At 38.5% G+C, this 144,179-nt stretch overlaps 4 protein-coding genes and 1 long non-coding RNA gene across 8 annotated transcripts; 1 reads left to right on the top strand and 4 right to left on the bottom strand.

Annotated features, from left to right (window-relative positions):
* Positions 1–6,917: 6,917 nt before the first annotated feature.
* On the bottom strand, positions 6,918–27,036 carry LOC108963447 (uncharacterized). The gene is made up of 7 exons (XM_018924091.3): positions 26,778–27,036; positions 23,589–23,759; positions 21,610–21,732; positions 19,556–19,609; positions 17,078–17,166; positions 15,052–15,144; positions 6,918–9,548 (listed from the first exon to the last, which is right to left on the bottom strand). Exons 2-7 carry the CDS (start codon positions 23,698–23,700, stop codon positions 9,360–9,362), a joined length of 660 nt encoding a protein of 219 aa, XP_018779636.1. The 5' UTR covers positions 23,701–23,759; positions 26,778–27,036; the 3' UTR covers positions 6,918–9,359.
* A 14,688-nt stretch (positions 27,037–41,724) lies between these two features.
* Positions 41,725–48,156, bottom strand: LOC127061013 (uncharacterized). Its single transcript, XR_007780388.1, has 3 exons — positions 47,423–48,156; positions 43,671–43,753; positions 41,725–43,529 (listed from the first exon to the last, which is right to left on the bottom strand). It is a non-coding gene; the product is annotated as an uncharacterized LOC127061013 (long non-coding RNA).
* A 9-nt stretch (positions 48,157–48,165) lies between these two features.
* Positions 48,166–98,479, top strand: KIAA2026 (KIAA2026 ortholog). 4 transcript variants are annotated; one of them, XM_050986559.1, is made up of 8 exons: positions 48,423–49,203; positions 51,495–51,695; positions 58,335–59,765; positions 66,777–66,852; positions 72,157–72,246; positions 84,179–84,294; positions 90,965–91,152; positions 93,286–98,479. In XM_050986559.1, exons 1-8 carry the CDS (start codon positions 48,467–48,469, stop codon positions 96,885–96,887), a joined length of 6,441 nt encoding a protein of 2,146 aa, XP_050842516.1. In that variant the 5' UTR covers positions 48,423–48,466; the 3' UTR covers positions 96,888–98,479. The 4 variants fall into 4 exon arrangements, with proteins under 4 accessions (XP_050842513.1, XP_050842516.1, XP_050842512.1 ...); XM_050986556.1 differs by lacking the exons at positions 66,777–66,852; positions 72,157–72,246 and adding an exon at positions 48,166–48,282 and having other exon boundaries at positions 48,638–49,203; positions 58,335–59,761; positions 84,179–84,221; XM_050986555.1 differs by lacking the exons at positions 66,777–66,852; positions 72,157–72,246 and having other exon boundaries at positions 58,335–59,761; positions 84,179–84,221.
* A 7,542-nt stretch (positions 98,480–106,021) lies between these two features.
* On the bottom strand, positions 106,022–115,212 carry MLANA (melan-A). The gene is made up of 5 exons (XM_030236873.2): positions 115,074–115,212; positions 114,110–114,208; positions 111,503–111,599; positions 109,969–110,067; positions 106,022–109,128 (listed from the first exon to the last, which is right to left on the bottom strand). The coding sequence occupies exons 2-5, from the start codon at positions 114,181–114,183 to the stop codon at positions 109,060–109,062; spliced, it is 339 nt and encodes a 112-aa protein (XP_030092733.2). The 5' UTR covers positions 114,184–114,208; positions 115,074–115,212; the 3' UTR covers positions 106,022–109,059.
* Positions 115,213–126,829: 11,617 nt separating this feature from the next.
* LOC103823827 (monocarboxylate transporter 13-like) lies at positions 126,830–139,274 on the bottom strand. Its single transcript, XM_018924055.3, has 5 exons — positions 139,101–139,274; positions 135,409–135,717; positions 131,689–131,832; positions 129,756–130,562; positions 126,830–127,903 (listed from the first exon to the last, which is right to left on the bottom strand). Exons 2-5 carry the CDS (start codon positions 135,608–135,610, stop codon positions 127,677–127,679), a joined length of 1,380 nt encoding a protein of 459 aa, XP_018779600.3. The 5' UTR covers positions 135,611–135,717; positions 139,101–139,274; the 3' UTR covers positions 126,830–127,676.
* Between the last annotated feature and the right edge of the window lie 4,905 nt (positions 139,275–144,179).

The following is a 144,179-nucleotide window of genomic DNA, read 5'->3' on the forward strand; positions in this document are numbered from 1 at the left end:
TATATAAATAAATTGAGTTATTCTGTAAATGGGTAATATGAGTCCTTCAAGGGACCTGGCAGTCACTTTTAGTGGGTAAAGGTAAGAAGACCCAGGATGGGGTGTCTTTGTTTGGCGTGTGACCCTAAACAAGTCAGTGGAACTGCCCTCCAATCTGGTGAATGGCTCAGTGAAGGGTCCCCGTAACAAGACACTGACAGACTGCTCAAGCACAAAGGTCTTGGCTTTCCTGGAACATGGACAGACTACTCAAACATGAAGGGTTTGAGAAAATCTCCCTTTTCTTGTGACAAGTGCCAGTACTGGAACTTGGTGGGACAAATCCTATGTCTGCAGTGTGACTGCTGATGGCTACAGGCTCTCCAGAAGAGACAGGTGAGGAAAGAGAGAGGCAGAGGGGTCGCCCTCTACATCAGGAGGCAGACTGAGTGTGAAGAGCTGTCTCTGAAGAGCAGCCACCAGCAGGTCAAAAGCCTGTGGGTAAGGATCAGGGACTGAAGCAACAAAGGGAACCTTGTGGATGGTTTTAAGTACAGACTCCTGATCAAAGGGACCCTATTGATGAAGCCTTCTTGCTCCAGCTACAGGAGGCATCATGCTCACAGGCTCTTGTCCTTCAACCATGCCAAAATCTGCTGGGAAAGCAGCATAGCAAGCTGCAGGCAGGCCAGGAGACTCTTGAAAAGCATGAGGGATACCTTCTGGAACAAAGGAACAGACAGCAGCCCTACCAGAGGGGATATGGTCCTGCTTCTGATGGGCACCAGTGGAAGCGAGCTGATCCTGAACATCGGGGTTGGAGGGAGTCTGGGCTGCAGTGATCACACACTGCTGGAGTTTGCAGTCCTGAGGGGTGTGGGCCACGTGAGGAACAAAGTTAGGCCCCTGAACTTTAGGAAAGCAGACTTCCAGCTCTTCAAGGAGACAGCCAGTGAGATCCACTGGGAGACTTCTCCCAGGGATAAGGGAGTGGACCAGAGGTGGCAGATCTTTAAGGAAGTTTTCCAAGCAAGCACAAGAGCTGGCAATCTCCAGGAGCAAGAAACTGAGCAAGGAAGGCAAGGGAACAGCAGGGCTGAGTAGGGAACTGCTGGTCAGACTGGAGGGAAAGAAGCAAAGGGACAAAAGAAGCAGTTGAAGCTAGAATGGGTGGCCCAGGAAGAGCTTGCAGAGACCTTGAAGAGATGAAGTTTCGTTGTGCAGGTTCAGGATAAGGAAGTCCAAAGTAAAACTGGAATTGATCTTGGCAAAGGACACAAAAAATAACAGGAAGGGCTTCTACAGGCACGTTACCCACAAAAGGAAGGCCAAAGAAGGTAAGCCCCTCTGATGAGTAAGGGTGGAAACTGGTAACAATGAATAAGGAGAAGGCTGAGGTACTCAACATCGTTTTGCCTCAGTCTCCAAGGGCAACATTTCTTCTCCCATCTCCTGAGAGGATGGACAGCAGGACCCGGACTGAGGGAACAAAGTCCTTCCCACTGTAAGTAAAGACTAGATTCATGTCCACTTAAGGAACATGAGTGTACAGTGGTTTGTGGGGCCCAATGAAAAGCAAACCAGAGTCCTGAGGGAATGGCTGATGTATTTACCAAGCTGTTCTCCATGATATTTGCAAATGTCTTGGCAGTCAGGTGAAATCCTGGATAACAGAGAAGAAAGAGGAAAACATTGTACCCATCTTAAAACAAGGTAGAAAGGAGGACTCTGGGAAGTACCAGCCTGTCAGCCTCACAGTTGTGTTTGGGATGATCATGGAATAGACCCTCCCAGAAGCTATGTTAAGGGACAGATAGGACAGGGAGGTGATTTGAGACAGCCAACACAGCTGCACCAAGGACAGGTCCTGCCAGACCAAGCCAGTGACCTTCTCTGGTGGGGTGACTGCATGAGTGGGCAAGGGAAGGGCAAAAGATGTCACATATCTGGACTTCTGTAAATCCTTTGACACATTCCCCCACAATATCCTCTTTCTAGAATGGAAGGAGATGGATTTGCTGAGTGGTTTGTTAGGTGGATGAGAAATTGGTTGGATGGTGGTATCCAGAGGGTTGTGGTCAATGGACATCTGTGACAAGTAGTGTGACTCAGAGGTCCATATGGGGACCACTGTTATTTAATATTTTCATTATGACCTAGACAAACAGATTGAATGCACCCTCAGCAAATTTGCAGATTACACCAAGCTGAGTGATACAGTTGGCACACCTGAAACATGGGATGTCATTTGGAAGGCTCTGGAAAAGCTTGAGAAGTGGACCCTTAGGAATCTCACAAGGTTTAACAAAGACTACTGGTTTTGGCTGGTGCAGAGTAAACCTCCACAGTGGCTGGTATGAAGCTGTGGTTTGGTTTTGTGCTGAACACAGAGCTGATAACACAGAGATGTTTTTGGTATTGCTGAGCAGAGCTTGCACAGAGCCAAGGCCTTTTCTGCTTTTGATACAGCCACACTGGGGAGGGGACTGGTGGTGCTCAGGAGGTCAGGAGGAGATGCAGCCAGGACAGGTGACTCAAACTGACCAAAGGGATAATCCAGATCATGTGACATCATGCTCAGTGTATAAAGCGAGAGGAAGAAGGAGAAGGGGGGGAGGGGATGTGTGTGTGTGTGTGTGTGCATTTGGAACAATAGTGGTTTTCTTCCCAAGTCACTGTTATGTGTGATGGGGCCCTGCTCTCCTGGAGCCTGCCTGCCCATGGGAAGTACTGAATTAATCCCATGTTTTACTTTCCTTGTGTGTGTGGTTCTGCTCTCCCTTTAAACTGTTTTTATCTCAACCCCTGAGCTCTTCAGCTTTTACCCTTCTGATTCTCTCCCCAGTCCTGCTGATGAGAGAGTGAGTGAGAGGCTGTCAGGGTTTGGCTTCTGGCTGGGATCAAACTATGACACAAAACCAAGTGCAAGGTGCTGCACCTGGATTGGGGCAACCCCTGATCCGAACACAGGCTGGGGATGAACAGACCAGAACAGCCCTGCTGAGAAGGGCTTGGGGGTGCTGGTGGGTGAGAGGCTGGACCTGACCCAGCCATGGGCACTCACAGCCCAGAAAGCCAAATGTGTCCTGGGATGCATCCAAAACAGTGTGGGCAGCAGGGCAGGGAGGGGATTCTGCCCCTCTGCTCTGCTCTGCTGAGACCCCACCTGCAGTGCTGCATCAGCTCTGGGGTGACAGCACAGGAAGGACATGAAACTGTTGGAGTGAGTGCAGAGGAGGCCACCAAGATGATGAAGGGGTGGAGCACCTCTCCTGTGAGGAAGCTGAGAGAATTGAGTTGTTCAGCCTGGAAAAGATGCACCTTCAGGCAGACCTAATTGCAACCTTCTAGTACCTGAAGGGAGCCTACAAGTAACCTGGAGATATTTTTTTTTTTATTGGTAAGAACATGTAGTGACAGGAGTAGTGGCAATATCTTCAAATTGAAAACCAGTAGGTTTCGATTGGATATCAGGAAAAAATTATTTAGTGTTTTTTTCTCTCAAATTTCAATCACTTTTCCAGACTTTCTTGCCCCATTATTTGCGTACCGTTTTATTTAGTATCTGTAAAACACGTGAGAATCCCTTTGTCAATATACAGGCAGGAAAGCTGTATTAACCAACAATTTTGTTTCTTCTATCAGTGTCTGTTAATTGCTTCTGTTACCTGCTTTGACACCATACTTGACATAAACAACTTCACCAGAACACTGAAAATCTTGTGACTTTCTATTTGTAAATATTTTTATGAGAAAGTAGTGAAAATATCAGGTTTGCTGTTACAGTGTCCAGAAAGGTAATCTAAATGTTTAGGAAAAGACCATGCCTATATTTGGACCCAACTTCAATATATATATATTAAAAATACATTAATTGCAGGAAATTAATTTTTCTAATAGTAATTTTTGCAGTTTGTGAAACTTAAGCAACACTTGCAGCGAGGTCTATCTGATCTCCATGTTACAATGTATATTCTGATTTCTTTAATAAAATCATAGTTTATTCATTATTTTCACTGTTGTGGTGGAGAATGAAGTAGATCCTTACACAGCAGCCTTGAGCTCACTCTAGTGAAATACTCTTACTGAGACCATTCAAATACTGGGAAGATAATTACTGCAAGAGCTACATCAGAAAAATCAGGTAAAATGACACTAACTTTTAAATATTTCTGGTAATCATATTGTAATTACTTTTTATCTTCCAAATGACCTCTTGTTCTCATTATACAATTTTCTGCTTTGAAATAACCTGTGTGTTTTGATTTGACTTTTCTGGAGATCAGAAGGCAATCTTTCACTTGTGATGACATTTCTTCTGACTTTGAATGTGTTTTCTCTTGGCCTCAAGCCTGTATGTAATCCTAAAAACTTCTGCCTTGAGATGAAATCAACAGGATTTTTCATTATTTTTTTTATGTTGTTCATCTGTGTGTTTGTGTTGATTCTATTGAATTCTTTCACTCTTTGGATTAAATGTTCTGTGAGTTCCAAGACACAGAAGCTTCCTTTGAATCACAAAGGATCACAAGATACTTTATGCTGGAAAGAGCTGCTTGGGGTCATTTTGTCAAACCACCTGTTCAAAGAGGCTTACCTTCAGGTAAGGCAGGTGAGGTTGCACAGAGCCCTGTTCTACTGAATCCAGAAAAATTTAGAAGATGAATACTTGGTAATCACAAAACCTCCTCCAATTCCTATATCATCTATGTTTTTCTTTTTCTTTACAGGCAGTGAAAATTCATAACGTGTTACTTCTGCCTATTGTTCTTCTGATGTGCACCTCTAAGGAAAGTTTGGTTCCATCGTCTCTGCAATGCCCCTCCAGGTAGGTGAAGAATTTCCTTCTAATCTCCAGTGTAAACAAAAACTGCTGTCCTAGCTCTTCCTCCTCATGTGCTCCATCCTCCTTACTTTCTCTTGCCTCTGCTCAGCCTTGCTCCAGTATACGTTAGAAAGCCTAAAACTGAACACAGTACCTCTGTGTCATGGATAGATTGATGCGCTGCACTTGTAACAGAGAATGGACCAAAGTGTTTTTTGGTCTAAACCAGTGATTTACCAAAGTTTCATAGCAAATGTGAGAGTTGTTAAATCAGAAGTGATGGCAAGGAGCTCTTAAGTGTTTTCTGCATAAAGGACAGAGTCAGAGACCCTGCTGTTGATTCAGAGGTTCAGAAAGGACCCTTTTGCTTTCTAAACTTCTTTCAGGAGGGGAGCTCACAGGCAGCTGCATCCAGACTTAGTCGCAGACTTGGTCCATGTCTGAATGATGACAAGGGCACAATCAATCCTTTAGGTGGGATTTCAAAGTATAAGATCCTATTGATGACTTACTAAGGATCTGTTACAAGGAATCTCTCAGCCTTGAGGAGTAACCTTGAGAGGTGTCCCTGCTCAAGGGGAGGTCCTGCCTGCAGCCTGGATCTGTCCAATAGGAGAGATTAATGGGCCCTGGGCTGTCCTTTGTTTGTGGAGGAGGATGGTAGACTTGGACCAGCTGTACTTGGGGTTGGCATGTGCTCAGCTAGCCCTTGCCTTGTTGAACAAGAGTTATGGATCTCGGCTGCTGAGCAAGAGTTATGGCCCTGAACTGTAACTCAGATACTCTGTATCTGTCAGTCAGACGTACCACAAACATCACCAGTGGCCATTGCTTGAGCAGAAATGGTGGAAGTGGGGACATGCCATCACATACAGACATAGCCTTGAAAATGCCGAATAGAGAGGGAAAGCTTTTTCCTTGATCTGCTAGTCTGCACCCTTTAGTCATTCCAGACTAGACTAGATCCAGGAGATCAAGGCTCTATGTGATCTAGAAATTTTTATCAAGATTTGGAAAAAGAAATATATTTTTTGTTTTCAGCTAAATGAGAACTTTTTATAGCTTGATGGTGTAATGAAATGTGGATAGCAGTTTACAAGAGACCACAAGATGGTGCTAGAGATAGACGACTTCAAGGAGCTGTACATACAATAGCAGCGACCCTGCCTTGTTTTCTGGGCACCATTTAGCCCATGTAATTGGCCAGAGGAAATGAAGGGAGGGGCTGGTAGGGAATCTTCTCTTCTGCAGTCTGTTTATATAAACAGGGAATATGGGGAGTCACACTTAAAGCATACAAACTATGATTTCTTTGGTTAGACAAATTATGGACAAGCAGAATCAAAACCAAAATGACGCTAACATAATGTCTGTTTATATGCATCTTCAAAATACATACAATGTATATGTAAAAGTAGCAACACTCAAGGGAGAGTATTCTTCTGTTTGAATCAGCTGGGAATTACAAGATACACATGTATTGTATTTGCTGGGATGGCAGCCTGACCACATCATCCTATCTAAGAAAGAAGAACCCTTGAAATCAGATTGTGAGTGCAAGGTGAGATTTTAACACCAGGGAAGAGGCATAAATGAGTCCTTCTGCTGAGATGTTATGTTACTGAGGATCCTTAACTGAAACTGCATAATTTGGATTGCTTACAAGTTTTAGCAGTATTGCAATTGCAACTATGTGAGATTGTAATGGTTTGTTCAGACTGTAGAGACACTCAGTGTCTACTGGATGTTGAACAGGAATTATGGCCCTTGGCTGCTGAGCAAGAGTTATGGCCCTGAACTGTTGTATCTGTCAGTCAGATGCACCACAAACACACTGGTGGCCATTGCTTGAGCAGAAGTGGGGGAAGTGTGGGGGCACAATTATATGCAGACATAACCTTGAAAAAATGCCAAATAGAGGCAGGAAAAATGACAATTTCTAATTCCAATTTCTAGCTCTCTTGCCTCCCTATAATGAAGGAAGTGCATGTAACAGAGAAAGATCACTTGCTTTACAGTTATTGTCATTCTTCTCACAGGTTTTATTGTAGGAAGTCACAAGTATGGTCAAAATACTACAAGTAATACATGAAGAATACTTACATTACATTGGTCTAAGCAAACAAAATGCAGTATTTTATTTAAGGCACAGCTTTAGAAGGGCAGAAATACAAGAGTGACATATATATATTATTATTTTAATAATTATCACACCTGTTAAATGAAAGTTAAAGAATATAATAGTTGTTTTAAACAGCAAAATACTAATTATATTTCATATTTGAACATTAGACACATTGGATTTTATTGTAAAGTGTTTGAAACTATATTTTTCTGAAAGGCTAAAAATGAAAGCCATTCTGAAATGGCTTTCATTTTCTGTTTTAAAATAAAATTTCTATATGATTTCCACCTCACATACTAAAAACTTTTCTGCCACTCACAAGACACTTAGATTAGTGGGAACTGGAAAATGTCAGTTTGAAGGGATTTTATGATCAAAATAAGACTCCAGCAAAGATTAGGATAGAGAATTTTTTATCTTGCCTTATTATGTACATTAAGAGTTATGAATTTGTCTGATTTTACTGTGTTTTATGAGAAAGAAGTTAAATGATATTACTATCTTAGATATCAAACCCAAAATTTTACAAAATTACCACTGCTGTATTCCATAAGGACTTATTTTCCCTTGAATTGTTAAAAAGATGGCACATGGTAAAAGTACAAAATTCTGCATATAACCATAATTTAAATTTTAACTATAAAACAGATTTAAATTTAGCTGAGGTAAATGTTACTTTTGTGGTGATATCAGCAATGCTGATTTCATTATTATGCTTTTTACAAGCTTTATGGTGACTTGTCCTCTTTTCATCAATTTGCCATCAAGCACATTCTGTAATTTAGTGAGGTGACTACACTACCAATAATAAATGTATGACTATGAAGTGTTAGTGTATCAGATAGTGAAATTAATGTCCTTGCTATGACTGAATCTATTTCTTGTGCAACATTTTAAGTAGTTTAAGTTAACTTGATTCTAGTGTAATAAATGCTGAAATGAATATCTAGAGTTTTGGGGATTTTTTTCTTCACATTAACTCTTGGCAGTTTATTAAACTCCTGGTAAGTCCAGAGGTTGTAAATATTATTTAGAAAATACTTAAAAGCTCTTTTCAATGAGCATTATAACCAACAAAAAGATTTTCACTATTTGAAGATTACAACAGGCAACCTAATCTTTTAAGGTCTCACACACCTTTGCAGTTTAGTTTCCGACAGAAAATTGCATTATTGCAATGTGCATTGACTGACTGACTGATCTTAGGATTCTTATTTAAGGTAATTGTTCATTCTACTTGCTCAGGGCTATTCCTGCAAGTGTGTTGTATTGTAGGCTGTTTTGTTGCAACTAAGCAGCAGTCTTTTGGCGTAGGTGCATCATGTCTATCATTTATACACAGTCTCAAATTACTTGCATCACAGAAAATTGCCACTAAATCAGAGTGGAAGTCCATGTATAGAAATGAAGAACCAGATCTTTAACCCTTAGCGATCCTTGATAACTTTCAGGTTGTTTCTCATGTATTTCTAATAGGTTATGGTTTGCAGGGCATGGTCTATGGACATTTAAGTGACAACATCTTCCACTTGACACTGACACACCCTGTTCCTCAAAGGTAAGTTGCTCAAAGGAGACTCTTATGTCTCCTCCAGTGTACCCCACATAAACACTTAGTGTTTCTTTTATTCAGTAATTTTGAACATTATTGTTTTTTCTGATGTTGTTCTGCACTCTGCTTTGCAATTGAACATGTGATTGTATTTCCCTCTATGATTCAGAAGTGGAAGCCAATATGTCAGAGCAATTTTCTGATGTGTTTGCAGGCATCTGTCGTGGCCCATCAGTTCAATCTGCCTCCCTCCCTCTGCCTGCACTTTGTATATCTGACGCTCTGTGTACATTTTCTTAGAGACCTGCCACGCTGGACAGATGCTGGAATTGCATAATGGACTACATGGATTGGCTTGGAACTACAGGTGCAGAGACATCTTCTAGCTTCCAGAATTTTCCCTTATTCCCAGATAGAGTCTGACTCTTTCTCCAAGTCAGTCAGTCAGTCAGGATTTGCACACATGCATTTAACAACTTCTGAAAGTTTTCTAGTCACATTCAGGTGAGTTTACAAGAGACAGTTTTTAAAACAAAAAATATTTATCACATGCAGAACTTATGGCATATTTTATGATCATGTTCAGATATATTCCTTACTGTTTCCATCTTTGAAATATCCCCTGTATATTTTCCCACACCAGAATATTTTGTTTTCTTAAAAACATAACTGGTAGGTAGGACGCAAAGACTGATCAGTTAGTATGTTTTTCATACTTGGCCTTCCTCTTTTGCTATTGATGTGTAGAAATAAAGACGTTGGTGACTTAGAAATTGTGAAAATGTAAAAATTTAGCCCAAACAGAAATCAGTTGATCTCAAACTTCGTCATCTTCTTAGGAGCTGTATGGGCACTTAGGCCACTGAAAGGTAGACAAATTACTTTTCCTCTAAATATGACACCCTGAAGTAAAAATTTTTCTCCTCATTGGGCTTCTTGTTTTTCAGCTTGCGAATATCAAGTGAGTCATCATGCACACACAGATAGTAACTTCTGTCTTCATAGCACTGGAACTGCACCGATTCTCCTTGGTAATGCATGATGAAAAAGTTATTATCTTCTCTCAGCTATGAAAATACACAAAGTAAAAAAAACATTGTATTTCTAAAGCCATTCTATAATGTCAAATGTGAAAAAAATTCACCTATGCTGTTGGTTTGTAATATTTTATGCTTGTTATACTTTTCTCCAGTGACTCATATTTACCAATATTTAAATAAACCTTGGCAACAACTAATCATTTTGGGATAGATTCTGTGATAACTATGAATAAAAATAATACCCATGTCCCTCAAAGGACCAATTAATACCAGACTAATAGATACATTCCTTTGCTTCACAAAAACAGCAACACAGTTTCCTCTGTGTGTTTATGATAACTTAGGTTTTTCATCTGGTTATTTTCTCACCTTTGGCCCACCCTGCCAATTGCCACTAACAATAAAATGTTAATCCACAGTTTTTCTTGCCTCTTTTGAAGTAAAATTAGAATGTTACAGCAGAAACTACTCTTAAACAACTTAATCTCTATTACCTGTTGCTTTTCTGTATATCTCTAGTTTCCAATGCACTTTTTTAAAAGATCCATCTTTGGACCAATAGCTATTGTCTAAAGAGCTATTCTGTGTGTGTGTGTGGGTGCATGTGCTTGGGCTGACTGGGCACCTTAGGGTGGGGATGGAGAAATAGTTACAAAATAACATCACACCAGAGAGAGGAAAGTATGTGATGAAATCTGCAGGAACTGTTAAGCGTGGGGCACCAAAAGGCTGCTGAACCTGCCCAAGGTCTCCAGCACTCCTCCAATGCCTACCACATCACATCCAAGAGGCTGCTGTAGCTGGACAGAGATTACAGGGCAGTGTGTGTGAAGACAGCTGCTGTAACCAACACTCCTGGGTGTGACTGTGCACAGCTGCCTGGAACCTGCTGGGCTGGGGGGTATGATCTCCTGCTCCTGCCTGTGCACTGAGCGAAGGAGTAACTGTGAATACTGTGTGAACTGTTACCTGATGCTAACAGTGGGACATTAATTAATAGAAGGTTGAGATTTGTGTTTCCCCCAACTAAGCTTCCTGCCAGAGAGCAGGGAATTTAGAGTATCTTTTGGGAAAGACTGAAGTTATCACAATCAAATTATTTTAACTTTCCTTTTGAGTGACCTCATTGAGCACTCTTGTTCTGCCCATGTTCTATAAGTCTGCCTATGTTCTGCCCAGTTCTATAACTCTGACTAGTCTGGCGTGCTATCATTGCTTAAGGGGACCTCTAAAAGGAAATGGAATCCTTGAGGAAAAGCAGGAGCCCATTCAAGGGTACCAGCTTGCTGGAGATTGCAGCATTGGCAATAACCACCTTTTATCAGAAGGAGCAACATGTCCTTTTAGCCCGTATGACAATGGGGGATAGAAAGAAAATGTCCTGCAGTTGTTGCAGAGTCCTCAAGGAAACTTGGGGAATACACTTTCTCTTATCAGCAAAGTGATAATGGGAAGCAGCTAGGACATTCTGTCTGGATCAATTCAACGTAACAACAGTGTCTGCAGCTTCAATCAAAAAAATTAAAGATTTAAAAAATCCTATTAAGAAAGTTGAAGAAAATTTGTCTTTGGGAAACAAATGCCTTCTAGGGACTCAGAATGGTAAAAAGTAAACATAAAAGGAATAAGAATGTTTGGTGAAAGAAAACCAGCAGAAGCAAGGAGAGAGAAATTCAGAAATGCAGAAATTCACACTAGAGCAAGGGGGATTCCCAAGGGGTTTTGTAAAGCAAAATTTACATGCTTGCAAAGGCAGATTGAGATCCAGAAATTTAAAAATACCTACTGTACCTGCATGAAATGATGGAAAATTTGATGGAAAACTATAAGAGGAAAATGATTTGGAGAATGACACTATTTGGCTGGGGGAAGGAAGAAGAACTCAGAAGTATAATGAAACACCATTAGGGCTGAGGTGTGCAGCAGATCACTGGAAAGAGCAAAATGTTTTGCAAGAAATCATGGCAGAGGTGATCTTCTATTATGACCTGTAAAGAAGGATGATGAGAAAACCTGGAGAATGTGGTGAACTACTGCCAGATAACATTCCTCCTGAGGACAGCTTATACAGTAGGACTCAAGACAATTTGCAAGTTTCAAGAAAAAAGCTACTGGTTTTTAGTTACAATCTGATATTTTGCTTTCCATTGCATTAAATGAAGAACCAATTTACAGCTTAGGTTTCACATTTAATGACAAAAAATTCACCTTTATTCGTGTCCCACAGGTGATTCACAATTCACTTAAAATAGAACATATGTTCTCATGTTAGAAAGATGCACAAATATTGTCTTCACAGGCTAATGAAAAACATGTCAGTGCTAAGAAGCACAGAAAAAGATGTGAGAGAGTATACAAGTATATAGTATACAAGTTTTAAAATAAATAGTCTCAAAATTATATAAGTCAGATCAAATATGGTGCAATGAGCATTACTCCAAGCTAGGTTCAAATCTTGCACTGTAACCTAGGAAGAAACTAGAAGATAAAAAGGAATGGATTTGAAGGCCAGCTGAAACACAACATCTTGTGGTGTTCTGATGCAGTACACAAAGGAGTGTAGTGCACTCTGCAACCTGCCTTTTGCCTCTGATCAAAGAGAATCTAAGGAATCAAAGAAAATGTGATCAAAGAGACATGAGTCATGCAATGATGATAAACAAACTAGTAAAACTGAGCTGCCACCTCAGTTGCATCACAAAAGTTATGGACATTGGAAGGCATTACAAATTATCATATTTGCGGCTGAAAGAGGATTGATAACATACCAGTGAAAATTTTGGCTGTTGTGCAGTGCAGGCACAACATCATGAGTCTCTCTTTCTTCCCACCCAGTCTCAGTGCGTAAGCTGGGATGGGCAAGAGGCTGAGATGGAACTCAGCTGGGAGGACAGCTGTGTCAGAGTGGCCAGAGGGATACTTTATGTCATGGGATGTCATGGTCAATCATAAAGCCTGGTGTAGAGGATGAAAAATGTGGGGTTGAGGGGATGGGTGTTTGCTTCTGAGAAGACTACTGCTCAGAGACTGGCTGAGCATTGATCAGGGGAGGAGATGAGTAAATGCTTTTGCATCACTTATGGCTTTTTCTGACCTACATATGTTTTACTTCTGAGTTTTTTTCTTATCTCAAAAATTTCCTTACTTTTGCTCTTGCTATTCTGTAATAAATGGATAGCATGGTGTTGGCTCTCGTGAATGTTAAATGTATGTTGTAAAAGAAGTTCTGGTGTCTTTTCATATAAGTTTTATAATATTGAAAGTTGATCTCCAACCATTGGGAAAGTTGAAGCAAAAAGGACTGCACAGGCTCCAAAAGGCATCTGTGCCTGCAAGAAGGACTGCACAGACTCCATAGTTGTGCCTTTAGTGTAGTTTTCCACTCCTGCCACAACAGCATTGCAATAAATATTGGCTGTCACCTGTGTTGTCTTTCTGACTTAATCCCCAGTCAGAATCAGACGTTATTGGAAGCTATTACTTGTTGTAATTTTGAATAATTATTTTATTGTTATTACAACCTAATTAATATATTAAAATTTAATTTAATAAAAGATTTTTCAAATAATATTGATTGTGAACCATGTTCCAAAGTTTCAATAGCCTTGGCTACAGAAATGAATGTTTACAACACTATATACAACTTTTCCTGGTATAACGATAGGGTCCACAGATTCTCACCTTTCTGCTAATTGTACTGGCAGTCTTCAAATAGAAAAATAGAAAATGCCTGCATTTAGGATTAGCTATTCAAAGATGGCAGATTAAATATCACATTGCAGCCTTGAATAGCTTTTTTTTTATCCATGAGAAGTATTTCTCCGTCTCAGGGAACTACTCCTGTGCTTTCTCCTCCTAAGGACAATGCAGGCATTATTCATCACACCAGGAATTATTTACTGATCAGTACACTCATTTTAGAAGGTTTATGAATAATATCATGATTCAGAGTTGCCTATGAGTTTGCCTCTTTACCCAGCTGTGTGTGGTTCGAGTGCAGGCTTCTGATTTTTCCTCATACAAATGAGTGACCACTTTTTCTTCTATTTTGGGGTATCAGCAAGAAACCATGATAAGCAGATCACTATTTGTCTTACTATGTAATGAATGAGTTTCCAGAAAGAATTTTTCATTTTAACTATATTTAAAACCCCAAAGTGATATAAAAGTCTCTACAGGCAATTGTTATAGCTCTTTCCAGATGTCTCCCAAAACTTGCTGGCCTAAAGACACTAAGCCTCTGTGAACAGCGCCATAGAAAAGGAATGCATTTTTATGTTTTAAAAGTGTATGAAATAAAAAAGTGTATTAAATATAATTTGCAAAAGTCAATATGACTGTGATCCTTTACAGCGTACAAGGGGGGGGACTAAAAGTTGCCTTAAAAATTTCCTAAGCTTTGCTGCTTTCTCCTTCTGTGGGGAGCCAAAGAATGTTAGTGGCAGATGAGTAAGTCAGCAGAACTTAAACTGAAGGACCCACTTAGATTTTCCAGGCCCAGAATGCAGCAGATTTCTCCATTATTAGTAGTGTAGCTCATACCTTTTGAAAACCATTTCGGATAGATGTCGATTTACCAGAACTGGTAATTCAATGCTTTCTGATTTAGGAGGAAGGTCAGCATTTTAGAAATTTTAGACTAGGAATTTCAGGTTTCCAGGGTTTCACAGTCCCTTTTACAAAGTTCTGAAACTACCTGGGTCCAGATAGCTCTAATTTTGCCTATTGAAATTGGAAAGATTGGCTTTTCAGTTGGGTGATAAAGCTACAGGGCTACAATCCTAATAAAAAATATTATTAGATACATTTCCTTAGTTTTGCATTTTTTCTAGGCTATAATGTACTATTAGCCTAAAGTTTAGGTATCCCAAAGAGCAACTAATTTCCTTCATGTGCCTACTATGTTTTCTATATAGAGAAGAGTCAACAAAAACAAGATTTTGTCACAAAAACATGTGAAGAAATCACCAAGTTGTCTGTATTTCTGTCCACAAGGCATTACTCCCGATTTATAATCATCTGATGATATGAAATTCATCAGATGAATTTCTGATTCATCTGAAAAAACCCTGAAAATGACAGGGTTTTATTACTTCCCAGAAGTTTATGACTGATGGATTCATTAGTTCTTAAAACATCCTAACTTTTAATCTGATCCTTCTAGATCTCATCTGCTAATATACTCACTCAGATTTTCTGCATCTTGCTGAAGAATTTGCACCAGATAAAACCTACTTTGTGTCTCCCTTCCTTTTGTATAAGCATAATAATACAGGAAACATATCCACCTTTCATGTTTTAATTGAAAGTCAGATATTTTGCCTGGAGATTGAAGGATGTAGTCATAAATACAAGTCAAGGGAAAATTTTGTATTTTCCCTTTTCTTAGGAAAAAAATCAGCTGAAAGAAAAGTAAGCAATTTGTCACTTAATGGGTAACAGGATGAGTTTTGCTGCTCTTTTTACGCACCTGTATTTGCATACACTGTCTCACACACAGGTTTTTATTTGTTTGATCATGATTGTATACCTGTTTAAAGTCAGGATCTTCATGGCCGCAAGTTTTCATATCACTCCTCTCCACTGAAGGACAATCTGGCTCTGAACAGGATGCTTTTAAGACCTGTGTTTACCACACAGAGATTTGTTAATTTTGTAATTTAATTTGGTAATTTTTTTCGTCATATTTTTCTTTTCAAACCCATCAAATGTGGCATTAATTCTAAAGAAAACTGTCTTTTTAAAAAAGTTCATTAATTATTACATTTAAATAATTCCAGATTAATAAATGGATAAATTATTGAAAAAATTCCACTAATATATTCCTCTTTCACCATTTGCAATGCAAAATGAATTGGGTTGAAAGCAAATACTCAAGACAGTCCTTCAAACTGTGTAATGCCTAGGTCCTATTTAGAAATGCAGCCCTGATTGAACCATATTGTACCAGGATACTGAAACTTCTTCCAGAGAAGAAGCCTTGTCCTGTTCCATACCAGATTTCCTGTTGAGACTAAGGAAATAATTTGTATGGTGCTGGAAAAAGAAATGTTTGTGATCTTTCTTTTTTACACATTTGGTAGATGCCAAGTATGTCTTAGTTCATCTTCAGATAAGAACTGCTTTCAATTATGTCAAGAAACATAATCTGTTATGACCAGAAATTATAAATTAGTTAACTGGAAAGTAAATTATTGTGGCCACAGCTTTCTCCAAAGAAAGCAGCAGGCACAACTTTCCCAGACATTGTCCTGGGGAGGGCTGTGAGAAGATCAGAGAAAAGATTGCTAAACAATTCTTATGTCACTTGCTGCAGTTGTTGTTGTGCACATGTGGAATGTGTTAAGGAAATTTTTTTACCAAAGGGTGGTTTCTTAATTGGCCACTGGTGATGATGTTTGGATTCAATTGACCAACCTGGTCAAAGCTGTATCGGGCTGTCTGCAAAGGTGATGAGTTTCTTAGAAGTAAATTGTAGTACAGTACAGTACAGTATAGTATAATACAGTATAATAAAAGGAAATAAAGCAATTGATCAGCCTTCTGGAATCATGGAGTCAATGCCAATTATCACCCTGTCAGGGACCCATGCAACGATAAAATCCATTAAGGCTCAACACTCAGTTCTTCTCTTGATTTGGTGGAACACCCTTCTAAAAATTGATTTATACAGAGGCAAACTCTGCACCAGAAAAATCCTTTAAAAAGAGTTGTGGTTTCAGGGACAGAAAGGAAAATCCCTTTCTGTGAGTAATAGGGTCAAATACGATTTATGTGTCTCACAATATACATTTCCCTGGAAAATTTCGGAAATTGATTTTATGGAGAGTCATTTGCGCGTTAAAAACAAAGAGAAACATCCAAGACTTTTCGAGAATGCATCTGGTGATTTACACCGTCGTGCATGGCTGACATTAGACAAAGGGTTATTCTTAATCTCAACATCCCTGTGTAAACAGAACTTGGACCTTTGCTTGGCTTTAGACGGTAAATTGCAACATAGCATTCTTGCTCAGACAGATTTTATCAATGGTTATAATTCCTCTCTGGGGAACACTAGCCTTGCCTTCCCTTCCTATCAGAAACAAACCTGCACAAGACTGGAGAAAATGGGAATGCTTAGATACCAGATGGCAAATGTTTGAAACTGGATGTTCAGATGTGTTTTCCCTTCATCACATTCCTTGTTCTGTGATGTGCATTCATCGGAAGAAAATAATTTCCATCTTTTTCATCTCTTTCCAAGGCAAGATTCCTGCTTTTTACTCCCCTCTTATTTTCCTGTATGTTTTCTGGCAAAGAAGCTCCCTCTTCCTCCACAGAGACTGGACCCCAACATTCCTGACTATCTTCTGGTGGCAGTAGTCAACTACTCAACCCACAGATTTTTGCAATCTTCTCTGAGGATTTCACAAAAAAGAATAAGGAGACATACTCAGTAGTTATGAAATGTGGAAGGTGGTAAGAAAAATGAATTTGAAAAGTTCTGTGGGGAAAATTGTCTTACAGTAAGAGAGAGCACCCATGCATTATAAAGAAAATAAACAACTTCTTACCTTCAGAGAGAGATGCTTCTTACCCTTGCACAACAAGACAAATTCATTAAGTTTTGATCTCTGTGTGAGGCTCACCAAATTTTTAGAATCTGTTTTACACAGAAGAGAATATTGTAAGAATATGAGTATCACTTTATAAATTAAAGAAGAGCTGAATATGGTCTACAAAGACAAATCATAGTTTATAGGCATGGGAATAGAAATAAATACAATCACTCTTGATACCATTCTCTTATCTAAAGTATTTAAAGTCTGTGACTTTGTGAGACTTAAAATTTGCCATATATATAGTTCATTTCTCTGCCTTTATGGTCAATGTATGAAATGTCAGTTATTCATTACTACATGTCATATGAACTACAAAGGCATATGTAGTGGTAGATAACTCATATGTGTAATAAACATGTTTATGGTATACACCTGGCTATGTATACATCAATATGGAAAATGTAGCATTTTTCCCCTTCTACTTTCTCCATGTTTCTAGATAAAAATCCTTCTACTATTGTAATTGTGTATACATTGGATTAATTCCATTTTTTGAGCTAATATTGTTTTTTCAGCTGCAGGAAGTAAGACAATATCAATAACATGGGACATTCCTCAGCCTGCTAAACTGACAAATATTCATTGTTACATTCTGGTACTTCGACGTCAGCAAAAAAGTAGATAAATTAGGGTACCCTTTGCCAACTCCTACAAAACCCTAGCAAAACCCTTTACATTAATGACTTTTCAGTGGTGCTGTATTTATCTGACTGACTTGCAAACTTACTTCAAAACACATCACTTATACTTTTAGAAGTATGACAAATGTTCCATTTAAGGCAAAAAATATAAAAGAAAGTGGCAGCTGATCTATATATTTAACTGCAGCAGCTGATTACAAATTTAAAAGACCTTGGATTATTAAGCATTATCACTTAGAGTTAAGGAGTTTGGAGTTATTTTACGTATTACCAAAGGCATTTTTTAGCTTTTGGAGAATATTCAGATTTAGCAGAATGTATTTATCTCACTTGACTAATTTTAGCTGCCTTGGCCCTGATTTTAGTCGCCTTAACTTTCCTTAACCATAATGCTTTTGTATTACTCTTCTGAGACAGCTATAGCACAAAAATAGCATAAAAGTTCTTGTTAAATATTGAGAAAAGCTCAAACTGACTAAGCTTTATTCAGTTGAAATGAGTACTTAGATAAATATAGTAGGCTACTATAGCAGTTCAACAATTCTGTAATTTTTATTACTTTTTGTGATGTCACCTTAAATTGCCTCAGCTGCAATTGTCCAATTTCAGTTGTAGCATTTAAGAGACACATCAACAGGCAAGAGAGGTTTCTTATCCAGGTCAAGAGTGTTCTCTCTTGAAGGTAAGAGTTACAACAAAAGAGGTATGCAGGAGCCCATCCAGTTGACCAGGGACATCCATCAACATGGCTTATATCCTAACTATCCTTGTCTTTCTCCATCTAGAGTTTATTGTGACTTGCTTATACATTGTTTAGTCTGAGTAAGTATAAGGAAGCTCAACTTTCTCTGTCACCTTTAAAAGATGTGACAGAGAAAGTTGGGCTTCCTTATACTTACTCAGTGGTCTATCAAGCAGCCAGAGAATGGATGTGGTCTATCAAGCAGCCAGAGAATGGCAAGGAAAGTAAGGAACCTTTCTGTGATTGTATATCAATGATACTTCCACTTCCACTGATGAATTTTTAATTAATTACCTTGTCTCTCTGGTCGCTAAAACCTTACCAGAGTCTAAGGAGCAATTTTAAAATCCGTGCAAAGAAAACGCCTTGAAATTAAATAAATAAAAAAACTTCTTGCTTAGGGATATTCTGAAAATGTAAAGATTTGGGATCTGGGAGGATATCAGTATTTTTATACTGTTCCCTAGAAATCTCCATTTGTCTCTTCTTCAAGGCGCAGTACTGGACCAGATTTGTTCTTATTGGTTACAGGAGCCCTTGGTGACTGGAACTGGAGTGCATTTTTCTTCCACTGTAATACCTGAACTAATATATCTTTGATTTTCTCAATAATTTTGTAAGTACAATATGAAAGTTCCCAAAGCATGCCTGCTTTTTCTTCATAGTAATTTCTCTTTGGTTTTCTTCTCCTGCTAAAACAAGTCTCCACTTTAAGACTCATACGTGGGTGTTCCAGTAATGGAACACCCACACTTTTCTAAAAAAGTTGTATGTTCCAGTTCGTACACAATATATTCCCTTACATACATTTGTTTTCAGTCCAACCTACTATTCGTAGTTTACAAATTTTGTAACTTTGAAGTTTTCTTCTTACACAACACAGAAAGGCTCTTTTATTTTTAGACCTGTCTAGTAACCTGAGCTAAGTGAAAAATCGGATACAATATGTTACTTTTAATGGCAAATCTATGTGTAAAACACTACCACCTTCTTTTCCTACACTCTAATGTATCTTCAAAACCAGATCCTAACAAAGATCTGTTTTACCTAGAAGAGGATTATGCTCTTCATTCCTTGTGAACATGCTCAACCACGCAATATCTAAAATAGAAGATATTTAACAAATATGTTAGAGAGCTACATTCCTCAGATTTAAAAATAATACAAACAGTTTCAAGAATTGTTTTGAAACATAATCTGAGAAGAAGTGTGTAATTGCAACAGATATCAGATTTCTTTTCTTGAGGGTCTCTGAATTCATTTAACCCCGTAAGGCTGTACAGTTAGACTTGTGAACAGGTACACTGAAGTCTGAACACTGAGCTTAAAAAGTGTATTGATTGCTTAGTTATATTTTGCAACCAAGAATGCACCTAAGAAGCAAGAGGTTGGTGACCACCTGTAAAGCTTAGTGTACTCTTAAAGAGGAGCCTGAAGTGCTTTGGCAGTGAAAGTGAGTACCTTAATTTTAAATGTTTGGGATTAGAAGACAACATGTAACAATAGCAGGTTGTTTCTGGCTTTTCTAACATCAGCCTGAATCACACAGCTAGTCAGCTGTGTTTATACCCATTTCTGGTATAAAATGTCACAAACATCCTTGTTACAACTTGTTCCTGATGTTATGCTGTCTTAACTGCATCATGAATATATGTCTTTGGTGCTTATGTGCACAATAATATTACACAGCATTTCCTTTTCTTGTTGTTGTTGGGTTTTTTTGGCGTCTTGTTTTGTTTTGTTTTGGTTTTGGTTTTGTGTTCCAGGAACATCAGTATCTTCTACAACAGGCTTGTCAGACTATGTATCTGTTCACAAACAGTTTCCATCGTATACCTGTACAGGTTTTGGTTCTGTTCATAAATTAACAATAATAATTGTCTGACTCCAAAATTTGATGGAATTCTCAAGGAAAAGATACTGAAAAACATATAAAACACACTTAAATACCCAATCAGTGTAGCTGTTGTTATTATAAATTTAATATCATGAAAGTTATATTAATTCAATTAAAGATTAATGAACTAAATAATCTAACTAAAAGATTTCAACTTTTTCCTCTAATTTGGTTTAAAATGTGTTTTAATGAGTTTTTTTTCCTACTTTCGCATCTCTGGAAATGGTACCATTCTAGAATAATTGCATCATTCTAGAATAATTGCATTTTATATTATTTAACTATTCTCTACCAAAATCGTATCCTCTAACAAGTCTTTGCATGATGATAGTTATGATAACATCTTTGGTGACAAATACTGAAGCCCCATTTAAGACAGAAGAGTCCAATATAAAACAAAATAACCCCACAAATTCCAAAATATTCCCTATTCTCCATTTTGCATTTGCTCTTGAGAATTACCTTTCCTTTGTCTCTCTTTTGAGCTAAATGTCTAGACTTCCCACTTACTCAAATGAGCATGAACAATATAAGCTTATAATTTAAATATATAACATACCTATTGTAAATAAGGGTAAAAGTTTCTTATATCATTATCAATATTCATACAGATCCAATATATTGTTATGTCTACAGAGAACAGGATCACAGAATCATTTAGGTTGGAAAAGACCCATACGATCATTGAATACAATCATAATCTGACACTGCCAAGCACACCATGTTCCTAATCACCCCATCCAAACTTCTAAATCCCTATGGGGTGGAGACAAAAACACTTCCCTGGGCAGCCTGTTCCAAAGCTTGGCAGCACTTGCAATAGAGACATTTTTCCTAATAATTAATCTAAATTTCCCCTGGCACAACTTGAGGCCATTTCCCCTCATTCAGCCTCTTGTTACCTGGGAGAAGGGCCCAACCCCCACTTGGATACACCCTCCTGTTTGGCAGTTGTAGACATAAGGTCCCTCCTGAGCTTCTTTTCCTCCAGGCTGAACACCCCCAGCTCCCTCCACCGCTCCTCACAGGACTTGTGCTCCAGACCCTTCCCCAGCTCCACTGCCCTTCCCTGGACCTGCTTCAGAACCTCAATGTCTTTCTTGGAGAGAGGCACCCAGGGACACATGACACATAATAGAACATTTGCAAATTTCCTGAGTGCTATACATGCAATTGGGGAGTTTTGGTACGTAAGGAACGTTACCTTCATGGGATTGCGAATCCTTGGTAGATATTTCATGATGACCATCTTCATCTATATCAAAATGCACTGTTTTTGAATCTTCAGTTAGTATATAACATTTCAATGTTTTTCGCAGGTTAAACTCTAAGAAAAAATGAATTATAATTATTTTTTGTATCAACAGAGAAATTACAACCTTCCATCAGGAAAGAGCAAGTACATTTTTTAGCAATCTCTACTTGATATTCTATGTATATTTGAACTATGAGCAGTATAGCCAACATATGCTGGAAATTATCCAGCAGGCTTAAGCACCTGGTTTGAGGGCTTGGTATTGGTGTGAAGTAGGAAAATAAATATTTCTTTGCTTAGAAGGTTATGTCAGTGACCAGAAAATATATATCTCAACCTTTTAGAGAAATAACATATGAAAACTTCAGCTTGACAAAATAGCTTTCAAGTCAAGAGCCTGAGGAACAATATAAGAAAAAGGGATGGTGGACAGCATGCAGATAGCTGCGTTGAAAAAGACTAAAGATTAATGGGGACAGGATTAATTTGAATGTAGGAGAGTGGGTCCACATTTGCAGTTGGCTGGTGAATGACTTGAAGTACCTGATGGAGCTCTGCAGGAAGCCTGAGCCAAAGCAAGGTTGTTCACAGAAGTCTTTGAGTGGAGAGATGTGAAAAATAAAGTTGTACGTTTCTTTATGAAGAAAAGAAGAGATAAAGTAGGGAATATTTCTCTGCAGCATACTGTTTATAGACTAGTTTCCTCTATTTCATAAGTACTTGTTTCTTTCCCAACTTTGCATTTTGAATATTGGATCTTTTAGGTTAAAGTGCTAGCTAAAATAGCAGCATTTAGTTTGGGGATCAGACATCTGAAAAAAAAAACCCCAGAAAACAAACCAACAAACCCAAGTCTTTTTAACTAAAAGCTTCCAAGAGGGAAATTGTTCTCTTTCATTCCTAAACACAACTGTGTTTTTCTGGATGTCAGAAGGATGTATGTCCGGACACTTGGATAGCAGACACCTCCAGAATAACATTATAAGTGGCAATTTTGATTATGTTCAGCTGAACATTGTTTTACTGGAAGAGATTTGATACTTTCAAGTGCAGTTAAGAGGTTTCTGAGATGATGAAGACCTCCAGGGCATGCTGCAAGATAAAAAATGCTGTATTTGCCAGAATAATTACACAAACAAAACCACAGGATACACAGAATGCATCAGCAGTAGCATAATGTTTTAGGAATCCTTGACTTCACCAAAAACTTTTAAACTTATTTTATAATAAGATACCTCCTCTGAAACATCTGCATTTAGGCAAATATTTTGAAAAAACTGCTTTGCTTCCAAGAAGTTTTCTTTCCACCCTGTTTAGGCTGAGCAGAAACTTTGCAGAAAGAGTAGGATAATGCACATCCTGACAGCTTGAATCACACACTCCAGAAGTGGCAGGTTCTGTGTTGGACCTTTGATTATATGCATAGTTGATTTTTGGTTGGATAAAGATTTTTCTCTTCAAAGGCAGCTGGCAAGCAGGCTTCCAGAAAAAAGGATGGGTTGCTCTAAAAAGCAACAGAACAACTACAATAATCAATACAGCAAACCTTTTAAAAATTTTATATTGAGGTAGCTATATTGTAAGAATTCTACTTATAACTAGAATTACAAGAACTAGTACAGTGCTCAAACTAGAATGGTTGGCAGGTCTGCTTATCATTCACCCTTTTCCAGGGAAGTACATTTGTACACTAGGAATTACTGGTCTGAACATGGTGGGGTGAAAAATGTAACATCAGTATTTCAAGGACTATTTCTGTTCTAGTTGTTTTAAAGGTAGCTTTTGGGGTCTATTTTTCACCAAATATTTTTATTTTTGACAGCATTATAGAAAAGTTGTTCCACATGCTTAACTTTGTTGGATTTTGCCTTGGATTGGAATATTCTTTTCAAGATTACAAACATATTTGTCACTCAGGTAAGAGTTACCTGACTTTCCAAGAGCTGTTTTCTTATTTTTAGGCAGAAATTTCTTCTTCACAGACTGCCTTCTATGGGGAGGCATTTCATACGGCTTTCTACGGCCCGAGCGGAGCAGCATTGCAGAGGTGTTGAAGAAATACTGAGGACGATGATCTCACTTGTCTTCCTTTTTGAGTCCTAAAGCAGGAGTTAGAATTTGTCACAAGGCTTTGTGTTTCCTTTGAGAAGCAAGTTTTCAAATATAATTTTGATAAATGACAATTAATAGAAGTAGATAGACTCAAAAAATGTTTGACTGCTTGCATGATCCAAGCCTTTGTCTTGCAAAGCAAAAAACCTGCATTTCCAGTGATGGTAAATCAGTTAACTACCTAAACTTTCACTAAGATGCACACCTACATGGATAACACTGTTGTGTTGAACAAATATTGAAAGACTTCCCCTTGGATAACATATAAGCAGCGGCTTCTATATCAGTTTGTGTCTTCAGTTTTTGTTTGTCAGCCATAGGAAACTAGCTACATTTTCCTAACTGAATTGGAAAATCACATTCATTTTGTGGATACAGTGTAAAATAATTGTCAAAGTATTCATAAGTGATTGGAAATGATGCTAACTTCAAAACAACATAATCTGACTCTCAGAAGTATTTTGCAATCTTAAAGCAAGGTTCCAGAAATCTTGCCTTAGAAATGAGGACTTGAATTTGGAAACTTGAGGAATATGTTGTAATTATTAAGGAATATCAGATTAGATACCTGAAGGAGAGGCTGATATCTAAGAACTTCTTTGATGGTGAAACCACCCAGGCAGCTACTAAGGTATCCCAAAATTAGAAGTTAAATCACTGCATTGCAGAAAAGCTAAAGGACATTACTTTGATTTAAAGGAAAGACAGCTGAAATTCTGAAGTCTACATGCTCACCTGTTTATAACAAGTGTTTATAGCAAGTGCAGACCAAAGAAAACAAAGAGCTTCAATTCTGTCTAGTATCCTGGTGAATGAAACACCATGTGTACCCACTTCACCAAGTGAAGATGGATACAATTTTAGCCCCATAAAGCTTTGCACAGAAAAATTAAATATCTCTCAGACCATAAACATTCTGGCTCTGACACAAGTGTAATGGTTTGTAAATTCACCCAAGGAAGAGTAGGGCAGTTGTGTTTTCTGGTTTGGCTCGCTTCCCTGATGCAAAGCTTCATATATTAAATTTTTTACATGAAAAGAAAAACATCTGTCCCTGGCAGTTCTCTTGTTACCAGACTAAAAGGGATAACTAAGGCTCTTATTCACTCTCTTTAACTCTAGTTATAACAACATTCGGTTAGATCACTGAAAAGTTTAATATTTGTTATTTGGTATTGCTCTTCCTTGTGAATAGGGCTCATATAAATGAGTGATAACTTGCAGATAGAAGTAGAACGAAAAGTCTGGGTCCTCCTCATCTTGCTGAAACTGCTTTATCACTGAGCATTCTTTAAAAAAGAAAACATGCTTTGTATTTTCTCACAAGGAAACTGGTCTCTGGAAACTTCCACGCGAATCGGGCTCTATGGTGTCTGTGGACAGGAATGCCACCTTGTGGATCTTGAGAGACGTTAAGTCTCTAGGCGTTCACTAACAAAGCCTTAAGACTTTGCTGGGTATGTGAGGCTCAAAAGCACACGTCACTTGCTCAAGTTTCCTACTAAAAACAAGTGCAATTCTAGTTTGGCTGCTCTTGATCAGGAGTTCTGAAGATCCCAGTTCCTGATTTTGATCTATGTGCTTGCACCTGCTTTACTTACACTCACAACAGTAAGAAAAAAAGAAGGATGCTCTCAAGTCAGGACTGAAGAATTCCTGAAGAGGGCAGGCCAGTTCAAAGACATTCTCAGAAACATGTTTAGGAAGTGGATAAATTTTGAAGAAACTTTCTATGATGAATTATGGACAGGTAACCTTGATGTTATGAAGGACTGTACTAAGTTTTAATTACTTTGTCTTGTTTAAACAAGTACAAAATAGAAAAGTCTGTGGAATGACCTTCACCTCTGTTGGCTCTCCAGAAGCCAATTAATTGATTTCCAGAACAATTAAAACTCCCTAAAATAAAGAAAACAAGCTTTCACACTTTGAATTGCCATATATCCCTTAAGACTGAGTGACATATAAATACTCCCATTTCAAGAAACCTTTCCTGTCATTACATCTTCTTATACACACATCACCTATGCCCACATTTTTCATCTTTGCCAAAGCCTTTTATGCCGTGTATATCTTCCTATGTTGATTTCTTTATCCTAATGTCTTTCCTACCTATATCTTCAGTTCTTTTCTCTTTTCTGTGAGGTATACCTTGAAGTGGACTAAGAAGATTTGGATATTGTTCTTGGCTGCAGATGTGTCAACCACTGTTTTCCTAACTTGGATCTGATTAGTTCCATTTTGCATCCAAACAAAGTATAAGGGAATTAAAGTCTTTAAAATGCTGAAACTAGCAGCAGTTTAACTACTCTTAATAAACTAATGAGTCTGTTTGTGCCAATGACAACAAGATCACACTAAAAGCAGAAGAAATTTGCTTTTTACCAGTACATGGATTCTATCAATTCACTGATATGAAGATAGCAAAGAAAACCTGTTACATAACCTCTCTTGCTTCTGTTGTGATCTTGTTTGCTCTCTCTTTCATTTAACCCCAAGATACATGTGATCATAACATTAAATTAAATCAAATTCAGTACATGAAAACAACAATTAGAATTTTGGAGTTCACCCATATGGTGGATATATGTTCCAAATATTATCTCATACTGTGTTGACAAATTCCTAACATGATACGTCTAAGGTCCTTACAGGGTTAGAACTGTTTCAGTTGAGTGTATTTGGTCTCAGCTGTGAGGACTGCTAGCAGAGATAGCAATTCCTCCAGGTTTATTCTAATTCAAAAATGGATTTAAAAGAATTTCTGGCATCCTATAGCTAATAAAAAATGAGGTTATAGTCTCTTTCAAATCAGACTTTACAAAATCTGTCATTTAAACTAGACACAGGAATACACAAAAATAAACATAAAGTAGATGAAGAAAGAGATTTCTAAAGAAAACTTTAAGGTCAACTGAAAAAAACACTCTTTCATAAAATGTCAACAGTCTGATAACATAATTTTAAATTATTTAATCCTGCCATCATCTGCCATTCTTGCTTACCTTATTTTGTCTCTGCTGGGATACTTCAACTGAACAGAATGCTAGAAGCAGCTCTGTTGCAGCCAATTTATTGCCTGAACAGAGGGCAGGAAGCCAAACCTCTGAATAAAACAAAAGTCTGACGTGGATCTAATCTTCTAGATCTCTACACACTCTCATTTATATCAACATTCCAATGGTTCTTACTATTCCTGGAATTACAAGAGGGTTGGAAACTGTAGGAGCAAACTTTTAAATGCCTGTTTCTGTATGATGACACAGAAGCTTTTCTGCCCAGAACTGCATGCAAATTTTTAGCCACTAGCTTTGTGTATTCTACTCCTATATTTTATGTCACTAATATTGTTCTTGTTATCTGTCATTCTTCCAGGGCTGAGTCACACATATATAGTGTTACTATAAATCACGTGGATTTATAGTAATACAGACATATTAAAAGTAGGAGTGTAGCCTCTGTTTCAGGGTGCTCAAAACAAACTTACTGCTTAAACATTTACCCAGCTATCAAATGGGCTTTGCCTGCACTGCATCAATGAGAATACTTGGACTGCTTGTGACATGAGTGAACTGCTAAAAGTGGATGTGACACATGTCTTTGCTCATGAAGCCCTGGTAATATGTAGGTTTTCATTATCAAATTTAGCATGTTCAGTTGGCCTTATCTACCTATTTGCATTTCTAACCCTTCACTCCTATTGGTGAGTCCTTCCTATTGATAATATCTAACATTTTTTTAATTAGTGAGCCTTGCATTTTTACAGGAGTGAGTAACATTTTTATTTAATGAAATAATAAATTAATAATAAATAATAATTCATAATAAATTCATTTATTTAATGAAATGATAAAAAATCTCCTATAAACAATTACATTTACTTTTCTTTTTTGGCCAAAGTTTTCTTAAAATCAAGAAGCTACTGCTTTTATCTAGAGTTTGTTGACTATACGAAGAAGGTTACATAATTTATCAGTGTTTGGTTTAGGAGAAGTCTTTTTCATTTTCTAACCCCTCACCAGACACTAGTAATATATTGGTCGACAGAAAGACTTTATTGAAACACGTCCTTAGTGACAAAGCAATGTGATACTTTGAAATCTCAAGTCTTTGTCTAATACCCAAACAGTCTGTAAAATGTGGGGAAGTTTCTAAATGGCATGGTGTAAGATTGTTCTTTCAGTACACAATCGTCCTAATTTTGTGTGGGATAGATTTAATTTTCATGCTGGTATAGGGCATGATGTTGTGATTTAGATTTAAGATGAGAATAATGTTGATAACAGACTGATGGGTGAAGTGTTAAGCATTAGGACAAGGACTTTTTCTGTTTCTCACATCACACCACCAGTGAGGAGGCTGCAAGACACGATTAGCTGGGAGGAGACACAGGTGATATAGCTGACCATGACTGACTGGATGGATATTCCATACTATATGGTGTAAAGCTCAGTAATATCAGCTGCAGATAGAGCTGGCTGGGGCCTTGGGAAATGGCTGTGTATCTGCTAGCAAGGGGCTAGCAGCTACATTGTGCATGACTTGTTTTGTATACTCTAATTTTAATGATAGATATTTTTGTTTCCCCTCCTGTTTCTGGCCTATTAAGCTGTCTTTATCTCAATGAGTGAATTTAATGTTTATTTCCCCCCAATTCTCTTACTTATCCTGGGGTGGTGACAGGGAAGTGAGTAAGTGGTTTGTATGGTGTCAGCTGCCTGCTGGGTTAAACCACAAGTGTCCATTTTGGCACCCAACCCATGGGTGTGAAGGGTTAAGATAACCACTGTTCTGACATGTTAAAACAAATTTGTTATAAGCAATTAGTTGCATTGGTTTAATAGTTGCTGGCCACAATGTTGATCATTTGATCTCAACGCTGTTGTGTGCTCTCAGTAAGGTGTCACCCAGTGCCAGAGTTGCACTGGGTAACACTTACTTGCTGTGTGGGTTCCCTGCGGTGTAATTTCTCAGGTCTGGGTTAAGGTTATGATGCTGTTGTGCTTTGTAACATGGGTTTTTGATATGATGAGGTGCCTGTAGGCAGGACTGAGGCAGTGTGTGCACCGAGCACCACTGCTGCGCCTGCACAGCAGGAGCTACTTGTTGGGAATGACACCTAACTACACCTCCAAAGGCCCATCTGCGGGAATGACACTCTGCCATCCTTCCCTTCTCCTCCAGGTGAGTTACAACACCTCTTGGAAAGTATCCCCAGGGTGTCCAAACCAGCACCTTTGCACTGCTGTGATGCATGAACATGTCTCAGGTCTTGCATAAGGTTACACAACTAGGTAAGAACCTCACCCAGGGATCTGCCCTAAGGCTGGATAGTTATGAGTGGCAAGGAGTGTGGGGTAGGATGGGCACGTGCCTAGGACAGTGAGAATCTCCCAGTGTTTTGGAACTTCACCTCTGAAAAAGTGAGAAATCCAGAAAAATTTATCAAAATATTTGGGTAAGATAAGCTGTCACCAAATAATTCCGGGAGGCACAAATCACTGCAATGTGCTGGGGCCTGGTCCAGGCTGACGGAGCTCAGTGCTTGCTGCAAGAGGAAAGGCCTCTGGAACTAAGAGCAAAGTGACAGAGTCCATGTCTGAACCAGAGAACCAACCTGTGCCAGTATTATCTGAGCTTGCATGCAAGGAGAAATACTAGAAACAGAAGTGTGTGGAAGGGACTAACGGCTGGTCTGTGAGCTAGGAAGAGTTAGTTGGAAGAAGCTGATAAGAGTTGTGTTTACCCCTGAAAGGAATTCTGCCAACGTTTTTGACATGGAAACGAAGAAGAAAAAGATGAACAGAAGAAACCTGCAGTTGGATGTTAGTTGAAAACAGTGGTGGAGGCTGCTCTGTACCAACAAGCACTGTGTTAATTTATTGTAACCAATGAATAAGTACAAACTTTCTTGGGAATTTATAAAAGACAGCATGTTGTTATAATAAAGAGAGAAGCCTTCTGAAATTGTATAGTGCTCTTCTCTGGGTCATGACTGTCTCAACAGCAACAGAAGTGGACAAATTTAATAAGGGATAAAGCAGCTGCCTCTAAGGGGGATCAGAAAGTGGACTACTCCAAGCAGGGCTATCACAAGGTAGCTGGGAAGATAGGCAGAGGAAGATAGGTAGATCAATGACACATTGGGCCATCGAACAACAGATGCAAGGTACAAATGGGTTTTTGAACGAGGGTTGGACTTATCAAGGACATTATCCAATACCATGCACCATCTCTCCAGTTCTGAAAGTCTACTACGACAGAAGAAGCCCAAAGCTATGGACTAATTTTACTCCGTTTTAGAGAGATTATCACCGGCTGGGGGCTATGTACAAATGACAAACAGGACGGGACTGCTGTGGAACGTACCTTGAGCTGTTTTATTTTTTCAGCATCAGTCTCATTACAGGGTTATGACAGTGGGAAGATGCCAGCAGCTCACATCCCAGGCAGCAGACAAAGAACTTAATGTTACAACTTACTTTATAACTTTTTTGAGCAATCACACAAAGCAGAAGCACATTGACAGTGGTTCTATCCAATTGCTATAAGCACACATACCTTTGGTTAAAACAATGCTTGCTTATTTTGAATACAATGCCTGCTTGTAAGCCTTAAAACACAATGCACAGAGCTCCATTATTAAGCTTCAAACTTCCTAATATCTTGCTAGATAAACTTTTCTGCAGCTTAGGAAGTTGTCCTAGACAAGCGTTAATACACAGACCATGGTTCTATTTGTCCTTGCTTTTCTATTTTTTAAATAATTTTTCTGCTGACTTATCTCATGGCTACTGCTTAGCTCTAATCTCAGTTCTGTTGTCTCTGAGGCCTGCCTTTTGCTGCTTTCCCAAAACCCTCTGATTTTATGGATTCCCACAATTCCCCGTCTCGGTTCACCAAAAAAGGAACCCTTGTAACCGTGTCATTTTTTACTACCTTGCATTTCGTAGCCTTGCTCTAATAATTCTGCTTATTAACTACTTAAAGCACCTTCAGCTTGCCCTAAGCATTGCTATATTACAACACAGCAGTTTAATGTTTTGAAAGTCCAGTCAGTTCAAAGGGCATAAATCATGCCTGACAATAATTACGAGTCATTGTTCGAAAAAGTCTTGTCGGTTCCAAGGTCTTAATTTGAAACCTTCTTCTAAACCTTCTTCTATACCTTCATCTACCATCTTGGTAAGATTCCAAGAACTCTCTGTGAATCCATTTCCTACCTCTCTCTCTGGTATGATAAAAAATTCTTTGATAGTTTTGTCCATCATTTGTCGCACACACCGGAGTATGCAAGGTACTACTACTAATATAACTACCAGAACACCCAATACATAGAGACCTATCTTACAAAGTTCCCTTAGCCAAGGTGCAAAGCTCTATTCTTGAAACAAATCATCTAACCAGGACCCACCATCTTCTTTAATTTGAGCTGCCAAATCTTTCAGCTTTGTATGCTTTTGTGGATGGATTCAGAATGATCAGACAGATTCATACAACACAATCCTTCAAATTCCTCACAACCATGTCCTTGTGCCAGTAAAAGAAAATCAATTGCTGCTCTATTTTGAAGGGTAGCTTGTCTAACACTATTAGCATCGGTCAACAATCACTGATTGCAATAGACGTGACATTAGTTTGTTTACTCAGCCAACATCCAACCTGTTCTAATTGTTTCAATGCCACTGCTGAAGCCAGTTGGGGTAAAAACAAACCTGCTGAAACCCTTTTCGCAGCTTTCCAAGGCATGAAATCACTCCAACAGTTTTCATCATAATGATGAGCAGGTCTTGTTTCCCTGTGTTTCTTCGTCATGACTGCTTTAGCAGTAGGTGCTATCACAGTGAGCATCGCAGTACTACATGGGCCACCTTCAAGGTGTGATGGAATGCCCTGCCAAGCCCTATCTCCACAGATGAACCAATATACTTTTGGCAATTTTCTTGGATGTTGGTCAGCCTCAGAAAGCACATCCCAACTGTTTGAATAATTACACCAAAAACTTAAATTTCTGTATGCAAAATAATAGGGAATAACATTGTACTTTGGAGGATCACCTTCTTGCTGATCATTAGCTATAAATGTAAAGCTAAAATGTAAAAATAAAATGTAAAAATCCATTGTTATAGAACCAAGGATTTCTAATTCTTGGGGTTCAGATACTGCTTTGGGAAGTTCTTTGGCCCAGATGTTCCAATTCAATATAAGATTGCTCCCATTGTCAATTTCACCAGGCTCATCATTAGATTGCTTTTTGATCAAAGGCAAATCCTTTACTGGCACACTGACCACACAGATTGAGAAAGGCTTTTCTGGTTCTGAATTAGACAAACATATGGTATATGAGCCTGATGCCTCGGCTAAGGTCACCCAAACATTTGTTTTTAGTTGTTCCACAGGCAAATCTGCACTACAAGAAGCAATTAAAACCCACCAACACAAGCATAAAATTTGATTTCACTCCATCCTTTTCATGAGCTAATTTTTGGAAAAAATCCTCCCATCAATCTAAAAATTTTGCTTTTTGACCTTAAATTAAGATTTCACCTTTGAAAATCCAATAGAGGGGATCTGTAACAAAACAAAACAAAAACTGCGCCTTTGCCAAAAATCAGCTCTACAAAACCAACAATTGACACACAGGATAAATAACAGAAAATCAGAGTTTGCAGGTCCCACCGATGAACAAGGAGCGTCAGGCGTGACCCAGGATCCCTTCGTTTGGCTCACGTCTGCGTACTCGCTTCTTCAGTTTTGGACTCGTCAACACATTCTGGGGTGTGATATAGTTTGACATTTTTGGCTGGGACCCACTTAATTCCTGCACCTGTGGAGACAGAAGCATACCCTTTGCCCCAGGTGATTAATCGGAAAGGACCTTCAATTTCTCCTGTCTCAGGGTTTCTGACTAAAACAGGGGAATTTGCTTTCAGCTTCACCTGTGTGTTATTTGAAAAATGCCTAAAAATTGGTGGATCGGGTTCTGCAGCTGAGCTGTTTAAAAAATTAAAAACATACAAAGCTCTGTTCAACCTCATCTGTGGTGTGACCTCTACTCCCCCCCTCTGTTGATCTAGAATGCATTTTAATGTCTGATGTGTCCTCTCAATAATTGCTTGGCTTGTGGGAGAATGAGGAATATCGAGGATGTGACGAACACCCCATTCTTTTAAAAATGTGACCAATTTTTGAGATATATATGCGGGACCATTATCAGTTTTTAGTTCTTGGGGCACACCCAATGAAGCAAAAGCTTGCAAAAAATTATGACAGGCATGATTACCTGTTTCACCTGTGTAAAGAGAAGCAAAAACTCCACCAGAGAACATGCCCACTGAAACATGAATATTTTTAAATTTACCGGAGGAAGGGTATTTAGTGATATCCATTTGCCATAACTGCAGGCTTTGCAAACCTCGTGGGTTGACTGCTCCTGTAGAAACAGGAGGCTGCACAAGCTGACAGTCAGGGCAAGTTCTGATGACAGCCTTGGCTTGGCTTTTGGAAATTTGAAACATTTGCACAAGTGCTTGCGCGTTTTGATGAAAAAAGGCATGACTCAATTTTGCCTGTTCAAAAATGTTTGGCAAAGCGTTTGAAATAACCATTGTCAGTTTGTCTGCCCTCGCGTTTGTCTGCCCCTTCCACTAAAAATCCAGGAAGTGAAGAATGAGCCCTAATGTGAGAAACAAAATATGGATTAGTTCTATATTGCAAACTTGTATAAAGACATGAAAGCCAATGAAATAAAGTGTCATTACTAACATACTTTAAAACTGATCCTTCCAATCTTTTAACTACATTAGCAACATAAGCAGAATCTGTGATTAAATTAAGAGGTTGTGGAAAGAGCTGAAAAGCCCGAACCACAGCAGCAAGCTCAACAATCTGAGGAGATCCTTTTACTATTTGAATGTCTGACTCCCAAGCATTCGTTTTTTGGTTCAACCAAGTTATGACTGATTTGTGACTCTTGCCAGAGCCATCAGTGAAGAGAATTACTGCATTTAAAGGTTCTTCACTTAACTTAGATTTCTCTCTAAAACTCAATTTTGCTTGCCATAATTTGTGAGCTGGGTAATGAACAGAACAAACACCTGGGAAGTTCAACAATACAAATTGTAAATCATCAGAATTTTGAATTGCCCAATTAAGATAATCTTTTTTCAATGGTAAATAGATAGCTGCGAATTCTTGACCTGCTAAACCTAACAATCTTGTTCTTTCCTTAATTACAATTTGTGCTATCATCTCTAAAACTGTGAAGATAGTCTTTGGAAACATGTAGGGAAGAAAAATCCATTCTATTATCAACAAAGGATCTATCTCAGAAGGGTCCCACTGAAAAATGAGACCACAAAATCACATTTTTTCTCCTAAAATTGCAAAAAAGAAAGGCTTCTCTGGAATACAGAAATGAACTTGTCATCTTTTGAGAGCTTCCATGACCTTATCAAGGGCTGCATGAGCTTCAGGTGTCAGAGTTCTAGGAGAGTTGATGTCACAACTTCTTCTCAGCAAATCGAAAGGTGGACCCAGTTCATTGCTGGTAATTCCCAAAACAGGTCTGACCCAATTGATTTCTCCTAGAAGCTGTTGTAAGTCTTGCAGATTGTTGACACTGGTCCGGAGCTGTATCTTCTGCGGTGTTATTGTTTTTTTCAGTCATCTTCCATCCCAGATACTTCCAGTGTGGAACTTCCTGGATTTTTGTTGTAGAAATTTCAAGTTCAGCATTTTGGACTTCAGCAACAACACTAGCATGTGTTTGCTCCATCTCTGTCTGCGTTGGAGCTGCAATGAGCAAATCATCCATGTAGTGTAAAATCATGGATCTTGGATACTTCTGTCAAACTAGAGACAAAGTTTGTGCAACAAGAGTCCAACTGTACAGTACCAACAGACTTTTCCCAAATTTTTGCTTGTTTTTCTAGGGCCTTTTCAAATTTTTCCACTTGTTGTGCCAAATTATCTCCTAATGTTTTTCCTAACTTTTCTTGAGATTCTGCAATCTGCTTCCCAAAAGCATTGACTTGCACGTTAGCAAGATGTTGTGATGAGGTGAGCCTACTGCAAGCTGTTAGCATCTGTATAACAGTGGGAGGCTGATCAGGTAGAGTTAAAATAATTTTTCTACGTTTGTCATTAGCATTTACAGAAGCAAGGTTTTGTACTATATAGGAGTGTGCTTGTTCATCTGGACATTGTTTTTCAACTGCTTGGGTTAATCTGTCTAGGAGAGAACCATAGGATTCCGTTTCAACTTGTCTGATAGTAGTATAAGCATTTACATGGGTACCAGCTGGCTCAACTGAAAATAAAGCTTTTCTGGCAGCATTTCTAATATCTGTTAGTACAGGCTGAGGCAATTCCACCGCTTGATTTTCTGGCCTATGGAAAGGTGGATCACCTGCTAATTGGGTAATATATAAATTCTCATAAGGAGTATTTTCATATCTTTCAACCAATTTCTTAAGAAGTTTTTTCCATTGTAATTCCCATAAAAGATGTTGTGAATTGGTTAAAATCAGAGATGCCACATTTCGACAATCAGCAGGGACTAAGTCATAAGAATTAAATAGATTTTTCAACACACTATCAAAATAAGGAGAAGAGAACCCACTCTCTTTCAAAGCTTGGCAGAGTTCTTTTATATCATGGTGAGAAAGAGTTTCAAATAGTGGATTTACATCATTACAACCATATCTTACAGGTAAGGCAAGGAGCTGTTTCTTTGAATCCAAATCCCTTTCAAAATTTTGGTTAATATTAGACCAATTAGGTAATTGTAATGGAGGGTTTACCTCTGACTCAGATTGTTTTTTGTTTTTCCCTCTCACCACTCCTGTATCTGATATAGGAGAACAGGTAGTTTGACACTGTCATCAGCTGTCTCAGGAACTCTGCCAAGATCCAAGTTCTTATTGGCAGAGGTGTTGCTGTAGCAACAAACTTTCCCGGGAGCCCTGCCCGGAAGGACCAGGGAGGAGACCTCCAAGTTCTTGGCAGCAGTGCCGCTGGAGCGACACGCCTCCCCGGGAGCCCTGCCAGGAAGGGCAGAGGAGGAGAGCTCCACATTCCCAACAATCCCCGCCCACCACACCAATGGAAGTAGCGGCCGAGGAGTGTGTTGTATTGCTTACAGGAAGAGAGCCAGAGCCTGGTAAATCACGTCTCAATTTACTAAATCGGATTTCATTGGAATCAAACGAATCGGGCTGCTCTCAAGATGCAGACCCAGAATTTGTATTTGTGACGCCTTCCAATGAGCTGTTACAAGTTCCGCACCGTATCCCCTCCCGTGGGGATACAGCTGGAAAATACTCAGCTCCAAGCTGTGATCCCGACATGCTGTTTCCCCCTCCAGCAGCAAATGAGACAGACTTCAAGGAGTCTGAGCGATCTGTGCTTCCAAAGAAATTTTTCTGAGCTCTCCTGCCTCCACTCCATGCATCTCTCTGGGCAGAGCCATCCTGGCCCCGCTCGGCTCCTGGCTGCTGCCTGCCGTCTCCATCCGTCCCCCTGCTCGCTCCTCTGCAGACAGAGACAAATCCAAAGCCCCCCCAACCGCCTGTATCCAGAGGCTGGGGAACAACAAACGGCGAAAACCCTGGGAGAGGTTTGCGGGAGGAATTTATACGAAAAGAATTCTCAGGTCTGCAAAGCAATCTGCCTGCCTGAGCCTCATCTGAGGGGGTGTCTTCCAGGGAAGGGGAAGCAGTGGCAGGAGTGCCCCCCTCGGCCAGGCAGAGCTGATCCGGATCCCGCCTCGGCAGACCCTGCCGACACAACTTCAGCACAAGATCCAGCCACAACTTGTCTGGGAGAGGAACAGGGCACAGAAACAGCAGCCCCTGATTTGAAAAGCCTCCCCCGACCCTCATTTCCCGGACCTGCGTGACTCCCATCCTTCCCAGAACACGACCCCCGACCCCCCACAGTTTCCGAACACAACGGAAATCCCAAACACTTTCCCGGGCATTCCAGGGGTGGAGGATTCCGCAGAGGAATGGGAGGACGGCCTGTCGCAGCATCAGTGATGCAGGGAATCCCGGAAAAGACAGAGGACACAACCAAAGTTGGAAGCTGATCTGATTCCCCTTTTCCGGGGATCGGGGTGCTGTCCACAGTGCCTGGAGAAACCCCGGATGCACCAGAAGGGAACCCCGAACAAAACCCGAGATCCCCCCAGAAGAGGTCGATGGCCCAGCACCACTCAGAATTAAACTCTCAGAACCAGGTGTTCTGTTTTGGTGTTCGAGAAAGTCTCTATTACAATCAATTTGTTTAAAACTCTCCATTAAAGCTCTAGAGACAGGTATTAGTATGACCACAGTCTCTTCCTTTTTGAGAGTGCATAGATTATAAATTTTCCAGTTTATATGGTCCCAAAAATCAATGGTAAAAGCAGACTGCAAGTCCATATTTTGAGTATTCGCTTTTATCCAGATTAATAAGTCTTTCAGTTCATGTTTTGAGATGTCTGAATGTCATTTATCCGGTAAAATTTTCTCAAGTTGGTAAAAAACATCCCATTCTGTTTTATATAAATGATTTCCCATCTCGTTGCCCAGGAGCCCTGCAAGCTTATTACTTACTTATTACTTAAAAGATATCAGGCCTGGGCCTCCGGTGACCGAGTTGTCCACAATTTTCTGTTTTAATCCTCTAGTCCAACAAAGTTCCTCACAGAAGAGCACCATTTATCGCCGGCCGGGGGCTATGTACAAATCACAAACAGGACGGGACTGCTGTGGAACGTACCTTGAGCTGTTTTATTTTTTCAGCATCAGTCTCATTACAGGGTTATGACAGTGGGAAGATGCCAGCAGCTCACCTCCCAGGCAGCAGACAAAGAACTTAATGTTACAACTTACTTTGTAACTTTTTTGACCAATCACACAAAGCAGATGCACATTGACAGTGGTTCTATCCAATTGCTATAAGCACACATACCTTTGGTTAAAACAATGCTTGCTTATTTTGAATACAATGCCTGCTTGTAAGCCTTAAAACACAATGCACAGAGCTCCATTATTAAGCTTCAAACTTCCTAATATCTTGCTAGATAAACTTTTCTGCAGCTTAGGAAGTTGTCCTAGACAAGCGTTAATACACAGACTATGGTTCTATTTGTCCTTGCTTTTCTATTTTTTAAATAATTTTTCTGCTGACCTATCTCATGGCTACTGCTTAGCTCTAATCTCAGTTCTGCTGTCTCTGAGGCTTGCCTTTTGCAGCTTTCCCAAAACCCTCTGATTTTATGGATTCCCACAGGGATGACCCATAGACTAAGGGAAAGATATCTCTGTGTATGTATCAAAAGACAGGGAAAGATGCATTGGGAAGAGTGGAACTGGGGCATGACATAAATTATATAGAATAAAGGGCAGATATTGCTCTGGTTTTATTGGGGACAGAGTTTAATTTTTGCCCTAGTTGGTATAGTGCTAAATGACAGATTGAGGAAAAGACTAGTGTTGATGGCACACCGATGTTTTAGATTTTACTAAGCAGTGTTGACACTAACTGAAAAAATTTGCAGGTCTTCCCACTGCCACACCAGTGAAGAATTGGGCACAAGAAGCTGGAGGGGAAACGGGAAGGGTGGTGGCGGAAAGTGGGTCCACAGCTGTTTAGTTGCCTTCCGGATTAAACTACAACAAGGAGAAATGCAATGAAAAATGTATTATGTGGCAAAAGTATTTTAATTTGTTTTAATACAATTGTTCAGATGCTATACTGAGTCAAGATTTGATCCTGCTGCTGCAGCTTCATTTTTTAGTAAGGAGCAGGCTGTAAAACATAGACTGCATTTCACATGAAACATGCTTACAGGCTGCACATGTACTTGGGCCAGGATGTAAAATTCTAGGTTTAAGTATGCCATCTGTATAGCCGTAACACAGAACAATATCGTACATTAAAGGAGCAACTGTAGGAACATCATAATGCGCTACATCAACACTATTCTTTAGGAGCTAAGTAACATACACTATCAGCATCCACAAACACACACACAAAAGCTAATTGTAATTTATACAATCTGGGTGCCATAGAAATACTGAGGATGCAACTACATGGCAGCTGACCTTCCATCTTAACCTTTACAGTTTCTTTTAAACCTTATTGTTTTATTGGTTCCATCACTAATAACAGCACCAATAGCAGAAAAACCCAAAGATAATTTTGTGCAGACCCTGATGAAAACCATCCAGTTACCATGTTAGAAGTGAAACAGAAGAGGACCCTCATCTGGGCAACTCTGCACACTTCTCTTCTAGGCTGGCCACTGGGAAGCATTTTCCATTTTCTGTTTCCAACATTGCCTGTCCCACCCCTACTTCCTGGCACCTATGTCTCCCTTTCCCTTGCTCAATCTCAAACTTTCTTTCTCTCTTTCTTTCTTTACTTGCTTGCTTGCTTTTATTCTCCAAGCTCCACCATCAGAGTTAATGATTTTCATCAATCATGGACCCCTCTTAATAGCTCTATGCCTACAGTTGCAACATTAAGTTCAGTCTATTAAGGACAGGCTTTCATAATTCTCTTCAAATTCAAATTAATATGTCATATTAAATTATCTTGAAAGGCAACAACCTCTAGAAAAAAGTGATAGAGAGAAAAACATCAATGAAGTTACTAAAAAAAATATTTTACATATAACTATTAGCATGTGAGTAGAAAGAAAAACAGCTGCCTACAACTGATTTGTGTTTTTTAGCTTTAGAAATTCATCTGCAAAAAGTAAATATTTGCAGAAAAGAGAAGAAGGAAAAGTTTCCTGGTACCACATGCCACTGCATGAATAATTTTGAGCATACAGTAAATACTAGCTATTTTATCAGCCATTTAATTTGCCAACAATTTACAGGAGATCTAATTCAAAACCTCTCAAGCTGGAAAAAACCTGGAACATAGCCAATAGACTGTACTACACAAAAAGATCAGATATGTATAATTTGGACTCCAGGGTATAGACAGATTTACACTGCGGAAAAGATCAATTGCAAGTAGTAATAGTGCAAAGAAAGCATTTTCTAAACATTTTCAGTGAAAGCAACTGAAAATATTAAAATAGATTGTGTGAGGTAGGATGGAGATGTCAGGTCAAAAAAACTTGTTCTAGTTCAGAGTACAAGTTTCTATTCTAAAATCCAGAATATATATTAACATTTGTATGAGAAGTTCTTGTTTTTCTTCATACTGAGGTCTTTCTCCCCTAAAGGTATAAAAAAACCAACCCAAATATAGTAGCAGTAACATATTTTCTAACCGACCAAACTGACATGGTAATCTATCAATGCTTTTTCTTGGAAACTGTTGGGTTTTTAAAATATTCTAAGAACATTGTAGAATGAACATTTGACTTCTGACTTAATCTTGTTTCACATCCTGTTAACATGGAAAGACATATATAGGACTAGACAGAGCCTACTTAGCCTATCTATTGCCCCCAGTACTTCCAAACTGTCATTAAATAATTCTGTTTTATGTGCAGTGAAGACCTCTACTACTGAAAAGAGTGGGGACTTATTTAAACCTTCATGTGTTTCTGCTTACAACAGAAGACATGACATAGTAAGGTCTATGCTGACCACTGTTGAAAAATCTATATTTTTAAAAAATTTGTTCTTAAAAAGATGTTCTTTTCACACAAAAGTGAAAAGTGTCATGTATAAATTAAAACTATTTCTGCTTCAGTGCTAAATTACTATTTTTTAACATTTCTCTAAGTCTAGAGTTCTTATACCAAATGTTACTGAAAATGTTTTTTACTCATTAAGGGTTACACTTTTTTTTTTTTTTTTTTTTTTTTTTGTGTTTTTCTTGGAATAAGAGAAGCCTGAAGCCTGATACCTCTTGAACTTGAGATGGCAAAAGATGTCCTTCCATCACTTGCTAGGGGACACACAGGACCACAAAAGGCTTTCAGCAAAAGGGGTCCACTAGACTGTAATATATTGAAGCCATACAAGGAGTGGCTGTGGTCACTTGTTCTTTCCAGTTTGAAGGAGACTGAGGAGACACCTCTAGCAGTTACGACTTCCTCACAAGGGGAAGATGAGGGAGAGGCATTGATTTCCTCACTGTGACAGGACCAGTGACAAGACCCAAGGGAATGGCCTGAAGTGGTGTCAGGGGAGGTTTAGGTTGGATGTCAGGAAAAGGTTCTTCACAGAGGGTGGTTGGGCATTGGACAAGGCTCCTCAGGGAAGTGGTCACAGAACCAGCCTGACAGAGCTCATGAAGCATTTGGACAATACTCTCAGGCACATGGTGTGACTCGGTATGACCAGAGCCAGGAGTTGGACTGAATGATGCTTATGGGTCCTTTCCAACTCAGGATGGTCTATAATTCCAACACCCTGAGGTGCTGTAAACCATGCACATTAACTGCAAATAGAGGAAAATATAGAGGCTGTCAGGATACCTTCTTGAACTACAGTGGTGTGTCGTTATTGCATGCAAATGTTTTGTGGAGCCTCTATCCTTGAAGGTACTGAAAACCCAACTGAATGAGACCCTGAGAAAGCTGTTCTGTTTGCCCCCACTTTGAGCATGGAGGCATGGAGGCAACAGACACACAGAGATCTGTTTCAACCTCAGCTCTACTGTGATTTTGTGAAATAAAAATTAAGAAAATATTATGGGTTTTATATTGATTAATTAATTACTCTGACTTTTCTAAATCTCCTATTTTGAAACAACTGTATTTTCTCTTTGAATGTAGAATAAAACCAGATGTATAGAAGAGATGTGGCTGAATGAGACAAAAGACTGTTATTTTTAAATCAAATTTTGCTGATAGATTCCTGTAACTTTTGTGACAACACTTCAGAACAAGAGTCGGTGTTTATAAAGACAATCCTTTTAATTTATACTTTTCAAATATTGCCCAGTCTTTACAATATTCCTCATTGATGGACAGTAGCATGTAAGAGTTGTGTTGAGGTGTGCTGTATGTGCAAGGTGTGTCTACATGTAAGCTGACTATGCATTGCCGCAGATTCTTTCACACCATCTACCAGGAACAGTGACATACACACATACTGTAGAATTGATGGTGTCACAAACATATTTGGAGGAGTTTTCTTTTCCCCTATCAGAAGCAGACATTCATATCTCTGTGGTTACAATTGTAGCTCTTGCCCTGACTTATCTTCTCTGATACTGTATAAGACAGTCTTTACAGTTAATGATTATAAAGGAACTGAATGGGCAGTGAATGGAACAAACGTTTAAGTCATCCAAACACTGGCTCTCTGTGCATTTTAATGTCTGCACCTAAACATTCTCAAAACCTCCCTTAGATACGAGAACTATATCCTTGTATTTTATCTCCACTCTCCAGCATTGGGAAGAGGAAATAATTGACATTCTTATAATACCACAAAAATTTTAAAAGAGCCTCAGGTCTGCAATTAGACACAATAAAGTATAATTGCAAAACCTTTCACATAAATAAATGTTAGGTCTGTATGAAGCAACTTTTTTGCCTTTCCTGTGTTGCACAATTACAGAGAGCAGAGTGAAAATCAACAGTGTTTGAGATTACTAAGTTCCTGCTAATAGTTTTCTAAGGGATTGAGGCATGTGTAATCGTGTTGTCTGTTTGTCCCCTCGAGCCACTTTTTAATCTGCTGGATAATTTTGACTAAGTTTGGCAAGAGTGTGGAAGGAGGAAGCCTAGTTGAAAAAAATACACATTTTTTTTAAATTCTGTGAACATCAGCAGCTGAGCAGCAGACAGACTGACAAACATTGCTAAATGAAATACTGCAGCCTGATCACATCAGTTATTCTTCCAGCTTGGCTAAGGACCTAGTTATCCACCTGTATGTACTGGATGTCCAGATGTTAGGTGTAAATGGCAACCAACACAGGATCTGAACTCTGGAGTTTATTACTGAACCAAGAGATTAGATGTTTTACCCTACTTGATTATCTGGCACAATCATTCCCTCATGTCACATTTCCAGCTCTCAACCTGTGTCCTCTGAAGGAAAGGCTATGCTGGTGGTCTGGCATGCTTGGGCAGGAAATCATGTTGATTCCTGCGGTATCACTTCCTGCAGCAGCCAGCTGTGTTAGGCATTAGTGATCAAAGTCCCTGGGCATCCTACAGCATTCATCTCCATACAGTTCTCATGCAGTGGACTCCAGAGGCCATCTAGAATCAAGAAAAAAACATTTGAATGTGCTCAATTGCATTATTCTTTCTCTAATTCTAAAAAGACATCATGACAGAAATTTGGATCATACAATTTTATGTTAATTTTAAAAATACTTATTCATGGTCTTTATTGGAGAATGGATTTTTGATGCATTGTAACACATCATAAAATTTTGATTCTGCTTGAAGTTGCTAAGAATTACTTATTTTAAGGAGAATTTTACTTTTTCAGTACTACATGCTGCAGAAGCTTGAATGCAAAACAGCTTACAGCTTTGAGGACTCAAAAAAGGAGGAACGTCTCTAAAGTGTAGAATTCAAAGACAGTTTCATTGTTTTCTGTCTGTTTGTATTCTAATTGGCAATGAGGATATCACTGGTGCTACAAGGCAGCACTGTATCCCTAAAAAGGAGAAAGATGCAATTAAAGGTGGTGGAACATGAGAGAGGATGAAAAAGAACAGCAGAATAACTCCGCTGAAATATTTCAGAGACTCATTATTTTCTTCACACTCCAGAGCCCCTGTTTCTTTCCCAAGAATTTTGTGCATCCCATAAAAGGAAACTTCAGGTGGCAGACCTGCAAATGGAAAGCACATTGTTAGTGTTTTCTAGAGTTTGGTGTTCATTTTATTTACCATTACTATATGTAAGCAGAAGGAACATGTAACTACTTAGCATGCAGTTTGAAAGGCTCTGGTGGCAAAGTTAATTCACTCACCTCACAGAAGAGTTCAAGGACCCTTAATGTGGGCTATATTCTATGTCCCCATAGAGGTCAACATCAGCACTTCGGAGCCCTGGCTTTAACATATGAAATAGAAGAAGCAGAATGAAGGAAAATGGGAGCCACTCAGTAACTATTTATGACACTGCTAGGAGAAGAGGTAAATTATACACTGAGTGAATGTGTATTATAATTTTTTTTTCTGACTTGTGAAGTGTAACCTAAAGTTGAAGGTGGAATGTACTTTTTAATCCCCCTTTACTACTCCTGAAGCAGAGAATGTGATTTCAAGGTACAGAAATTTGGGCCTTCACAGAAAAAACAGTCAGTTTTACTTATCTCCCTAACATTCTGTCCTGCTGATACTGAAACCATCCTTCTTTTTTCATTCTACATCCTGTAACAGGCAGCTCTGATCTGTTAGAAAACAACCCTTAGCGCCCTAACATGAATACTATAATTCTGCCAGTCTAAACAGTTCTTTGAGGGTGGTAATATCTTTTACAAAAATGCTATATTTCTCTTGTCTATAAGATAGGAAACTACTAGAGGGCCTTTGGATTAAAGAACTTTATACTAAAATATTCTTTTTGTATATATTTTACACATTTTTTGTGAGTCATACATAAATATCTAAAAATGCACATATAAAATCTTGGTAAGTGTCAAAAATGGCCACAGATAACTCAGGGATTTAAAACAGCTGAAGTTTGCTTAGCTATCCATCATCTTAGTCTATACGGTATTTGTAACTTCTTTGTCATTTAATAACACTGATTTCAGATTGAAAGCAAATGTAAAGACAAAGTATCTGGTTAGGGCATATGATAAAAACTTATACCCAAATCAAAGTTTAGGAAGAGACTAATTATTTACATCATCATTGGGTGTCTGTAGAAGTTATGGGTGCTTTCATGGTCAGGCTGAAGTACTCTCTTTTACATCCCTGAATGTGACCTCCATGACATGCTGATGCTCTGTCACTCAAAATTCACATCAAACATGAAGGATACTGGTCACATCTGACAGTTGTCTCTTTTCCTTTGCTAGATCATCCTATCCTATGAGAATTGTATATGGAAGATTACTCTTTCCCAAGCATATCTTACGTTTCTTTCTCATGGTGTATGTTTATCCACTTGACATTTGCACTGTTCTGTATACACCTAAGGCACTGTGGGTAATATTAAATGACAAAATTTCCTGCTGTCTTTGTGATAACATCAAGGCAGAGGGGCTCACTTGGTGTAATATTCTTTGAAACAATCATGCATATCCAAATTTGCATTATTAAAATGTATGCAAATCTCTATCATGCCATTTTGCAAAATTGTATATCCAATTCAGATGTATGGAGAGAAATTGTAAGAATAGTTATCAGGTCTATTTATTCTGAAAATTTTAGGGTTTTTTTTTTGAGGGGGGAGAGGGTTGGGTTTTTTGGGTAGGCTTTTTTGGTTGCTGCTTGATTTTGGTGGGGTTTTTTGTGTTTTGTTTTTTTTTTTTTAATGATATGTGAGTCATAGCTCCCATAACACTGAGTATGTAAAACGAAACCCCGTTTTTACAGGATTTCCAAAATGTTTGCTTCTGCTTCAGCAGTTCTACTCTGATTACATTGAGATGGGAGTGTTACCTCTGATTTAAGGCAGGAATCATGCATGGCATTTATTCAACAGTGCACTCGTGTGGCAAGGCTCAGGAAGTACATAGATAATGTATCACAGAACTCCTTGGATACAATGTATTTCTCTTATTACATAAGAAAATACAAAGAGCTCTTATAGATTAATACAATGATGCTTTCCAGTACAATCTGCTGCGCTGCTGCGTGGAGTGCACTTCACTCCCCTGAGAGCGGGGGGGGGAGGCAGCCGCAGCTAGCTTGGAGCACAGCAGCAGCTAGCAGCTAGCAGCTAGGGGCACTACCCGGATCCGTCAGGGACGTCTGGGCAGTGCCTTCGGCAGAGGCAGCAGTATTGAGAGGAGCGGCAAAAGCGGAGAAGCCAGAGAGAAAAGAGAGTCTTAACTCGCCTGGTGCAATCCAGAGCTTTAATGTCTCATTGTCACCAGGGGATTCAGGCGGGAAAAGGCGGGGAACAAAGGGCAACAGCGGTATATGAAGGGGGTGTAACATAGGTACAAGAACCAATGGGGGAAACTGAGGAGGGGAATTGAATATAACTGACATGGACAAGAACTAATGATATAAAAGCTAGGGAGAGGCTCGAGGCACCTGCCAAATCACTTTCTGAGCAAGGGAGAAGTTTCTGGAGAAATGGGCAGGGCCCTGGGAGATGGTCAGGGCTCTGGAGGAGGGGAAAATGTAACAAGTGGGGTGGTTGCTAAGGGAACGGGGGTGGAGACAAGGGCTTGGCAGCTTTCTCAGAACAGGGGGGAACCAACTCAGGGAAAGGGGGAAACCAGGGCTGAACCATCAACATAGGCTTAGGGATGCAAAATGGGGAGAACATTATAAGATGGGGAGAACAACACCAACAGGGAAAACAATACAAATGGAAACTGAACCCACACCACAACAACAATCTTTTTCTTAATTTTTTTTAGCCCACTTTGATTGCATACATAGAAAAAATATCCACTTTTAAATACTTTGCTGATACAAGTCAGAGCTCCCAATAAAGGATATTATCTTGTTTTGTCATAAGTGGGCTGTTCTTCACTGAAACTTAATTTCAGAGTGTTGACTTAATATCTTAATTTCTTTCATCACCATAAATTTCAATTTTTGACAGGAGATCTGAATATAGCTGAGATGTTATCATACCAAAATCTCTGAACATATTTTGCGGCTAGTCAGCCTATGAATTTTATGCAGAATTATGGCTACAAGATCTCCTATTCTCAAAGCAAGGCCACATATATAGCAAGAAGCAAAAACTTCTATTGAGCTACTGGGTATTGTTGCAGAGAGTATAAATAAGACAGGAAGTGAGTGTTGCAGGCCAGGCATTCAACAAGCACAAAACTTCTAAAAGAGCTGCCAGCCTCATCTAGTTTTATTTAATTTACACTAGAAATTCCAATTGTTGCTTGAATGGTTTCTTTCCTCAGTTATGTTTTTCCTACAGTTTATCTAACCTCCATTCATGCTGCTGGAATCCCTCCACCACTCCTGTCCCCCGATGACAACTCTCCACCTTCAGCATGGAGTGGGACTTAGACAAGATGAACACTATTCCTGAGGTCAGTTATTAAAGAAAACACAGCACAGCATTCCCTCTGTTTTGCAATAGGACATACTGGTGCTTATGGTCCCAGTACAAGAAAGGCATTCAGACTCTGCAAAGAATCATTTCAGATGCAATTTCTTAGAGCTAACATTATAATGAAAGAGAGAACGTTCATCCTACAGCATTTCAAATCCCACCAACCATAAGCAATGCAGAATCAAATGGATCTGTAATGAGGGTGCACCATGAAGACTCTGTCTGTAGAAGGGCTATCCCATGGTGGTTATTCATCTATAAGGGGATTTCCTTTAAAAATCCCAACTTTATTAATAATTTCTATTTGCCAGAGAATGTTTGCATAAGGACTTCTGGCTGCAATTTTAGATAGAGGCAAGGTCATAAAGATGCCAGTACAGTGTGGGAGTTGCCCACAGAGTGCTGCTTGAATTTATCCTGTGGCCGTGGGTTACACACGGCAGAACACAGACCTGAAGGCTATCCTGTATGTGGCTACACTTGGGTTAACTATTGTACAGATCACTACAGTCTTACCTTCCAAGCAGATCCACCTTCCTGCAGTGTGGAGGCATTTAGTCCCTTTAAGGGAACTCCATTAAGAGCAAGGTCTCTGGAGTGATCTCTGAAGAACAAGAATGCCCTTACAGAAGTACAGGGTTTTTTTCCTGCTCCCTTAGATTCATTCTCTTCCCCTCTCTCCCCCTCAGCAGGGCGCCCTCAGCTTTTCGTATAGTTAGGAACATGAAGAGGATAAAACCAAAGCCACACACAGAAGTGTGTCTCCAAGTGCTCTGCAGTGCTGCGGAGACCTAATGGTCTCCGGAGTTCCCTGGCGTCCCTTAGGATCTCTTACAGGGGTGAGCAGGACTAGAGGAAACGTGAGGACAAACGTGAGAGGACCACAAGTGCACTCCAGGCCAGGACAGCGTCGTTAGCATCAGCCTCCCCTCACAACGCACCAACTCCTAAAGCAAATCGAGAAGAACCTAGTGTAGAACTGAGTGCTTTTCTGAGCTGCTGTCTCGCTTCGGCGGCTGAACACCTATGGTGGCACACCTCGGACGTGAGACGACAGACCCGTTATGTGACACTTTCCTCTCAGCCGCAGCAGCACGGCAGCAGAGCCCGACGGCACCACCGGGCGCTACCGCCACGGCCCGCAGCGCGAGAAGACGGGCGGAGCAACCCCGTCCCACCCCTGAGGGCTCCGTTGCCCCGCCCCGCCTCCGCCGCGAGGCCCCGCCCTGCTCCGCGAGCACCAGCGGCCACCCCTGCGTCGCACCCGCCGGCTCCAAACTGGGCGCGCTATGATGACGTCCTATTTCCCCCCCTCCGGGCGCCCGGCACCACCGCGGGGGCACCGCCGTTGGCCGGGTGCGCGCATGCGCGTTGGGGTGAGAGGCTCCGCGTCCTTTGCCGGGCCGCGGGGGGGGGACCCGCGCCCCCTCTCTCCCCTTTGCTCGCGTTGCCGCGCGCTCCGCCCGTTACCCGACGGACGCCGCGCGGGGCCGGCACGCGCAGCCTGCCTGTCGGGAGCGCGCTCGGGGCGCGGAGGGAACGGCGCAGGCGGGGGGCGGGATGCAACGGTGCAGCCGGCGGCGGCAGGGGGAGAAGGGGGCGGGCCCTGAGGGCGAGGGCGCTGTCCCCGGGCGGGCGGGGCCGCGCGCCAGCCCAGTCGGTGCCTCCCCCCCGGCGGCCGCGTCCCGCCCCCCGGGCCGGCGGGGCACTGAGCGGTGTCGTTGTGCGCAGGTGAGCGCGGTGAGGATGCGGCGGCCGGGCGAAGCGCAGCGCCGCGGTCCCCGGCAGGTGCCGGAGAACGAGCCTGGGGCTGGAGACATGGAATCCGACGGCGACCTCCCGGCGGATCGGCCCTCGGCCCTTCGGAGTGGGATGGAGGAGCCTGAGAAGGAGGCAGATGATGAGGGAGGGGAGACTGCCTGGCAGCAGAGCCTCAATCCCGAGCTGCAGCAGGGGTACCGCATCCTGCGCGAGTTCCTGCTGGAGAAGTACCGGCCTCTGACGGCGCCGTTCCTGAAGCCCCTCGCGGATCAGGCATTTTTCGGGGAAGAAGGCTCTGGCCCCCTCTTGGGCCGTAAGAGCAGCCAGTCCTTGCAGCAGTTGCCCGCTGGAATATGGCTATTGAAAATGGAAGAGAAATTTTCCAGTGGGCAGTACACAGGGATAGCAGATTTCGTGTGTGACTTCCGGCTCATGCTGGAGACTTGCTATCGGCTGCACGGTGTGGATCACTGGCTCTCCAAACAGGCCCAGAAGCTGGAGATGATGCTGGAGCAGAAGCTGGCGCTGCTGTCCCGGTAGGTGTAGAAAACTATAGGGGCCGTGCCGCGTGTTCCTTGCATAGAGTAGAACAGGAGGGTGTGTTTCTTTAAATTCCGTTAAAAGAAAACAAGCGTCGAACAAAACCGCACAACATGAGGAACCCTGGAACTTTGAGTAGTTAAGTGAAGATTAACGTTTCCTACTGGGAACTATTCAAATCTTAATTCAAAATGCTTTGGAATTCCAAACCTCAAAATGCTTAATAGAGCACAGCATTTCCTGACTAAGATTTTCCTTCTCAAAGAAGCCTTTTGTGAACATGGAGGGACACTTGTTTACACAATACGTCAAATGCTTCTTTCTTTATTTTATTCTGTCGCGAAACTGCCTAAACTCTGTATGAATATTTGGCTATTTGAAATTGTTATTTTTACAATCTGTGAAATTTTTACTGCCCTTAAAATACATAGGAATAAAATACTAAGCCAAAGTTACCTGCTTTGAAGTGGTAATCATAATCATAAAATGAGAGAAAATGCTTGCCATAGTATATTCTTAAATGGCAAAATGGAAATTGTGGTAAGTTGAAATGTAAGTCCCGGGCAGGGACTGCTTTCTTATCAGCCAAAGTAGCTGAAACATAGAAAGCTCTCGAGCTATGTAGTAGAAAGCCCAATTTAAATCACAACTGAAGTACTTGCTTTCTCATGAACTGGTCATAGTTTTGTCATTATCAGAAGACCATGGTGGCTTCTTACAGTGAAAAGCCCACCGGTCTTTTGATTGACATAATATTCTCCATGTAAAAACCAAGAGGTGTGTTTGGTGAAGGATGAAGGTAAAGAAGGAACAGTGTTGGGAAATATGTAAATCTGTGTGTGTCCATCAGCGTTATGTTTGCTACTGATGTACATCATGAACTGTCAGCTGGTAAGAACGTTGTTCCTATAAGAAGGACACTTCAGGAAAGTGGTGCAGAAGTCGCCTGAAAGCAGAGTGAATGTATTCCGTGTTGCTGTAGCAACAGTATTTTTGAAACTGTTTCTGTGTAACGGCAGTTTTGGGACAATCTGGTAAGTAGAAAGGGAGGAGCTGAACGTGGTGGGCCATGAATGTTCCTAGTCTGTTGAAGTAAAACCTGATTTAAAAGAAAAAAAATAATTTCTAGCTTAATAGAGCTACTGCTGGCAGATAAATAACTAAATACAACTTGGAAGATTTTTTGTTCTCAAATAGCAATCTAGGTATTTACAAAAAAAAAAAAATTCAATTGCTTTTGTCATTCTTTCATTTAATGAACATTTTTTTTCAGATAAGTATTAGGAAATACTGAACTGTCTAAAGATAATCCTGTCTCAGTATATAGTGAGATTGTCTTGAATTAACGCTTCAGAGATTTGTGAAGATTTTTTCATTATATCTGTGTGCACTAGCTTAATAAAAGTTTCTAGGACCTGTAAATACAAAGGATTATGGAACATAGAAGCCTCAAAGTTCTTTTACAGTTTTTAATTAGACAAAGTTGTTTGAAGTGTTTAGCGTAATTTATTTGTAAAATGAAATTGAAGAACTACTTATTGGAATAGTTTTTGTATTATTACAGAGTAGTGTTTAGGTCAGTGATACCCTTCAAGTGATTCCAGGGGATCAGTCTAAATTGGCTGTATAATTCCTGAATACTACAAGACACAGAAAATTACCTTAGAATGGAGGTTCCTTTTGAATGGAGGCTGGATTTTTCTCCTCTGTCACTCAAATGTTTTCACAGGTTGTGAAAAACTCATACAAGTTTTAATGGAGTATTTTGAAACAATGTAAGAAGAAAGGTAATTTTGCAGACAAATTTGTAGTGTTTTGTCTTTCAGTTTTTGTAGTTTAAAATAGGATGAAACCAATGCTTAACATATGCTTCCCCAGCCTAAACCAGCTAATAGATCCCCAGGCCCTCCCACTAATAGACCCCACCACCCAGCCCCCTATTTTTAGGTATCTGATAAAAAGGATACTTTCTTATCTTAGGTCTTGTGGAAGTTTTTTCTTTCCAAATACTTAGGGACTAAGATAGAGAATTCCATCTCCAAATAATATTTGGCAACTTGTGGTAAATATACACTTTTTAACTGGTGTGAAAACATAGGTCATATTATCATGTTGGCTTTAAGTTTAAAATTTTATAAAGGAATTTTCAAATGGAAAAAAAGGCAGGTGAAAAGATAGCTGCCTTTTTCCGAGTAATCATGCTTGATCCATGGTTGGTAGCCTAGGCATTCAGGTGCCACTGGTTCAGAAGTTCGTAGTTGTGAATTGGCTTGCTTTTTTCTTCTAGGCATTTAAGAGAGAAAACATCATTAGCTGTAACATCTAGAGGATGCTGTGGGCAGGAGGATGAAAAAACAACAGCATGCATTTCTACAAGACGTCGTTCCACACCTCGCAATTTAGTAGGTTTGTCAACAGGCATGTTTGAGTCTGTGATGGTTCAGGTTCTAAGACAAGAGGAGCAACTAAGAGCAAAAGAGGAAAAGAGGTAATAAGAAAAATTATTTAGTTTTAGTTTTAAATAGTTGTCTTCCTACTTTTCTAAAGAGGCTGGTTCCTTATGGCTTTTTTAGGTAAATAAATATGGCACTGTTGTGGTCTCAAGTTCATGGCTTCAATACAGTGCATCCACAAAGCAAAAAATTAGTACCACTTCCTTTAAAAATTGCTGAGGTCATTTAAGTTTTGAATTAAATTACAGCTGCTCTTATTTTAGTGTAGCAAAATGTCTAATATTACCTAAAAGCATCCGCGGTAATCTCCTGCTAATGCGGTATGGTTTATGATATATATCCTTGGACAGTTTTTCTTGCAATAATTAGATAAAAACCTACCAGAATGCTTAACTACATTCTAATTCCATGATCTTGTCACTACTTCTCTCACTGATATCCAGAAGCAAATCATCTCAGCCAGTGCCTCTGCTGTTACCTCAGTGATGCGGCATTTCATCTTGTCAGTTAGGTAATAACTTTAGATTGTTAATGTAAATAACTCTGAGCTTTTGTGGTCTTCTTAAATTTAAGAGCTACGTAAATCCAGGCAGTGTTTAATGTTAATATGTTTTACTTTGAGAAAAATGAAGCTATGAAGGCTGTTTACTTTAACAGTAATTTGAGTGACTGTGTCTAAACATGGCTCACAATGGTAAGACAGTATTTGCTTCAGGAAGCAAAATGTTTCTAGCTTTTTTCAAAGTTTACAGCTTTGTAGACTTTTTCCCATATGTGACTAGCTCACTTTTAATTCTGAGGTCGTCTTCATTTTCAGCAGATTTGAAGCTATATGGCTGACTTAACTGATAGACAATGTTTTTCTCTGTAGAACTCTCTTCTTTCTTCTAATCTACTAATCTTCCAATCACACTTTGCTAAAAAAAATCAAAGATAACTAGGGTTATTGTTTCTTTTGTAAAATTCTCTTGATTTTAGCTCAACTCTGTGTTCTAGAACTTGGTAACAGTGTTTTGAAAAAGGATGTTTTGACTGGATTTTAATTCATTGCTAGAGTCTGTAGAACAGTTTACCAAACAAAATAAAAATTACGCTTTCATACACCTGTTATAAGTGAATTGCTGTAAAACTGTAGTAATTAAGTGTTAAGTCCATGTATCTGGATATACTCAAAAGTCCCAGATGCTGGACAAAAGATGGTTGACTCTACAGAATGTTCCACAATAACAGAAAAAGACCCCAACTGGCTTGCCTCTTTACACCCTAAAATTTTGAACTGTACCACTTATTAAACAAAAAAATCTGTCAGTAAATAGCTGGTTTAATATTTCTTTGACTCTGTTGACCTCTCCAAGTAATTTTCTTCAGATTTCTTCTCTCAGTTTTATTTCTTAATCGCACCATGTTTTTAAAATAATTTGGACCTCTCTGTACCAATTATTTCTCTGCTCACCAAAAATGTTCTGGAAGTACCATTTCTGAGCACTTTCATGAAAAAGGCTTGGCAATTGGAAGGCCTATAGAGTCAGTTGCACCTTTCCAGTGAAGATCACATTTTATAGTATATACGTAGTTTCACAGTGGTGCACATATAAATGTACGTACTTTCAACCCTATATTTATTTGAAAATGTATTGCAAGTTTCTAAACTTTTGGCTTATTGCTAAAGTATATATTATGTTATTAAGAAGAGAAAATGGTTATTCTGCTACTTCTTTTGTTTTCTTTAGAAGTCTAATACACTGAGGTTGGCATAGAAGAGGTACTTTCTAAACAGGATGGAAGACTGCAGCCTTGATTGTTTTAGTTGGAGAGCACAGTGCTGGTGAATGAGTTGTATTTGGATAGGTAGCATCTGCTCTTCACCCAACTTTAAAATGAGTTATCACGAACATAAAAAAAGGGCTCAGTTTCTGGCCACCTGTTGGGTGACTCAAAGTGCTTGTAGCTGTGATCTATGCTTGTAGCCATAATTAATCCTAGTTTAGAATGTCCAAGAGTTGCATACTTTCAGTCCCAGAAAAGTAAGACTGAAAATGCAAGGGCCTTTCTATAACACTTGGCCTCGTATCTAAAGAAATTGCCTGTTGAAGTCCAAGTTTATATATAATTCTTTGCTTTAGATATGTAGATACTTTCATAAGACACAGGCATTTTATGATGAGAATTAAATAAACTGAAATTAAATTTTAAGTACTCAAACATATAAATAAATATCTTCATGTATATTGTATAGAAATAAAAATAAAATACAAATTAAATGTGTAGATTAAATCCTTAAAATACTTTTTGATTATTTCTTTCCCACAAAATCCTTGAAATGGATTTTGTAAGCATTTTTTCAACTGCATATTTTGGAAGAATATTCTGAAGTGGGATTTTTATCTTCTCTTCTGTAGTTAACTTCAAGGAAATCCTAGTCCAGATCTTTTAGTTACTTTTGTTATATGGGTATCCTTTGTTGAGAGTTCTCTTTCTCTTGTAATTTATCCCTTTCTTGCACTATCAGAATAACTTTTCTTTATGTAATGTTTTATGACTTTCCCCAAGTGACACATTCATAATGGTAGACTCAACATGTAAAAACTGACAAGATATCGTTGCAAAGCTGATTTCACTATTTTCCAGCTAAGTTTTTGTACAGCAGCAAAAGCACTTTCCCCCACCAAAGTACATATATGACGAGATCTAATTTACTTTTATTGTCATTCTTGTATGTAAGCATTCCTTTTGTTCAAACATTGTAATTATCAGAATATTGACTATCTTCTTCAAATTATGAGTTACACTTCTATGAGTTTCTACTCAGCTGCTTGGTTGTATGCTAGGTAAGTAACCAATCAACTAATTTACACATTAGTTTACAATAAATAGTTCTGGAATTATTTTATTACTGGAAATTGTGGCTAATTAATTAGATACTGAAATATAAAGGTAGATTCCTACTGAAATTTTTAAAACCGCCAGTGAATGGCAGATAAATTAACTGGTTGATTTCACCCGGAATTAAGGGTCTGTATGGGTTTGTTTGGTGAAAATTATGTATGCAATTCTGTGTCTTTCATCTCTGAAAACATAATCCTGGGATTGGTTTCAGACATCTTCATTAAAACATTTAAATAATTGAATTCTGGTTGCAAGTTAGTAATGTAATTAAGGAAATTGTGGAATAAAGTGTGCTTGTATAGTCAGTTTTGCTTTTTGTGAGGGTGTTAGCATGGAATTAACTGGATCCAATGGAAAAATACGGAGTATGTAATAATATGATTTAAAATATTTGAGGTACAGAAATAAGCTTATATGGACATCTCCTAGTACAAAATCTTGGCTTATTTTAGAATAATGTATAATATTGTTAATCTGTATGTAACTTTCTATTTTATTTTTTAAAGTTTGTACAAACAAGTTATTGTTAATTAAAACAGTTCTCTGTGTCTTGTCATTGAGAGTTCCAGTGTCTGACCTTTTACCTGTGAATAAACACCTAAGTAGGTCAGACGTGGTAATTGGGAAAACAAAATCTAGTCTTTGTCTCCTCTCCCCACCAAGAAATCTCCTGTTGCAAGCAAGAAGGAATTTGCTGGTGATATGTGTCGGCTGCCTTAAATAAGGGAGGAAATTATAAGAAGAGTAGGGAGTTATGTTGGGACTTTGTTTTAGGTGTTATCTCTACTTGGGAATCATGTTTACTGAATTTTAAGGTCAGATGCCACTCAAGAGCTGCAAAACAACTGCAGATATGTTCTAGAAATATGCCATTCTTAGTCTAGAAAAATCAGCTTCATCTTAGAATAGTTCTGTAACTATTGTCAAGTCCAGTACATGTATGCAAACATATTTCTGGAAAATGTAAATAAAAGTATGAAACAACAGGGTTTTTTACAGCTGCTATCAGCTTGAAAGCTGAATATGTATGTCCAGAGAATTTCTCAATATAAAGATATCTATACTACTAAAGTATCAGATGTCTCTCTCTTGCCTCCTTCTCTCCAGTTTCTCTCTTCCTTCACCCCTGCTCCCTTGCCCTGTGTCCTATACCCTCTTTACTTCCCTTTATCTTCTTAAAACCACCCCAGGAAAAAGCTGTGCCCTCCAAAAGCAGGAAGATCTCAATAATGAAGGTGTGAAAGTGTGCTATTATTTACTTTTTTTCTTGGATGTCCACTGAGAACAGAATGACAACAGATTTTGTGATAAAACAACAGCTTAAAAACAAGGCAAACTTTTTACAAGTGAAACAACTTACAAGTTTTCTTTTTAAGCAACCTTTTAAAGCATTTTTAAAAATTATATAATAATTGTAATTTTATCGAGGCAGAGGTATCTATTTATGTATGAATCTAGGGTAATGTATTTATTTTGATAATTCTACCATGATTTAACTTATTACGTGGTAAAAAGATGAAACTGCTTGTGAAGACGATATTTTTGGATTAGCTACAACTTTTTTTTATTAAACGATACTGAAATGTTGTTGTTTCTACATGTGTTCCATCTCACTATGTACTCACTATTTAGTCTTGTTGTCATACTATGTTAATAGAGTTCACACCTTTTGGAGGCAAGAGGTTATTAAGAAGCATGTTTTACATTTAGAAGGAATGAGGGAGTAGGATCCAAGAGTGCTATGAAATTTATATTTGAGACCACTTTTGCATAATATAATTTCTTCCTCTCTGTCACTGGGACATTAGTTATTTTTATTTATTTATTTTTATTTATTATATCAATGCATTATTAGCCCATTTAACTAGAACATAAATCAGAATAAAAGTAATGCCCACTTTACATGTGCAAGTAGTATTGTTTAATTTAGTGGTTTATTCTCCAAGAATGGCTAACAGAAGTTTGTGCTAAAAAGTGGGATTTGTCTTTATATTCCATCCTTTTTATTCTCCAGTTAATGCTGCACTGGGAGACTGAATTTAAGTATTTACTGACCTGTTTGCTTTTACCTTTTGTGTTTTACATGAGTCTGTACTTTTTCACTTACTAGATATATAAGATATCTAAGATAACAAGAATGCATGTATGTGGTATTAAACATTTATGTTCAAATTATAGTAACAAGTCACTGAATATTTGTATTTTATTATAGAATATAAAGTATTCAGTCAAGTCCTACTGTATTTTATGTTACTTTTCATACACATGCATGTTTCTCCTGTGCTGATACTAAAATATGAACAAAACTACATTTGTTGCCTTTTTTACATTGTTAAGATAGCTAGTCAATAGTTAATGGTTGAAATATATGTCCTTCAAGCTAGAAGCCACTATCAGCTTCATGTTGTCAAAAGAAACATTTTCATTTATCATTACTCTTTTGCTGAGTTTGGAAGGCATTGATGCTTTGAATAGATACATGGCATTTACTTGCTGCCTGTTCATGAAAAATAAAATTGGAAGTTTGCAATTTGGAAATAAGAATTTATAAATTCCAGTAGCAGGTCACATTTGTGTTAGAGGCAAGTGATAGTTTTCACCAGGGATAGAAGCTTCAGAGAAAAATATAAAAGAATCTTAGGATGAGCTCTAAAAACATTTTCTGCAAGTACATCTGTATCCTAATCCTGTCTTTTAGAATCTGATTGTGCCTTCAGGCAAAAATGTTAGTTTACTAGTGCAGCAGCATTAAAGAAAATTTACTTCTGTTGGTAACTTTTGGTATTTGTATGATTCATGCAGATGTCCAGTTTTCTGCTTTGGAAATATATTGAAATATCTTGTATCTTAGATGGTAAGCTACATGTCGTTGATTATCTGAAATAGAAGCATTTCTTTTTCCAGCACTTGTTGCCCTTAAATTTCATTATGAATTTACAAATAAAATCAAAAAGAAGTTTTATCATATGAGGTTTACATACTGCTGTCATGTTTCCTCTTGCCAGTGTTTTGTGTGGACTTTTAGGTTACTCAGAAGTTTTTACAGGCTTCTGGTTACTGATAACCTCTTTCTCTGAATGCATATTATTTCTGCTCTATCCTGTTTTTTAAATATGGGGACCAGAACTGAATAAATTTTTTCAGATGAGGAAAAACCAATTAATATAATAATATTTTATTTTTGGTATTATTTCCCATCACATTCTTTGTGTGTCCTGATACTTGGTTTTTGGGTTTTTTTTGACTACCATTGCAAACTAACTGATAACACAACTTTGGATGGGAAGAAAAATGGTTCTTGTGCCTGTAAATGAAGCATTTAGCAATTAGGCATGTATACTTGTGTGCTAAGGAAGGGAGGTAAAAGAGAGGTGACATGAGCCACAGGGCAACCATTTCAAAAAAATATTTACCTGGAGTTTGTTTCAGAGATTTTTATTTGGATAGTTTGTTGGAAATGCTTAATTCTGATTAAAAGGGATTGAGGAAGGAAATATATATTTTTTTTTAATGCCTGAAAGTCTAAACAACTCAAACTATTGATATATGCCAGGCTTTTTTCTTATCTTTTTCCCTTGTTAAAACTAGTAGTGATAGAAAAAAATGACAGTAATTTCCCATTTTGGTTGATGCATTCTGCACTGCAGAATAAGACAAACTGAAATAAAACTGTGCTCTTTTTTCTTTTGAGATAAGTATGTTTGACATACTGTAGTGCTGGGTTTTTTTCTATCTCATTTCTTTTTGTTCACCTACTATCTGAATTTTCATGTAATTTCTTTTAATAGGCAGAGAGATCAAGAAAGAAAAGAAGCAGAAGAAGCTAGTCAGAAAGAAATAGAAGAATGGGAAAAATCACTTTTAGCTCAAGCAGCACCTACAAGGATGGAGACAATGTGGGAGATTCCAGCTATTGGTCATTTTCTGTGCTTGGCCCAACAGATTTTAAATTTACCTGAAATAGTATTCTATGAATTGGAACGTTGTCTTCTGATGCCTCAGTGTAATGTTTTTTTATCTAAAATAATGACTTCTTTGTTAAGTCCTCCTCATCGCAGACCTACATTACATCGCAGGCCTACGTTTTCCTACAGGACTTGGGAAGCAGCACTCCGAAAGAAAGTACAACACTGGTATACTGTTGTGGGGCAGACTGACAATCCTAATGGTGCTGCAGAAAAACTTGGCTTGTGTCCCCAGTTTTTCAAAGTTCTGGGAGAAGTTAATCCCTTGGAGGAAAAACCATTTCATGAGCTACCATTCTATCAAAAAGTATGGCTGCTAAAAGGTCTCTGTGACTTCGTATATGAAACTCAAAAGGATGTTCAGGATGCGGTGCTAGGTCAGCCTATCCATGAATGCAGAGAAGTAATTCTTGGTTATGACTGCTTGGAAAATGCGTATGTTCACTTTCCACAGTTCTGTGGTGCAGATGTTCGAATTTACAAACAAAAACCTTTTCAGGCTCCTGAATTCCCACCTCTTCCCATCAAAGTTAAAAAAGTGCCACGTATTAAATTGGAAAGAGTAAAACATGAATATGTAAACAAAAGCAATGGGGAGGTCAGTTCTGCTGGGAGAGAGCTGTGGTGTCATTCCAAGACAGAAGGAGAGAAAGGTATGGACATTGTTATCTGTCCAGAAAAAAGAACACATTTAGGTAGTTTTAGAGTCACTACAGAGGAAATGAAGGTTGACTGTGAAATAAAAGCCTCAAGAGTTTGTGACATCAAAAAACCTGGTTGTTATAAAGAGAACTTCAGGAATTTGATTACTTCTGGAGAGATTGTGGATATGGGTGGTCACCCTAGCTCAGAAGAAATAACAGATGTGGAGAATGGACAAGGTTGCACTGAAATGGCCGGAGTAGGACCTGAGCTGAGTCCATTCAAGGGGAGCACACAGAAAGCTTGCCAAATGCATGTCAACGGCACTTATAATGAAAACCAAAGCAGAAATTACCATGAATCTGCTGAAGAAACAGCGCTAGAGACCTTTCTGCAAAATAAGAAATTAAATAAGATGCTAGCAAAAAAGAAGAAAAAGAAAAAAAAGAAGTTGAAGGATATTCTAAATGAAAATCTACAGAGAAAACTTGATGACTTGCAAAGAAAGCGTGAGATTCATCTTCATCCATTCAAATCTTTTAAATCTGAGATCCAGAGCAAGTTGTTTTTAATTAAAAAGAAAGCAAAACATAAGAAGCACAAGTCTGGTAAGTTGGCATTTTTACTTATAATGAAAATTAGGAGGATACAGATGTTTTTTTAAAATTGTTTTCTTGGTTTGTAAGTCTTCATTTTATTTTGTGAAAAAGGAGATTCTTATTGCATTAGACGATTCAGATTTTAACTTTAGAGTCAAAGTTACCTACCCAATAACACAAGCATATAAAATATATTTTGATCAAACTGTGATTCATTTGCAGAATTTATCTTTAGAGAACAAAATTAATTGCAAGAGTTAATTTGTTGCAAAAAATATTCAGGACAATAAATGTAACTGACTGTTTAGCATCACAGTGTCATTTGAAGGCATTTTGTGGTACCTTATATTATAGCAATTGTGGAAATGTTTCTCCATTTTCTGGCTTATATTACCTTACCCAAATTATGAAGAATCACAGAGTAATTACATGAGATGATGAATCTAAGGTCATTCATAGGGAAACTGCGCAGTCTTAGGTCACCAAACAGTACTGCTTTGACTGTGGGCCTGGGTCCCACAATCAGGATGCATCAGCATCAGAATTTATGCTGATGACATTTTTATTACAGAATTGGGCAGCATCTGGTTAAGTGTTTCAGGTAAGTGATATACAACCCAGATTTTGGTTAACTCACTGGAAAATTTCAAAGGTATTTGCAAACTGTAAAGGTACAAAAACCTTAAGTTCAAATTATTATACAGGTAGCTGTAGTATTTTTGATATCATGTGAAGCAATGTAAAGGCTTAATCCTTTTGAGTCCTGAGCTAAGCCATCTGTGCTAGATTTTAGCAGATTCTTTCCAACATTATATTGTTTGTAGTGACAAGGTGCTTTTCAGAACAGTGTAGACTGACAGATAAATACGGTATTTCATCTGAAATGCAGAAAGCCAAACCCAAGAATATGAATGACAAAAAAATGTCTTCCAAAGATGAAGAAACTAGCTGAGGTCTGATGACAGTGCATGTAGCTAGGAATCAAAATTCAAATCTAAGAAATTTAAAACTTTAGTAATGTTTAGATCCTAAATATTTGAACATAACAGCCAAAGAACTGTCTAACTATTTAAATCACAAATTCCTCCTTCCAAAATATTTCACTGCCCACATCTAAACAGTAGTTTCAAGAGTTGTAGTTGAATTTCATACATGTAGTATTCAGGTAAACTAATGTATTTACATTTGCCTTTGTGACTTAGCACTCCAATTGTGTCACTATTTTCAGTATTCTTAAAACCAGGCAAACTGAATAGCAACCCAAATGGCAAACAAGGACTCTAGTTTGGAGAAGTGTTGTCCTTTGTCTCCTGATATGTTGATGCATTTCCCGCCTTATTCTGACTACTTCTTCATTTGACATTGCTGGAGAAAATTTTGCAATAACTTTACAGCATTGCAAGAAAGCGCTTTTCTTCCTATGGTTGTTAAATCTCCATTGGCCCTATAGCTGCTAGGCTGAAATGGGTAGGATTGGATTCAATTCATGACAATAACTTGTTGTTTTGTAATGTTTCCTAATGTTTAATACTAATTAGTATTTCTTAAAGACTGTCTGAAATTAAATCTTTTGTTTAAAGATTCCCTTACAATGTAGAACAGAAAAAGTGATTTAGTAAAGCTTGTTCTAAGTCCCCAAAGATGCCTGATTTAAATCTGATCCTAGTCATAATAACTCTTTGCAACGTTCTTTAAAAGTAGTTAGGAAGAGAATATCAGGAATGTAAAAGTGAGTACTTCTCATTACTTTTCAACAATTTTTTTCCTGCTATTGGTTCTCTTAGGCAGCTAATGCAACTGAGTCACAGTTTGTGTTTCTGTTGTGATAATTTGCATATTCCTGGCTTGCTGTAGTGGTACCCATAGTACCACAGTGAATAAGGACTGGTCATGCAGTTTTTCCATCTGAAAACTTCACAGAAATATTGTGAGCAGAACTGACTGGAGAATACAGCTATGTTATGACCTTTACCATAGTTTTCTTACAATTTATGAAAAGATGTGACCACTTTACTGAATCTATGTTTTTGAAACAAGGTGATGGTTATTATTATTGTGGCAGTGTTCTGTGTCAGAAGTATTGACAGAAAGGTACTGAATGTAATGGAAAGACAGAGCAGTTCTGTAAACGAGTACATGCTATGCTATAATTTTTAAATGTTATTTTCTTACTGGACTTAGATTAGTTTTGGTTGCAAGGCACAGTGCAAGAGCATGAGAATCCTACAATTGCATGTTTGAAACAGGGATTGGATGAAATTCAGAACAACTGTAGGGCTGAGAAAATAGAAGGGACCAGAGGCTGCTTGGAATAACTGTCATGTGCCTGATGTAGAAGTTGTAGTAAATGTAAATTGAATCTCTTTTTATTCCTGTTCATATAGAAAACCAATACAGCATACAATTTTAGAAGAACCTTGGATGTAAATTCTGTACCATATACTCATGCTCTGCAAAATTCATGGCTGTCAAACTGCTTGAAGTCCATTTTACTATATCTTTTATTTTTTTAGAGTACCATTACGTTTTGTGTATGAAGTCAAGCATTGCTTGAATGTGAGAAAATGAATTCAACAGCCTGGCTGCAATGCTGTAGTTTACTGTTGTAGCCTGTAATACAGGGAGTTTAATATTCAGAAATCTTCTGGAGACTTTTCAGTTTTTACAGTGTTGTTGTGTTTTCTAACCTGTAGATAAAGGAACAGCCTGTTGATCATGTTGAAACATTAAGTGAGGTATTCCAGCAAGTAACAATGTACACTATGCATTAAGCTTCAGTGCCATCTCTTCAGAAACATGGTACCACTCAGGTTTTATAGGGTTTTGAACATTGTTCTGTAAATCAGCAATATTAATGCATTTGTTCAGACTGACTTAGCTCATTTGACTATATTAAAGTATATGCTGTGTCAATATGGAAGCTTCAAAACTCTATAATAATGCTTAATTTTCCAGATTGTATCCTGTTATATTTTGTAAAAGAGCTGTTGGGAGCAAGATAGAAGAGTAGAAGATGAAAAGGAAAAGGATACAAACAGTAGTTGCCAAATCTTTAAAAGACATAGAGCGCGCCTTACAAATTTGTTAATGGAAAGATAACAGGGCCTGTTGTTAATTTGAGAACACTGCAGTTACTGCTAGAATTTAGTGAAAAACCAGAAATTCTTGCAGTTGGACAGGGCTAACTTAACTGTATTCTACCATGACAAATAGTGTTTGATATTAAAAACATCTGTTCCCTCATCTGGGATAAAAAGAGTCTGCTCTGTATCCAAGAAAAGAGTTGCAGTCTAAATAAAAAAAATATTAAAATAAGTTTTTATTCAAAATTCCACTGTGTTGTCACGTTATAATTTGAAGCATGGATTGACATTGCTTTGTTTCTTCAAGGAGAATCCACAAGAACTCATATACCAGAATTCATAATAAAAAATTTTACTAGATCTGTAAAAATGTTTCTGTTTTCAAATTACATTGATCCCAATGTAGAAGAAGTTATAAATAGATTATATTGTTCTTGCTGAAGTAATTTACAAGTGTCAAGAACATTTGTGGGGTTTTATGTTTTATTAGTCTCATTTTTATGCCAAAAATAGTGCTAGACGAGATCTGAATTATCTCTTTGTTTCCCCTTCTTCACCCTTAATGGCAAGACCAACTTGAGGTGGCTTATGTTTTAGTTGCATCTAATCTCCCTGGTGTGGTTTTTGGATGCTCCTATTTAGTGTTCAGGTCCTAGTTATGTTACTTTGTTAATTGTTATTCACTGACTGTCTGTAGAATTTGTTTCGGCCTGAAAGGAAAACCTGTGGCAGTCAGATTTCTCCTGGACCTACTTAAGTTTAATGTCTAAGAATTTTTACTGAGCTGGCTAAGGGGTTCTTGGTTAGTAAAATGTTGACTTCCTATGAACTCCTCTTGGGGGTGAGATGCCTCATGGTCTCTTCCACTCTAAACTGAAATCAAACTGAGATATGGAGCCTTTTGGAAAAGGCTGTGCAGAGACATAATTACTGATTATGGCACAGTAAATTGTTAGTGAATGTAGAGTTACAATGGAATATCTTCAAATGTGGACAGGAAGTAGGCTGTGTTGAGTTGAGTAGGTGAACTAAGCAGATTATGTATATGAGATTCTTAATTTATAACTATTAAACTAAGGTTTAGTAAGGTTATGCTAAGGTTCTAAGGTTTTTCTTATTGATTGCTTTTAGTCAGTAATTAGGTTTATTTGTATGTTGAGTATGGTCTGAAAGATGCAGTGCACCATGTTTCAAATGTGATCTAACTACTCTCAGAAACATTACTTCATCTGCTCAGGAATTAATATAAGCCTTTGAGATAATTTCTTCATCCAGTATTATGGACAAAAGATCTCTAGCAGACCTCAGTGGAGTGATTTGAGAAGTTGCCTCTCACCAGTGATTTTGTTATCCCAAGCTGGCATTGGTAGCTTGGTGTTTATTAACAATTACATAGAAAAGATACTTAAGTTTATTACACAGTTGCAAATCTGGGTGCTGGGGGGGATATCCACAGAACCATCACACCTCTGGGTTACAAAACTTGATTTTTATGTATTGACTAAAAATGTATTTTACCTATGTAACACATATGAATTACAGATAACTGCCAATTGAGAAGGATTTGGTTTCTGTTACCATTGTTTAAAGCTGAGAAATGATTTTTGGAAAACCAGATGCAAGCTTTTCTCAAAGGGAGAAATTATCAGTACTACCACTACAACTTCTTTCTAATATCAATTTTGTATTTTAAAAGGGTGTTATTGAGGTAGAAGATTAATTTGCCATAAGTAGTTTGCTGTATATATTAATTCCCTCCCATAGTATAAGTATCTGTAGGGTTTTGGTTTTTTTTAGTTTTTAATACATGATATCAAAAAAATACCTACACCATAGGACATCTGGTGTCAAAAAAATGGAAAAAAGACTGTGATATTGCTCTATACAGATAAGTGCTTAGCTCACAGCAGTTACCAGCAATTCTGTAGGTCTTTTGGTACATATATTCCTACAGCTATGCTTTATGATATGTCTGATTCTATTTATAATTTAACGAGTAAGGCTCATTTTCTTGTGCTTCTAGATGGTTTCTTTTAATTCTTGGTCTGTCTGTAACTCCATATCTTTCCTACTTTATGCTTTTCAGATGCTGATGTGGAAAAAGAAATGTTTCTTTTATTTGGGTTTCTGATTATTTATAACTCTTTCTAAAAATTTTCCTCCTCCTTTTCATAAAGATATATTAAGGAAAAGAGAATATTTCTGTTTAACTGTTACTTCTTGAATTACACTGCATATAACATCATATAACACTGGATGCTGAAAATAGTCAAGTAAATACTTGTTGAAAAATATGTTGAAAGTATTCAAGTTAAATGAAAATTCTATTTTAAACATATTCAAATTTTCCTTTTTGTAAAGAAGCAAAATCTAGCTGCCTTTTTTTTGTGTGTTTTCAGTTTCTTTCCAGATAACATTTTTTAAAATGCCTATAGCAAGGAGCCACCATATGACAAGACTTCTTTTTGAGTCATTTTGTCAAGAAAGCTTCTAAGCGTCTTCTATAGTTCTTTCAATGAACAGCATTGTTTTCAGTAGTAGCATGCAGCTGTATTCATAAAGCATATAACAAAAATGTGGACATTTTTGCCCATTGTCAGAATGTTTAGGTTATTTTTCTAGTAAATAAGCTTATCTGTTTTATCACTTGTTCTCTAATGTGAAATATGTAAGTATTTATTTTTGGTAGTTGAGGGCTCTTTAAATATGTTTGGTACGGGTAGTTTCTAGGTTGCTTTATTGATTTTAATATAGTTTGATTTTATATGGAGTTTCAGATCTAGATTCTTCAAGCCCTGTGCCTTGTCCTGTAAGTGTGTTTATTTCAGAGTCAGGTAAGGTGTTCAGGAAACTTACAGTGTAATAAACTGGAAAAATAGATGCATTGGCATCTATGAATATTTGTATGTATGTGTACATACACATTTGCACACACTTAAAGCATCTGTTAGGAAGAAGGTTAAGTGCAATATTTTCATTAATTTACTTATTGAATCTGCCTGTGCTTGTATTGTTGCCAGGTGCCTGCAGTTATGCTACTTGACAACAAATTCTACATTAAATTATTATTTTCTTCAAGCTCTCTTTTTTTTAAGCTTTTAAATTATTGCTTGGGACTCCTGAATGTGAACAAGTGATAAAGGTAGAATGATGCTTTTGGCCTGAGTGAGCAAGTTAAAGGTGATCTTGTTTGAATTTACCATATGAATGTAGAAATAACCATATAAGAATCTTCACTGTCTTGCTTGGTGACATAACTACTTGATTTGAGAAATGTATATGATTTGTGAACTCTTATACTATAGGTAGTAAAGCACTTCCATACCTTCACAGAGATTTTTTGCTACCTCCATTTGTATATAGCATAGCTGTATGTGAAGTGCATTATAGGAAGTTGTTTGCCTTCTAAAAATGTTAGGTATTGCCACAAGCAGAAAAAACAAATCAAACTAATTTCCTTGGTAAATTCAATATGATCAATCAGGGATTTCTAGATACTACTTGTGTTTTCTGGGTATCTTTTTACTATTAGATACAGATATCCCACATCCTAATGTGTGATAGTTTAGAGTGTTAGAGAAACAAATCTTGCAGGTGAGATGCTATATTTCTTATGTTTGTGTCTTAAGTTCTAGATTTCACTTCTTTCAGAAGAGTGGTGTCAATGTTACTTTTATGGCTTAGATTTTTAGGTGCTGTATTATTGAAACTATAGTAGGCTTTTTCTTCTTTTTTTTCCTTCCACTCCAGACAAAAGATTGCAGTACACAGATACTTGTTCAGTGCTTGTTTCTGCTGAGTCTAGTTCTGATTCATCAAGTTGACATGACTAAAAACCATCTGTTAGTTGTAGTTTAACTTAAAAGTCTGTATGTAATTTAGTTGTATTAATAGAGTACAATGAACAGCATTATGAAGCTTTTCTCTTTTAATCTTACAAGGAAAAAATCGTTATCTAAAAAAGCAATCACAAAGAAGAGGAAAGGTGTCAGAAAGTCTACCATACCAGAATTTCAGGTAAATTATTTTAATTTTTGTTTCAAGCACTTAAAATCTTTATATCTGTGAAATAAGTCCTTTAGTTTCTGATACAGACCTTGGAAATACTCACTGAAGCTTCTTCTAGTTTTTAAGGCTTAAACTGATATTTTGGGAAGTACATTTCACCTTCTCGTGGTAGAAAATATTTTACCATTTTTGTGAAGTACAGCTGAAACACTTTTTTTAGTATTGTTTATAATCCCAGATATATCTGTTATAGTATAAAGCCTGTAAAAACTAAAAAAAAGATGGTTTTTTGGGTAGATATACCTGTTTGGGTTAAATTTGTTTTTGTATGAAGTGTAACAATGTGGTTCTTGAACTGAAATCTGGCTTGGTTAAGTGAAGGACTTGAAAAAACTTCATAGGCAACTGTGCTTACCCTGTTGCAACTGTTATTCATTATCAGCATGTGATTTCTAGGACTCTAGGACCTCTTAGGCTATAGAGAGTAACAAGAGTATTAATTATGCTATTATCATTTTATGGTACTGTAGTCGAAGTGTTACAGTACTTCAGTTCTAAGTTGCTCTCTATGTATGCAAGGCTGCTTGGATTGAAGTTCTCCTTTGGATATCTTTTTTTCTTTTTTTTTTTTTTTTCCTTCAGAAAGCACTCTCTGCAAGTCTGGCCAGTAGGCTCGCATTGATTCATGGCTCTTTTGTAATACCCTCACCCTGAATCAGTTGGTTCCATCATGATCATGTGCTTCAGATGGAGCTAGTAGAATTTCTTGTGTTAAAATTGGGTAGTAACAGTCAATGTTGAGAGATGACTGATATTTAAGGGCACAATGACTTTATCTATATTGTAATGGTGGTGACTAAAATGTTTTCTAGTAGCTCCAGAAAACAGGTACGTGTCTAATTTTTTTTTTCCAAGCACTTTGTCTGCATGCCATATATGTACACAGTTAGTTTAGAAATAATTTCTTGCATGATTAAACAACAGCATTTAAGTAGTCTATCTAAAACTTAACCCAACTTTTTAGCTTTAGTAGATAAAACGTATGTATATCTATCTAAATGTATACTTATCTTCTGTAAAACCTTATATTAAAATGTGGCAAAATACTTGTGACTCTTTTGATCAAAGCTAGGACTCTTATCTTTTAGGTGAGGCTCAAACTGATCAGCACTGAGCAGTTTCATCTTATTAGGGAGCTTTTTAACAACTTAACCTGACTCATTCAAGAAGTATAACTGTTAGAAGAATTTGCAAATATTAAACCTTTTATATTTGGAATAATACTAAGACTTTTGGGAGTCTAGTAATTTATGCTTCAATAAACTCTTTCCCACATATGGAAATTGCCAAACTTTATGAAATTATATAAAGGAGTTGAAGGTACAAGTACATTTTTAAAATACTTGGTTAAACAGTTTAGAGCTTGTAGGACCTGTGATAGATGATGGGAGGGCATAACCACAAAAATATTGCTATTCATGTATATATATCAGTTCTTTTGGTGTGAAAGTTAATAAATTAAGAAGTATAATATGTTTCATGTGCCTGCAGCCTACAAATGTAAAAAACCCCCAAACCCAACCAAAAGGCACTTCAGTTTATAAGATTAGGTTCTGTACTTAAGTATAGGTCTTCTGAAAATCATGACTTGATAAAGGTGAGTAAATGAGTACTAATAAGTCTTTTAATATGTGCAGTGACACAAATCAAAATCAATTACTAGTGAAAATTCAGATAGTAATAGTGCTACTTAATGTAACATTTAAAATACTATTTTTATAATATATAGCTCAAGACTGCTTTGAAAAATATCCCCAAAGCCCTGCATACAACAAAGCAAACTCAAATCAAAGCAGATGCAAATTAAATTCTTTTTATCAAATAAAAATGCACAAAAACCAAGTCCTGGTTTAAGTATTTTGAGATTCATTGGAGAAGTGGGTTTACAGCTTCATAGATCATTATTTGTCTCTTGCTTATTATTCTGAGCTTCTTATTACTATTGCTCATTAACAATTTAAAGAAATTAATGGTAGTTAAAGTGCTGTACAGAAGAAGCACTAATGTGTTTTGGGTTTTTTCCCAGTTACATTTAGGTTTGGTAACCTATGTTTCACTTAGTCTTTTCTCCTTTCACCTCATGTGCATTCACTCATAGCTGTATAGACCTACATGTATGATAATTAAGGAGAAAAGAAATATGCATGCTCTGTTTCAGTGTGTCTAACAATTTCACTTTTATCATCTATGGTCTATATTAAATGCAGATCTCAAGAGGGGGCTATCTGGACATTTTCCACATGTAGATGTCAGTGATAAAAGGGCAGCTTCATAGGAAATACAATTATAATTAACAGTCATTACACAAATAACTTGAAATAAAGCGTGACACCCTGTTGAAGTGAGTTAAAATTCTGCAAAACGTTTGTCTGAAGTTCAGGGGGCAAGGAAAGAGCATCAATGATCTGGGGAATACACTAGGTTCTATGATACTAAAGGGCCCCTTGTCTTCCCTTATAAAGTTCAGGGCAGATTTTTTTTGTCTTCCTTGAAGTCCTCAGAGTCAAAGAGGGTCTTTGAGAGATTACTGAGATCTGATGTTGCAGCATAACATGAAAGTTGAACACTGAATTTGAAATTTTACAGAACATCTGAAACTTCCACTTCAATTGGAATATAATTGGTATACAATTGAAAAACAGGATGCTTATTGCCTACGAAAAATAAGTGCCTATGTAGTAAGTACTGTGCCGGATGTGATGGGGTTTTCTGTTGCAGTTAAGTTGTACACAACTAATGAGATTACATTAATGTAAACATTTAGAGGCTGAATCTTAAAGGCACCATGTAATGTTCTAGAGAATAGGAACTAATCTTTCATTCTCTCTGATAATACAAAAGGGAAACATTTTTTTCACTTCAGATTATTTTCTTCATGATAGGTGATTAGAAGGCATGTTCTTCAAGAGCCATATATGAAACTACCAGTGAGCTATCAAAATGTGACAAAATTATTAGATTGTAACATTAATATCTTTTTTTTCCCTTCATGTTGACTTATCCATTAAAACATTCAAAACATGTTAGAAGGCAATATTGTTTGCAGAAAATTTAATCACTAAGTTCCACCAATTACCAGCCATAAGCAAAGAACACTGAAATATAAATAAGAATCTCATTGGGAGAAATAGCATCTAGAGTCCATATCAAAATGTATAAAGTACACTACACTTTGTTATTTTCATCACTGTCCTTTTCATCCTTCCTTCAAAACACAAGCTTCATTCTCTAAGATAGGAAATGCTAACCATATGAGAGCAGTTTCAGAATCAGCTTTTTCCCAGTCACTGTCCATCTTTATTTCCTCATCTCAAATCACACTGTGAATGAAAAAAATCGAGGTTCTTTCTTGAACCCTTTTTATAGTGTTTTTCAGTTCAGTATTGGAGTATTTAAAACACAAAGCTACTTTTGACCGTAAATCCTCCAAGCTCAGCTGCTGTTACCTTCTTTATTTTATCAGGAGGTAATTGACACAAAGTTATGACCCTCAAATGTACTTCTTTTCTGATGAAAATTATCACTTAGAGATTTGATTACTCTTGCCTGTCACCCCAAGCCCCAAGGCAATTAAACTTTATTTATTTGCATTGTTTTTCTCATTGAGGTAGTTTGGATTGGTCTCGTAGGAGAAAATAAAAAGCAACAATAGACTTTAGTAACTGAATTGTCAGGTGTATAGTCAAGAAATGGATTATAGTTGTGTAGGGAAAACCTTAATCCATGCCTTCATTGACTTTTGTCAAGGACTTTGTGATGTACTTTTTTGCTTAATAATTTAGCGTCATGGATTTCTTCACAGGCCAGACACAGCCAGTATTTGGCTTCAGTTTATATTTTAGGTATTTGAGACTCATTTAAGTGCAGGACATGCATTTTGAATCTAATTACCCATAGAATTACCCATAGTCATTCTGTTTTCTGGGTTAAGAGAGATACCTTTTACAAGAAAATTTTGCATACACAGTTTGTGGCAAGACACTGTCAATTTCCTTATTAATTTGTTATTCCAAACTTGATAAATGTGAGAATGGTAAACTTTGATTTGAGTCACTCAGTTTCCTCAATGCTTCAAATGTACCCAATGTTATGAAAATAATGGCACATGTGCACTTGAGGTTTCTGAAATTTACTTTGCTAAAAGTAATAATTTAGTGTTTTAGCACTTTAGCAAAAGTGCTTCTTCTAACATGAATTTGCTGAAAATCTAAAACTGCACCTGAATTTGAAGTAAAAATATGTTGTTATAAACTGCCGATTTGGGAAAAATATTTAGAAGTTGTTTGTTAAAAACATTTTCGTGAAGGTGTGTTTTGTATGGGGTTTTTTATTTCATTTTCTTAAATTATTGGTACATGTTTTCAGTAGAAAGGAAAACATGTCCGCCTAAGGGTGTTCAGAAGAAGCAAGTCTTATCATAACATAATCCAAAACAACCTAACATCTTAATAATTTCCAGTTTTTTTAAGTCTTAACTTGCCCTAGATGATGGTAAGACAAAATACACAGATCACCTTTGTTTGACAATTTTTTCAAGAAAATAACATCCATTTTCTGAAAGGAAAAAATATAAAAAGCTGAGTTCTAAAGACAAGAATTAGAAGAATATAATACCTTTTTCAAAACATACATTAAGTAGATAGATTTGGTAGATGACTAGGTTGCCTTAGAATCATCAAGGTTGGAAGAGACCTTCAAGATCATCCAGTCTGATCACCCACTCAGCACTACCCCTGTCACCCCAAAACCACTAAACTACATCACCAGATCCAGGTGTCTCTTGAACATATCCAGGGATGGAATACTCTGTGTAAGCACATAAGGATATGGTCAGGAAAGGTTGTACCAAGTGTAATATGATATAAACACAGATAGTATAAACTACAAGCTTGTATATTATTTTGCCAGGGCATATTGTTTGGTACTCAAAGCTGTTCTAAGTCATCACTGTACATGAGAGAAATTTGATAGTTGTCATTCACAGAAGTTTTTAGAAAATACCTACACTTTGAAATGGAAGCTTACAGGTAGAGATATAGTTTATGTCAGAAGAATAACAGTATTTTCTACTTAGATTTTCCTTTTCTCAATAAGTCCTGATTTTTGTTTGGGTTTTTTTTGTTTAAAAATACTATAAGAAAATACAAATCAAATGGTGGCACTAAGTAATAATGTGCTTTTAAATTTTATTAATTTCACTGTACTTTTTCTAAGTCCCACATCACCAAGTGTTTGTGTTCATTTGTTTTTTAGCTTATTTGCACTAATCTCGATGAACTCAGGGAATTAATCACAAAGATTGAGAATGAACTCAAAGATCTGGAGGACATTAAAAAGAAATCGGTATGTGACATTAAAAGCTTTCTCTGGTATTGATATGAAACAGTGTCAGTTACTTGCTGAGGCCTGTCAACTGAATTTTTTATGCTCTTCAGTAACTGCATGAAATGTCCGAAGGTTGATACCTGGAGACTGTAATCTTAATCTTTTCTGTCTGTAATGCTCTGTTATCAATGTTTTTATGATAAGGGAATTCAGTACCTGTGTTAGTACTTGTCCATGCCAAAACAAAATACAGATAGTGGTAATATCTTGAAATAAGTAGTTCATCTCCATCAAACATGTGACTGTTTTGCCCTGAGGATAAGTTCTTACCAACAAATAATTACAGGATAGCATTCTCATATCTGCCTATGCAGTGTTGATCAGAATTTCTAGTAAGCTAGAATTCTCAATTCCTCTTTTTTGCATGTGTTATTAAAATTTGCTTTGTTTTATATTTTTGAAGGAATTTGTACCAGAAGGCATGTTATCTGGCTTTTGATATCAGATTGAGATATAAATTTTACCAATATAATCTGGATAACTGAGTCTGTGCAACTGAAAACCTCAAAGGAATAACAGATAAGAGAATCCAGCATGCCTTTTGTAGAAGGCAGTGATTCTTATTAAAATGGTAGATGGGTTTAAATACATGAATAGTACTCATTGAAACAGCCCTCTACAGAACACTTACTACTTTTTTCATTGTAGTTCTGTTTACTGAACCTTTGGTAGGCACTTCTATTGGTGGCATTCTATGAAAAAATGGTAGTTAGAAGTGTTGATTTTTCTATGTTAGAAATCAGGCTGCTTTTAATTCAAGTGAAAGTTTATAGTCTCATGAAGAATCAATATATTCTGAAGTTATTTCAGTAGGGGAGAGAGCTGTGGTAGAAGAGACAAATAAGTTAGGATTCTAAAAGACAAGTATCAGTGCAATTAGCATACTTGTTAATGTAGACCCAGGAATAATACCAGCCTAATCTTGAAATTATTTTGTAGTTGCTAAATTTTAAACTGGTTTTATCATAAGAATGCCAAGAGGTTATCAGAAGGGCTATGTCAGCAATAGGATAAAAAGCCCAAAAGTAGAGCATATATATGCTAAAATAGCATATAGAGTTTATTGATATGCTACAGCATATCAATAATCTTAGTGTAGGTGAGATTTTCAGTCTGCTAGTAAAACTGTAGGAACATGACTTCTTCAAGGGTAGACAAATGCTAAATATGTCATAATTGCACTTTAAACTGAAATCTGATAATGTCATTATCTAAGTAAGTTGCATGACTTCAGCAGGAATACTATGTTTAGTTCTAATTGCACCATCTTAAAAAACCCAAACAGTTAAATACAGGGGAATTAAGATACAATTCATTCAGCATTCAGTAGTTGTGAGGTAAGGACAATCTTTTGTTTTGTCTTTATAGACCTATCAAATAATGGCTCTGTGTCTCTAAACACTTGTGTTGTTAGAAATTTTACGTAGAGAAAAAGGGTTAGGATTAATTGCTGGAGAAGAGGTTATGAGGAAACAGTAAAGTGAGATACTGGTTTTGAAAAAAATACTTGTCAGGGAAATATATTTACCTCTTAATCATTCAAATAGAAAAGTTTTAAATTAGGTAAATAGTCATAACTTTGAATTTATTAGAATGAAGTTTTACTTTGTAAGGAAAGTCTTTAGGATTTCATTTTTGAAAGTCTTAACACCGTGTGTCATTATGTTTGATGTCTGAAAAAGTGGAGAAAATGCAGACTTTCATTCTTCAACTCTAACAAAATGACAATGGCAATATCAGAAGCATCCAGAATTGAGTTTGTCCTGTTTTTTTTTGAAGTGCATATTCTGTTTAGTAAAACAATTTTCTAATTTGATAGTGGAAATCTGACCTAATGTGAAAATCTATGTAATGATGGCACTTTCATGCTGTTTGTTGACTTATTTCTTGTTTGAAGTGAAAGATGGTGATGTTCTTACTACTTCATGGTAATTTAATGTTGATTTTTGTTTGCAATAATGACCTGGGTGAAGCCATAGGAATCTTTCTTCTTCACAACTAACCTCCTTGGTAATTTCAGTTGTAGAAGTTGCTAGCACATGCTGCTGAGAAAAACCTTCAAGACAAGCTTTATTGTTATGTTAAATACTAACATGTTTTAGAAGTACAGCTTATTTAACTTTAAATAAGACTTTCAAGGATAACCTTTTCTTAGTTGTAACCTCCCTTTTGTTACCTTGAAAACCATTCTAGAGTACATGAGAGGAATTCCTTCTTCAGAACTTGGAAGTAATGGAGACTATAATGAAAGAGCTGAGCTACAGGGCCTTTTTAGTATGAATAAACTTACACTGTTTTCCTCATTTTTTGTAGGTAGTTGGACTGGTTGTATCTGATACTTTTCACAACATCAACTTGAGACAACAAATGACATGACAGATTTTGTTTGGCAAGTTAAAATAAAATTAGAATAGGGTTATGTAATAGAAAGTAATGGATAATTTTAAGTTTGGGCATTTCTACAAGTTTCTTTTACAACAATGAAATAATAAACCTGTTGGAAAGTATTTTCACTGTTTAGTTGATTAAAACAGTTTTGTTCTCTACTTTTGTACAACTGTATTGTCTTTTGAATTAGCTGTGAGGAGTATTTTTCCTTTCAAAAAGCCTTGCGCTTTTTCTTAATTCCTGGTGAGTTTGTTATACCCATGAGATTTGCTTTGTGCTAGTTTGCTGTGTCTGTTTAGAGTGGAAAATTAATTTTTACGTAAGTTCTCTAATTTTGAAGAGTTCACCTCTGTACTTGAGCTCTAGAAACAGTTCTGAAGCGATGCTGCGATTTCACATATGCTTTCAACTGACATAAGCCAAAACTGCTGCCAAATAAATAGTTCCTACTCCCTGTGTCTCTGGAAGCTTCTGTTTTCTGTGCCATCCCATGTGAGAGGCTAGCAAAATTTTTTGTTCTGTTGCATGGTGAGAGTTAGTTTATGATCAACCTACTTCTTTGTGCCAGTGAATTGTTTGTAAGCCAGACCAGTTTTCTAATGCAATTTATCATGGATTTGCACAAATACCTGTGCTTGTATTCTGCTACAGGTTAAGTGGTCATTGTCGGAACAGAAATGTCCATCTGCGGGCAATAAAAATGGGACTGATTTTGAAGTTGTATGTGATATTATCAGGCTGCTCTAAAAAGTCTATTCCTTCAGCTACTGAAGGAGGAAGATATTCAGAGGAAGAGGAGAAATCAGTCAGATTTGCTATTGCACCTGACATTAGGAAACATTAGGAAAGAAGTCAAGAAAATATACATATAAGGAAATTAGAATGTGAAAAGTGCACAAAGGGGACTTAAAGGACTTTAAGTTTAATGATATGTGCCCAGTGAAAGGCTGATACCCTAAGGAATCTCTAAGCTAGAATGTCTTCTATCTCTTGTATATTGCTTAGGAGATGTGAAACTGCATCCTTTAATTTTAAAACCTGGAGTAAAGGTTGAATCGATAGAAAAAGCCCAGAATTTACAGCAATGAAAATTAAGTCTCTTTTGTTGCTAATACTTGCATAGATAAGGTGGGTAAAATTACAAGCAGTCAGTAAAGTAGGAGTAGAAGAACATACTGGCTAAAAATTCTATTGATATTTTATTGAATTTTTTGCTCTTGTTTGTTTTTTGAAAATTTAGTCTGTATTATATATCATATAATGTATCATATTCATGTATCATATAATATTCATGGTCATTTGTTGAATGTGAGCTCCTAGAAATTTTCTGTAACTAGCAAATTGACCAAGATATGCAAAGGAGCTCAATTCCACACTTGAAGTGGTATTGCTGAAAAAATAATTTTGACAAACACACATGATAGGGAAGCATTTTGCTAGAATATTTAGGATCACATAAGGGCTTCGATCTAATATAGAAAATTTCTTTTAAGAGAAGAGGCAGTAAAGTAATGCATTCTGTTGGATCACTACAGAGGATAACAACTATCAGTCTCTGGAATTTTGGATCCCACTTCTCCCTAGGTCTTCTCTGTCTGGTCAAATCAGTGGGACTTGCAGTGTGAATGCTAATCTTCTTACTGCCTTTCAAAAATAATCTGCCTCTCATGTGATATGAAGGGGTTTTTTTGTGTATGTGAAACTGTTAATTAAGCTGCTTGGTTGATCAGTTTTATGTACTTAACTATTGAATATCATAGCAGCATTTTTTTAATTATTGTTTTTTCAAACTCTACTTGACATTGTGTAGTATGAAGGTGACTGGACTGCAAGTGCTTGCATGTAATAGTGAACTTAAGGCTTTTTAGCAAATGCTAGCTGTATTTGTAGTAAAATGAATGGACTTATTGGAATGAATGTGGAAAGATTTCTTGTTTACTGAAGTGCAAGACTTTATTTTGGTAGCACTATTGGATTTGATTCATGCCCTTTAAGTCTGATGGATAAATGCATAGCTGTGTACGGGGCAAGAAGGGAGGCTGGAGCCCAGGATTCCCACAGTTAAGATGAGAAGGTTACAAAGAATAAAGGGCAGTACCTTCCTGAAAAGGAGACTGCATCATCCCTAGAGAGGGAGAAAAGTTAACAAAAGTTAAGGGAAGGCAAATTACTTAGCCAAAGGACACCAGCCAAGGTAACAACTAATTGTGGTTTGGAGAAAAGGCTTTATTGTTTGCAGAGGTCTGTAACACCCTGATGTTCTTGACTTAATAGCAAAATAAGTTAAATCCTCCCTTTTAAAGGTTTTGTGTTCTGCTGTTGTTCCTGGAGCTTATAATGAGATTGTCCCAGGGGGTTGAATGCCTTTGTCTGTCTTTGGAAATTGATATTTGTTTTACCAGGTGAGTCAAAAGGCCTGAAAAGAAACTGTGGTTTTCTGCAGCATTAAGTTACCTGCAAAAATATATATTTCAGAGTACACCTGAAAATTTAAAGTGAACAACCTACTGGTTTAGGTCAGAAATAGTTAAAACTTCAGACTAATTAGTTTGTGGGGCTATTAAAAGGAATATATTGATCCAGGGTGGAACATACTTCCCGTATCTGTTTTTTATGAGATTCCAAATAAGCCACTGTTAAATTTGTTCATGAGGTGTAAGTATCTAAACTCAGAGACTGCTTTCTGAGGTTTTTCATTGATTTGCTACATTTTACTTTTGAAAATATGTTCATACATGGAAAAAAATAATGCAAAAGTTCATTTTAAAAGTTTATAAAATATTCTCTCTCTGTTCAGTGAAGAAATAGGAAATATTGTTATGTGTTTGAAAATGTTTGGCAGGGAAACTGTGTTTAGACAAGATTCTAAAGGGACTTCGGAAGAACTTCCATTCATCAGAAACTCATGTAACCATCAAAAATAATTTAGAGATCTTACCTCTGATATTTTAGTCATTCAGACCTCAACTTTGCAATCAATGAAGTGGAAAAACCTACTGTGTCTTCTCATTTGCAGCCTAGGGAAACATTTTTAATATTGAGTTAATCTTATTCAGTTTTTATTCAGAGGTTGACTTCCTCTCCCCATTCCTGCCTCCTCTTGTCCTGACCGATTCCTCCCTCCTCAGTGAAATATCTGCCATGCTTGGGACTTTTAGCATGTAAAGGGTTTTCAGTTATACTTGTTTTCATCAGCATTACTGTGTTTACGTAGATGTACACACAGGCAGTAAATACTATAATCGGAGAAATCTGTGTATGCACACCCATTTGCAGGTTTAAACTGCAGGTAAAGTGAGCTACAATAAAAGAGAAACCAATAAATACTTGGATTCGAGAGTATTAATAGATCTACTTTAAGTTATGCAGCTGAAACATTTTCTTTTAATATAAGCTTAGTTTCTCTGTTAATTATATATATTCATTTGTTGCATATCTTACATGTTCTCTTTTTACATCCTTATCCTGAACACTTGACTTGTACTCTAATCACTTCCAAATACTGTTATTGCTTCTCTATGTCTTGCCTGCATCTCTTGAAAACACTAATATGAGCCCAAAATAATGAATTTTGAGACAGATTTACACATTTACATCCATGCAGTTTCTTGTACTTCTGAGGACAGATTGAAGATGTGGAGCATTTGTAATATTTAGTTGTAAAATATAAATAAATAAGGCAAATTTTAGGCTTCAGTTTTTGAAATCTTCTCCACAATACTTGATTGTCTTCTCTGATATTTTTAACTTGGGTTTATCTCACTAGCATTGTATATTTTTTTCACAGTCTTCAATTTTTCTTAGCTTCTCCAGTTTTCTCTCCTTATTGTCTACTTTTTTCACAACTATTTTTTCTTGATTGTTCATTCCTTTCAATGTGTGACTGACTAAACCTAAATAAATGTATTTTATTGGAGAAGCTTTCTTTAAACCACTTTTGCCACATACCTTTCTACAGTTCCAAATGTGAAAGTGTGCGTTCTGCATCAGAGATGAATGTGTACTCATGCATTTCTGTCACAGAAATACTACTGTGTATTCAGAACATTTCAGAATGCTTTGGATATTGGTCGGTCAGTATATTGTTTTGAAGAAATAATTCAATACATTCCTGTCAGCACACAGTACTTGCAAAACAGCTGCTTTTAAGACACTCATCTGAAGAATACAGAAACACTTGTATATCCAGAGTTAAGAAGTGAAAAATACTCGGATATATGAGAGGGAGTTAAGTACAACTTAAAAAAACATAGATGTTTTGTAAACAGTCTAAGATATTACATACAGAGGTGTAATTTAGTTGATAACTTTGAAGTTCTAATGGAGGAGTAAAACATGACAATCAGTGCTGGATAATTTCACTGTTCTGGGTTCAACAGTAAGCTCATGCTGATAATAAACTTTCTCTTGTGTATTTGTGGTTTATGTATTATTTTTTTTTCCTTAAAAAAGTGGTATATTGATCAACACTGTGAGGATTGTGTTGTAATTGTGCCTAAAGAAAATTAGAACATGGCTAAACATCTGAATGAAAACCATTTCATAGTAATGAACTAAATCAGAAGACAAAGACAGTATTGATAGCAAGAAATGTATTGTACTTTGTTTTGGTGTTGTTGTTTTTTGTTTGTTTTACTTTATTTGCCTATGGTAGAAAGAAGAGAGTATGAGATCATTTTAGGATATAACTTGCTGTGATCAGAAATATAGGTCATGGAAGTGCATGCTGGAGTCAGGACTTCTCACTGGTTGCTCAAAGATAAAACTGATTAAAAGAAGTCATAAGTGAATTTGTTTTATAATTTACTACAAGTCATTCTTCCTGACTCTGCTTAATCCCAGTGTTCAGAGAATGTCTGAGGTTTGTTAGCTGTTAATATATATATAATGTTCAGAATGAAGTTGGTGAAAGTAAAATGCAAGATACTGACTCTCAGGAACTTCTACTGTAGAAGATAACTCTAAGCATTTTCAAAATTAGAACACTTTCAATAATAGATGAGTTTGCATGGTATGAATACATGATCTTGTAATGCATTCTTATTCAGTCAAAATTAGAAGTGTCTGAAATTGTAGTATTTGGCCCATAAGTTAGTTATCAAGAACATTCAGCATTAATCCACACATGATTTGAAAAAGTTACTGATCTCTTTTCTTTAGGTATCTGTTGTCCAAAGCAGCTGGAGATTGCCAACTCCCTCTCTGTGTGACATCACTAGAAAACAGTAGACTGGTGATGTCACACATACCTCAGAACCCCGCAGCAGAATGGAGCAGGCCTTTTAAGGGTAAGTTTTCTCCCTCCACCACCACCCCTTTTCAACAATATTGCATGGTTTTATAAGATTACTAATTTTCTTTACTTTATGTCCCTGGGATATAACGTAAAGATTACAGAGAATCTTATAAAACTGCTTAATATTGTGGTGTTGTGTGTGTGTGTTTATTTAAAAGCAAAACAAAAACTCATATAAAAAGTTCAGTCCTTACCCCATGTTATCAATATCCTGGCTCCAGTCTGCTTTGGGGTTCCATGATAAGTATACCAGAATAGTATATGTTGGTGCATTGATCACAGAGAGTGGAGTCAGCATTTCCTGGCTGCTCTGGATGTCAGAAACCTTATTTTAAAAGGTAAGTTTTCAGTTGAATGTGTTGAATGTCTCTCTGCATTTAAATGGAAACATTTAGCCCATTTGTAAAATGCATTTTTATTGTGTTTGCGTTTTTGAAATTTTCTTGTAACTTGACATAGCCTTAAGTCACATTTTTTACGTCTCTGTCTAGTCCTATTTTTCCTCTGTTATTTTCCTGTGTTAATACCTTTTATTGTGTTTCCACAAAAAAATAGTGTCTTGTTTTTCACTAATTGGAACAAGATGGTAACTAAATTTGGTTTAATATTATTCTCAGTGATCTGGATAAGGGGATCAAGGGCACCCTAAGTCAGCTCGCAGACAATACAAAGCTGTGTGGGAGTGTTGATCTTCTGGAGAGCAGGAAAGTTCTGCAGAAGGATCTGCACAGGCTGGATCATGGGCCAAGGCCAGTGGTGTGAGGTTCAACAAGTGCTGGGTCCTGCCCTTGTGTCACAGCAGCCCCAGGCAGTGCCACAGGCTGGGGCAGAGTGGCTGCAAAGCTGCCCACAGGAAAAGGAGCTGGGGGTGCTGGTGACAGCAGCTGAACATGAGCCAGCAGTGCCCAGGTGGCCGAGATGGCCAATGGCCCACATCAAATCCTGTGTTCAGTTCTGGGCCCCTCACTACAAGAAGGACATTTTGGTGCTGAAGTGAGACCAGAGAAGGGCAATGGAGCTGGTGAAGTGCCTGAAACATAAATCTTGTAAGAAGCAGCTGAGGGGGCTGGGGGTGTTGAGCCTGAAGAAAAGGAGGCTCAGAAGAGACCTCAGCTGCCTGAAAGGAGTGTGTAGCGAGGTGGGGATTGGCATCTTTCCCAGGGAACAAGTGCTGTATGTTTCTGAAGAACATACCTTTGGAGGTCCAGCCTGAACCTCCTAAGCCTCAGTTTGTAGCTGATCTCTTAAAATGTATCATTTGGTGTTTCTGAGAATTTACAACACAGATATTTGTGAAAACAGGTGCATTATCTATAGAGATTAGTGGGCAGCTGTGTAATAGGGATTTAAGTAATAGCTTTATCAATGATTGATTTGCCTTTCCCCTGAATAAAAGACAAATACAGGAATAAAAGACAAATACAGGACTGTGTTAGAGAATCAAATTGCATAGGAAAAGAAATGCTGAATTTTTTGTGATGGATTTTAAGATTATGTAAATGTTTTTCATGTCTCTTTTTACTGTTTAATATTTAAGGAATAATAACATCTAGCATTTATGTGTTTGCACAGAAAATCAACTAAACCATAATAATTTAAAAGAGAAGAATTTTTTTTTTTTATTCCAGCCTTTTTTGGCCTATACTACTCAGTCCTGACTACTACTGAGGAAAAAAGATTCTTGTCATGGCTAAAATTTGTTCATTCTTCCATTTACAGGTTTATTGTCAATTCTAAAACCTCACTAATAAAAATAAGTAATTGAAAGAAAGGGAAATAATTAATCTATGTTTTTAAAAATTATGTTGCTATAAAATTTTCGCTGAAATTACTTGGAAGTAATTTCAGCGAAAACTTGGCTCCTCTTTGCCTGTTTCTCCACCCTGTTGAGGTCATTCTGAAGGGTTGCACAACTCTCTGGGGTATCAGCCACTGCTATCGGCTTTGTGTCACTGGTGAACTCACTGAGGAGGCATCTGCCCCTTCATCCAAGTCACTGATGAACAAGTTAAACAATACTGGACCAGTACAGAACCCTTGGGGACACCACTAAAGACAGGCCTCCAAGCAGAGCTGCTAATCCTGTAGAATTAGGGACCAGAATTGGCTAGCTTTTATGTTTGTTTTTGTAATCAGAGAGAAAAGTAATATTTTTTTTCCTGTGAAGTATGAATGAAGTCAGTAAAGTTTTGAAGTCTGTTCTTGACTAAACATTGTTCATGTGCTGGCTGCCTAGCAGTTGCTGCTTCAAAATTATTCAGTGGTCAGCTAATACTTATCTTTCTCATAAATACTCTTTTTTTCCTACTTAAGCCAAGATGTAAGCCTTATTTAAAGACAAATTAGGCTCAGAAATTAATAATTTCTTGGGGTTTTTACTTTGCAGTAATTTTTCATATCTTTTTAATATTACATTTTCACACATTTTCTTTGCTATATCAACTGCATGTACAGCATTTCTATTTCACAATAGTAGTAGCATTGTTTATTTTTGCTATTTGATTTTTGTTTTGAGACAATGCACTAATGCTCTGCAGTATATAAATACATTATTTAAAAACAATCTGCAAAATGTTTTTTTTACCTTACAAGAAAAAGAAATCTGTGCATATTCTTTTGTATGTTAACAATTAATTCTGTTGATTGCTGACTTTAAGAGATGATACCTAATGCCCTGGTAGACTACAGTACACACAAGTTCTGTTTTTTTGTTACAGTGATTAGTGACAGGTTTTATGCCTGAGACTGGCCGTAAGTGAAGGAAATTATAATACTGCTTACTGGCTTGTCCGTGTGTTGAACACTGGTCATTATGTGGTAATGTGGCATAATGATCCTACTTAAAATCTTTGCTTTTGTAATTTTAATTGAAGAATGAAGGTAACTGTTTGTTTTGTTATGTAACATGTAAATGATTGTCCATAAAAAGATAGATTCCTGGTCTTCAAAAAGCATTCAACATGAGTGGTCTTGTACATTGGAGAGATCTGATGAAATGTGTAGAGAGAAATTGTCCAAACTCCTCAGGAAGATCATTCTTGTAGACTGCTGAAAGGCAGCTGTGACAAGCTTGATCCAGATTTTCCTGTCTCACCTTTCTTGGTGTGCTAGACCACAGGAAGCTGTGAAGAATATGTGCACTATCAAAAGCTAAATATGTATATGAAATAAGTAAGTTCTCAAGTCTTGCTTCCTTTTCTTGCAGAACCATAATCTCTTGAGTGTTTTACATCTTTAAAAAGTCAAGAGCTAAAATCTTCATTTACATAAAATGCACAGAGTTGGTAGAGTTGCAGAAGTATTATACCACATCTCTTTTATAGCAGTTACATATATATGCTTTGTTCAGTCTTTTATGCAATGAACTGCAGAATAAAGCTTTGGGAAGAAATGTGTACAAGGGGTATGTGTGAGTGTTAAGGGCTGTGTTCTGCAGCACTGTGGCCAGCATGGTTGTAATTTCCTAATGTCTTCTCTCCTTATTCAGACTTTCTAGATTTATGAAAACATGAATATATGATTACATATATCAGTTTTGAAAATAAAACTTTTAATTATATGTTTGAATTAAAAGCTTAAATGATATATGTTGAAAAATCGGACTTTGCTGTATAGTCTGTTGCTTCGTAACAGATGAATTTGCTAAACTTCTCTTTCAAAAAAGCTTTTTTCTAGAACTTTAAATAAATTGTAACAGAAAAACATTGGGATTCTTATCCTTGAAAATTGTAATAAGGTTTCTTTTGCAAATAATAATGCTATAATTTATACCACTTCTCTTAAATGAGATTATGGTGCGATTTTCTGTAAAAATTTTAACTTGGAAAAGTGTACATACTTGGTTGATTTCCCTGAACGGAATGGATTACTACCCATGTTAGTTACTCATTTAAGTAATTTTAAGCCTATGGTGTATTTGTAGAATCATATTTAAATTTTAATTTTGACCTGTAAAAAGTTAACATCCTTGCAGTATTACTTTTCCAACTGGGACATTATCCCTTTGTAGTATTAAAATAAAAGTAATAGTGTCCTAGATAGATGTAGCTCTGGAAGGGTAGATCTAACTCTGGAAGTTTCTAATCTTTTCTTCCAGTTGTTTTCCTCATATGCCATATCCATGTACCAGGATTATTGTAGTACTAGTACAATCTAACAAGATTTAGGTCTAATGCAATGATAAATAAATGGAATTTATGTTTTCAGGGAAGATGGTTCCACCGGAAGCAAGCAGTAAAGGAATTGCATGGTACGTTGTTACGGCTGCTTAATGAACTGTTACCATGGGAACCAAAGCTAATTAAAGCATTTCAAAGAAACAGGTAATTACCTGCTCTTTTTTTTTTCAACAGCGGTGCATGGGATGAAAAACAAAACCAAATTCACCTTTTAAATACTGATCAATAAGTTGGCTTCTTAAATAAATAAAATTAAGATAGTTTGAGGAGAGGAGTGAGGCACTGGCAATACTTTAGTAGGAAGAAGTATCTTATATTCCAGAGTTACTGTCTCCAAAAAAATTTGAGCTTAACCCAGTAGTGGTTTTTTCCTTTAAAACACTCTAGAATCCTTAAGCATGCTGATCAATAGTATATTGCAAGACAGCTAGGATTTGTATTTCTGCTTGTTTGTTTAAGAAATAATGGAAACCTTTCTCTAGAAAACTATATCAGGGCTTCTTAGAATACTCTGACTACTTACTATGTAAAGCTACCTATATTAACTATTAATGAATTCTCCAGAGAGCAATTATTGAAGCATTGTTTGGAGGTCTTTGTAGTGCAGTAAATTAGAAATACATCTGGAAGGAAGTATGTCAGAGGAATATGAGTGAAGTAGTGACAGGTTTAAATCTAGTAAAGTGCAAGTATCAGTAACAGTGAAGGTACTACTCTGATTATAAATCATGGAGAGATTAGATACTGTCTTGAAGCTCAGTGCCATTCTTGCCTGTTAACTGTACAGCTGTTACTATAATTGTACCTTAGTTTTGCCATGTAGACAATTAAAAAGCAAGGAATGATTAAATGCTTGAACTCTGTGACAAAGGACAGGAAAAGAGGCTTCTTAAATGTTGGGTCTAAAGGAAGCAAGTTACACTGTTTTGTGGTGCAGAGCTAATGCTGGAAAGTGTAAAAGGTGTTATGTTTAAAAAAACAAAAACATAACACCAAAGATATTACATTGGTTCCTCAGTAGCTCATTTTGTGAATATCATCCATGAGTTAATTTGGAATATTGTTGAATATTTTGCTTTCAATAATGGACCCAAATACAAGTTTTGGGTTTTTCCTATTTCTTTCTCTTCTCATTCCTGTTCATTTTCCTCTGCTGTTAATTTCTTCCTGCCTTTTGCAATTTAGAATCCTTCTGGACACCTGGCAGATAGTATTACTGTCAGGAAGAATTTAGTTTTCCAGTATGTGAAATTTACAATTATACCCTTTTAGTAAATTCTGTTGTGCTCAGAATTCTTGTCTGTCAAATCACAGAATGGTTTGGATTAGAAAGGACCTTAAAGATTATCCCATTCTAATCCCCCTGGGTGGGGCACCTTTTGTAAATGAGGTTCCACAAAACCCCAACTAATCTGGCCTTCCAGGAATGGGGCTTCAACAACTTTTCTGGACAGCCTGTTCCAGTGCCTCACCATGATTGCACTTCAGAATTTCTTCCTAATTTCTAATCCAAACCTACTCTCTTTCAATTTGAAGCCATTGCCCCTTTTCTACTCACTACAAGTTCTTGAACAAGTCTCTCTCCCTTCGTTTTTTGAAGGCTCCCTTCAGGTACTAGAAGGTTGCAATTAGGTCTCCCTGAAGCTGCCTCTTTTCCAGGCTGACGAATCTCTCTGTCTTTCTGCACAGGAGAGGTGCTCCATGCCTCTGATTATCTTGGTGGCCTCCTCTGGAGTCCCTCCAACAGGTCCATGTCCTTCCTGTGCTGTGATCCCAGAGCTGATGCAGCACTGCAGGTGGGGTCTCAGCAGAGCAGAGGGGCAGAATCCCCTCCCTGGCCCTGCTGCCCACACTGCTCTGGATGCAGCCCAGGACACGTTTGGCTTTCTGAGCTGCGAGTGCCCATGGCTGGGTCAGGCCCAGCTTCTCACCCACCAGTGCCCCAAGCCCTTCTCAGCAGGGCTGCTCTGGTCTGTTCATCCCTGGCCTGTGCTGAGACTGGGAGTTTCCCCAACCTAGGTGCAGCACCTTGCACTTTGCACTTGTTAAAACACATAAGTTTTTCCCATGGACCCATTTTTCAAGCTTACCCAGGTCCCTCTCAATAGTATCCCATCCTCTAGGTGTGTCAGCTACACTGCTCAGCTTGGTGGAAACTACAAACTTGCTGAGAGGGCCCTCAATCCCTCTGTCTGTGTCACTAGTGATGATATTAAATAACTTTGGGCTGAGTATGGACCCCTGAGGGACACCACTTGTCACTGATGTCCATCACTGTGCCATTGACCACTACCCTCTGGATGCCACCATCCAACCAATTTCTTATCCAGCTAACAGTCTGCTTATCAAATCCCAGTCTCTCCAATTTAAGATACAAGGATCTTGGGGGAGGACCATGTCAAAGGCTGTACAGAAATCCAGATAAATGACAACCGTAGCCATTCCCTTGTCCACTGATGTAGTCAGTCCACCCTAGATGAGCACTGAATTTGTCACACAGGACTTGCCCTTGGTACATCTCTTCTGACTGTCTCAAATCACCTCCCTGTGCCTTAGCATAGGTTCTAGGAGGGTCTGTTCTGTGATCTTCCTCACCAGAGGTAGGAAGATCACACGTGGGACCTGGGTCCCAGAGGTCCTTCTTTCAACCTTTTTTTAAGATGTGTACAATGTTTTTCTTGCTACCTGGGACTTCACCTGACTGCCAAGATTTTTTCAAATATCATGGAGAGTGGCTTGGAGAATACATCAGCCAATTCCCTCTCTTTGGTACATTCACATTCTTCAGGTGATCATGAACCTGATCTTTACTTAGAATGAGGGGGACTTTATTGTCCCAACCCCCATCCTGCTGTCCATCCTCTCAGGAGATGGGGGAAGAAATGTTGCCCTTGGAGACTGAGGCAAAACTATGTTGAGTACCTCAGCCTTCTCCTTATTCACTGTTACCAGTTTCCACCCTTACTTATCAGAGGGGCTTACCTTCTTTGGCCTACCTTTTGTGGTTAACGTGCCTGTAGAAGCCCTTCCTGTTATTCTTTGTGTCCTTTGCCAAGATCAATTCCAGTTTTACTTTGGACTTCCTTATCCTGAACCTGCACAACGAAACTTGATCTGTTCAAGTCTCTGCAGGCTCTTCCTGGGCCACTCATTCTAGCTTCAACTGCTTCTTTTGTCCCTTTGCTTCTTTCCCTTCAGTCTGACCAGCAGTTCCCTACTCAGCCCTGCTGTTCCCTTGCCTTCCTTGCTCAGTTTCTTGCTCCTGGAGATTGCCAGCTCTTGTGCTTGCTTGGAAAACTTCCTTAAAGATCTGCCACCTCTGGTCCACTCCCTTATCCCTGGGAGAAGTCTCCCAGTGGATCTCACTGGCTGTCTCCTTGAAGAGCTGGAATTCTGCTTTCCTAAAGTTCAGGGGCCTAACTTTGTTCCTCACGTGGCCCACACCCCTCAGGACTGCAAACTCCAGCAGTGTGTGATCACTGCAGCCCAGACTCCCTCCAACCCCGATGTTCAGGATCAGCTCGCTTCCACTGGTGCCCATCAGAAGCAGGACTGTATCCCCTCTGGTAGGGCTGCTGTCTGTTCCTTTGTTCCAGAAGGTATCCCTCATGCTTTCCAAGAGTCTCCTGGCCTGCCTGCAGCTTGCTATGCTGCTTTCCCAGCAGATTTTGGGATGGTTGAAGTGCCCCAGGAGGACAAGAGCCTGTGAGCATGATGCCTCCTGTAGCTGGAGCAAGAAGGCTTCATCAATAGGGTCCCTTTGATCAGGAGTCTGTACTTAAAACCATCCACAAGGTTCCCTTTGTTGCTTCAGTCCCTGATCCTTACCCACAGGCTTTTGACCTGCTGGTGGCTGCTCTTCAGAGACAGCTCTTCACACTCAGTCTGCCTCCTGATGTAGAGGGCGACCCCTCTGCCTCTCTCTTTCCTCACCTGTCTCTTCTGGAGAGCCTGTAGCCATCAGCAGTCACACTCCAGTCACATCCCGGCAGGTTTCAGTAATGGCAAGAAGATCATAACTTTCTCAGAGTTTCTAGCTTCTGTTTGTTGTCAGTGTTGCATCAATATGGTTATAGAACATGGAACTGCCATGCAAAGTGTGTTAAATGGTAGCTGTGATTGATAGGAGTACATTTTAGTCTGGAACAGTGTAGTTGAGATCTTATGTGTGTGCTGGTAGCTAGAGAAGTGTGCACTTGGAGTGCAAAATAACTTCTGAAATTACCTGAATTTAACTCCTGGTTTTAGTGTGTATGTTTTATGCTGTAATGCTAGTTTATTCAACGAGGAAAGCCTGAGTATTTCCATGGTAAAACTGTTTGGACATACACATAGCATACCAGGGACCAGGTCCATCTGAAGAGTGATGTTTATGAACCATGGGGAGAAAAGAAAGAGGTAGGGGGGATTCTAGGTCACTGTCTTGGTCTGATTCATTATGCAGCTGCTAAGCAGTTGTGTAGCACCAACTGCTAGTGGTGAAGAAGAGTGTGATGTAAAAGGGAAAAAGCAATTGAGCGAAATTTGCTATAATGATGTAAACATCAGTTCCCCCATAAATCTCACTGCAGCTGCTCTGTCTACAGGGTGTCTCAGCGAGGTACTAACATCTACTAGTTGAATAACAGTGTTTAGCTTCCAAGCTGGGAAGGGCTGGGCAACACTTCTTCCTCCAGACGCCACAGCATGTCATAAGAGCCTATACTTTTCCTTCTGCCACTTCCGCCACCCTTCCTTCCTTCCTTCCTCCCTTCCTTCCTCCCTTCCTTCCTCCCTTCCTTCCTCCCTTCCTTCCTCCCTTCCTTCCTCCCTTCCTTCTCCCTCTCCTTCCTCCCTTCTCCTCCCTCCTTCCGTTCCTCCCTTCCTTCCTCCCTTCCTTCCTCCCTTCCTTCCTCCCTTCCTTCCTCCCTTCCTTCCTCCCTTCCTTCTTTCCTCCCTCCGTCCCTCCCCCTCCCTCCCTCCATCCCTCCCCTCCTCCCTCCCTCCCTCCCTCCCCCCTTCCTTCTGTCTTTAACTTGTATGAGCAGACGTTATGATCAAAATCCTTTTCTTTCCCTTCTGAAAGGTCCTCTGGTCTTTGGTCTTTTTAAGTTTATGACAGACTATAATGTTGAATTGTATTTGAATAGAGCAAGGTTTAAATGGGAAAGTTACTTGTGCCCACTGATTACAAGTGTTCACTGGTCTCACAGCAGAAGTTCCTCAAAAGAGAAAAGGAAATTACATCCACAAACTTTAGTACGATATTAGTTCCCAGTGTGCTCCTATATTTGTTCCTCACCTAGACTTCAAGCTCAAAATCCTGACAACAGAGTTGAAGTATTGTCCACACTACATCTTTATACAGGCTTCAATGTCTGCTCTCAGTGAGTGTCAAAGCTTGGAGTAAATGACTAGATCTCACTGACCCTGAAAAGCCCCGCCAGGCTTTCCATATGCCATCTGTCCATGGGTCCAGGATCCCATTTCAGGTCATTCTGCAGTCTTCAGTCTCTGCTGGGGGTGTGCCTATTTCCAGCTCAAGTACAGCAGTTACTGTGCCTGGCCATGGATCCTGCACATCCGGACTGACCCACAGACTGACCTTCTACCTGCATCATCACTGTGGAGCTGCGCAGAAATCACTCAGCTGGGTCCTGACCCTGGCAGCTATTGCTGCAGGATCGTGGTCCTGATCTTAAACTTCGAATTGACTTCCCAGTTTGATCTCAGACCTGCCTCAGCACCAGGAATTTGCCTGTTTATCTGGGCTCTTGGTTGAAGCCAGTTACCATCCCTAGGCCTGCCCTGCGGCCACATTCGGGGGAGTGGAATAGCTTGGTGACTGGTGAGGCTGATGCCCTACCAGCTGTGAATCATTCATGGCTCCTCCCTCTACATCTCATAGAGAGCAGCTGGCCCTTACTGCATTGAATGCAAACAACTGTTATACTAATGCAGAACAATGAATAAATTTAAAATCTTACTGTTACTGTCATAAGGTTTAGGTCCAGAATAGTCTAGATTCTATTCCACACAAGGTGTTAATTGCTATAATCTACTTATTCATTTCCTAAATAATCCTTCTGGGCATTGTGTTCCTTAGCACCAGCTGAATCCTGAAATTCAATTGAAATTCAATGTATTGGTATACTAAAATAGCCACTACATCCCATGTAAAAAATAGTTTAGAAAAAGGGACAATGAAAACATGTACAGGTTAGCAGTATCAAGGTAAGTGGGTGTGTTTATGAATTGTGTTCAAATGAGTCAAGTACCTATGTATGTCTGTCATATGCACATTCTTTAGTGGAGAATGAACCTATGGAAATGATAGCAGCTGTTCTAATGGGCCAGAGATAAGAAAGTGTTCTTAAGGAGAAAGTTATGATACAGTCTCATAGCTGAGCCAGAGGCCTAATGTGTTTAAGAAAAACAATATTTACTGAATTCTTTTCTTGGGGTTGCCTTCAAAGTAAGAAGTAGACTTTTTACAGTTAATACTCAAATCTGTATAGGTATATTTGTCACACGAAAGATGAAGGAGGGAAAGGAATATGGATACAGTAAACCGTGATGGTCATTTGACTCAGTCTTTATGCTATTGTTAGAGGGCTTAATGAAATTCAGTTTTGGTAAAGTAAGGGACATTGCTCTCATTTCACATATTCTGGTTTTAGAGACTTGCAGACAGGGCTACACTGTAATTATTTGAAGGGCACAGGCAATTAAAACTACACCAGCTTTTTATTTCTTTTTGTTTGGCAGCAAATATAAATAAAATTAATGTTTAAAAGTGTGTTTTTTTAGTAAAGTTAGTTTTGTTATTTTTAAGGTCTAGATTGAAGAAGGACTATGATGACTTTAAAAGACATCCAGACCATGATAAATTTACCAGAGAATTGTGGAGTAATGATGAAAGTGAAGTTGATTCTGGCAAAGAATCTTTTGCAGTAGTATGCGGTAAATCATCAGAGTCTGCAGAACATATAGAAGTTCCCAAAAAATATCACTCAGACAATGGTAAGCATTTATTGGAATTCAGTAGCTTGAACTTGGTTCAGGAGCTGAATTGAGTTCATTTGGGAACCTAATTTTTCCATGTGAGTTTGAGTCCTACTTTTTACCTTAACTCTACCACTGATAATATGAAAATGGCTTGTGGTGCATAGCTGTCAGATGTAGACTTGAAGGGGGCAAACATGACCAAGATGAAAATTCTGCTTTATTGAAGTGTTTGCTATTTTTTGTTCTTAACTATCTTTGTGACAACATAGATCTGTGTGGAATTTACTTTTATGGTGGGTTGACCGTGGCCAGCTACCAGATGCCTGCCCTACCACTTTTACCCCTTAAGAAACTAGGGAGAGGAAACAATATGGAAAAGCTTAACGGTCAAGATACAGACAAGGGAGATCATTCACCAGTTACTGTCACATTCAAAACAGACTCATTTCAGGAGAATTAATTTAATTTTTTGTCAATAAGGAATAGAGTAGCATGGTGAGAAACAAATACAAAACCTAAACCTCTCCCTTTCACATATCCACTTTCTTCCAAGGCTTTTCTTCCTTCCCAGTTCTTCCACCTCCTCCCTTGTCAAATATCATAGGAAAGATTGAATCTGCGGGATTGAGGTTAGTTCATAACAGTTAGTCCCTTCTGCTCCTTCATCATCCCTGCTCCAGTGTGAGGTCCCCGCTGTGGAATTCAGTGCTTCCCAAACTGCATCACTGTGGGTCCTCTCCATAGGCTAGAGTTTTTCAGCATAAGACTGTACTAGTGTGGATCTCCCATATGCCGCAGTTCCTGTCAGGAACCTGCTTCTGGATGGGCTCTTCATGGGCTGCAACTTCCTTCAAGGCATTCTACTCACCTGCAGTAGAGTGGGGTCCTCATGCATCTTCAATATACATACTTGTTCCAGCATGGTACTCCATGGGAGCAGGTAAACCTGCTTGATCAGGGGTCTTACTGGGTTGCAGGGGAATCCATTCCATTCCAGTACCTGGAGCACCTCTTACTCCTCCTTCTTTGCTGACCTTGGTGTCTACAGAATTGTGTTTCTACATTTTTTTCCTCAGTCCATTTTATCACATGCTTCTGCAGAGCATTATCCATGAGACAGGCTCAGCCACGTCCTGCAGTGGATTTGTTTTGGAGCCAGCTGTGTCTGGCAGAAGGCAGTTCCTGGCCTCTCTCCTCAGACAGGACCCCATGCAGCCCCATGCAATCAAAACCTCAATGCATGGCCCTTCTGTTGACCTGGCCCTCCTGCATGCATCTTCAGCCCTCTTACCACTTCATCCATCCCCTGTTCACTGGCTAGTTCAGTTTGATGCTCAGTATGAAACATGGCATTCACATCTTTGTCGCACAGGCATCCCCCTCTCACAAGTCCACCTGTTAGGCCAGCCCAGACCCCCAGGACCTCCTGCTCACCAGCTGGTCTAGCTTTATCAGTGAATACACACTCACGGGATTTGGGGAGGATACAGACACTCACCCCCCAGCAGCTGTGATGAGGCCCAAAGGCTGTAACCTCTTGCAGCTGTCCTTGCAGCTCCCCTTATCTCTACACATTGCTTCATAGGTTATATAGCTGTACCAATTCCCTTACCCCTCCTGGCTCCATCTCCAGGATCTCCCCTGGTTTATAATCATATTAGGTTCAGAAAGTTATCTTCCTGCAAGAGGCCTCTGCAGTTTCCTGATAGCCCATTAACTGGTGTGATTCGTGAAGTTGTTTCTTGACATTGTCTCCATTTTTGTTTGGTTGGATCTATGTCTCTGTATATTTTTTTTTTCCTGGCTTTTCCGTTTTTCCCCCTCAAGATGGCCTTGAGGCTGGAATATACATTTTCATGCTTTCACATACTGGTATCAATTAACTTTCCAGGTTTGGTTTTCCTGTCTCCCATTGCTGGTCAGGTTTCAGTCCATGTATGTTCTTGTTAATTACTTCCTCCTTTCCTTATTGCCCCCTTTTTGTAAAGCAAAGGTGAATAGGTCCTTTAAAAAATTAGACATTTCCTTCCACGTAACTTTACTCTTGCAAACTAGTGTATTACCTTTAGTGAGACACTGTAAAACTGTTTTATAGGGGTATCAGTTGCAAACATGTAAAACACAGTTTCTGTTTTAATATCCTTGCAGATGATATGAAACTATTAGAGATGAATTTACCTGCAGGAAAAAACAGAATTCTGAAAAAAGAGTCAGCTTCTAAAGAGATACAGAAGACACTGCCTAAATGCATTAAACGACAGTTCAAGCAAAATAGTTGCCTGGATCAAAGCACTAATGAGCTTTCACCGAGGAAGAAAGCTAAACTGAGCACTAATGAGGCTGTGGTCCAGAGTTCAGAAAGTAGCCTGCAGTTGGATAGTTGCTTGACTGAGCTAAAACAATTTGAAGGGTCAACTCTAGAGTTGCTGTCCTTGACAGATCCTGCAACATCAGTATCAAACTTTCTGAAAGGGACCAAACCCATCCAAGCTTTGCTTGCCAAGAATACTGGGAACAAAGTGACCTTAACAAATCAACTGTTGCCTCCTGCAGGCATGAACGTATCTGCTTCAGAAAAGTCGGCTTTACCAGCTTTGGAATCATCACTGATCAAACCAGCATTGCCCTGCCAGGCCAGTTCAAATACTCCTTTACAAATGGTATACAAAATGCCAAATGGCCACTGTGTACCAATAGACGTTCCCAACAGCTCAGTGAAAGTTCAAATGCAAGCTATGATTGACCCTAAAAATGGAGAAAAAGTCATGCAACAAGTTCTTATTTTACCCAAGAATTTTCTTCTTCAGCAGAAGGAAGAAAAAATTGTGTCCAAGGATATTCAGTCACTACAACAAAAGTCATTTGAGATGCACTGTACATCTTTACCAAAAATGCCAAACGTCAGTGTTTCTTTAACACCTGTTCTCGTGACAAGCCCTCCAAATGCTGCCCAGTCACCCACTACAGTTTTTAGCAAGAATACTACCCACTCATCACAAGTGACTAGTCCCGTGAGCACTACACAACCACTGTCTAGTGTAACTTCAGCAGATAACTTATCAATAATTAAGGTAAGCCAAAGTGACAGTGACAAATTCAAGACTACTGTTTCGACTGCTACATTGCCTTTGGCTTCACCTACTCTTGCCACAGCTAGCCAGTCGTTGACATCAGTATTAAGTGCATCTACAAACACTGATTCTGCCTCTCACAGTCTAGCATCACAGCAGCAAACTGACACCCTTGAAACTAAGCAAGAGTTAAAGACAGTGTGTGTAAGAGAATCACAATCTATCCTGGTCACAACACGAGGTGGAAACACTGGAATTGTTAAAGTGCAAACAAACCCAGACCAGATTTCACCTAGTAGTTTATGTCCTAGTTCAGTTTTCACTTACGCATCTCAACTTCAGGCCTTTATTGTGCCAAAAACCACAGCAGTATCATGCTCTAGTCTTCCATTTGTAGCAACAGCCACATCTAGTCTCCCACATATTGGACAATCATCTCCTTCTGGATTTGCCCCCTCAACAACTTCTTTTGTTAACATTCCGGCTTCCCCTGCTGATTTTACCCAGGCAATGGAGAAAAATACCAAATTCACACTACAGCAGCCAGCTGTTTGGGACTCTTTGTGTCGAGTAAGAGAGGACTCCTGCCATGTGTCGTCTTCTTTATCCTCCATTCCATTAGCTAGCAATTTGGTGTCAGCAGCTCCAAACAGCCTTGTTAGTGTGACTAGCATTGGACAAAGTAATATTGTTAAAACACCAAATTCTTCTGTGCAGCATCAAGGGGATACTAAAGGGAAAACAAAATCTGTTACACAATCTGAGTCAAATTCTGCAACAAATGGAGAGTTAATCAGTGGTACTTCAGTCCAGAAATTTACATTAATCACAAATCCACCAATTTTATCTTCTTCTGGGGCATCAGGGGTCAGTATTATACCCTGTCCAGCATCCACTGCTGTTAATGCTCAGAAGCTGCTTTTCATTAACACACAAATTGCCAATGGCCCATCAACAACCAATCTAGTTGCAGAGTCATTGAAACAGAAACTTCCTTCTTCCCTGACCAAAACCTTTGTTAATGCCACAGAGCACCCACAGTTGGTTTTGATCCCATCTACAGTAGGAGCACCAATACGAATAAACTCATCACCGACTATTGCTCAAGTAAAAGATGTGAAATTTGGACTAAATATAGGTCAGACCATTGTAAATACTAAAGGCAGTGCACAGGAGGCTGTACCAGTTAATATATTGCACTCTGGCATTTCTAAAGGAGAAGACAAGAAGAGGATGGCCTCGGCCCCATCCTTGACAAGTAGTACTGTGGTTCCAATTCCAAAGTTTGCTGTGTCAGCTAATGAATCTGTATGTGTTGCAAAAGCTGAAAATGCCTTTACAATGACAACAGCAAATGCACAAGTAGAATCTGTTTCAGTTACATCAAGTGGAGCTTCCTCTGGGGCACAGTCTACTGTCTTGATTGGTGGCAATGATCCCTCAAGAATAAGACCAGTTCTGGGTAATCGACTTTGTACATCAAATATTGGAAATACTGTGGGTATATCAACTGTGAAGACAGGACATCTTGCTTCGTCTGTGCTGATTTCAACACAGCCAACAGTATCTCCTCAAAACTTAGCATCTGCTCTGCAATTTCCAGTCATTAGCTTGCCTGGACCTGCAGCCACCCCCCACAAGTTGTTACATACAGTAACAGTTCCTCAGTTGGCAGCAGTTTCAGCTCCTCTTCCAGTACCAAAAAGGCAGTTGCCCACACTGGTTCAGTTTCAGTCATCAGGAATTTCAGCTGCTGTGTCAAGTCATGCAGGTATTCACAAACCCCAGAGTGTGTTGCCCCCTCCATCACCAAATACAGGTGAAGTAATTCGTTTTCCCAGTCTTTCCACCCTACAATACCAGCAGGTGCCTCCCAGTACAGAGAAACAAAGTCATGATTATGCTTGTGCTTCTGCCGTTCAGATGTCTGAAGCTTTGCCCCCTGTAACAAGCAAAACAGGAGGAATTCCATTGAATGAACCCTCCACTCAACAGAAAATAGTCATTAACACTTGTATGCCTTTGGCACCTGGAACTCAGATAATGATTAATGGTACTCGTTTTGTTGTTCCACTACAAGGGCTTGGAGCTGGCAGCCATGTTCTTCTTCTCTCCTGTAATACAAAACAGACTCCTTTAACAATTAACCATGGTCAAGAGCCTCAAGGTGTACCAACTGTTAATCCAGTAACCTCAAAAATCATCCTAGCACCAAGTCATTCGTTAAGTTGGCAAATACCAAAACATCCTTTGAAAAGCTCTACAAAAATTGTGAACTCTTTTGGAACTGCAGATGCTTTACCCATTGTACATGCAACTCCCCAGATATTTAGTACTCCAGCTAGCTCATGTGCTTCACTGTGTGCAGTAACTCTGTCTGTGTCTTCAGTGACAAAGTCTCCCATTAATGTAGCTACATCTTCTGTTTCTGCTGTTCATCCTCTGAACTCTCATTTACCAAGCAACACATCAGTGTTTCAGCTAGATGGTCCTATCAAAAAACTGTTGGTCAGTCCAGAGGGAGCCATACTGAATGCTCTGAATACTTCAGCATCAAAAGTTCCTTCCCTGTCTTCATCACTACTTCCTGCTGTTAATTCCACCAGCAGAAATGCTACTGCGGTCTTCCCTGCATCTCAGTCATCTTGCCTTGAAAAACCTGACAAAGCTGCACCCTGAATTTACTGGAAATGAGCCACTTTGAAATTTTGGGGCATTCTTCAAACTTTGGAAGTTGTTAACTATTGAAAAATTTCTTATAATGTTTTAAACAATTGATTTACTCAATATTAACAAGGTTACAGTTCTTACCTGTTTACCTGTGGGGATGTGGAGAAAGAAAAATTTTAGTTTGTCAGAAGTTTTCAGAAAGTTCTCTAGTAAAAGGCTCAGAGATGACCAATTAATTCATTTAACAGTTTGAAGAAATCTCACCATTTGCACATGTTCCATCTTACACTATGGACTGTTTGTTAGTGTGTTTATGACAGTATATATCTCCTTTTTATTTGTCAAATTTATTTTTGGCTTGTTCTTTAAAAAAAAAAAAATGCATTGTAAAAATGCAATCTACAGTATAGAATTGTACATATTCCTGAACTCCTAAAAACCTGTACTAAATAATATGTACAAAGAACTATGCTGTCTTATTTATGTTTTGTTTACATAATGTATAGTTTTTTAAGTATTTTAGTAATTTTGGACCAGTGTACTGTTTAGCAACAATGCAGAAGAATCTGTATGTAATAAATGAAGTTGCTGTACTGCTTTGTGTTGGCAGTAGTTAAAAATATGTGCATATGTTACACCATGGGAGAATACATACATATATATCTTTCTTTTGGTGTATGGCAGAATGAAATTATTTAATCTCTTCTGTTCTTCTTTGATTTTACGTTTCACGTGATTTGACAGGAATTGGAAGGAAGGCCTCCTTCTTGTTCCACATGATATAGGGCAGGATAACCCATACTTCATCCATTCTTTATGGTTTGGTTATGTTGCCTGAATAACTGCAGTGAAATGGTAAGGCTACAAATGGCTTCCTATACACCAGTCTATGTCACATTGATTGCTCTTGAGCACTGCCATGCTTTGTCTTAAAGCTCAAAGATCTGTTGAGCAAGTCACTGTTCTCTGTTTTACAGCCTTGAATGTATTTCCACATTATCTAGTAACTGTAACAAGGTCACTCACTAATCTTCCATCTAGCCATAAAAACTACCCGTTTTTTTCACTGGTCATGCTTTCTAGCTCTGTATGTTTTCTTAAGCTTATAAGTGGTCTGTCTGGAAGGACAGTGCTAAAACATCATACAAGATTAAAAGAAGCTTTATTAGTACTTTGAATGGGGATAATTTACATATTGCATAAACTTTCCCTTTTTATACAGTGTATTCAATATTTATTGGCTTAGTTTCAGCATTTGATCTGATAAAACCTTTGGGTTATTTTCTGCAGATCTGCTGAGTTCATAGCTGCCTGCTGCAGTGCTCATGGAGATAAGTTTTTTATATCTTTTGTGATTTTGCATATAGAGAAAGGGTGCCCATCTTATGGAAGATGGTGATTTTAGAATTGTTGTCTTCATATGTGTGGATTTTTTGTGGAGTTTATTGGTTTGGTTTTCTTTTAGAAACTAGAAGGGAGGATTTCAGAAGAGCTTGTGAATGATAGTTGCCTTTTAAATAGCTATGACAAAGGGGATAAAAGCTTACATATCTGTATTTAGCAGTGTTTGTAGACTGAGTTTCATAAAAATTAAGCTTCAACATTTGCTTTCATACTGTTGAATTTTCTACTTCCCTTCCCCTTTTGCTGTACACAGTTTTGCAGTTCAGATGTTGGGCTGAAGAACAGGACCACTCCTTACTGCCTCTGTCAGCTGCTCTTTAAATTGTTCTGAAAAGTAACCTGATAGCTATTTAGCTGAAGTTCTGGGAAACTGGGCGGGGGGGAAGAAAGGCTTGTGCCTTCCATAGGGACCTTTCCTTTTGCACTAATTAAAAGAATTTCATTGGGGAATTGCATCTTTCTAGATCAGAAAGATTGCATCTTTCTGGATCAGAAAATTTCCATCTTATCTCAGGGCTGGGAAAGATGGAAGCGGTCCATTTTGGAATGAAAGAAGGTTTGTTTAAATTTAGGAAAAGCTACCTGCTATGATTTTCCTACTTCTCATGGAAGGTGTTTTGTAATTGATTTTTAAGACACCTGGTACTAAGGGTGTCTGCATGCCCTTGTAGAATTTACAGTACTAAGGATTTTTATGTCTGACTGCATTTTACAGTTGAATGCTGCAGGTGACTTTTCCAACAGAGGGAGATGGCAGAGAATGGCAGTTTCTTCATGGACATTTTACCCACATATACCAGCAACTAATTTTATTTCCATTTCACTGGTTGAACCTTGGGACTTGCTTTTTTTTATTTTTCTCATTTCTTGCAATGATTGTTTTTTCCTTTCTTCTAATTTATGTTTACTGTAAAGTGAGTTGTCTAGGTTGTTTGGAAAGCTCAAGACTAAGTTCTAGTATTGTTCTTGATGGAGAAAAAAATTCTTGCATGACATTTTTCTGTGTGCTAATGTAATAGAAAGATTTATGCTATAATTCTAATAAAGAGAAAAGTTAGAAAAGCTGAATTTAGGAACTCAGGACTCAAGTAACTTGCTTGAATTATTTACAAGAAATTTTCTGAATTAATATGGCAATACTTTATGATTTTCAAAAATATTTTATAATTTGGCAGACATAAACTTTACAACATGAAAAGTTTGATTAGTTTGATTACAGTTTTCATGGATTTTTATTCTCAGACATATATTCACATTCCAAATCCTACTGGAGAAAGACTTGAGACTGCTATGTAATGGGCTTGCACATTCATTATGTAAAACCAAATTTTAGTAATTTTTGTGAATAAAATTCCTATTCTCAATACTGTTTTCTGATAGTATGAATGTCAGTCAGAGATAAGGCTTTTTTTCAAATGAACCTAAATACCCATTGACAATTTGCTATGTACCTTTTGCACTCCACCAAATAAATGGTGCTACCAGTAGCACAAAAAGAACTGTAAAAAAGTAGATTATAGTCACAGGCACAATGAAAAAGCAGAACTGCCTGCATTTCAACTTGAAATTAAAAAGACATTTGATGAAACATATAAACATAGATATATAAGTCAGCTTTTTAAGAAAATATGTTCAACATTTCAGAGCTTGTAAAATGCCTTGCTTTTGGACACCCTCTGATATTGTATACAATATTTAAACTCTATATTACGAGCAAAATTCTAGGTTTACTAGTGGCTTTGAATATTCTGAAAGACATCCTTTTATTTACCTGAAAGGACATGTTCTGCGCAATAGTTTTGCTTTGCTATGAGTAGAAAATTACATTAATTTTCCTTCATTGTTCAAACCCCCATGTGTGTGCTGCCATTTTCTCACAGGGATTCTGCCACCCTGGAAGCAAGTATTTGACAAGTCTTAGGGGTCATAGAAGTATCTATTCAAACCAAGTGTTTCTGCTAAGTCATTCAAACCTGTGCTGATCTCACTGTGTAACGTGGCAAAGGGTTTAATGTGGAAAGGGAAGGAAAAGTTCCCCTGGTGAGTGAAGAGAAACCAATATGTCTCATGGGAGTAGGTCAGAAAACTACTAAAAGCTATCATTTGTTGGGCATCCACAGCTGCCACAGTGTGTGGTTCATAGTCGGTTTTGATACTTTAGTAACCCATAATTAATTTTTAAGTAAATTAATAATTTTTATTGAAGCATTAATATTTGTTTTGTTTAAGGACTGTTTCCTTTGAATAGAATGGCCAGAGGTGCTCACAAAAACTTAACTCATGTAGACTGCTTGCTCTCTGTAAACTGCACGTCAGATGAGTTCACTGACTCAAAATAATAAGAAAAATAAGATTAATAATGCAGTATCAGACTTAAGATCCATCTATCCCATTGTGATGGCCATCAATCCCAGCATCACCTAGTCTCTTGAAGCACTCAACAGTAGCATTCTGAAAGAGCACAAAACCAGGTCTGAATACTCTTTTAGTATCCACTTATCTGTGTGCCAGAGTATTCCTCACAATGCTGTGCTTTTTTTTTCCATTTAGTAGCTTTCAGTGTGTTTCTCTTGATGAAATACACCAATCCTTTCAAAAATTCATGGAATTGTGTAAAAAGACTATTACCATTCACAGCATCCAGTGGTAAAGTGTTAATAAATAAATCTTATTTCTGGTTTTCAAACCTGGCACCTGCCAGTTTCATTTGATGCAAATAATATTTATATTGTTAGATACAATGAGCCTTTGCTCTTTGCTGTTTTTCCATATGACCTCTGAAGATCTTTGCCATGTTGGTTGTCTCTTTTCTAGAATAAAGACAAATTGTGAATTCAATTATTTCTTTCATGGAAGTAATTAGTTGCTGTCATTACTGTGTATACCTTTTCAATTTTACTATATCCTTGACATGTGGTATCAGAAGAGTGCGTGTTCTAAAGGTCCTATGAGCTATTCAGAAGTGTTTTGATGAGTTTTCTTTTATAATAATTATTTCAGTGTTTGTGGGTTGGTTTCTGACTATTATTTAGCCTTGTACTAACTTTTTCATAGAAATATGAATTGTAAACCAACTTCACATCAGTGTCAATTCCTCCAATAAATCTATACCACTTGCAGAATATTTTAGCTGTAAAGACATGATCTTTAAACCAGGTTATTAAAACCACTGCAAGTCTGGCACTCTCTGTTCCTGTTTTTGCTTGGTTTTATGTCTCTTGAAGATGTAAAAGGACAAACTGCTGTAATGATTTTAAACTTGATTCTTTATAAATCTCGTTGGTTTTGTGCACAGGATACAAGATAAAACCTGTATATGATCATTTTATACAGATGGGCATCCAGATAAGGATTTTTTAGTACTTGAAGAAGCCACTTTGTAAATGTGACACAGAGCAATGTTATTTTAAAAGAAATTCCTTGAAACTACAGTGGCATAAAAGCAAACTTAAAAATCTTGATAAATCTTCGTTAATTTTCCTATTTTCTCAAAATACGGAATTGTCTAGTCAGTAACAACACCTGAATGTCTTGAGTAAACTTTGAAACCAGGATAGTTCATTGTTTCATATGTGACTGGTCCAGGAGTTCTTCAGAAATTTGATGTCCTTACAGTATCTTTTATTACAATCTCAGCTGAACTAAGCACATTAAATGAAAATGGTATGTAAAGGTAATGCAAAGAAAATGTATAATATTTCTTGAAATTGTTTGTTACACAGAAGGTCCAGTAAAATGTGCATAAATATGATTTCCGACCTTTTGCAGATGAAGACAATGAAGTTCTGAGTTCTCATAGCAACATGGAGGAACTGGGAATAGCATCCTTGGTCCCCTGACTCCTTCCAGCTTCCCATCCATAACTAAAGGTTAGACACCTAGAAATATGCTTTATCTTCCCCTAGTCTCACTTTTTACAATGAAGAAAATATTTGGAAAATGCAATTAGTTTAAAGAATGTGAGGAGCATTGACAAATAGCAATTATAAAAATTAAATAGCAAAGGGAAGTAAGATAGCAAAGAAACAATTGTGATTTTTGTGATTGTCTTCAGGCTTTAGAACTTTGCTTTTCAATGTCAATGTCATAAAAAGAAGACAATATACTTATTTAACTAGTTGTTCATATTGATTCCATCTCAAATCTAAATACACAAGAACAAATAAAAAAGTATAAAATCAGACTATTTTGGCTGTCAATAGGTCATTTCCATCTGGTACGAGCATATACATTGAGATCTGCCTTCATAACATGATTTTATTTATGGAATCATTGCTCATTCTCCATTTTAATCACATGCAGCAGTGAAATTGTATAACAGAGAGGAATTAGTACTGGGTATTACTATGTAGCCACATGGTGTCTTCCTTATAATAAAGGAAGAGTAGTATCATGATGGATTCCATTTACACAATATAAAAAAGCTGGTATTTTTAGTATTATAATAATTTTTTACCACTGGAAAGGAGGAATTGCATGCATCTATTTTTAAATTTATTTTTATATTTATTTTTAACAATTCATGTTAGAAACACACCAATACTGAAATTACAGTAGTTTGTTTGAGGCTTGTCTGGACAGTATTCTACAGTTCAAGTCTCTTACGCTTTCAAAATATTGTTCTTGCCATTAGAGTGCTTTCTGCGATATGATCATAGAAGAATAAAAAGTGGGAGAGGCCTATCTGAAGTATTTGCCTCCTTCACAGCCTAAGAAACTGATGGAAAACCAAAACGTTTTTTTAAAAGAGAACCCATGTCTGAAGGTGAATTTCTTACTTAGGTAGATGAAATGCAAGTGATGTATCCTTGTATTACCTGCAGCTTGGACTGGGTGTTTCACTCACTGTAGTGGCCAGTAGACAATGCTTAGTAGAAAGAATTAGGAAATAGATCAAGTATGAGTTAATTTTCCCAGTATGTATACACAGCACCAAAAATAACTCCAGGAAAACTGTGAATTCAGCCTGAGCTTGTCTGTGACATGAAAGGGCAGATTTTGCAGCCAAAGACTCAGGTGCTGGAAAAACGTGAGCAGTAATTCAGAGAGGCAGAGCAGCAATAACAGTGATTTAAAAGCATAAAACTGCTTATCTATTATAAGAAGCAGTGCATGAATCGTGTTCAATGGCAGAAGGTTTGAATGAAGAGTTGACTGAAATTGTTATTGGGGCTGAAATCCAGGAAGTGAAGATTATGTGGGCTGCATATCCTGGGAATTATGAATGTAAGAAAGACAAGCTTCTTAAATCTGTGTTGGTACCAAAAATGTTCAGGTTGAATTTCCTGGAGACAGAGAAATAGGAGTAATTCATAACAAGATAGACACCTGACACCTTTTAATCCTTACAAAGATTTCTCTACAGGTTATTAATGTCCGGGAATAGTCAGTCACACTTACTGTATGATTTTTTTATTTTAAGTCACATTTACCATATAACTTTTTTTGTTTTAATGCAAATTCTGAAGCAGTTCTAGGGTTTCTCTTTTTTATAGCTTCCAGATAACCATCCTAAAATTCCTCCTGCAAACAACTGCAGAATCAAATCTAGCACTGAACTATGTCTAAAAATGTCCACTTTTCTGATCCAGAGTGTCAGGAGCAATAAGTTACTTGAGGTGTACATGGTGCTATGGGAAATAGAAATCAATTACTTTTGCCAAGGTGAGTGGGAAAGGACAAATTGATAGAACTTGGAAAATGACACCTTTTTCTTAAGAAACTTGTTTTCAACAAAAAATGAGTCAGATCTTTCCCCTTATAGCCTCAAGATGATGGTAAGGTAAATGGGAAAAAAAAAATGTGAAAGAGGAAGGCTGCTTTTCTGTGTATATAGAGAACATAGCAAATGTGCAGCAGAGAATTCTGTTTCTCCCATCCAGAGATGGAAGCTAGTGGAGTTGGAAAAACTTTACAAAATTAGTATTGAAAGACTTAGGTATTTATATTAGGCCATCACTCTTTTTTTGTACTGATTTTAACCCATGTGATGTATCTCTCAGGAAAGGAGGAAATAAAGCTTGTGGTCCAAACACCTAATTAAGGCTGTACTAAAATGGTTTGGAAATGTGAAGGCACATGTGCTGCTTAGACATTGTTCAGATCTTCACCCATGTAATCCACCAAGACTGGAGTTTGCAGCTATGCCAGGCAAAGAGCTTTCTGGGGAAACAAGAGGACGCAGTAACTGTGACATTTAATGTCAATAGTGTTGTCACAATGGATTATAAATTCTGCCCTTTTTTCTCTAGTTTGATAGGATACTAACTAGATTGGATTAGTCTCTGGTTCTTTTTTTGATGAATAAATGTCATAGAATCGCAGAAGCAGAGAGTGGGTTAGGTTAGAAGGCACCGCAGCAGGTCACCTCATCCAGTCTCCCTGCTCAAACAGGATCATCCCAGAGCACATTGCACAGGATTGCTCCAGACGGTTCTTGAATATTTCCAGTGAGACCCCACAATCTCTCTGGGCAGTCTTTCCAATGTGAGAAAAGCAATCCAGTGGGATTTGAGAGATTGTTCATGGTGGATGAGGATAAGATGGATGTGCCTTTCTTCTTCATAGTGCTGTGAGCACAAGGCAGTTAGGAGCACCACTACCTCCAAAAATATAGTCTTTTGTGCTGGTGCAAGAGTAAAATCTATGTGGACAAAACATCTAGAAGAGCTAGATTTTGGCAGCTAGATTTTGGAAGCATTCTCTTCATTAGAAATCTAAGGCTGCTGCCTTTGAGTCAAATATTTTTTGCATAAAAGAAGTAATGTAAAAATTTGAGGTTCTCTAAGGATGCAAAATATGGAGAGTTAATTCCAAAAAGAGCACAGGTGCTGGACTTTAGCTGGCAGCAAATAGCTTTTTAAACTTTGTATTGCTGCTAGTTTACCTCTATTACTGCATGCAAAGTTCAGCGCGGATCTGTGTAGAAAAGACAACACTGGAAATTTTCAAGCACTTTTCAGCTCTAATGGGCAGTAAAATATGTTTATGAAATGGCATGAACACACAACAACCTTTCAGCCTTGTTGCGCAGTTTAATACATAGTCAGCAGAAAAGTACATGTGCATAAATGCTACTTTTCCAAAGACAAAGAAATTCATTAACCTTTTCTTTTACATAAGAAGTGAAAACAAGTTTGCTTTTAAAGGCAAAAATGTACTCTTATGTCATGTGAGTACATGGACATAACACCAACAAAGTAATGGATGTTCTACCAATATTAGACATAAAAATGAATCAAAGTATATCACTGAAAAATAACAAGCAATATGGTTAATACTAATACAGTTCTTAGGGTCAACATAATGTGCATACATCCCCAGCTGTAGCAGAAGTCAAAGGACATTGCTGAAGTGAATGTCACTGGATTCTCCTTGTAACCAGCTCCAAATGCCAGTCATTTACACTAGACTATTGGGACTCTAAAAAAGCAAGCACTTCCTAAGGAAGGTTCGTGGTACTTTCTTTTAAGATAACTTTCTGACATGTATAGACTATACCCTTTGACTCTTTGCTCAAGAGGGTGTTTTGCTGCATGGTGCAGTATGCCAGGAAGATTGAGCTTCTGGGGACTTGCTGCATTTTACTTTTGTTCAATAGCTTTGAAGGCTACATTAGAAAGGCTGTTTTAGAAGGTAGATGCTCCAACAGGATCATACCAGGAATCCAAACACTGACAGTGTAACCGCTATTGCCATTCTAATTTACCAATCTGACCAAAACACACTATATTAGTAAGGGGTCTATTTTGAAGTATTTCTGCATCTACGTAAGGATTCCATGCATAGCTATGGAGAAGTTCCTAAGATCCTCTTGTAGAGATAAGCTGGAATAACAGTGTGTCTGCTGCTCTGATAGTGCAGATAAGCAGCAAGCAGAGCATCATTCTTCAGCTGTGACCAGCCACCTCTTCATCAGCATCCTGGGGAAAAACTCAAATTGCCCATGAATTTCTTCATTAGCTTTTTTTGATGGAAAAGAATTAAGCACAAATATGTTTGTTCAAAATTATAGTTGTAAAATACAAGGCAAAATACAAGGCATCTGATAGCAGCCTGATTGCAAAGAGGGTAAAAACCAGAGGAACGGAAGGTCTTTGACTTTTACATGCTCTCTATTACATACATGACCAAACCAAAGAAATTATGAATCTAAATTTTGGTGACCAGTTGCTGGGGTCATATAACTGTCTAATCTGAAAGACTTTTCAGGAAGGTTGAACAGCCTATACCATGTTCTGCATGTACAGTAGTTAAAACAATTCTGTGCATTTCTCTTTAAAGGAGCAGATACCTGGAATGTTTTAACTAGTCTTTGGTAAAGTGCAGTGTTACTGAGTGCAATACAGAAAGTACCAGTTCTTGCATCATGCAGCTTTGGCAATTACAGATCTCTTGTTTTCAAGGTCTGACCTGTCTTGTATCAGTTTTTTTTTGGTTTAATGAATCAGCAGCCAGACTCTGCCATGTACCATCCCTGGGTATAGAGCCAGATTTGAAAAGTGGGATTTAGAATGGCATTCAGCATGAGTAATGAAGTTTACAACTGTTTGAGTGCTCTGTGAAGCTCTATTTCATGCTCTTCTTTTAATGCACTTAAATCCGAGACCACTGTCTTAACTGTGTCTATAAAGCAAAAATACTACTTTCACCAGGAGAAAAAGGGAGACAACTTTCTGAAAACTGAGGATACGTTTCCAAGAGGTCTTATCTATCCTTTAAGTATCTATAAATTAGTTGTTCCACTTCCGGCTGCTGAGGAGTTTTAACAATTTAGCCTTACGTAGTCCCAGGAAGAAATTAATATTTCATTTCTACTTCATCGGTGTTAACTTCTTCATGCTTTTGCAACATCTGGTAATATATTTAATTCTGACACTACTTTTTAGTGTGTAATCAAGTAAAGCTTTTTTAAATCTAAGCACTTCTTCATAGTGAATAATCCCTATTAATTTTGTAATTGATTTTTCTCTCAGACATGAGAAAATGACTGCATATGTCAGTTCTATTCCACTGTAGTACTACAGTTTTTGAAAGGATGCTGCCCTAGAGTAGAGAAATGCCGAGTGCTGAGTTGCTAAAGATATCAGCAACAAGCTTTAGCTTACTAGTCCTGCAAGAAAATTAGTCAGCCATTGTGTTCTACATCTCTAGTGCTTACTAGTAATAAGATGACATTTTTCATTTTTTCCTCTGTATTCTTCTTCCTGTTGCTAAATAATTCCACCTTTTTTTTCCTGACAGGTGGATATTGGAAATTACACCGGTAAGACAGCTTTTTAGCTGTCATATTTTACAGAGACATAGAAAATATGTCTCTTAAGTTTCTAAATAAATATATCAACTAAATTTGTAAAGACATATGGATGGATTATAACCTTTCACAGCAATTTCTGATATTTATTACATTCCAACAATTTTACTAATCTATATAAACATTTTTATTACAGAAGAAACATTTCAAAAAACCCATCTTTATTATTTGTCAGTGTAAATGGAGTTTAGGCAAGTAACCATGCCTTGTGTTGAAAACTTGTTTTGTTTTAGTATGTTGGTATTTGTGTATATGATTACAAAGAACTAGATTCTTTACTAATATCAGTTAATAATTGCTTTATGAAATCAGTTTTCTTCTGTAACTACTTTTGATTTTAATGAATGTTGCACTGTTCTAGCTGCCTCCTTCTGTGAGAAATCAGGCTTTGTGTATAAATTTATTGATTTGCATATAATCTTAAGTAATTATCTGGCAAGCAAGCAATAACAAAAAGGCTGAGTAAACAGTAACCATCAAATGTATGTAGCCAGTTTGCATATCAAAATCCTTAGTTTTTTATTAGGGCTAGTGTTCTGGCAAGCTTGGAAAATTAACATCTAGGAGTCTGCTGTCTTCTGTATTCTTCAAGAAACATGGGTTTTGTGCATTTTCTTATACAGTTTCATCATTAGAAAGAAATGACATGTAAATCTTTACATTTACAAAGTTCTTTTGCTCTCTCACATGATTGCCACAAGGAAATGAAAGATGATGTCATTATATCCATTGCAGTATAAAATAATATAGACTCCGATTTGCCTAGATTGATCATGTTTTATAAGGAATTAATTCATTACAGGTACATAACTAATGATGTGAGGTTAAAGTGTGTTGTAAAATGTAGTCACTTTTTGGAAGTTGATTTTAAAACTGCTGGTGAGGAAGTTGATTTTAAAACTGCCAGTGAGGAAAACAGTTTGTAAGAGGACATCTAATCAAATGGTTTGGTTCATTTTGTGTCACAAAAATTTTATTTTTTTACATCACATTCTAAGGAGTAGTTGTTTGGGGTTTTTTGGTTTTGTTTTTTGGTGGCTTTTTTGTGTGTGTGTCTGATGTAGTTTTGGTTTTCTGTGGCTTTTTATAATTTTTTTAAAGAAAGGTAAACTAAATGAGGGAGATGAAAACAAAGGTGCTGTCACTTTTTACTCTGATTGATACTAAATACTGTGTGACTACAGATCTATGTAGACCTATGAAGGATTCAAGATGACCAGACCATAATGTATTAATCTGACTGCAAGAAGTGAAAACCTTAAAACAAAAGCACATTCAGATTTATTAAGGCATTTCAAGGACCAGTTCTGTAAATTAAGCGGGAATAGTTTTCAGTAACTGCTAATGAAGACATGTTGTTTTCTTTTGTATGATTTTAGCTTTAAGGAAGTTAAGCTTATACAGGAAATAGAGTGAGCATGAGTAAATGGAATCAATATGTTTATGATTTCAAATTTCATGTTATCATGGTGAATAAGGCGGTGGTGACTGATCTGCAGCAATTTTGTCATAAGCTGGTGGAGCATCAGGTACCTATAATAAGGAAAATGGGTGTGAAAGATCAAAAAAAAAAAAAAATCCCAATTGAATTACAAGGAAAATTACAAGAAAAATAACATGAAACACACAGCAAGCTATTTACTACCATATTAGATACAGTTCTATGACTTAAGCTGAGCTCATTCATTGTGTCTATTTTTTAAGGTTACTTTTTGCTAGTATGTTTTCTGGTTTTGCATCACATTCACTTTATTGCTAGTGTTCATGCAAAGAGAGAATTTTCGATGTTAAAAAGGCAGGAATAATTTTCTTATATATGTGGGGTGGTTTTAGATTGATAATTCAGACAAATATTGAAGCTTTTCTTTAAGAGTCTTGATGCAGGCATATTGTTGTATTTCTAGTGGTAAAACACACTTATTTATAACTACTTATCACCTTATTTGCCTTTTTGAAAATTGAAAGTTTAAATGTCATCATCTTTCTGTAATGATTAGAAGAGGTAACACATTGAATTTTTACAATATTCTCTGATAATGCTTGTCAGAGTATACCAGACACAATCCATTTGTTGTTTGTCTGAATGGCAGAAAATCAGTTAGGGAGATGTTTGGGGTTTTTCAGTATATTTCAGCATTCAGGTATTGCATCATTCTAATAGATTGCAGAATGATCATACAATTTAAGAATAAATTGAAAACAATTTAAAAAATTTTCACAGTACAAATTTTTCCAAGTAGTACTTTCTAAGTTGATTTTGAAGCATTGTAGACTCAAAGTATGAGAGAATCCACCATGGGAGAAATCATCAAGTGCCTATTTAACAATATTACCTCCCCATGTCTTACTCATTTTAAGTTTTAAGCGACTCACCACAGAATTAAAGTCTCTGTAGTCCTGCAGAGCCATTTTGTCCAGTGTTTCTCGCTCACCTACCACGTTCCGTATTGTGCTCACACTAGAGCTTTTGCTCTGTGACAGATCATAAAGAAATATGGGGAAGGTGAAAGGAAGAAGAGATTGTGAAGTTGGAGCAAAATTTGACAGCACATATACAGTATGTATTAGAATCTGGGATTAGACACAATGCGAGTAATAAAGATACCTCACCTACCACTTTTTGCTGTCTCTGCTGAGACATATGCTGTCTCTCTTGTGTAATCCAATTACATTGCCGGAACAGACTGATGCAGGAACTGACATCTTATGTAGCCAAATGCCTCCTATTTTTTATGCCAGCTATTTCTTTCCTTAATCCCAAACCCTTTTGTTTTCCATTTTTTCAGCATTCCTTTTGTACACATTCTGTACCAGTTCTCCCCTAGCCAGAAATAGCCTAAGAGAAAATTGATTTTCAAAACCAGAAAGTAAAAATCTGTCATGAGAAGGAATTAAAAAACAGATTATGCTTTTTGCCAGGATATACAAAGCAGGCATTTGGTTTGATTTTTGAAGTGATTTTTTGAGTATTACCTTCATTTTTTGCAACATTTCATTATGAAAGTTCAGCTTTTATTTCACTAAGAAAGTTCAGCTTTTAGGTATTCTGCCAGTTGATATATGTATTGGATAGATAACTGGATTATTGGATAGAAAGAGAGTGGGACTAAGTTACCAGAAACAGTAAGGAAATGGATTTGCTGACTTAGATGAGACCTTTGCTGGGATTTTTAGTCCCAAATAGTTACTTATATCTTCTTCAAAATATTAGGTTAACTAAAAGATGCTGTAAAACACCTATTTGCATAAAGCTTTTTCCTGGTTTCAGCTGGAGTAGAGTTCATTTGCTTTTAAAGAGCAGGTACAGTGCTTTGTTTTGGATTCATTGTGAAAGTAATGATGATAACATGATGATTATTTGGTTTTTGTTCAGTAGCTCTTGCTCTAAGTCAAGGACGTTTCAGTGATTCATCCTTTGCCACAAAGAGGGTGCACAAGAAGCTGGAAGGACTCATGGCTGGGACCCCTGACCTGGGCTAGCCAAAGGGACATTCCACACTGGAGAACATCACGCTCAGTATAAAAATAAGGGATTTGACTGGGAGGAAAGGTCACTGAACGTCTTTCATTTTGTGTTAATATAAATAGAATGCTTCCTACAAGTAATTGTTTTTACTGATTTTAGAAAATTCACAGATAAATTTTTTTACTGATGTGTTGTGCAAAGTCGGGCAACTAGTTTCCTGTCCCCTTTGTTCCTCTTACCCCTTTGTCTGACTTGCATGTTCTTCATGGCATGTTGTGTTTCATAATGTATGGTTTTGTCTGTGACATATGTCAGTGTAAATACTGCCTGAGGTAAGGATGTCCTGTTACAGATTTGATGTTCTCTGCATTATTATTATGCAAATCAAGGTAATATGTTGTCAAAATAATAGCATGGGAGAAAATGAGCTGCCACACTTACCCGCAGACTTTTGTAGCCACTCCGTCTTTTGTAATACCAGCAGCCAAAGGCAAGTAAAATTGCCAGCACCAAAATGAAAAGTCCAATACCCAGAGCTCTGTTGGGAAAGTAAAACAAAATAATTTGCACCACAACTAGATGCATCCTCCCAGGAGCAAGTATGGTTAGACCAAAAGTTTGTGGCAGTGTCTTTTTATCAGAGGAAGACATGGAGCAGAATTTACCTCAGAAAAAGTATCAGTAACTTCAGTTAGTTTCTATAGATTTAGCTGTTAGCTAATTTCTCTACCAAGTTCTTAAACATTTTAAAAATATTTTTATTTGAAAATAATTATCTACCAGTGGCTACTGATTCCAAAAACATACCTGTCTGTGAGCCTCACAAATGACAGCATTGTGATATTGCAAGTGAATGTGAAATAAATTAAATGCCACATCTGCAATGATGCAGCTCGTGTTTATTTGCTAAATTTCTTTAGGTAGCAAGTATTTAAAATGTATCCTAATTGCACCATAATGCAACAACTTCTAATGAATAAGGGGTTTTTTTGATACATAAAACACACTGCAACCTTAAAACATGAGTAAGAAACTTTGAATTTTTCATAAACTGCTCTATAAGGATTTAGTTCTTGCATTACATTCTAGGCACACTATTGGTGTCACTGGGTCATTTTAGGGAAAATATGCTTTGCAAACTGTGCTGTATACATCCTTCCCTCACTGCTCACTGGGGACTTGGCAGAAGCAGCACTTTTCCACTTTATGTCAAAAAGCAAACTGATAAATTTCAAATTTCCTAGTCACAAAAAGCCTTCCTTTAGTGTTAATATCCTCCCTGTTGAGAAATACGGAATTCATTCCCCATTTTTTTTTTTTTTTTTTGTTCCTTGCCTGTTAAGGAACAGAAGAATATATAAAATGATTAAAGGGAAAAGAGTGTCAGGAAAAATTGCTATGTGAATCAGGATAAACGCATTCTAACATACTTCTGTATATCTAATGCCTAGTTGCCTTGCAGTAATTACCCCAGGCTTTTCCATTGGGACTGAGTAGAGGCATAGTGACTTACCACAGAGATTTTATATATTTTTGTGGTCATTTTCACTGACTCCAAGTTTCATAAAGGAGTATTTCCTTCTAAACTAAAAGGCCTGAAAGGAGATGCAAGCAGATTTGTGTGGCAGAACAGGCTGCCTTTTTGTCTGAACTTCCTTTGTGCTATGTGAAACATAAAGCCCCTTGGAGACAACGGGATATTCTTTTTCCCAAGTATGTGGATCTTGTAAATTGCTTCTGCCCCTTGAAGACTGTGTGGCCTGCAGGCCCGTTTAACCCAAGAACAGAGCTCACAGCAGTCACTTTCTGATGCAGCCAAAGTTGTGAGATGGCTCCACTGGTTTTCCTACTCTTGCCACCACAGTTGAAATTTGGAGGGACTACTTCTCCAGGCAGCTGGTGCCCTCTCTACATTTTTAGACTTCTTGCTTGTCATATGTGTTGTTTTAGCTGTCCATTAGCCTGTATGCCCCTGTCCTGGTTTAGGGCAAATTTAGGAGAAAGCCCAGAATGTATTTCTGGAGCTGGTACTTCTGACTGCACATTTGCCTTCTAACTCCTTCCCTAACTACTCAGAGGCTAGTATAGAAAGTGTGTATGCAATTTCTTGCCATTCCAGTTAAAGCTGAAGTTGTGCTGCTAGGAATCTAGGCTCATATCTAGAATACTTCTGGTACTGGAAGGAGAGGGTCACTTTTGCCTGTTTAGAAAAACTACTTATGGATGAAGCCACTAGAATTCACAGCAGTTAGAGGTGAGCATGTTTCAAGTTTCAAGTGCTGAGACATGACTAGCCAGCTTTTTTTTTTTAAGAACTGAAGTGCTTTGGATGGACTATTAGAGAGATTTCCCCTTTGTTTATTGTTTTTGCCAGGGCTGATGGAGGAGCAGCTATCTTGCAGTATGAGTGTTTGCAACAAGTCATTAAGTTTGGGGCCCAGTAAGCCAGGACTAGCAGCACAATTCACATACAGATATCCCAAGCACACTGGAATTACTTGCCTTATATAATAAAGCATCACCAGTTGGGTGGTGTCTTTAATAATCCCAGACCAAAGATATTTTGTTGTAATTCAAAGATAAAAAATATTTGCCAGAAACAATTTGGGAGTCACGTTTGTATGGCACTGATCTTTTGCTCTTTTTTTTAACCATTTCTCTGGGGAGTTTTCGCCATTCTTTAGGGTGAGACAGTGTCTCTGAGGTTCCTAAGGGATGTCTGTGAATCTAGAGATATAGTATACAGATCACCTTACAACAGCTTTAGAAGTAAATTCTAAATAAGCCTCAATAAACCTGGTAAAGGCTGATGATTTGTGATCATATTATTTAACTCTGGATTCTTGAATTCTGCAATTCTGATTTTTCTTATCATTGACAGCTCTCAAAGGTTGCACTATGGCAAACATTAGAGAGACCTATAAGATAGTTAAAAAGCACTCAATCTATATACAACAGTGAATTTTTTTGATACAATTTTCTGGTTTTCTTTTAATAAAATTTTTTCCACCAGCTTACATGCTAACATAGGTTTTGATTTACACTTACTCTTCCATTGCAAAATAGACGTGTCCTTTCCCACTGAAGTGGTTGCTGTCCAGGTGGTTATATCTTCTGGGCATTTTGTGAGGTTGGTCCTGCTCAAATCTATAGGGTAGAAACACAGTGTGTCAGTGTGATAAATAACTTGTTACCATTGAAGGTTAATATTTTCAGCTTCTTTGTTTTAATGGGAGCATTTCTGAAAGGCAGGATAATCTGATATCTTCAGAATCAAGTAGATTCCTATATACACGCAATTGTCTCAATTTAGGATAAAGCTCAAAACCATAACTATAGTCTGTATATTAGTATCATCATTGATATCAAGATGTTTGCAACTGAGTGTAACAGAGTTTGCAGAATTTGACGTGGTCCGTTTAGGTACCAAGTGATGGCAGATTTCTAAAGCAAAATCTAGAATATAGAAAAAAAGGCAATTTTCCTGGACAAGAAAAACTATTTAGAAGAAAAACTGATATTGATCTTAAAAATAGTTGTTTTTCCATTCTGTAATTCCCTGTAAACACTCAGGGGATAGGTTTTCAGTCACTGGAGACTCTCAGAGATCTGTTGAATTTTAGATGGGAATACTGATTTATGTCTGCTGACAATCGAAACTCAGATGTGTAGGGAATTAATATTACAATCTTTATTCCCAGTCTTAAGGTGGTAATCACAGCTGTCTGTACAGTTAAAAATCTATTCAAACAAATATAGTGAAGAAGAAATCCTCATGTAATCATGTTTCTTTAATGTGAAGAGCACAACAACAGATCCTACTTGATTATATCCCACTAATCTACCTGCCCTATACAGGTAAATTAGAAAACACAGTGACTTTACTGAAGATAATTCTAGCCAAGGAAATAAAGCTTATTGAGTTCACTTAAAGACAGTCAAGCCTCTTCTAAAGCACAATTTTTAAACAAAGCTGAAAATTTTGTGTAAAACAAAAAAATATAAATCTTACCTCCTTCAGACCTGTATTCTGTCTGTTAACTGAAGGCATATGCCGCTTTCTTTTACTTGGTCTGTTTTTTTCTCGTTTGATCTGTCCTCTTATGACTATCACGAGTTTAAATTCCTTTCAGTACAGCTTCTGAATGCATTAATTAGCATGGAAGGGGCAAGGAGACAAGTTCTCATTTTTTTTCTGCATCCTTCCCTCATAAAAAGCAGCAGAAAAATCTATCATTTCTTGATTAATTACATGTGCTCTGAGAGACAGACCAACACCTTTTTACCTGTCCAATAAGTAGAGTGGGCATACTGTTTCTAGATTCAAACATGTTTTGATCTAAGGCTGCTTATTTTGTTACAGAGGACTGGTATTTTTGCATGTATTTACTATAGCTTTGTTTATGCACACTGTTTGCACCATTTTAACATTGTGCAAAATATTATATGTGGAACAAAACTCATTACCCTGTGACAGAAGTGTCTTAGATCAAGGTAAGTACAGTTTAATTCTATACTGAGAAGCAAATACTGCAACAAAGAGAGGGTACATCCCATGGGCTGCAGAACTAATGAAGCCTGGCCTTTGTTAACACTGTAGTAATTCCATTTACAAGGTCAGGCAAGAAATGGCAGTCTGTGATTGATTCAGAGGTCTGGGTACTGTAATATACCAGCAGTTAGTTACTGCCAAAAGAGCAAGGAGATAAAAGAACCATGTTCTGCTTGTCACTTGTCCTAATGAATCATTAATCTGAGCCTCTCTGTCCCTCTACAAATTTTTTTAAGTTTGAAGGATTAAACACTTTTAAGTTTTGACTTGTCTTTGAAGCTGTGCAAAGGGCTCTAAATATAGTGAAAATGGCTGACAGACTCAAAAGAAAATTCCTCACACGGGGCACCAGTTGTGGGGGTACCAGTCATTGGTTTCTCTGGGTCTGGATTGAAGGCACTTGAGGCAGTAACTCATGTTCAGACTCAAGTGTTTATTATTTCTTTCAGTAAAACAGTCTCACTACTGTGAGTTCAGCAGCTTTTCATTAGAAGGCACAAAATGGCCAACAATCTCTTGTTGCAGGGTCTTTTAAGACTAAACTATCCAATTAAGAACTGACACCTGGATTATTTTCCCTTTTAACCCAATAACTGATCCCAAGGAGTCCACAATGCAGACTTTTCTGCCCAATTACAGAGTGCCACCCAAACCCCTGAAGAAGAAGGAAGAAGAAACATGAAGAAGAAACACAGGACAATGCCCTGTGCCCTCCATCTTGCTTCTATCCACAACATACTATAAATCCCAAAACCTAAATTTCTCACCAAGTGATACACCCACGCTACTCTCTATAATCTATTTCACACTTTTGTGGATTCTAGTTTATCTTGAAGTCTAGGAAGCTTTCTCCATGAATGAGGGTCAAAATCAGTGCTCCCCTGGGGGTCAGGGCACCCCAGAGCAGACGGAGAAATATTCCCAGTGCCCTGGGTTTCCACCAGAAAGAATAGATAGTGTGAGTGACCAACATTCATTTCTTTAGGGAGTCAGATAAAAGTATTACCATTGATATTTTTTTAGCTAGGATGGGGCTGCTTCTTGTATTTTTTCTAATGATGGTAAAAATCTGACCTGTCTATATAATTTTTCCATGGGAGTGCCTAGTGACCGGACCAGAGGCAGTGACCACAGACTGAAACACAGGCTGTACTCTCTGAACATCAGGAAACCCTTTTTTTCTTTGAGCATGACTGGGCACTGGCACAGGTTACCCAGAGGGTTTGTCTCCCCCACTGGAGATCTGCAAAAGCCGTTTGGACACAGTCATGGCTGGACACAACCAGTTCCAAATGGCTCTGCTGCAGCAGGGGTTAGACCTCCAGAGGTGCCTTCCAAACTCACTCATTCTGTGATTAATGCCAGAAGGATCTAGTTGGTTTTGCTAGACCCGTTAAAAGTTTGAAGCAACATGATTTTTGCGGAGGGGAAAACAAAGGGTACAGGAAGAAGGAGCAGTGAGGAGCATAAACCTGCTAATTCAGGCAAGTTAACCCAGAGGAAGTCAATAGGAATTTCAAAGGTGAAAGAGATGCAGGGAAGTTTCTGTAAATATCCATATGTGTAAAACTAAGTGGATGCTATCACAGTCTGTCAAGTTCCTAAGATTCCTAAGAAACATGCCAGCCCTTGTGCACTCTGAAATGTTATAAAGTTCCTTTTCAAATCATGTGCTTTCCCGAAGAAAAGCTTCACTTCTGGAAGAGGATGATAACTGAAGCTTGCTTGATCAAGCTGCTTGATCTTGTGAGAATCAAAACACTAATAAAGAAAATCCACGTGATTTCTTCATGTCGCTAAACCAGCCTCTGACCCTTACTTGCCTCAAGAGATGTGTGGGGTAAAATGTCAACTGCTTGGATATTGTGTGTTCTGAATGAATCTCTTGTTAATAGTATAACAGGAAAGTAAAAAAAAAAAACCCAAACAGCTTTGTCATGGATCTATGGTGCCATCTGGAATGTAAATGCAGAATGCTGCTATTGAGGATTTGAATGGATGAAGAGACAAAACACCACATCCTGCTTTTGATCTCAATCTTTTTACAAAAATGTTATGATATAGTGCTGCTAACTCCATCAGTGTAAAGTAGCTGGGATTGACACATGGATTCCAAAGGTGTTACGTTTTCAAAGATAACTTTTCAAGAGTAGAGGATGGAAGAGGACTTCTTTAGGGAAACCCCAAAGTAACCCAGCTTTTTTCTGATAGCCAAACCTGTGGCAAATCCAGGACACTCTGATGAATCTTGGTGAAAGGTAAGAAACGGATGTTTCTGGTGGAACTGAAAATAACAGATCTGACCTTTGGAAAAGAATAGCTGTTAGTTGGTTTTGTGCTGTTGACATTATGATCCTATCTTTCTAGGACAAGATTCTGGGATTTTTATTAATTTACTTTCTTTAATTGATAATTTTTTTTTTTGTGATATTTGAGGCTTCCTACAGCACACAGAGCAAAGAAAAACAAATACAACTTGATTTAGTTTTGAATTCTATGGGAAAATCAGTGGAAACTCACAGATATTTCACTGCTAAATCTACATTGCCAGAAACACAGTACAGTAAGAGAAAATAAGGAATTATATCCCTTTCAGTTTTTCCTGAGGATCCTTGTCTCTCCATCGTTGGGGACTTACTTTGAAGGAGGTATTGTCTGGCTTCCATGCTGAAGAATTCCACTGTAGGCTGGATTTGAAGCTTTTTGAAAAGAAGTTATTCCTCAACTTACTTCTACCTTGACTGCAGGCCTCTCCAGGGAGCAACATGTCCTGTAGACTGCCTTGCACAAGCACCATAAATAAGTTCATCCTGAAAGTGTGGTTCATGACAGAAACTTCCTCCTCAAGAAATTTCCAAATGAAGCTGTGGTCCTTACTGTCAGATCCAACTCCCTCTGCTCTACCTCTAAATTTTACAGTTAAGAAGGAATGGTAGTCTTAATCCTGTAGAAGCCAAGAGGATGCCATGATTACAGTGGTGCCTTTGTTACTCTACCATGTTTTTCTAAAGAAAATTGTTTGAACAGCTTTCTGGCTACTTTCTTTTGCTCCTACTTTGTCTGTGGTAAATTGGAGGTTCTGAGCCCAGGGGATTGTTCAGATTTGTGTGGCTTTCTCCATGAGATGCAGAATGATCAGCCATGAGTGAAAAACTTCTGGGTGCAGTTGAGTGCTATCAAGGTGAGGTTGAATTGCTTCCCTTGCATGTAATTTCAGGAGGCCATACCTGGATTCAAGAGAATGGTAGTGCTTTCCAAAGCCTCATGATCCTGTTCACTGAAACTAACTTTGTTAAATGTTTTGGGGTGAGAAACTCCCTACATCTGGGCTGCTGATTTAGGCCTCTGAGGCCATCTCTTGAAAAAAATTAGTATAGTCGACACTGACTACATTCTTAGAACAGATCAAAAGGGTCCTTTGCAATAGGTTGGTCAGGGAGGTGGTAGACTATCCCTGAAGATGTTTCAGAGGCATGTGCACTGGGTAATGGGGTTGGATTTAGAGGTGACAGTGGCAGTGCTGGGTGGGGGGTTGGACTTGATGATCTTAAACGTCTCTTCCAGCTTTTGATGATTCTGTGATTCTAAGTAATCCCTGTAGTAATAGTCTAGAGAAATTTAACTTGGAATATTTTACTTCAACTGCAGCTGAAGTTAAAGCAGTTCCAAAATGAATACAAAGACTCAGTACTTCAGCTCTGGACATGAGCAGAGCAGACTTCAGGCCGCTCAGGGAATTAGTGAGTAAGGTACTCTGGGAAGATACCTGATTTTGCAGGTGCTGGGGTCTGTCAGTGCTGGTCATGTTTTAAACAACATCTTCTAAGGGCACAGGCAATTCCCAAATGCCAGAAGTCAAGCAGGTGAGGCAGAAGATGGCTTGTCTGAGCAGGAATCTTCTTTGGGAGGTAGAGGCAAAAAAAGAAGGTGTAGGCTCAGCAGAAGCAAGGTCAGGTGACGTAGGAGACTTACAGAAATGCTGCTCACCACAAATGCTGCTCACCACATTTGCAGGGAGAAAATTTGTCACACTAAAACTCAACTGGAGTCGAAGCTGGCCCCAACTGAGGGGGACAGTGAAAAGCTTTTTCAAATATATTAATGGCAAAAGACAGTGTAGAAATAACATCAGCCTGTTACAGGATGAGCATGGTCACCTCAAAAACAGGGACATGGACAAAGCAAAAATGTTCAACACTTTCTTTCACTGCCTCAGCACCAGTAAGGGACAAAGGGAATCCCACTGCCTGGAACTGGAGGACCATGGCTATGAGAATGATCAGCTCCCATGATCCTGAAGATGTACAAAATGTCCAGCACACAGCTGGGTAAGCACAGCTGGTTGATGGGCTGCACAAAGGGTTGCGGTGAATGGGTGCCATCAGGCTGGTGACCTGTCTAGTGGAGTTCCACAGGGCTCCTCCTTAGGGCTTAAATGCTCTTCAGCATCTTAATGATTTGGATGCAGGACTCAAACACTAAGTAAGTTTGCTGAAGACATTAAACTGAGAGGAGCCTCTCTTTGAAGGCAGAGAGGCCCTGTTGAGGTAGCCAGGGCTACCTCAACAAATTGCAGGTCACCAAACAAATGAAGTTTAACAAGGGAAGGTGTGATATTCTGGCCCTGAGAAGAGACAGCCCTAGGGAATGAGGCTGAAGAGCAGCACTCCAGGAAGGGATATCAGGGTCCTGGTCTGTGGAAAGTTGAATATGGTCAGCAGTGCCCTGGCAGCCAGGATGGCCACCTGTGTCCTGGGGACATCAGGCACAGCATGGCCAGCTGGGCAAGGGAGGGGATTGTCCTGCTCTGCTCTGAGCTGGGGCAGCCTCACCTCGAGTGCTGGGGGCAGTTCTGGGTGCCACAGTAAATGAGGATGCCTCCTGCCCAAAAGAGGGTGATAAGGAGGATGAGGGGTCTGGAGAGGAAGCCATGTGAGCATTGTCTGAGGTCACTTGGTCTGTTCAGCCTGACTGAGGGGAGATCTCATTGTGGTCTTCAGAATCCTCATGAGGGGAAGAAGAGGGGCGGATACTGATCTCTTCTCTGTGTTGGAACCTGAGGGAAGGGCCTGAAGTTGTGTCAGGGAAGGTTTAGGCTGGATATCAGAAAAAGGTTCTTCACCCAGAGGGTAGCTGGGCACTGGAAGAGGCTCTCCAAGGAAGTGGTCAGAGCACTAAGCCTGACCACTGTTCAAGAAGCATTTGGACAATGCTCTCAGGCACATGATGTGACTCTTGGGATGGTCAGGAGTTGAACTTTGATGATCCTGATTGACCCTTTCCAATTCAGTGTAACCCATGATTCTATGATTTGACTGCTTTTGTGCCATTAGACAGATACATAGCAACAAGATGACAGCGTGTCCAAGGGACCAATACTATTTAGTGCATTTAGCAAAGAAAATTGTAGTTCTCACAACACCCTGTTCAGCCTGGTGGGAACCAGGGGAAATCTCTGGCCTGAGCTCTGACAGAGCCAGTTCTGAGCTCAGACTGGGCTACTCAGGACTTCAGCCATGAAAGCCCCAAGGATGTCATCAGCCCAACCATGCTGGACATGTCTGCGCTCCTGGGCTGTCCTCACAGCTTCAGCCTGAGCTCTCTCTGTTTCAGCTTTGCTGCTGCCTCACCATCATAGCATGCAGTGCTGTGAACAGCCCACCTGCATCTCTCTATTCCTCCCATTGGTGCTGGGGATGCTGTTTGGTGCCCCCAAAGCTGCTGCTCCCCCTGGCTGAACCAGCCCTGGTTCCACAGCCTCTCAGTGATCCTCTGCTGAACTCAGTCTTCTTTGTCAAATTCTTTCCTTTGCTTTGCTGCTCCAAAATGTATTCCCAACTGTGGAGCAGAGGGGAACAATCACCTCCCTTGACCTACTCCTTGTGCCCCCCCTGTTCTTCCAGCACAGTGTGCCACGAAATGCCTTCTTTGCTGCCCATGTCAAAATAAATTGGTGACAGGGCTTGTAAATAAAATACAGAATTTTAACAGAATGCCAGAGGTGGAAACACCATTCTTTCCACCTCCAGCAATACTACTTCCATCTTATAAATTGAAGAGTTAAGTAGTGGAATGCTGCAGAAGACTGAAGAATGATACTCCTATAAAAATTTAAATTTTTCAAATGATAAATTTAAAAAGGATTTTGTCAGGTGTGTCAGAGCCTTACTACAAGACTTGGCACACTCAGGTGTTTTCCTTCCAATATGTGTTCTTCAATCAAGCTCCCACAGGTAGTTGATTTATTAATGGTTCAGCTGATTCCCTGTAAGTTTAATTAAATTTTTTAAATACTTGTTCTTATGAGACAAGAAGTAATTATTTCAGATGAGAGATTTAAGTAAACTTAGCTTCACAGAGGAAATGTTTCAATAGTGAATATTTCTGAAGTTTTAAAGTAGGGCAGATATGATATTCATAACATTTTGAAGGCTTTAAAGTGCTACATATTTTTCCTTTCAGTGTTTCTTTCCAAATGTCAGCCTTTTCACCCATAAATTCTGTCTTCCCCCGATAGAGTAAAATTACAAAAAAACCCAGTTGTTTGGATACAGACTGTATTTTATTCTTATAAATAGAGTATTTAGTCAAAGTATTTGCTTTAGAAAAATTGGAATGTGGGACTGAAGGGGACCTCAGGAAGTCATCTAGCCGTCCTGTTACTCTGAAATACATATATTTAGATCCTTGATTGTGTGTTACCTATTCTCTGGTATCTCTGTATTTTTATATTCTGCGTGTATTCTGGCTATTGTGAGTAGGTGAGGAGCAAGGGGTGGAGCTACCTGTGCTGCTGCTGAGTGGCTGATTATAAGGGGTCTCTGGGGAGCGCGGCAACCCGGAGCGGGCAAACAGGGGTGTGGTGAGTCTCTGAGCGAGTACAAGGCAGTTTGCACGGCAGTTCGTGCAGGCAGGGCAAACAGGCGGGGTTGCCAACTTTCTTGCTAGTAAGGAGTCCTCTGTGTTGTTTGAGGTTTTCTGCTGCCTGGTTGTGTTTGAGGCAACTGTTTGTAATAGTTTCTACACGGTCAAAAACTGTGTTGGTATAAGTGTAAGTGGGCGAGTTGAGCCCTCCAAAAAGGATGTGTCTGTACAGACCCATCCGTGCCCGGAGTGTTTGAGCTTATCGGTGGCTTCAGGGAGTGTTGTGGAGGAGACCTGCCTGCGGTGTGAACAGGTGAATGACCTCCTTTCACTGGTGGCTGAGCTTAGGGAGGAAGTTGATAGGCTAAGGAGTATCAGGGAAAGTGAAAGGGAAATAGACTGGTGGAGTTCAGCCCTTCCATCTTTAAGGGAGGCCTCTGACCGAGAGACTGAAGACTTATATGCCTCCCACTCTCAGGCAATAGAAGGGCACCTGGTGGATGAAGAGGAGTGGAAATTGGTCCCCATTCGGGGAGGTAATAACAAAAACTCCTCCCCACCCCCATCATCCAGCCAGGTACCACTACAGAATAGGTATGAGGTCCTGGAACTAGAGACCCAACTTGATGATTTAGAAGAAAACTGTCTGCCCAGGAGCCCCCCCCAATTATGATTCATCTGTAAGACGGATCACTACCGCTAACATCAAGAAGAAAAGACGGGTAATCGTAGTAGGTGATTCCCTTCTGAAGGGAACTGAGGGCCCCATTTGTCGACCAGACCCATCCCACAGGGAGGTCTGTTGCCTCCCTGGGGCCCGGGTACAAAATATCACTGAGAGACTTCCTGGGCTGATTCAGCCCTCTGATTATTACCCACTGCTGATACTCCAGGCTGGCAGTGATGAGATTGAAAAGAGGAGTGTCAAGGCAATTAGAAAGGACTTTAGGGTACTGGGTCAGGTAATTGAAAGGGCAGGAGCTCAGGTAGTGTTCTGCTCAGTTCCTTTGGTGGCGAAGGAAAATGATGAAAGAAACAGGAGAATCCGCATCTTCAACAAATGGTTTAAGGGTTGGTGTCATTGGCAAAATTTTGGATTCTTTGATCATGGGGAAACTTTTACAGCACCTGCTCTGCTGGAACCAGATGGGGTACATCTCTCTGTTAAGGGCAAAATGTTTTTAGCTCATGAACTGGCAGACCTCATTGAGAGGGCTTTAAACTAGGTTTGAAGGGGGAAGGGGATGCAGCTGGGCTCTCTGGAAGCAGGCCCAAGGGTGGCAAGGCTAAGTTAGGGGTGAAGTCAGTAGCCCAACTGAGGTGCATGTACACGCAGCTTGGGCAACAAACAAGAAGAGCTGGAGGCCATGGTGCAACTGCAGAGCTATGATTTAGTTGCCGTCATGGAAACGTGGTGGGATGACTCACATGGCTGGAGCGCTGTATTGGATGGCTACAAGCTGTTCCGAAGAGACAGGAAAGGAAGAAGAGGTGGAGGGGTGGCCCTTTATATTAAGCAGACTTTTGATGCCATAGAAATTGAAACTAAGGAAGATGGAGTTGAATGTCTATGGGTAAGAATTAAAGGGAAGGCCAACAAGGCTGACACCCTACTGGGAGTCTGTTATCGTCCACCCAACCAAGAAGAAGAGGTAGATGAATTATTCTATAAGCAGCTAGGTAATGTTTCAGGATCATCAGCCCTTGTTCTTGTGGGTGACTTCAACCTACCAGACATCTGCTGGGAACTTAATACAGCAGTAAAGAGGCAGTCCAGGAAATTCTTAGAGTGTATGGAGGACAACTTTTTGTCACAACTGGTGGGTGAACCCACCAGGGGAGGGACTATGTTAGACCTGCTGTTTGCAAATAGAGATGGGCTGGTGGGAGATGTGGTGGTTGGAGGTCGCCTGGGGCAGAGTGATCATGAAATCATAGAGTTCTCAATATTTGGTAAAGTCAGGAGGAGCACTAGTAAGACACTTGCATTGGACTTCCGGAGGGTAGACTTTGGCCTGTTTAGGAGACTTATTCAGAGTGTCCCTTGGGAGGCAGCCCTTAAAAACAAAGGAGTTCAGAAAGGGTGGGCATGCCTCAAAACAGAGATGTTGAGGGCACAGGAACAGACTGTCCCTGTGTGCCGAAAGATAAGTCAACGTGGTAAACGTCCAGCCTGGCTGGGCAAAGAGGCTTTGGAGGAACTCAGAAATAAAAAGAGGATGTATCAGCTTTGGAAGAAGGGTCAGATCTCTAAGGAAGTATTCAAGAGTGCTGCTAGAGCATGCAGGAAAAAAATTAGGGAGGCCAAAGCTCAGTTTGAACTTAGAATGGCGACTTCTGTAAAGGACAATAAAAAATGTTTTTACAAATACATTAATGGTAGAAGGAAGGATAAGACCAGCCTTAGTTCTTTATTGGATAAGGGAGGGAACTTAGTATCTACAGATGAGGAGAAGGCAGAAGTGCTTAATGGCTACTTTGCCTCAGTTTTTAGTGGGAAGATGACTTGCCTTCAAGATACCTGTCTGTCTGGGTTGATTGATGGTGTCAGGGAGCAGAATGGTCCCTCCATTATCCAAGAGGAGACAGTCAAAGAACTATTGAAATGCTTGATGTTCATAAATCTATGGGACCTGATGGGATCCATCCCAGGGTGATGAGGGAACTGGCAGATGAGCTTGAGAAGCCACTCTCCATCATTTACCAACAGTCCTGGCTCACTGGTGAGGTTCCGGATGACTGGAAGCTGGCCCACGTGACACCCATTCACAAAAAGGGTGCAAAGGAGGATCCTGGTAATTATAGACCAGTCAGCCTGACCTCAGTACCTGGCAAGATAATGGAACAGTTTATATTAAGGGCCATCATGCAGAATTTACAGGATGGCCAGGGTATCAGACCCAGTCAACATGGGTTTAGGAGGGGTAGGTCATGTTTAACCAACCTGGTCACCTTTTATGACCAAGTAACCCGCCTAGTAGATGCAGGGAAGGCTGTAGATGTTGTTTATTTGGATTTCAGCAAGGCCTTTGACACTGTCTCCCACAGCATACTCCTAGATAAGCTGGCAGCCCATGACTTCGATAGGAACACTTTGTGCTGGGTTAGGAACTGGCTGGATGGCTGGCCCAGAGAGTGGTGGTGAGCAGTGCTGCATCCAGCTGGCGGCCAGTCACCAGTGGTGTCCCTCAAGGGTCTGTGCTGGGACCAGTTCTGTTTAATATTTTTATTGATGATATGGACGAGGGTTTAGAATCTTTCATTAGCAAATTTGCAGACGACACTAAGCTGGGAGCATGTGTCGAACTGTTAGAGGAACGGAGGGCTTTGCAGAGGCACTTGGAACTGTTGGATGGATGGGCAGAATCTAATGGGATGAAGTTCAATAAGTCCAAGTGCCAAGTCCTGCACTTTGGCCACAATAACCCCCTGCAACGTTATAGGCTGGGGACGGTGTGGCTGGACAGTGCTCAGGTGGAAAGGGACTTGGGGGTGCTGGTTGACAGTCGGCTGAACATGAGCCAGCAGTGTGCCCAGGTGGCCAAGAAGGCCAATGGCATCCTGGCCAGTATCAGGAATAGTGTGGCCAGCAGGAGCAGGGAGGTCATTCTTCCCCTGTACTCGGCACTGGTGAGGCCACACCTTGAGTATTGTGTCCAATTCTGGGCCCCTCAGTTTAGGAGGGACATTGAGATGCTTGAGCGTGTCCAAAGGAGATCAACAAGGCTGGTGAGGGGCTTGGAACACAAACCGTATGAGGAGCGACTGAGAGAGCTGGGATTGTTTAGCCTGGAGAAAAGGAGACTCAGAGGTGACCTTATCACTCTCTTCAACTTCCTGAAGGGTGGCTGTGGTGAGCTGGGGGTCAGTCTCTTTCTCCAGGCAACAACAGAGAGAACAAGAGGACACAGTCTCAAACTGCACCAAGGGAGATACCGGCTAGAATTAAGGAGGAAGTTTTTCACAGAAAGAGTGATCAAATACTGGAATCATCTGCCCAGGTAGGTGGTGGAGTCACCATCCCTGGATGTGTTCAAAAAAAGACTGGATGTGGCACTTAGTGCCATGACCTAGTTGAGCTGTTAGAACATGGGTTGGACTCGATGATCTTAAAGGTTCCTTCCAACCTAGAAATTCTGTGAAATTCTGTGAAATTCTGTATAGCCTGCATTGTATCTTGACAGGCTACAATGAAGCTTTTCCCCTGTTACATAACTGCCTTTCTGGGAATGATAAAAATTACCACTTGTCTTAACAAGCAAAGGAATTAATCATGTTTTCTTCATCTCAGACTATTATGAATTTGAGGGCTGTTCTCATGCCCTGTAAAAATTTTTGTCTTCTAAACCAGGCAAACTTTATTTCTTGTAATTTTCCCTTAATTTCTTAATTGTCTCATTTATGTTCCACTTAATTATTTGTAACTCATGTACTTCTTCCAGTTAAAGCCCTGCAAGCATTGTTATCTCCTCTGTATTGCCATTGTTATTTCCTGTATATTACCACAACACAGAAAGACATTTGCTATTTTTAATACAGGGTTTCATTTGGGATTCTTATTCAGTTTGAAGTCCACTGTAGCCTTAGGTCTTCCTCTACTACTCTTCTTTCCTTCTCCATGTTGTGTGGGTGTATTTTGCTTTTTACTTCTGATTTCTAGGACTGCATTTCTCTCTACTGTATTCTATTACTCATATAACTTTTATCAGGTTTGTTTATTTATTTATCTTATTCCAGCACTGCTCTGCAAACCCTTCAGCTCAAAACTGTATTAATTTTCTTGTGCTTTCAGATCCACCTTGTTTACTGAAAATACTGGGTACCATTTCCCCAAGTAAGCATTTGTGAGCTGATGCCTCTTCCTTTTTTTAGCGATAGCTGCAGTCTGCAGTTTGGGGTAGAGTTTCTATCTGCTGCACACATGCTTCATGGCAATTTAATTTAGACTATGGTTTGCCTATTTCATTTAGCACCATCTGGGACTCTACTGAAGACTTGCATAGTCAAAATGCAATTTCAATATCAAAACAATATGGTAATGGTACTGCTCTAGTTTGCATGTAAATTAATTACTTTCTTCCTTTGTTTCAAACAGTTGTACCCAAAGTTCTGTTCTTTTGGAAATCCTAATAGTAGTGAGTTTGGCAAAAATAAAACACTTCCATGTGTCCTTGAGATGCTGTCAGAAGTCTCATGTAGTCACACCATTACATTGTGCTCTCCATACTTTCTGGTTTGATGTTTCAGGATATGGAGGGACGGGTAGGGTAACCTTGACTTTTCTGGTTTAGTTCTAATCTTGCTTCCTCTTATTTTTCTCTGTTGGAGTCGATCTAAAATAATTAAAAATCCAGCTGATAGGACAAGAATGGCTCCTGCCATGTAGAAGCCTGCTCTGTAATCTCCAGCCATGTCCACAATCAGACCTGGAGAGAAACAAATGACAGAAATATGATTGACAGAGAACAGGCTAATGTAAATTAGCTCAGCACCGTTAATATATCCTCTTACAAAGGCACTGTGCTGGCTACGTACTTGTCTGGCAGATTTCTACACCATGAGCACATGGAACATCACACCAGTACAGCATTTTTCATTTTTCATTTTTGTGTTTTGAAACACAATTCATGTCTCATTGTTTTGCATATGTGAATTGCTAGTGAGACAATATATTACACAGTTTGAAGCACTTTCCAACCTCAAATGTGGCAGACAGTGCAAGTACTGGCAGAAAAAAAAGACAGACTGTGCAGCTATGTATGTGAGCAGTTCCATTTTCTGTGGTGTAGCTGTCACCAGTTGCTGTAATTTGGACCATAACTACAGCATGAGGGAGTTTATAGAAGGAAAGGAAATTCATCTGCTGGAGACAAAATTGGAGAATTTGTCTGACATGTTATGGGTTTCCAGTTCATCATTTTACAAAGAGTCATAGATGTTAACAAAAAAACCTTGGTTTTCAGGGACGTTGAAGCCAACCAAAATATGTGGTGCCATTGTGTATTAAAATGAAAAATCTCCACAGCACAGTAGTAGCACTGCAGCAGTGTGTCAGCTGCCTTGTGGGTATGATGGCACATTCCTTTGTGGGCTGATTAAGGTGGCTTGCTGTGGGAAGTTTGTCCATGTTTAGGGTACTCCCTAGCCCACATTCTAAACTAAGATCAGCCCTATATAAGCACAAGAACCATGAACTCAAATCTTTTAGATTTTACACTCAAAAGAGGAGAGGAGACGCTTGAGAGGCACTTAGGATTCCCTGCTCTTCCATATCTTCTTTGTAGTTCACTAATTATACAAAAAGGAGCCACACTGATTCCCAGATAATCAGTACTAGTGACCAGCCACTATAAACTGTATTTTATTCAGATCTTTCCAACACATTTTTGACACTGTTCTGTATCAAACCCTCTACAAATCTTCCTGGTTCCTGTATTTCAAAAGTGAATTAAAATGTTCCATTATTCAGTCTGACTCATTTGCAACCCATTAGCAATGTCATTGGTAAAGTCACTTGTAGTGTGTGAACAATGGTCTTTGGATGAGGACTCAGATCTGCATTGTAAAAGTCACACAGGTCAATTTTTTTTTTTTTTTTTTTTTTTGCCATATCACTTTTTAAAGCCTCTACAGCTTGCGGTTCATTTGTCTTGCATTTTTCCGAGATGACTACATCATGTTGCCAGCCCATAAATCCATGTGCTGTCTCATTGTCTGCTCTCTCTTCCCACTGTTCTTATGTGCTGCCTTCCCTATTTATTATACTAGTTTGCTCAAATGCTGTCTAAAACCAGCAGGCATTTCTCTGAATATTTCCTTGAGGTTTACATAGCCTAATGTTTCAGGCTGTTCAATTTGAACTTCTGTAGAAACTCTCCCAACAATACCAACATTTGTGTAACGTCACTAGTCTCAAATTTCAGTTTTTTCTCTGAAAGTATGTGTCTGCTGCTTGTGCCAAAGGCACACTTTCTTATCTGGATAGTTGGAGGCCATCAAGTGGCATTACATGGGATTCAGGAAGCAGGACCACCAAGTGAACCCTGCCTTTCATCCCTCCTTTCTTGTGGTAAAGGTATCTCCAAAATCACACAGAAGAGAGGGAGCAATGTATTTTGGATAGGATTTAAACTCTTTGTTTTTATGTACTTCTTGGCTCGGATACTCCTGAGCTAAAAAAGGGGGAAAGTTGAGTGCAGATTCAGATCTTTTCAGTTCGGATTACCATTCCCCTTTCCTCTTTTAAACTGTATTTGGCAGTGAGTTGTCTTAACTTACCTGCAAGAGGAGGCCCCACAAAACCTCCAGTGCTTCGAATAAGCATGAAAAGTCCTAGGGCACTGTCAAATTCTGGCATGCCAACAACATCTGCTAGCACTGTAATGTGAATGGCGACTGTTGTACCAAAGAAGAATCCATAGAATCCAGTGAAAATTGCCAAGGAAAGGTAATTGTTAGCCAGTGGCAAGAGCATCAGGGAAGTACTGATCAATGTAATTGCCATTGCCAGCAAATGAATGGTTTTGGTAACATGGAGGTTGGCATACCAGCCACACAGCAATCTTCCTCCAAAGTCCACCATAGCCAAAATGGATAGGAGGGATGCAGTCCATGATTCATCTATTCCCAGGCTGTAGCTCAGTGGAACTAAAAATAATGGAGGAACAAAAAAACTCATGGCAGCTAATATACCAAAAATGGCATAAAGTACAAATTCTGGTCGCCTCACAAGCATCCAGTTGAAGGTTTTGTGCGTGATGGGAGACTGATCTTCTTTGTCTGCCCTCGATGCACCGTTGCCAGGTGGTACTTCAGTTTCACCACGGCTGGCCTCAAGGAAGCAGCTGCTTGCCAGGGGACGCATCAGTACTCCACAGACACAAATATTGAGTTGGATGCCACCTATGATCAAGAGGGCACCTTTCCATCCATATTGACTAATCAACCACTGGAAAAATGGCCCAAACATGAATGCAAAGGCACATTCTCCAGCACTGGCAATAGCATTGGCCAAAGGCCTTTTCTTAGAAAAATAGCGGCTAACAATGCTAATGGCTGGTGTCCACGAAAAAGAAATGCCAAGACCTGAAAAACACCAACAGAAGTAGCACTGGTTAGACACTATTGAGGTATTTGGTGAAGGTGGAAATTGAAGCAGTCAGTGCTCCTATGTTTGCAAAGTTAAAAAGTGTTAGAAGGAAAACATTTTTGCCTCGAAGAAGCATGAGCTTAACTGGTGTAGGTGTAAGGGTATATTTGTTATACATTATATTCTCTATGTTGTAAATATTCAAGTGAAAAAGCAGAGCATGAAGTATAGACATTATTACATTCTCACTTAAAAAAAAAAAAAAAAAAGAAGTTGGTTTCACAGCTTTGCCAGCGCATGAGAAATCACATGGTCATGGGGGTGAAGCTAGGCAGATCCCAGTCCATGCTGTCTGTGTTAAGACTGGTACTAGGTCAGACCAGCCGGTTAAGCTGAGCTGTGTTCAGGGTAGACATGAGGTGGGACATGAAGGAAGCTGGTATATTGCCTCTATTTGCTCTTCATTTTCTTGCTCAACTGCTTTGAGCAAACTTAAAACCTGCTCTAACTTAAGGGTTATTTTGATGGCTCCCAACACTCTGTCACCCCAGGTCTGCCAAAGGGTTCAAATTCCAGACATTTTCTCAGGCATCCAGTGCAGAATTCAGAATGGTTTATTTTATTCCCTGCTAGCTTTGCTTCCTGTTCCAGGAAAATCTGCTAGCTGTTGGGAGACAATTTCCTGGCCTGGTTTTGCCTGAAGTAAAGGACAGGATTGGAATAAAATGAAAGCCTGGGACGCTGTTCAAAACATATAAGCTGATTGAAGGTACAGAATTTGGGATCTCCCTGTCTTTTTATTTCAGTACCCTTTATGAAGTTTTTTTAAACCTTCACAAAGCACTTATCTTTGAATGAGAAACAAAACATTTAATTTTCTTCTTGCATATAGTTTGCAAGTGTAAATGACTGGCATCTAAATATTTGTCTTCTTTGTTGTTGCAGGTTTCCTGTATAAATTCTTATTTCCAGAGTGGGACAGGAGGAAAGTCACTTTTAAAGAGCATTGCTTGTTCTGGCTGCTCATAAAGTCAAAATAGATACCAGATTTTAAAACTCCTACCACTAGCACCCTCAAATAAGTTGCTGGTGGAAGAAAGCCATAAAGCCATAAATTCATACCCTGTAGGAAGCCAGTTGTTGCATACATCCAGACCATGTTGAGTCCAAAAAATCCCAATGCCATTCCTGAAAAGGCCAGAAGTCCTCCAGTGATCACAACTGTCCGATGGGTATATTGTACACACAGTGAACTGGCAACAGGGGCTAGATCAGCAGAAAAAACAGAGAAGGAAAAATACATTAGGAACATTCATCTCATCAATATGGCCAAATAAATAAACATTTTGATGAGGACTACCCTTATAATGCTTGACACAAAGAGCCTTAATTCTGCTGGATGGGGTAGGAGGTCAATCAAAGTTTCAAAATTGTATCCTTGCTGATAGAGAAATTACTGTCCCTGAGGCAGATATTTGAAAATATATTCAACATATATGGACTCTTTTAAAGGGAAAGAGCATTTTATTGCCTTCCTTGTAGTAGGACAGTTCTACTGATTTTCATGTAAGGATGAAACAAGACAGAACTCTAAAGCATGGACTGCTTTAGCAGAAATTGAAACTTCAGCCATGGAATTTATAGGTTTATCTATAAAAATTGTACTATTGAGAAAGTGTTACTGATATGTCTGGTATGAAATCTTTCTGGAGAAAACTAACTTTTGTCTTCTAGAATTTTGCAAAAATCAACCCTTAATGGAATTTTAAAAGTTTATAAAGGACCAAAAATTAGGGTTTATTTTATGGTAATACTTTTTACAGTTCATTTCTTAAATATTTATTGGTACAGTTTCTCACAACAGAGTGCAGGGGCTCTTCAACACAAGAGTAAAGGTGCAGGTGGTACAGTTATGATAGTGCAGCAGCTGCTTTGGTCTCTAGTCCCTCTCTGGAAACACCTGAAATGTCAGGGATATTTTTGCTTAATTAAGGACAATTTTACTGCCTGGCTGCTTTTTCCATCAGCATCACAGGAGTCGAGGTCAAGGCCGTAGGATTCCTCTAAATGGCCATGGCCACTAGGGGGTTCCCAAGTACCACCTGGCATGAACCAGCTCCCTACAATCTGTTAAATGTCCTGGGAACTGGAGTTCATGCATAAAACGGAATTCATTTAAGGGGGACGATGCTTCTAAATTAAAATAAGTAGGAAGACAATTAGTAAGAAAAAGCAGCCAGCAAGGAAGGTTTCGTAGTAGTTTGTAGGAGCAGGTTGTTGAACATTAACCTGTGCTTATCAGAATTTAGAGAATTTGGTAACTAGGATGAGTGAAATAAACCTGACAGAGTACTACTTGTTGCAAAATCTGCAGCATGTACACTGTCTGACAGCAGAAAGACCTGGCAGGAGTTATACAAACCTCAATGTCTCATCAGCTTTTACAGCAAAAATCTGATAATTTTATAATCATGTTAAAATGATACTTAAATTCAGTCATTATCTTAAGATGTAGTTGATGAGACATGACAAAGTACATACAGTACATACATCATAAAATATGATGAAAAAAATAAGAGAAAATTAGACACAGGATAACATCCATGAAAGTTCTTGAAGACAAGAAAAAGATCTGCAGCTGGAGCAGAAATATTACCAAATCTCAATTCTTAAACAGCAAATAAGAAGAATAAACAGGCAGAAATTAAACATGGAGTAGCAAGAGAAAGAAAGAAGCTAGCCACAGAACTGGAAATGGTAAAACAGCTTGACTCCAGAGTCTGAAAGGACAAGGGCAACACACAGAAAATGCACAATGGAAAGGGATGACAACAAGGGTACAGAGAGAAAGGTGTTGGGAGATGTATGTCAGTACCAAGAGAAGGCTGGTGAAGGTGATGGGGAGAATCCTTGCTATGGTAAAGTGAACAGCCTGTTGCAAGTGCAAACCTTGGGAGTGGAAGCATATCCTCTCCTTTGACACAAGAAACAAGACCTGCTGTTGAAAGGATCCAAATAGGAAAAAATAATAATTCAGTAATTATGCTTCTACTGAAGTGTCACCTTAAGTGACACTTTAAGAAAGATTAAGCCAGGCCGGGAAAGGTGCTCAAAGAACTGGAGGCCCAGATGATCTTCATCAGGAAGTCTTGTGGTCTCTATAAATGAAGCAAAGGCAGAAAAAGATGAGAACAATTATGTATTGACCTGAGACATTTATAAACTGTTATACAGAGGGGGTTTGGAATGTTTGACCACTAACCTTTTTCACTGAAAGAGGATTATTTTCAATGGATTTCAAAGGATGAAAAACAACTTTTGCTGAAAATAATAGCTGCCTTCCTTGAAGTAGACTGGCCTCCCACGTTGCTGGGCAAAATCTTTTTTTCTGCTTTGTACTTAAAATTATTGTGTCATGTGCTCTATTCCTTCATACATTCCTATACAATGTAAATATATGCTAAAACAAAACAAAATCTAACTAAAACAGGACTGTGAAGTTTTTCCCTCCTATGCTGGCTTTTTCTTCTCATTCCCTGAATCACACAATAGTATCACAATATGTCAGTGATATATTTGTTAACCAAATTGATGGATTACCATTTATTAATTTCTGTGGTCTGTGAAGCAGGTTTTTCATTATTTTTTTCAGTTAATTACATCTGTCACTGCAAAGCAGGCATCAAGGATAGCAGTTTATGGAACGGATAAAAACTTTTCAACTCATGACTTATTTTGTCTTTTTACTTCGACTTTGGGTTACTCTTTTTTTTCCTTCTGAATACATTTTTCAAAGAAATATCAATTGCTCTTGATGTTTGGAAGTACTGCAGTTCCAAGCAATAACACTGATAGGTGTGGACTGAGTAGGATACATGTAATTATACAGTGTCTATGCAAAGAAGTGTCTTCAGAAACAAAATTATGATAGCATTTATTATGTAAGGATATTTACCTATAGCAACCATATATCTCTATGAGAATATGCAGAGCAGGCTTCACAAATTCTGTACAGTGCAAGCCTGCACATGTTTGGAATCCTCACATCATGTGAAGGATCATGCAGTTTAGAGGGCACTAAGAACTCTCTAAACAACCAAGCTGAGTCAAATGCAGATGTTTCTAATTCCTCCCTCCTTCATTTGGTGTGATGTGGTATTTGACCTCACTGCCTTTGACTGGGATATTTCACTCTATCTCCCCCTACTCTCTGCTTGCATGGCCATGTCTTTATTGAATTCTCTCTGCATTAATAATTTTTTTTTCTTTTTAACCCTGTGAGTCTTCCGGGAGATAAATAACTTGGAATCATAGTAAGAGGGGTGAAGAAGACATAGAATTGGTAATACATGCAGAGAACAGGGATCTTGGTAAAAATAAAAAGAAGTGAGAAAAAGTGGGAGTGAGAATACTTTTGGTAGCAGATGGCTTACCTGATGGATAGGGTCACAAGTATTTTAAAGTACTTTGAAAAAGTGACAGTAACACTGAGATTAGTGAACTTGCACAAACTGTTTTAAGAGCTTGATTCAACAAGCTCTGTGGCTACTATCCCTAATGAGTTTAACTCAAAGACTGTAGCAAAACTTAATCATGAGTTAAGGTACATGATGTTTTTTCAAGCAATCAGATTCCTGTGTCTATAGAGTTTTGTTATTAACCCAGTCCATATATGAGGCATTAAATGCCAATTTTCTGAAATTTTTCTGTATTTTCTGTAGAGACAGAAGAAGGAAGTCTAGACCTTACATGTTTCTGGGACTGTGTTTTTTAAGGAAGACTTCCAAACTTTCTCAGATAGTTAATATTAAAATTAAATGCTAGAGGAGTACTACTACTTACCTCCTAAATGAAAGACAGCAATGGTTACTGATGTGATCCAAGAAGTGGTGCTTGCAAGTTCATCAAAGTGCTGCTGGATTTCAACAAAGAACAGACCAAAAGTCTTGAGGACAGCAACAGTGAGGCCCATCACCATGAAGGCTGACAGTACCACAACCCATCCATAGCCACCGTCTGGTGGATTGCTGTCTTTAGTCTGCATCTTTTCTAATTCTTAGATCTTCTCTGGTTTTTGGATTGTTTTTCTTTTTTTCTTTTTTTCTTTTTTTTTTTGTGTGGTAGTGATGGTGATGAGGTTTTTTAACAGATCTGCAAATTGGTAGAAGGCCCATTGTTAAAGAAATTAATTAAAATATTCTAGGAATGGCTTACACAAGTAATCATCAAGTTAAAATACAACATTCATTACAGTGGTTTGACTGAAAATATTACCTGGGTAACAGAGGCCTCAAGAGACAGAAGACTGAATAAAGAAATGTTAAAAAAATTCAAGTACAGAGTTAAGAAAGCAAAAGAAGCATGCGGATGTGAACAAAGGAGAGAAGGCAATGGGAAAATATTCAGACATGAAGATTTTCAAAGATAGAAGAATTTTAGCATTTATAAATATTAACCATTCCTGCAACGCCAAGCATTTTTGCCAAAATGGTGCACATCCATCCTTACAAAGATATATTCTTAAGCAAGAACATCTTATTAAGCACAAAACTGAAAAAGCATATTTCCCCTTAAAAGCTTTATGGTAAACATGCAGCAATCATGCAGTGCATGGAGGACATGGGATCTGGCTGGAGGGAGAGAAACATTCATACATTCTTCTGGTTTCTTCATGGACACTAAAATCTGAGTAGGGATATTGTACAAGATGCAGAAGACCAAAAAAGACCTATCTCTGCAGGAGAATGGGAAACTTGAGATAGCTGAAGATGTACTTTACTTAAAATTATCTACCCTGTGTGCACCTGGGGAAAATGAGCTGCATGAGGGAATCCATGCCACTTGAAATTATCCAGTACAAAGAAGCAGTCACTAGTCCTGTGATTTGCTCCCTTGAGGTGCATGATCTCAGGAGGATCTGAATCACTGCAGCAGCATGGGAAAAGAAGCCATGAGAGCCTTGTAGGGATGAGAACCAAAATCATTCTACTGCCCCATATCTGGATGACATGGCACTGGACTCATTTGCACATCTTAGAAAATGTTAAAACAGCCACAAGAGAGGGAGGGACTGCCTTGTGTTGAGGTCTGTATGAAAGAAACAGGTTTTCATTCCCACAGTTTCTGGGGTGATCTTAAGCAAGTTGTCAGATCTTGCTGCACCTGTTTTCTCAGTTGTCAAAGATTTCAAAATTCTTTCAAAGATCATAATTTTGTAAAGTTGGAAGCATTAATAGTTGTATTAGTGCTCAGTTTACTCTACGAAAATACAGAAATTATATGAAGCTGTAGCTGTAGCATTCTGACAATGCTGAGTTCAAATAGCATGGTCATAATTTTGTTTGAGGCTTGGAAGAACATAAAAAGGATGCAACTCTCAAGCTAAATGAGCCTGCCTAGGGAGAATGATACTGATATTTCTGAATTCTGCATAGACATGCCTGGGCAAGGGATTATAATTTGGGCCACAAGACAGATAGAAGAAATCCTGTTGCTTACCAGGCAACACCCAGACTAAAACACGCATGATAAAATCTCCATGACACCACCCAGCACCCTTCACTTTCATTAGGCAAACTCTGTCCCAGGAGGAGAATAAATTGGGCCTTACTGCTCACAAAACTTAAATGAACAGCATGTTTCCTTAGGACAAATACATCTTTTATGTCACAGCTCAGAATTCATTCTTCAGTTCCTTTTAATGATCATAGTGTTACATGTAACTCCAAAATGAAATTGCTATTTCAGTTGCATTATTAATTAATGAGGTAGTTATTTTCCAGCAGCCCTATGGATTTGAAAGCAGTGCAGCTACATACTATAGGGAATTGTTGGAATGCCTGAACAGGGTAGAAGAAAGCATAGATATTACAATAAGAGAACATGTTTCTGACACCACACTTTGCTTTCTTCCTCCTTCACTTGCAAGAGAAATTTTATTATAAGATTATGTAATTGCAAACACCCTAAGCTGAAAAAACCTACATAGGATCTCCTTTTGCTCCTAACTATTGAGTAATGGTAAACAGTAAGGTATTAATATCCTAACTTACCCATTTTGTCCCTTGAGCTAACCTAAATAAAAAGGAGTACCTGTAGGGTATTGCTCCTTTTGTTATGTCTGGTCATACACAAGGTCCCTCAAAAATGTAAAGCTGTGCCTGGAAGCATAAGCATTCTGTCTAGCATCCCACTGAATCCTACCTCCAAAATTTCTCATGGCAGCGAGAACAGATGTCCTGTGAGACATGGACTTAAATCAGGAAAGCCTGTGCTTGGTGTATGTATCAGCAAGAGCAGACAGCTCTGTTAGTAGTATTATTATGCTCATGGCAAATTTTGCCAGCAAGAACATGCAGACAAGAGTGCAACCTTTATCTTTGCACCTGGATAGCTACAAAGACACTTTCTGAGGCACCGGGGCTGTTCCTCTATTCATGCTCTACAAGTTCTCCAAGCTATGTCTGCTTTGATTCATGACAATGATTCAAAAAGCTTATCAGACAATAATAAAAATAAATTATAAAATGCTTATCTCATTGCTTGCATTTTAGGGTGCCACATAAACTTGTGAAGACGGATACTTGTTCTACTTGGTTATCTTGTGCTCCATGTTCTAATTTACTTTTTACAAAAGAGCAAATGAGTTGAACACATTTGCTGCACCTTGCAAAACAACATGGTGGTGGAATCAAGAAAAAAAATGTTATTAGAATGAATCCTAAACTTCTTGTTTTCCTGCAAGTCATACTTAACACTCCCCAAAAAAGCGCATTCACTCTTGCTGAATGGAGGCTGAGTGGATCCTTGTGGGCTGGTGATACTTTACAGATATAGGTTCCCCAAGAAGACAAAAAAGGGCAAGTATTAAGTTTTTCCACACTTAGATAAAGAAATGTGACTTGGTAATGGGTTTTTGGTTTGGATTTCCAGTACAAATATTGTACTATTACCTTATATTTGGACTCACCAAAAAAAGAAGGGAAAAGGAAAAAAAAGATATCTAACATTCAAAGACACAAAAGTACTTTTGCCAAAGGCTGATACCTCGAAACAGGAACTATGTAAAACTAAGTACAAAATATAGCTTTAATAAATTAACAGCAGATTAAATAATACAGTCTTGTTTTATTGGTTGTATTAGAAGAAAGATGGAAAGAAACAAAGAAATCAATTGTAATTTATGCTGAAACTTCCTCCACACATATGACTTGGTACACAGTCAAGGAACAGGCTGTTTGTCACACCTTATGACTTTCGTCTAACACTCAGATTGGCTCTGCTGATGCTCACCTGTAACTAGAGCTTCAACTACACTAGAGTCGTACTAGTTACTGCTCCTCAGACACAAATTCAGGAGGAACTCTTCATTAAATTTTCCTTTCTAACTTCACAACATCGTTTTAGGAGTCAGTCTAATGAGTATGATCTATAGCAGTTTATTGACAAAGCATATTAGGATGGAAAAGAGGGGCTGAATGGTATGAGCAACCAGTTAGAAGTAACAAAAATCAAGAGTAGCATCAAGAAATTACCTTATTCAGATAGCCAAGGCTTGTATGGGATATGAAGCTCTTCCTTCACCTTCCAGTTTGTGTAAGCTCTTTAGTTGTGCTGCAAACCACCAGGTCATCTTTCTCATCTGAACTACCATCTGGCTAGCTGAACAAACCAATTTGTCTCCTTCAGGATGCGTAAGCATTGGATTTTATAAGAATCCCCTCCTCCCCTCCTCAAAAGTTATTTGACTCCACCTATACTCAGAAAAACAAAGTTCTGTCCTGACTAGAGATCAGAGAAACAAAATCAGGAATGGGTGGAGGAAACTTGCAAGAGGAATGCAGATTTTTTTAGTTATCTGCACTATACTTACACTAGCCTTGGACTGCTGTCCATGTTTTCTACTGAACTCAACTATTGGACCAACCAGAAAGTTCAGATGTGTCAGCTGACTTCAGACTCCCCTGTGTTCTGGGGCATTTACTGCAAATGTTTATTCAAATTTGAAATTCATTTGTGGCTTCCCTATGCTTGTGCTGTTGGGCAGATGTTGGCTACAGTGAACATCACATAGCCTGCAGCAACTACGAAGTTACAGGAAGTTTGAACGTGCCCTCCTGAGCATGATATGTGCATATTTGAACCTTTCACCACACCAGAACCGTCCTTTACTTATGTGATTTAAGAGCCCACAGTTAAATACTGCTCGTCCTTGTAAAGCTTTTCTCTCCCAGCTCTCACTGCTGGCTTATTGGAACTTTTTCCCTTTCCTACCAATTTACCTCGCACAAAGATTGTGGTGGCTACACTGCAATTGTAATTTGGGGGGGGGGGGGGCAGGATGCGCTGTTGCAGTAGCTTGTTGCATTTTGTAGTATTTTTATTTAAATGTTTGTATACTTCATGACTTGATTAGTAATCTGTGTAGTTTGTGTGCAGTAAGGGAAGTATAAATATGCAGTTGACCTGCATAACTAAGAAACAGATATATTTAATATTTTTGGTATATTTGAATGTGAAGCCAGCAAGTTTCCAATGTGACATTCTAATTTTCTTTTGCTGGGAAAATTCTCTAGAGTATGTTTTAGGGCTGGAGAAGACAAAATCACAGCAAATGAAAATTATGGGGTAGGTTTTGAAGTGGAATTAGTGTGCAGTCTTGATAGAAAAGTTGCTGCCATTTCTACTTCACCTTCTCACTACCATGTGAGTTTTCATGCAGTGAACTAGACTGGTGAACTGACCCTGCTGGTCACTATACTGGGGCAGTTTCCCAGTTTGGCAAATTAATTGTGTGCCTTTACAATGCAGAAGGCAGAAAAAAAGTAGCCAGGAATGAAACTTGACAGATGAGACTGCTTAATCCAGAGGAGAAATTCACATGGTGGTTGTTTACAGTCAGTGTATTCACATGCCCTGTGAGACTGCCACATTCTGACCTGTGATGTTGCTGGGCACAGGGGTGTGACTGAGAGGCCTGCAGTTCCACTGGTGTTCCTTATTGCTTCACTAAAAACAGTAGTTATGCTTCCCTTTGCCAGTCATTGACAGCTCCACCGGCTTCACTGCCACAGCTTACTTCTCAAATGTGACATTGTGGCTCAGCCACTTCCTCTGCCCATTCCCTCAGAACCCACGGCTCACCCAGTGAGCCTCCTGGTGTTTCTGCCTGACTTCCTCATTGTCAGGATGCTTGGAATAGGTGGCCCTTGAATATTATATTACAGTCATGGGAATTCAAGACTATAGACAAAATAATGAAGTCTGGAATATTTCACTGGCCAGTCCATCAGATTATTTTAACATTATATTCACTGATATTACTGGGGATTATGTGCAAAGGAATATTGTCATGGCCTGTCACGACTCTCTCTTAAAACCAGAATAGTCTTCATGGGACTACACTGAATGTTCATTTTCTACAATCCTTCCTACTAAATACATTTAGTCATTACTCATACTATTTAGTTTGGGTTATCCAAAACTACCATTATGCATTAATACCATAGTATATTTTGTTCATCTGATCAGGCTAAAATATTTTCACAATTTTCTGTCAACATACAGAAGAAATTTTATGCTATACCGATGTACAGTACTTCTCCTTAGTCATCTATTGGTTTTCTCCACATGTTAAATTTACAAATAAAATTTAAGTATCTCTTATTTCTACTTAAAAGTAAGAAAAAAATTGTAGACTGCACTTCTATTAAACTGCTTACATTATTTCTTGTTCAACATTTAAGTATCTTAGAAAACTCTTATGAGAACTTTCATGTTTCCATTCATACACTGGAGGAAAACAAGTTTATTCCAGGTGGCAAGAAGAGTCACTACTCCCCAGATCTAGTTTGTCAGCTGAGCCTTCACTAGTTCCAAGGGTTAGTTTACACTCTAAGTGCTTGAGTAAGCACAAAATACATTCACAGATTGCTCCATGAAATATTTGGTGTAGAGTGAAATGAGAATCTCCCTGGAACATCTGTATTTCAATAACAGTGATTCATGATTATGAAGAGATTATGCTTAAATGCTGTCCTGTCAAGTCATAAAGAATATATTTAACCATTCAGGAGTTAGTGTGTCTTGGCTCTTGTTACTAGGCTCATAGAATGAAATCTGCAATGGTTGAAACAGAGGCTTGATACATATATATTTCTAAAATGCCTTTTTCTCAGTATTCTCAAAACTGAAAGTAGTGATTTTGTTCTCTGCTGCTGTAAATAATTTCAGCTCCACTGATTTCAAAATTACTTCACTCCTTTCACCACCATAGAATTTCTTCATTGATTTCTCAATGGGAACAGGGCTGTCTTTGAAGAAGACACAACATACCTACCTATTGCCTCTTGTTATTATTGCAGTATACATAAAATATGGGAAACTAGTCTCTGAAATTAAGTTCTTATTTAAATAAACTGCACAAATGCAGAAAGCCAGCCTGGCATAAATACACACAGATCCTGGCAAAGTCTCCTCATAGTCAGCTGTGGTCAGATGGAAAGTAGAGAGCTTATTGAAACCATGCCTCCTGCATTCATCAGTCTTTCGTGGTGATCATGCTTGTCCCTCTGCTTGGAATTACCTGCTCTAATCACATACTTTTTTTTTTTTTTTTGACCAAAGCGTTCTGACAGCATTGGTAAGCAGATAGTAAGCCAAGATAAAACACTCCCAGGTCATATGATCCATCAGCTAAGAGAATATTGATTGAAATGAGTGAATCAATTATTTGATTAGTGGTTTTAAGTGATTATTAATATAATACAGGTAGCCTGAACATAAATATTCTGAGGACTGTGTGCAGGAGAGATAGTATGTGAAAATATTAGAAAACTGTTATTTAAGAAATAAACAGGCTGACATCACTGCCAAAATAGCTGACATGGGATGATAAATGAACCTGGGTAACATATGTGGATGAGTATAGAGGTACTTAAGGTCTTGAAGAAAAAAATTTAATCTTGATGTGATTAGAGAAGAAGAACCAGGGTGGTGATTTGGTTGCATAAAGTTAGGATGACATAGGGATGTGTTTTGTGGAGACAGGATAGCTGGCAGTGATAGCTGGCAGATATCAGACGGGCTAAAGAGGAGAAAGAGGTAGCAAATAAGCAAGTGAGCGATTAGGGTTTGTCAGAAGCTGTCAGACTGTAAAAAGTGAGCTATTTAACAAATAAAAAAAGAGTAAGTGGCTTGGGTTTGGACTGGGTTCTGGTTATCTGATTACCAGTTTAACAAATTCTTATTAGTTTAAGATTGACTAAAGCTTTACAGGCTGGGAGCAAATGAAGAAAAAGCCTTCTCTCCTGAAATTACAGTCAGGTGTGCTGATTGCTCCCTTCCCCAGGGAAACATCAATCCTTGGCCTCCCTTAATAACAAAGGGAATGCTCAGCTTGCATGGAATGGGGGACAGAGTATCTACAGGGAAGAGGGTGACATGGAGCCTGACTTGGCTGCAAGTGGATGGTATATTTATCTGAACAAAGGTTGTTTGTTTTGTTTTTCAACAAGCAATAATCAGTTAATTTTCTCCATGTAATTCTTGGTTGTCATTACAGCTTTCATTACAAAATTATAGGGTAAGAAGAGGATGGAACACAGGAAATGACTACTGCTAAACAGGGAACAGGGAAATGCAGCGCTTAAGCTTACCAAATAAAAATGGTCAAGCACAGTGCTGATGCAATCAAGAGTCTCTCTGTGCCCTATCAATCTAGCAGCCTCTGTGGGTGGCTTCTCCCACTTCCTGTTCTGAAAAGAGTGAACAGGTTTTAATCATTCTGTTTTAATTATAGCATGAAGGTGGAAATGACCAATTCTTCAGTATGTCTGGAGTGTCAATAAGGCATTTTCTGTCTTCATACCTTAGGAGACAGATGGATGTGTTTGGTTAAATTAGCCCTAAATGTTCCCCCGTTGATGTCTGGGAAAGATTTTTGCAAGAATTCAGCTGAGAGCACGGACATTAAGAGATATAAGCTCATTAGACTTCCTGTCCTATTTTCTTAAAGTAGTGTGACACACTGTGCTATCCATGGCTAGGTCCTGTATTAGGGAGTTATGATAAAGTAAGGAAATAAAGTCCAAGAAGAAAAAGTGCCAGTTTCCTTGACAGTATGAAGTGTGCCTGTATAGAAGAGTTTTCAGAATCGACAACAGCTTGTATTGAACTGAATGAAAGGCTACACAAGGCTGCCCTGTGCATCCACAAGGATGGATTCTTGCAATTTCAATATTCTTGAAAATATTCTTCCTAGTTTAATTTTTAAGACTTGGATGGCAACAGATAATGAAGAAGAATGTGTGTTTACTCAGAGCAATACTGAACACTTACAAAATTTGCAAGGCAAACATTTGCAGTACAAAGAATATGAACCAGGTCACAATTACAGGATGGCAACTGGACTGTTGGCAGTAGTGCCCAAAAAATCCACCTTGAAGACAGGGCAGAAAATTGATTTAATATGAGCTTCTAGTTATAACTCTGTAGTTATAGGAGTGAGGTAACTGCTGGCTATGTGGTTGAAGAGATGAAAGATCTGTGCCTGAGGGAGGAGAAGAGATCTAGCTCTATTGCAGCAGCAAGGCTCAGTGATCCAAACACCACCT

The sequence above is a fragment of the Serinus canaria genome, chromosome Z (genome assembly GCF_022539315.1).
Source record: "Serinus canaria isolate serCan28SL12 chromosome Z, serCan2020, whole genome shotgun sequence".
In the NCBI taxonomy this organism is placed as follows: Eukaryota; Metazoa; Chordata; class Aves; order Passeriformes; family Fringillidae; genus Serinus; species Serinus canaria.

Bases quoted from the DNA above. Each gene is read 5' to 3' on its own strand.
- LOC108963447 (XM_018924091.3), bottom strand. From the start codon at position 23,700: ATGCTGCTCCGCTCGGGCCGTAGAAAGCCGTATGAAATGCCTCCCCAT. The intron at 15,145-17,077 runs GTAAGAAGTTGT...TGGTAAACACAG, and splicing joins AGAAGCATCTCTCTCTGAAG to GTCTTAAAAGCATCCTGTTC. The intron at 9,549-15,051 runs GTATACAATCAT...GTATTTTCATAG, and splicing joins AAGATCCTGACTTTAAACAG to CTGAGAGAAGATAATAACTT.
- KIAA2026 (XM_050986559.1), top strand. From the start codon at position 48,467: ATGCAACGGTGCAGCCGGCGGCGGCAGGGGGAGAAGGGGGCGGGCCCT. The intron at 59,766-66,776 runs GTTGGCATTTTT...TAATCTTACAAG, and splicing joins AAGAAGCACAAGTCTGGTAA to GAAAAAATCGTTATCTAAAA. The intron at 66,853-72,156 runs GTAAATTATTTT...TTTGTTTTTTAG, and splicing joins CTACCATACCAGAATTTCAG to CTTATTTGCACTAATCTCGA.
- MLANA (XM_030236873.2), bottom strand. From the start codon at position 114,183: ATGCCCAGAAGATATAACCACCTGGACAGCAACCACTTCAGTGGGAAA. The intron at 111,600-114,109 runs GTAAGTGTAAAT...CTTTCCCAACAG, and splicing joins GTCTATTTTGCAATGGAAGA to AGCTCTGGGTATTGGACTTT. The intron at 110,068-111,502 runs GTAAGTGTGGCA...GATCTGTCACAG, and splicing joins GTGGCTACAAAAGTCTGCGG to AGCAAAAGCTCTAGTGTGAG.
- LOC103823827 (XM_018924055.3), bottom strand. From the start codon at position 135,610: ATGCAGACTAAAGACAGCAATCCACCAGACGGTGGCTATGGATGGGTT. The intron at 131,833-135,408 runs GTAAGTAGTAGT...CTGCTGATCTAG, and splicing joins TGCTGTCTTTCATTTAGGAG to CCCCTGTTGCCAGTTCACTG. The intron at 127,904-129,755 runs GTAAGTTAAGAC...GTTTCTCTCCAG, and splicing joins TGTGGGGCCTCCTCTTGCAG to GTCTGATTGTGGACATGGCT.